This window comes from Microcebus murinus, chromosome 8 (genome assembly GCF_040939455.1).
Source record: "Microcebus murinus isolate Inina chromosome 8, M.murinus_Inina_mat1.0, whole genome shotgun sequence".
Classification (NCBI taxonomy): Eukaryota; Metazoa; Chordata; class Mammalia; order Primates; family Cheirogaleidae; genus Microcebus; species Microcebus murinus.
This window is the reverse complement of record NC_134111.1, coordinates 25,030,130-25,174,308: the sequence shown is the minus strand read 5'-3', so window position 1 is coordinate 25,174,308 and position 144,179 is coordinate 25,030,130.

The window sequence follows — 144,179 nt, the reverse complement described above, 5'->3', positions numbered from 1 at the left end:
CTCTGAGAATGGCCTCTGAGACACTCCTGCTTTCCTGAAAAGTTGAGATATTTGTGACTATGGCATTATAGTCACCAGGACTCATTTGATATACCTTCCTTTACATTCAACGTGTTCAAAATCTCTTAATGTCTACTTCCCTACTGGTTCTGTAGTTGGTACCCTGGGCTGCACTCTGTCATTTCAGTCTTCTTTTTGAGATTTTGCCTTCATTTTTCTGTTCTAACATTGGATTTCATTCAACTTTTCATACAGAACAATAACTTAACTCCTTCTGGTTTTCTTTTTATCTTATCTTTACCAACAGATAGAGCCAGGCACAGCTTCTTTGATAGTCCTTATTCCAGTATTGTCCTTCAATATTGTAACCTTTCTTTTAAGAAAATCTCTCTCTTCACCTTCTCTCCCAAGATATTTTTATCATACTCCCATTGTTCCTGTCCTGGGAGTTATACTCAAATATACTTTTAAAACTGATCCAGTTATTATTTGAATTCTTGAGCAAGCCTATTTGACAAAGACTGAGATTTCCAAACACAGGCCTATGTAATTGTTTTATTCATCTTTCAGTGTATTTTTATTTTCATTAAGCTATTTTCTTCTCCAGTTCAAGAAGATAGAGTATTCTCCATGTCAACAGTCTTTAAAATGGGGTCTGTGAACTCCTGCAGCTACACAGAAATCTTCCAAGGGGCATGGTGTCTGGCTTCTCAACTTTGATGTATTCTCTTTTCTTACTTTCCTAGTAAGTTCCCCTTTCCTACCTCTCTTTTCACAGTGGTCCTCCCACTTTACAAAAGAGAGAGGATTTTCCATCTTAAATCTTGCTGTAATTTTTTGGTCTGGAAATAAAAATGAGAAATCCTAACCAAGGGGCAATTCAAGCAATATATTTTGAAGAAAACGTTCTTTAGTGAAAATTCAAGGTTTCATAAATCTACATTAGTGCTTTTTGAATTCAGTGTCTTTTAAAAAATTCATCACTTAGAAATAGGGTAGTTCAATCTTTGTTGAGATATTCTAAAATTGGATATTTAAATAGTGTGAATGGTAAGATTAATGGCAATTTTCATTTAAGGACTTCATAACTTTTATTGTCCATATATAGTTTACTTTTGAGAAAGTGTTGGGTGAGAACAGAGCAAGACAGCATTAATTAAAAATTATAAATGTAAAAATGATTTTTATTATCTTTAAATATAAAAATTCTTTTCAGTAATTTTAACTTAGCCATAGGATCTATTATTTACTATTAATACAATCTTCTAATAGAGGAAACAATATGGGTTATTATTGATTATTGATAAATAATTTAAAAAATTTAGAATATTTTTCAAGGATCATCAAATATACCAGGTTATGCTCCAGAAAACCCACCGATAGATATTTTGGATGACTTCATCTAGATTCAGTAAATGTGTTTTAATCAGGTCTTAAAATCTATTTCATCAAATCATATAATGAAAAAATACATATTCTACTTATAATCCAATTATCATTTTATTTTATCTTAGGAAAAGCTTAACATTTTTCTCACTTTATATTAACAAAAACTAAAAATACATCTTATCTTAAATTTAGTGTATATCTTATTTTTAATAAAATATTTTTGTTTTTATTAAATAATACATAGAGACAGTTTAGTTGTGATGCTTTAATGGAGTTATTTTTGTGTTTTTCTTAAACATAGTTTTTTATTTAATTACTTGCAAGAATTAAACACCAGAGGCCAACACAGTTGTGTACTGACATTTACTCAGTGAAACCGATATCTATTACCATATTTGTCACTTTAGAAAAATATATATAATTTTATCAATATATTAAATTTAATACTACAAATTAAATTATAAGAAACAGAATGTTGGCTTATTTCTTTTTTAACTTATTTTTGCGAAAGTAGAAATTATGTATGTCAGACACCTTTGATTTTAGTCTTGACTCAGCTAATTTTAGTAATCTATTCCCAAAATGTATTTCATAATTTCTATATCAGTAGTTTTTATGTTCCTCTAAATACTAGTATACATTAAAAAACTGATGTAAGACTTTTTTTATAACCTAAAATAATTCTGATTGGCTGGTTAAGTTTGACAATGAAAATTAGCCTTGCTCATTCAGTTAGGTAGAGTTCATAAATGAGAGGAGCCAAATCTGTGGCTTTAATGTTTTGATACAAATATTGTTTGAGAAATAATAAAACTATTTTGTCCTGTATATTTTGTTGACAAAATGTATTGAAATGATATTTAGGCAACTTTAACCACTTTGGGGTATAATCAACTAACAAGGAGTGGGAGATGGGAAGAAAGCTGATGTGGTTACAGTGCTAGTCCAAAGGCAAGCGAAGTCATCTTCTTCTAAGGACCTCAGTTTAAGACCTTCAACTGATTGGCTGAGGTTCATGCACAATATGGAGGGTAATCTGCTTTACTCAGTCTATGGACTTAAATGTTAATTACATCTTTAAAATACCTTCATAGCAACATCTAGACTGATGTTTGACCATGATCTTGCTAAGTTGTCACATAAAATTAACCATCCCATTAGTTTAGGTTTTTTCTATTATCTTTCCTGGGTCCAGCCTGTTGGCTTCCCCTGCAGATTTTGGACTTGCCACCCCACATAGTCACACGAGCCAATTCCCTAAAATAAATCTCTCTCTCTCTTTATGTATATACATGCACACACGCATACACACACACACACACACACACACAGGCAGTGTTATGTATGGCCTGACTTATGGAATTCTATACTTATGAATGGGCTCCTAAGGGTCCCTGGAAGGATAATTGATAATTAGATAATTAAGTAATAAATAATTATAAATAATTAATAAATAAATAATTTGGGAATTATTAATAGTTTCTTCCATGCATGCATTCATAAACAAACCTGCATGGCATAATCAGTTCCTTGGTGCAGTGTCTTTGTACTAGGGGCTAGCCTCTGCTTATATGGTCACTTACACACAGCATCACTTTTGTCTTAATTTTCTTGATTTTGTGAGGCTGTGTTTACCCTTATGACCGTGCCTCCAAAGCGAAAGTCCATTGCAAGTCCAGGTGAGTCTGCAGCCAAGAGAAAGGTCATTACCATGAAAATGAAAGTAGAGATAATTAAGCCATCAGAGATGGGCCAGAAGCCATCATTCACTGGTAAGCCATTAGGCTTCAGTCGCTGGACTATTGGAACAATTATAAATGATAAAGTGAGAATAATGGAACATATGAAAGTCAGTGGTCCAGTGAAAGCATTGCTTATCACTAAGCAGCATGGTGGATTAATTATGGAAATGGAAAAGTTATTATTGATTTGGTTAGAAGATCAAAATGAGCGCGACATTCCTGTTAGCCTGTTGTTGATGTGACATTTCATGAGTATTAACTTTTAATATTATGTTTTGAAATTTCTCCTCTTATCTGAACTTTTTGTATGCGTTTGTTTTTATGTTATTTGTTTGAATTAAAAGAAAGAGCACAATAGTTTCTGTAACTTATTGTTACAGTACAGGGGTATTATCATTATTACAGTATTACTTTGTATTCTTATTGTCACATAGGAGTCATTGTAGTATTGTTGTTGTTATTATTATTGCTATATATGAGCAAGGATCCAATTACATACAATCCAACCTAAAGACATGCTAAGGAATGTTTCTTGTCAGTAACCTGTGAACCACCTGCCATATATGTGTGTGTACATATACATGTATGTGTGTATATGTGTGTGTGTATGTATGTGCCCCCTTTTGATTCTCTTTCTTTGGAGAATTCTCTAATACACCAAGTACAAACATTTTGTGAATATGTGACTGGACTTAAGAGGACGTTCTATTAATTTGGACTTGAAATTGGACTTGAAATTTCTGATTCCTTGTAGTGGTTGTTACAACATTCAAGGTGATAGCTCCATATTGTAAAATGTCATATTAATGACCACACTTGGGAATATATCGGAGAAAAACCAATCTGGGTCCTCAGAAATAACTGTATTTTTTTCTACTCTAGTATCTATGAAATAGAGTTACTCTTATCCATATAATTATCTTTTTCACCTTGATTATGATCTCTTTAAGGTCCTGACTTATTCCTTCTCTCTATTTCCCTGAAGTGAGACACATAATCTCAATCGTTTGTTGTATAAATGAATAAAAAGGCAACAGTCTAGAATGTTTAAATTAACCAAACAATGTAGTTTGTTTCTATTACTGGGGAAAAAGCATAAAGTTCAAAACTCTTGCATGCCCATAATAGTGTGTGCAGCATTATTTTTATGAATAATGATAGTTCTTCATCTGTGGTGAAGGCTTTTGAAGTAAATGAAGTTTGGGAACACTTGAGATGAAAAAGAAAGGGCCCCTGGAAAGACTTCTTAAAAGTGGAATCTAAATGGGGATGTTATAAAATTTTAGCTTATACCAAAGAAAACATGTTTTCAATTACATATATTTCTTTGATTGGCATTTTGAGAAAGTATATATGGATTAAGGGTTTCAAATCCCTTCCTTCCTTCCCCTGTTCCTATTGTTCTCTCATGTTTTCTGAAGTATATCTTTCACTTGTAATTTAAAATTGCTTATGTTAAAGACATCCCTGGTTGCAACACATTCCTATTTAGGCAGAGTTGCCATTGATTGATCTTGCTGTGTCATCCAATGGCTTCACTTATATTACTAAAAACATAGTTCCTAAATTAAAATCTCATTAGGCATCATAGTCATATCAATTACAGTATCATTTTAAGCAGATTGGGCCATTTGATGAAGGTTACTATGAATACATAAATATATTCTCCAGGTTTTATACTACTACATTATTCCGTTGAAAACATTTTTTTTCCTACCACTTTGAAACATTTCCTGAACTTCTGTCATCATTATAAACTGGTTGTGGTTGTCCCTACAATGATCTTTTAGATATCATTGCTTTGGGGACTTGCAGTTTCACTGGAACTGCATCTTTGAATACTAGACCTTAAAAGTCAATACTGTTCTTCCTGTGACCTACTTTTCAGGTAGCAATGTGACACATGGGAAACATACATTGATAAATGAGGATCTCGGTTGAACATTAGAACAAAAAAGGGCTAAATTGGGTCTCCAGATATTAATTATTCTCAGAGAAATAGTCCATCTTAGTGATCTTCAAATTGAGAGACAATTTTACACTTTAACATGATTGAGTGTGGAAATGTATTAGACCTGGAGTGAAGTCAGCAATATTAAAATGGGTTGGGAAGAAGCAGAAAAAACAACTTTTGAACAAATTTATAAATTAAATTGAGAATAGTAATATTCCCAGCCCTGAGACATTTTGACTATCAAAGCTATCTAATTTAAAATCTGAAGACAAAAGATAATTCTACCCTCTTCTCTTCAGTCTATTAATACCCTTGGGGCAATTTGCTTTGTAAAGCAGATCAAAGCACTTTTACAGACAGATGTAGCTTGATCAAAGTCAACATAAATGATTTGGATTAATGCTTACTATAGGTAAAATAACAAGCAAATGCATCCTTAGCCTTTTTATTTTTGCATAATGTTAGCTTACTTTCATCCTATGTGTAATATGTAAGTATAATCAATCTATCTTTCTAAATGGATACTATTATGTTGATTATTGTAGATTCAGGTTGTTATGAGATCAGATTAAATAATATATATGAAAAGGGTTTTGGAAAATATAAAGCATTATACAAATGAAAGTGATTATTATGATTATAATCATCTTAAATAGTGAGAGTAACTGCTGTGAACATCTTAAAATATGCTTCCAACTAGGATAATCAGTCTGTATGTCAGTCAATGGCATTTATTTTATGGCTACACATGCAGAATTCCATATTATACCCACTTGTGTGATAGAAAGGAAGGAGAATATATGATATGTATGTTTGGGAAAGACTTCAATCTAAAGAGAGCACATGATAATTCTATATGAATATGTCGCAGATAACATGTGCATATTATATACCAAATGCCAAGCATATAAAGTATGACAAGATGAAGACAGAGTACCTACTCTTGTAAGAAAAACAGATGCAACCAAATAATTGCAATAAAAAGGGCTAAGGGGTATAATGCAAGTTTGTATAAAGCACATGTAACACGGGTTGCACAGCTTGGCACAGTGGTGGCAATTTGGCAACCCATAATCCCGTATCTGTTTGAAATGTATTTGATTTGGCCACTACAGGTCACATCTCCCTTCCTTCCTTCTTTCTTTCTCTCTCTTACTTCAGTCCATAGCAGAGAGATTGTTCTGGATTATTTAGATGTAAGTACAAGGGTCTTTATAAGATAGAGGCAACTGGGGCAAAGTCAGAAAACCCAGATGTGATGACTGGCTTTCAAGATGAAGGAAGAGTCCATATGATCCAAGGAGCATAGGCAGCTCTTGGAAACTGGAAAAGGCAAGAAATTGAGTTCTTCTCAGAAGCTCCCAGAAGAAATGAGCCTTACTAACATAACACCTATGGGAAAGGGAGATTTGAATATATACCAACTTAGTAATAGAATCTCAATTGAACCACCAAATTTATTTATTTATTTATAATTTTTTTTTTTAATTTCAGGCAATTATGGGGGTTGTACTCAACATTTTGGTTACATGTTATAACTTTGCCACATCCCAACTATGATTTGAGATGTGTCTTTTCCTCTCCTACAATGCTCACCACGTCCATTAGTTGTGAGTTTACCCACCTCCAACCCTCCTACCCCCAAAGAATATTACTACTGTGTGAGCACCTTAGTGTTGATCAGTCAGTGCCAATTTGATGGCGAGTACATGTGGTGCCTATTCTTCCATTCTTGTGTTACCTCATTTCGGAGGACAGTGAGCCAACAAATTTAAATGAAACTTGTCCAGAGACTCCTGCATCCTTTAGCAGATGGGAATAAGTCTTGTTTTTTGAAATCAGTAGGTCAAATTAAATAACCCAGAATTTGGCATTATACAATAAAGTGATAAAAATAAAAAATGGTTGAAAGAAGCATAAATATGAGATAGTTGTATAGCTATTTTAATAGAATTCATCCTATAATTAGTCTAATGAGATTTCCAGGGAGAAAAATCACCGTATACAAGAGAACCCAACATTCAAAGGGATAATGCTGCAATTGAAGACAGCAGATATAAGACACTCCTGGAATCCCAAGAAAGAGAACAGAAACTGTTTCTGTTCTAGACACAGCATAGTAAAAGCACTGAACACCAGACACTAAGGGAAAAATTAAAGGAAAGAATAATCTCAGAGTATTTACTTATTTATTCAGTAACAAAGGCAAAACAATTCTTAACAAAATAATAACTTCAACAGTATGAGAGAAAATGACTGACAAATACCTACACTTCCATCACCACTTGAAGTGTCATTCAAAAGTAAGAGCATTTCAGACAAAGAAATGATAAGAAACTAACACTCATAAACCAGCCCTGAGAGAATGAATCAAAGGTAATCTTTATCAAAGGAAATGAGCCTAGGAAGTAGGCATGTGTTCAAGAAGCAAATAGGAAGAAAAAAGTTGAAAACAAGAGTAAATCTCATTATATAATCTCTAAACATTAATGAATCATTGATTATTAAAAACAAAATGGAACTAAGTATTTATGTAAGATGGTAAGCAGCTTAAAGCAGTTCAATGCCTTTGTATTGTTTGGGATGAGATCGTGACTTTTTTTGCAGATAATACCTTTAATCTCTAGTAAATATTATTTTGTGAAAACCACTTATGTATGTTAGTGCTAATTCTCAACTAATTAGAGAAAAAGATTGTTCTCCCTATTTCATTAATGAACAAACAGACTCAGAGAGCCTGTGTAACTTATCTAAAGTAATTCAGCTATTTGTGGGCAGAGGTAGGACATGAATCCATGTCTGATTGAGTCCAAAGCCTACATCTATTTATACTTTACTGCTTCAGAACTCCCTGTCAGTACAAAGATGAGTTTACTGGACAAATTAAAGAAAAAACGTTGAGAAGATTATGGGACAGTCTAAGGCAAACATAATATTTTTCAAACTTTTATGTCCATCAGAATTACTTGGAGAGCCTGTTAAATATTCAGTTGCTTTGATCTCACCCCTAGAAATTCTGCTTCAGTATGCTTAGATTTCCTAGATTTCCTAGGTAACTCTGATGCACCTTAAAATCTTTTTTTTTTTTTGAAGTTTTGTGAGGATGTTTCTTTTTAAAAATTTTTGATAGATTTATGGGTATTAGTGGTTTATAGTTTAGCAGTGATATCTGGGTTTTTAATGTGCCCATCATGGAATGGTGTACATTGCACATGATAGGTAGTTTTTTTCTACCCTCATCCCCTTCTACACTTCCTCCTTCTGAGTTTTCTATGTCCATTTTACCACTCTGCATGCTGCTGATTACTCAGGACTGTATATAATACATTTTTATTGTTAGTTTTGTTTTCCATTAAGGTATTTTGCTTTCTATGTTACAGACCTACATGATTTCATTAGCAGTACTGTTTTAATTTATATACCCTGGTAAGTTAAAAATAAAAAAAGCTGCATATTATTTGTGCAATCTGTTGAGACTTACATTGTAGTTCTTATTTAAGCAAATCCTTTATGTATTTCAATGGAATTTTGCTTGATTAAGAACTCTAGTACCATTCCTATTAATATCACTGCACAATTAGGTCAGAGAGCTCTAGGATGTCTTTACATGAATATGAGAGCTTAGATTCTCAATGTCTTTTTTATACCAGGAAATCTATTTGGCATATATTTCTTTTCATTTTATATCATTATTGATATATAATTAAATGATGGAAGATTCTTAATGCATTTGTTGATAAAAATAGCAGACCAGTTTTGCTCTCTATAGGATTACTGTGTTATATCTTTTCTTCATTAAATTGTCAAGGCTGGTATCCTCAATCACAACTACATCCTGTACATTAATGTACAACAATGATTGGTGATGGAAGAGTGCACTAGAGAACATTTCAATTTTTTAACTTCCTGGTTTTAGGTTTTAGTTAATTATTCTACAACTGATGTGCATGTAGTGATGACATTGATCTCCAATCTCCCAAATGCCTCATTTACTGTCTGATGTTAGACAAGGAATTCAGGGTGGTACATTAACTCTCTCAGACCAAAAGAATACTGTTGGATGAACTATAATAGAGATTTTATTATATTTGGGTTTTCTTTATTTAGGTCAATTATGGCAAGCTTTGGAGCTGATGCCACAACCTTCTATTCATGGACCAATTATTCTGTCAATGTGTGTGACTAGTCTGTATCATGATATCATAGAATTACAGAGTAGAATGAAAGCTGCTACTCAAACAGCCCAATTTTATGATGGCATAAATTATAGTTTAGAGAAATTAAAAAGATGTTGTGACATCATAAAGGTTATAACATTTCTGGATATAAGAAGAAATACGACCTGACCCTCAACACATAGATTTAGGAGTACCTATGATTTTTCCACTCACTGGCTGTGTGATATTAGGAAAGTTACATAATCTATCTGGGTCTCAACTTCTTCCCTCATTCTCTATTGATAATAATGACGATGTATAAGTTTTTGTGAAGAAAAATGGTACATATACAGTAATTGTTGAATTTCCTTCTTTTATTTTTATTGCTTCAGAGAAACTCACCATAAGATCTTGAAAATTGTTCCTTATTTATGGGCTCTGGTGATTTAGTAAATTTTATTTAAAATCATTATTATTAGTCAAAGAATTAACATATTTTTAAACACTCCATTGTCTTCAGCAAATGAGCAGAGGAAGGAGCAGAAAGGCATTGAGAAACTTTGATTTTTAATCTTACTACATTAGGAAAAAACTAGAGCTGGAAAAATCTCAGCTTTTGTATTTTCTTTAAGTAAAAGATTCTTTGTAAATTTTTCCTTCTCTCTATTGTATTTCCATGAACAAGAGTGAAAATGAGTTCTAGTTCACTTGTCATCTATGCAGCTCCCTTTGTTTCTTCTCGTTTAGTCTAGCAAGCACAGGCACCTGGCATCCTATTATTGTTGCTACTTTATTTTGTACTGAGAAAAACTAAGTTGTGTATATGATATTTATGAGATATTTCAAAGATGCCAATATTCAATTGTTTTATTGTTGATTTGGATTGCTATTAAAGTTCAGGAAATATGATTTAGCTGTTGAAATCATTTATTTGAAATAGAACTTTTAAGTATATGGCTAAAATTAGAAGATTATATGTTTTAAACCATCTTCATTTCTTTGTTGTTTAATCTTAGAAGAGAAATTTAAGAAATGAATTCTGACACTTTATAAACATCAGATAAAAATTGTTCAGCCTCGCTCTAGACTTGTGGGTTGTTATGAGAAATATATTCCATTTGAGGCATGGTAGCACTAAGCAGAGTATTATATAAGGTAAAGATACTAGTATTACTTTTCTAAATAAGGAACAAAGGGGGTGATACCATGTTTTAAAAAATAGGATAAACCTTTCAAAAATTTAATATTTGACATCAAAGAAGTTGTTACAATTATTGACTAGGCAAGAATACATATCTTTTTTTTAAGAAAATAATTATTGGCAAACTGTCTTTGGGGAATGTAAGTGTACTCATGTGATAAGACTGTGGACCCTCTTGGATGTTCCACATAATTTCTGCAGAGGCATACAGAAAGGCAATGAAACAGTTGCCAACAGTTTTTGGAGTGAGGTTTAACTGCCAATGCAACCTCACATTCATTCACTCCTTTGATCTCTTCTGAACATGATAGAATTTTACCCTCAACATCTCTAATCATCAGGGAAATGCAAATCAAAACCACAATGAGATATCACTTAACCCCAGTGAGAAAGGCCTTTATCAAAAAATCTCCAAACAATAAATGCTGACGTGGTTGCAGAGAGAGGAACACTACTACACTGCTGGTGGGACTGCAAACTAGTTCAACCTCTGTGGAAAGCAATATGGAGATACCTTAAAGCGATACAAGTGAATCTACCATTTGATCCAGCAATCCCATTGCTGGGCATCTACCCAAATGATCCAGTGACACTGTACAAAAAAGACACCTGCACTCGAATGTTTATAGCAGCACAATTCATAATTGCAAGGCTGTGGAAACAGCCCAAGTGCCCATCAATCCAAGAATGGATTAATAAAATGTGGTATATGTATACCATGGAGTACTATTCAGCTCTAAGAAACAATGGTGATATAGCACATCTTATATTTTCCTGGTTAGAGCTGGAACCCATACTACTAAGTGAAGTATCCCAAGAATGGAAAAACAAGCACCAGATATATTCTCCAGCAAACTGGTATTAACTGAGTAGCACCTAAGTGGACACATAGGTGCTACAGTAATAGGGTATTGGGCAGGTGGGAGGGGGGGGCGGGTATATACATACATAATGAGTGAGATGTGCACCATCTGGGGGATGGTCATGTTGGAGACTCAGACTTTTGGGGGGAGGGGGGAAATGGGTATTTATTGAAACCTTAAAATCTGTACCCCCATAATATGCCAAAATAAAAAAAAGAAGGGAACCCCCCCAAAAAATGATTGATTATGAGTTTTATACAAAAAAAAGTGAAAATTTTAAATTAAATCATGAGCAATTAGCAAATGCCTTTCTGATTTTTTTTAAGGTGATTTCATCACTATCCTATAGATGAACATTTTAAGATACGGTAAATATCAAATTCTAGAAAATAAAGCCTCTCTAATTTTTGAATGAGAGTTTCACGGGCTTTTTCTGGCTAAATGCAAACTATTTCATCTCGTTAGCCTCTGTAAATGTGAAAGCTGTGTGCTGAAAGAAATTAAAAAGAAAAAGATTTCATAGGAAAGAAAAAACAATGGACTTTGTTGTGAAGCTCAATTAAAAGGAAATTGACTCCAGGTTTGCAATCTTCTCTTTATTCAAATCTAACCAAAGAATGTTCTGAATATTAGCTAAAATAAAAATACTTATAATGAAAGAAAACCTAAGTGAATTCACTCATTTTGATAATCAACTTTCTGAATGAGCAGGAAAAGGAGAGTTGCCTATATGAAAGACTCATCCAATTAGACAACAGTGCAGAACATGCATCAGCAATAATTCAAAGTGAGGAGTGAAATGACTGAATCCTGTAATCCTAACAGGAGAGCAATATGGAGTCGCCAATAGAGGGGCTTCCAGTTCTGAGAGCCCCCTTTTCTACCCAAAAAGATAAAAAGATATTTTCTGCCTTCATATCTTTAGAAAATGTGTTCTAAAGTTTCTCCTTTCCCATTCATATTTTCTCACTGAATTCTCTGTATCAACAAAATAAAATCCCAACATATCCATTAAGTGCCATCTCAGATGCTATATATGCCATGATTAATGCATTTTTACCCAGTAGATTCAAAAAAAATTTCCTCTAAGTTTCCACAGCTAGCTCTGTATTACATAAAATTAAGACATTATGTGGTTAACACTAAAATTACACTTTGTGGTATACATAGCTATCTATTCCCCTTTCTATGTCCTTGAAAATAATAAATAACTTTCCTGGCTGACCTTTGAGGTTCTCACATGATCCAACATATTTCTTAGCAAGAATATATCTTCAATAAATGTTTGTTATGTTGCATTCACACTAAAATGTATAGACCTAGTCAAATGTTTTAATAGGCTATTACACTTAGGAAATGATCAACTTAGAAGAAGTAGAACAAGATCACTTAGGAAATGAGGCAAAAAGAAATGTACAGAAATAGATGTCATGAGGACCGAAATTAATTTCCTAATTGTTAACTTATAAAAGATAAGCTAGCCAGAGTGCTGCTACAAATAATCTCTATTGCATATATGTAAATAGTTGATATTTTCTGCTATGAATAATTTTTAATATTATCATGTTTCCCAACCCTGAAAATGACAAGAAGTAATTGAACTATGACAGCTCCATTTTTTGAAACACTTGAAACCTATTGAAGTTACATCTTCTTCTGCTCTGCAAGATTCTGTATCTTTATTGACCAGAATTTTGAAGCAATTTTTATTTTCATAACATAATCATGTAATTGATTACCAGCAACTGATACATGTATACAAACTCCCAAATGACTAAGTACATGCAATTTTTTTTTCTTTTCGATCCTGTCATTCAAATCAGATAATTTTAAATATCTTTAACTACTTACTTCGTATTCCATGTGCTGTAAAACATTAGTTATGCTACGTATAGTAAGGGTACTTCTTCTCTGACTTTGCTATTTTGAAATCTTCTCATTAGAAGAATTTCAATTTTACATTTTGAAGGAAAGATTTTGTTAAAAAGCATTTTAAAAAGCATTACATTTCCAGTGAAGAATCCATTATTTTTATGTAATGTCTTTTTTTTAAAGCTTAACAGAGGGAACACTATGACTCCTTAAAAAGAAAATGAAGGGTAATAAAACACATTCTGCCAAACTTAGTGATGTGTCAAAATGGGTATTTTTTGGGTAACTAAATTATTTCACCAAATCATGGACATATACTGACCAAACAGGAATGAATTCTTTCTTTATAAATACATAGGAAAAGAAAATCAGAACAGAAGTTTTCTATTAAAACAAATAGCTTTGTTTATCTTCATTAGATTATTGCTCTGTGAATGTACTAATATTAAATAATTTATTAGCAACAATGAAGTTTTCTTTTTATATTTTATCACCAGAGATGTTTTCTTGCTATATATTTTCTTCTCTTAGTAAGAAAAAAATTCTTTTGGATTTGCTTTTTAATTTTTCTTTTTCTTTTTTTGAGACAGGGTTTCCCTCTGTGATCTAAGTGGTAGCGCAATGGTGTGATCATAGCTCACTACAGCCTAAAACTCCTGGGCTCAAGTGATCCTCCTGCCTCAGCCTCTTGAGCAGCTAGGACTACAGGCACATGCAACCAGGCCTGGTTGATTTTTGGTTTTTTAAAAATTTTTTATAGAGCTGGGGATCTCACTATGTTGCTCAGGCTGATCTCAAACTCTTTGCCTCAAGCAACCCTCTCCCCTTGGCCTCTTGTGCTGGGATTAGAGGCATGAGTCACCACACCCAGTCAATATTTTTTATTAATGTTTTTAATTTATCTTCTTGATGTTTTGTTCTCCCTTCTTTCTTTACATATTGAGAGTATTTTATTTCTTCTGTAATTGGAACTTGGTCTTAAAATATTATTACTCAATATGTATTAGAATTATGAATTTCACTCGTATTGTTTCCTGTTCTTGTCGCTCAAGTTTATTGACTTTATTCTCACTTGTTTTGGCTGAATTTGAACAATTATTTCTTGTTTATTAAATCTCTTGACTTACAATTTGCAATTCAAATGCTTAATTCAACAGTGTCTTAGAGTCAAATGGTACTACAAATTGTACATTTCTGAAAGGCTTTTAGAAACATGAATATAAGTACAAAGTTGGGAAATAAAATTAAGAATTAAAATGTTTTACCTGATCCACATTTTCACATAAAGTTTAAACTAATTAAAAAGTTCTCATCTCATGAAGTGTTCCCAAGTTACACTGTATGAATATTTCCCTTTAAATTTCCATTATATTTCTATATGTAGTCATCCCTCTCTTGATATATACAGGGGATTGATTGGTTCCAGGATCCTTATGTATACAAAAATCTGCACATACTTAAGCTCTGCAGCTAGCTCTGCAGAACCAGCATATAACAAAGGTTCACCCTTCCTATGTGCTAGTTTCACATCCCTTGAGTACTGTAGTTTTGGTCTGCATTTGGTTGAAAAAAATCAAGATATAAATGAACTCACAAAGTTCAAAACTGTTTTGTTAGAGGGTCAACTGCATGTATTTTCTTATATTGTCTTCTAATTGTTTTACAAGTATTAATATAAACTTGGATAAAATTGTACAATCTTTGAAGGTAAGATTAAGGTACTTTTTTGGTATTTTCAATATTTAAAAATAACTGTCATCTTGTGATTATACATTGTGGGTACTCAGCACATTGAGTAAACGATGGGGCAGGTTCTGTAAAGTAAGTCTCACTAATTTGACTTTTTTGTGCCATGTTAGCAGTATCATGAGCAGAAGTAATTTACAACCTCTAAATATCAGCTATTTCGATTCAATCTGTATGTCAACAATAACATTTCCAATTGACATCGAAGTTGCATGCATTATTTAGTTTTAGCATCCTCTTAACTAGATCTAAATAGCCAAAAAGCAATTTTTCAGTCATCTAATAATTAAAACATTAGATAGGCTATTTGTATCAGTGCAAAAGGGACCTTTCTCCCCATGGCTCTCTAATCAAAGCCACTTTCCTTCTGTTCAAGTACTCACTCCAAAGGCCACGATTCACAGGATGTACACAGATTTTCCTGACATCTGCTTCTTCCTCCGTGTAACATTTCTGCTGGAACAAAATCATGAATCACAAAATTTTATGGAAGCAAATAAGGAATTTTGAACTCAAGGAATCCTGCTCACATAAAAAGAGAGATGTATGTTTAATTACACCAGACAAGAACCTCAGTTGCTCTTTACAACCAGAGGGTCAACTGTAGTATCTTTACATTCTTATCACTGCGATTACCTTAAGTCATATTATAGAAAATAATAACCACTATTTGTAAGGACTTCACTAGGTTTCAGACATTGTGTTATTATCCAATTTAATCATCCTTTATGATGGAACTTCCCAGGTGGATTTTATTATTTCATTTTAGAAAAGACAAGTTAAAATAACTTGGCTTAGGTCACTCCACTAACAAGTTCTGTGATGAAAATTCAAACATATAAATTTGTCCTTCTTTAAACCCACACTCTTGACTATGTTGCCTCCACAAATCCTCTCAAACATAAAGTATAAGCTAATAAAATACTTTTTTAAATTTGTAGTATTTTCTCTTTTTATTTGTCCCGATGTGACAGACAGTTAAAGAAATCAGGTAACTTCCATGTTGGAATATTAATTTTGGAATATAGAGGCAGTTAGCCAGAGGATTTAGAATACATTTTTGTGGAATGTGTTTTAATTTAGGTTTCCAGATCAATGGTTGACATCACTTTTATCTATTATCTATTTATCTATCTATCATCTATCTATATCTAAATCTTTAGAGATAAGTAAATATTTTAAATCAAAAATTTTTTTGATTATTTTTACATGTTTTCACTTTGACTTGAATTTATGGCATATCATTTATAATCTGACACTTTGATTATGTCATTAAATAGCTACCATGTATATCATATTCAGTCAACACAGACAACATAATTGGATAAATGAAGCAATTGTCTGGCCATCAAATTTTATTAATGCTGATAACTAACTCAAAAGCATTCTACAAAATAATCCTCCCTTAACTAAATAGAAATGCTGTTTTGCTTTTTTCATTACATGCCTTTGAACAGCATCTAAATATTTTTATTTCATTCATTCATTCATTCATTGACTTATTGTTTATGTTACTTGTAGGACAATGATTCTCAAACATTGTTGACTGCATAACTCTTCTGGACAGCTTATAACTGCCACTGTCTCAGAAATCCTGATTTAGTAATTGACTAACAAAATCTGGTAATTCTAAAGCAGATTAACACAAGGACCAAACTGTTATAGGGAATATAGCTAATTAACATCAGTCATTTTGAAAATAATATTTATTTTATGCAATTTTAAAAACACTATGTTAGTTTGAATAGCATTAGTTGAATAGCATATATTCCTGTCTTTGAGTATTTTTCAATCTAGTTAGAAAGATAAAATATACACACATAATTAAAGATTTTTGTGGACCAATCATAAAATGGTAATTATTTAATAGTTTCTAACAATCATCATTTTCAAATGCCTATGTTCTTCATACCTTTATTTCAACATATTTTCCCTTATCAGTCAGGGTGACTTCAAAATATGTAGATAATTTTGTGTCTTTTCTTATATGTAGCCACAAAATATTGTCAGCTGGCTGAAAAGTAGTTTATAAATATAAATAAATTATTATATTTATATATTTATATAATATATATAGATATATAACAATATACTTATAATATATAAATATTATATATTATAAGACGCAATAAAATGTCTTGTAATCCAGTTTAATTCATAGGCTTGTGGGTTTTTGTTTTTTAAATGATTCTGTCTATTGCTATATTTAATTAGCATAAAACCCCCAAAGCAGGTGGTTTACTCATTTTCAGTTTATCGCTTGTTCTAATTCTGGGAGCAAGTCATCAAAAATGTGGCAAAATATTAACTAGGATTTTATAATTATATGTATTTAGTTCTTATATATACATACTGTTTGAATTTATGTGGCCTCAATATGAAAAGTAAAATAATCTTTACCAGACCAAAAGGTATTGAAGTATTTGTGAAGGTTGTTACATATCACTAACAAAATCGATGCTAATATCAAGCAAAATATCTGACAGACTCACTATGGGAAAAATAAACATAAGAATAGTTAATTGTGTGATAAATAAACAGGATTAACAGTTATAAACATGTAGAAAATATTCTTATATTAAATATAGCCAAGTTTCGGTGTGTCTCATTGCATTTCAGTCACGAATTTTATTCAGAGAAGTTAATTTAAATAGGCTTTGCATTGAGCATTGTTATAATGTTTAAAATCTGAGTGAATGTCTTGAATCAAAGAGTGACGGTAAATAATGTCGTGTTCACTGACATAGCGATGAATGTCAGCCTAGTCTGTCTTGAAACCTCATTAATGATCTGAGAGATGAAGTAAATAGCCCACTAATGACATTCTGACATGAGCGCAGGTTGGCAAGTAGTAAAAACACCACTAAAAAAAAGGTCAGTGCTCGAAACTACCTTAAAAGGGGAGAATCTTGGCAAGAAAGTTAAAACACATGTCATTTTTTAAAATGTGTTACAGCTGAAGAAATTAATGGAAACTATAGCGTGTGGGCTCAATCTTTAAAAGGCAGTTTGGAAACAGGAGTAAATATTAAATCAGGACTCTGTATTCTAATTTCACAGCAACACATTGCCATAGATATTACATTATATTCCAAAGTTTAAAAATTTAGTAGTTCAAATTATATATACAGAAATCCACATTCTATTTAAAAATCTACATACCACTTTTCTATATTTAGTGCTCTAGATATACCTGCATCACAGCCTCTCAGAGAGTGAACTTTAAATTTTGTTATTGGCGTTGGCTAACTCATTCCAAGAAAGCTGTAGATGAAGAGAGAAAGCAAAAGAGCCATAAAAAGCAATTAAGAAGTGGAAAAGGAATAAGAATTAGAAAGGAATAGCATTAGTATGACACCTTTGGGAAAAGAGAGAAGAATGCCTTACTGGAATCATTTATATGAAAGGGAAGAGGGGAAAATAAACAGTAAAACATGAAATTTAGAATAAATGTCATGGAAAAAGTGGTAAAATAATGGAAATAGTAGCATTTACAAATGAAAGTAATTTGAAAATAACCTTCACTGCGAAGATTGCCTTTGTAGAACACACAAATCTGTCTCTATGTTATGTTGTAAGTTCAATTGCCCTGTTTATTGGTGTCCAAGAATCCTTTCTGCTCTACTGATTTAAACATTTTGGTGACACAAAACTGGAATAATTCCCAAACTCTACATTCATTAATTGAAATAAAGTCGATTTAGAACCTGTCAGTGTATTTGTCAGTCATGACCACTTTTTGCCTTAGGCATTTTCTAAATTGTATTTGGTGTTCTAGTTTGGTTGAGTTGTAAGAAGACCATATACTAAAAGTGCATTTGTTTAGGACATGAGAAAGAATTCTATTTGGAGTGTTACAGTAAACGTATTTGAAAGAACACCGGATTAAAAGTCTGGAAAGCTGGATTCCATTAGTTTAACCATTAACCAGATGACTTTGTGAAAATTTCTTAAACTCTTAGGTTTAATTGCAAAACTGGAGTAGCAAAATTAGATTATCCTATAACTATAGGGTTCTATGAATAGGAGAGATGTCCTTTGTCCCTCTTATCCTCCAAGAGATACAAATATGGGCAATATTCTAAAAGAATACTGAAAAGAAGGTTATAGTATAACTAACCAAAACAGGTTCTTTGCACAAATATATGGATATAAAATAATTACTTATCAGACACCTAAATGCTATATATAAAGGCAGTATAATTAAGGTATTAATAAACTATCTAGAATTCTGAGAATTAACGAAGTTTAAGTGTGGATATTTAATAATATATAGGGATTTCCAATAATCAAATCATAAATATGAAGAGTAGAGCATAAATAAGAAGAAAGAAGAGAGTGAGACCTTTCATTTAGAGTTTATTATTAAAGTTTAACTTTTAGATCTTGTATTTAAATTTTTCATATGGAATTTTGACAAATGCCACTTGGAGGCACTCTTATACTATTCTACTGAACAATTTATATATCAAGATGTCATAAAATGAAAGTTCTAATTTTTATTTTCCTTTTTTTTCATTCTAATAATCACTTGAGGATGGGTAATTAACACTGGTTGTGGTATTTAAACTTTGACATTATTCAAATTTATCACCTTGTAATTTTTCCTGGTGTAAATAATCCCCTGTTCATCTAATAAAATGGATTTTATTCATGCCTGTAATGAATAAAAGGAGAGTTTTAGGACATCATCTAAAAATTAAATTGAGAATAAATTTAGGTTTACAAGCTAATGTCTATTTTTCAAATGAAGAATTGTACAATTTTTTAAAAAATCATTTTTGCTTAAATTTGCTATTATGAAAAACAGAACAGTCAGTAGGAACTCAGAAACACTCTTGATGAGAACCAATCTCACCAATTAATTTTTAAATTTTCAAAGAATATATAGAGAATTAACAGGATTATTAAAATATCTCATGGAATACAACAAAGTGTACACTGATGTATATTAAAATTGATTTGGGTGGGAAAATTAGTCTATAGCTAACTTCTGGTAAGAAATTTTTAATGGAATGAAGTCATATTTAAGATTTTTAAGTTTTTGTTCATTTTCAGAAGTTAATTTAAAAATATATATAGGTATGATTGCAATGCATGTAAAGTTGAATTTTTAGCATACACTTTTCTTTGTTTGAAATATATTTGGAAGATACTGCTATTACATGAATAAATATGTATATTTTACATCATTCTACTTTAATCTGAAACTGTAATCTATAAAAGAATACATTAGAAGTAATCATTTTTTGCTACGACTTTTGCATGGGATATTTTGATGTTTTTATCATGAGTGCTGTCATTGCCACTGTAACATTCAACTACAACATTAAAATATTGATTTTTATAGATATTTTTTCTCAACTGTAAAAAAATAATACTGATTAAAATAATATATTTGACTATGCATGAAATGAATAAATAGCAATAAATAGGTAGAGTTCATGTATATGTTAACAGTTCATATATATGTTAGAAAAGATTGATGAGATTTCAGTTCTTTAAACTCTTATTAGTCTTAAGACATATTGAAATGTACATGTCGTTTGGAGAGCTTTAGGTGGGAATGTGGTTCTTCACTAACCTGGCTTGTTCCTTATGATCCCACCTGCAGCTCTGGGCACTGGTTCACTACTCATTTCTTCTGCATTTATTCCTCCTTGAGATGGTGATTTACCTCTAGGCTCTTAACACCTAAGACATTTATCTTTTTCAGCACTACAGAGCTTGCCTTGTCCTATTCTTACACAAAATTAAACACTTTCTTTAACTAATCTAGAGATCTGATAAATATTAACACAGTATGTACGTGTGTATATATATATATATATTCTTTTTATTAGTTGGAGTTAATGCATCACAGATTATAAAGTTCTGACAGCAAAGGGCAAGGTCTATCTATTTAAATTTATATATGAACTATAGTTCTACATAGTCACCAAAAATGTACTTTCTCATTAAGTTAATGGAAAATTATGCTCAGGGCTGAGAAAGTAAAAAAATATGAATCATTTAAATGTTCCTGTTTTCAAGTCAACCGATAAACATTGTATAAAGGAAGCACAATAGTGGGATGTCTGTGTGTTCCAGGTGTTTATTTTTGTGTAACAAACCTCCCCAAAAACAGTGGCTTAAATCAATAGAAATCATTTATTTGGGTTACAAATCTGGGAGTTGACAAGATTCAACTCAGCTAGTTCTTGCTCAGGGTACCTTATAAGGTAGCAGTAAGACTGTGGCTAGGGCTGGGATATCTAGAAGGCTTTCTCACTCCCACATGTGGTGCTGGGCTCCTCAAGCATCCTCCTTCTCCCTATATGAAATCTGCCTATGGCAGCTCAGGGTGGCCAGACTTCACACAGAATGGCTTAATGTTTCCAGGCAAGTGTCTCAAAACAGCAGAATGTGCAGGCCTTTTAACAATTACCCTCTGAAGTCACACAGCACCACTTTGATCACATTCTATTTGGCAAGCTTGTCACAAAGGCCCACCCAGTTTCACCGGGAAGATATAAAGTTTACCTTTTGATTGAAGAATGTCAAAGAACCACTACATTTAGCAATGCAGTTCTTTCATCGAGTTTTCAAATCAAAGGTAGACTTCAACTTCACCCAAATTGCAAACGTCAACACAAAGTATGAGGAGATATTCTAATTACTGAACAGATTTAATTTAGTGTTTTGTATGCTTTGAGAGTCCCAATTCAATCAAATATCTGCATTCTTTCAAATGGGCAGTGCTTTCTGTTTTCCAAATTTAAAATAAAATCTTTTTTTACTAGTGAGGAAGGATTTCCCTAAATCCATAGGACTCTTTGATTTTCTAGCTCTATAAATCTTAGGGTGACTTCATTAAAAGTTATCTAGTCTACTCCTCTATATAAAGCTTGAATCCTTTCCACAAGATCCCTGCTAGGAAAACATCCATTTCACGCCCAGAAACAAATAGGAATAATTGACTAGTGGGAAGTCCATTTGATTTTTACCTGAGTCAGTAATCAGAATATATCTTCTTTAATTTATACCACTTTCCACCTGCCTTTCTACCCGCCTTTCTACCCAACCACTTCCCATTCAACCCACAAATCCACTTAACACATTTTGTCTCTGCCCCATCCCTAAACGCCCAAAATCAGTGACAAGTTTTACTGGCTGAAAAAACACACTGCTTAGATGGAACCACAAACGTAAGAGATTAACATATAAACTTGATACCATCCACAAGGTGGTGAACAGAAAGAGAGTTTGGCTCATGCCCCCAGATCAGAGGATGATCCAAGAGTGAGAGAGCTGAATGACAGCCAAGACTTTGCTCCAATAAAAGACTTGGGATGTGCTCTTTGTCCCCATATCCTCAAATTGCAAATTCTATTAGAACACTGAAATCTGTTCGTCTTGTTATATTTTAAGAGATGGTGAGGAAATAACTGCTCTTTCCTCTGCCCTCATGCTATCTCCATCTGCCCCTTTTTCTCAACTGCAAATTGAAAAAGAACAGTAAATATGCTCTCAATTGTACACAATGACTGAAGTATCTGGCATTCACAAATGCAATAAGTATTTATTCAATAAATATATATTTAGTGAACGAATAAATTAATATTAATTTCAAGTCTCTTTGCTGTCAGAAATACCTCTGACATCTAGTGAGGAAACAAATAAGAAACTGCCACAGGAGATTTTTCTGGAATGCAAAGGGTGCTAAAAAATCCCAGAAGAAAGCAAGACGTCCCTTCCCTTTTTAATACCAGAACAGATTCCATTTTAGAGTATTTTGGTCTACACATAAGAGAGATAACTATCTCACAAACTTTATGATTTCCCCAAAAATGTGTTTACCTAGCTTGAGAGGAGCTATGACCTCTTTTTCAAGCCAAAGGACAAAATTGCAGAGGCTAGTTCTGGGGAAAATATTTAATCAGTAACCCTCATGCACTACAATCTTACTTTAAAAAGCAGATGAATTGATGGACTTACTGCTGGAGTGGGTGGACGCAATCCTTGCCCAACGTAAAGTTAAATAACATGTCAAGGTCAGAGGAATGGAATGGTGGTAGATGTAATTTTTTATGACATTTTTATTTTCTAGCATACTAAATATTCTCATTGTGGGGAGTCATTGAGGGATTAAGGAAATACACAACATTTGGAATCATGTAGGCATGGGATTAAATCTCAACAATGATTTTGGAAATTGCTGAACTTCTTTGAGCCAGTTAATTCATGTATAGATATTGTTGCTGTGAATATTAAATATTATATAGGCATCATGCCTAGGCCTGTGTCTTTCCCATTCCCTTGTTCCCCTTTTTTTGTCACCAGTGATTTACCCTGAAAATTGTCATATTTAGAGAATTACAATGATGATGTGGATTTTAATCAGTAATAAATATCAGGTAACTCCCCAAAATATTTAGCCTGAACCTGATGGCACCAGCATGTACACAAGCGTGAACCCATCCTTGGTGCTTCCTTAGAACTTTGGAGCATATAAGACAGTGAATTCCTGGTCAGATCACCTGTGTCAAAAAAGTAATGCCTACGATTCAGACCCAGCCTATACTAACAAGCCATGTGACTTGATCTTATGTAGTTCTCTGTCTGCTGGGTGAGATAGAACACAATGTTGGGATATTTTCAAAATATAGGACAAAGAAAGCAAGATATGACCATAGGGATTGGACTTAGAAGACTTGGAGCTCTTTGTGTGCTTAAGTTCAAGCAAGAGTAATTATGGTCATTTGAACTCTGTGGACCTCCTCAATTTTCTCACCTGTAGAGAACAGGGTTGAGACATATAATCATGGGTTATATTAAGGGTCTAAAAGTCATGATTTATTAAACTTGTATACAAAATATAGTTTTTCTAAAAAATAGAGACAACTTTTATTCTTTAAGGTTTTGTTCTATTAATGCAATGTAAATGAAAAGAGGAAGAAAGGGAGGTCTGTAAAGACAAATGGAGAATTAACTTATATTTAACATCTGGATTGTTAGCATTTGTTGACTTTCTGAATATAAAAATTTATTTCCAGGTGTGGAAAATGATAGAATCAATAAATCATATTACTTTTCAATTTACCAAGTGATAACTGACTATATTTGAGTTAATTATATCTGAGTTCATATCTCCTGTTGTCCATTCACAACTCCTTTCTGGGATGTTAGCTAAAATGTTTTGCTGTTGTTGTTTCTATAAGTTATGGATATTTTCAGATTCCCACTATGGCAAAGACAGTTTGCACTTGCCAAATGTTCCATCTGTGCCACCACATTTCCCTGTGCCTTTGTATTTATACAGGACCCTGTGATGAGTTCTGGCCAATAGACTGTGGGCCGAAGTGATGTGTGTCACTCCCAGCCAAAGCTTGGAAAAGCCAGTTCATGACTCTCCAGCTGTCTCCTCTGCTGAGGCCACAGCAGGCAAGGCCCCCTGCTGAGATGGTAGAGCTATAAAAGCAGGCAATCTGGGTTACCAGGGCTCTGGTTGTTTTCAACATTTATCCAAATCTATAACAGATTATGTACAAGGGGGGAAAATAAGTAAAAACCTTTGCTTTGTTAAACCACAGAGACTTAGGGGGTGTTTGTTACTACAGCACGATCTACTGACTAGTTTTTATCCCTGATAGCAGCACGATGGCCTCATTATTATACACTTGATACCTCATTTGCCCATGTAGCCATCCAGCAAATATATCAAAGAACACTTGAGGAACTAAAATCAGTTACAAAATTAGGAAGATATACGTGTATGTGAGTAAGTTGCTGAAAAGAGACTAGAGCTCTTAGTGGATCACTAGTCTTTAATAATTACATTACCATTAAATAATGATGCTAGAGGAACTTAATAAGGCTGTAAACAGAAAATATGAGAAGAGGTACACTTTCCTTTATGCTTTGAATCCAGCAGATCTGTTGGCAGACTGAGGTAAACCAGCAGCATTCTCAGAGAGTCCAAACCTACTCATTGTCCTTACTTTTTTATTATTTATATAAAAAAGAACTAGTACCATGTTTCCCCCCAAATAAGACCTACCTATAAAATAGGCCCTAGCAAGATTTGTAAGCATTTGCACAATCTAAGCCCTACCCCAAAAATAAGACCTGGTGATGGGCGTGGCTACACAGCGTATCTGCATAACCCATGCATTTCTCCCGGAGCAGTAAAGAAGACGAACAGCCCCATGAGAGCTCTATTGGTCCACATGAGAGATTGGGGCCAATGGTTCTAAAGGAAATAGAGTCACAAGAAATTCAGGATGGAATTCAGGGTTTGGAGAGTTATGATGCTGTTTCAGAAGAAGACAACTTAACTATATTTGAATAAATGTAGATTGTTGTACCGTACTTAAAAAAATAACACATGCCCTGAAAATAAGCCCTAGGATACCTTCTTGAGGAAAAATAAATACAAGACCCTGTCTTATTTTCGGGGAAACATGGTAACTTACTTGGTAGCCCATACAACAGAGCTGAAAGTTTGAGAGTTTCTTATTTTATTTTTGTAAAATTATGTCATATGCTAAAATTATGAAAGCAGTAGTTGTTGAAAGTTTAACATAAAAGGCTTCCTTTTTATAAAATGGCCTTGGAAAGGAGCTGGGAGACATTATCAAGATGGTTGACTAGTAGAACCCAGCACTTACTTTTTCCACAAGGACAAAAAATGAATAGAAAACTGAATATTGAATACAGAGTCTAAGGGAAAAAAACTAGAATTTAGTAGAGAAGTGACAGGGATTCAAGTATTTACATGTACTTATAGCCAGCTGATTTTCTACAAAGACACTAAAAACACAGCATTGGAGAAAGGACACCAATGGTGCTGGGAAAATTGGATATCCACACGAAAGGAATGAAATTAGATGCCTATCTCTAACCATATACAAAAAATCAACTGAAAATGGATTAAAGACTTAAATACAAGACTTGAAACTATAAAACTAATAGAAGAAAACAGGGGAAGTGCTTCAGGGATTTTTTAAGTAAGATTTCAAAGGCACTAGCAACAGAAACAAAAATAGACAAGTGGGACTCTATCAAACTACAAAGCTTCTGCCTAGCAAAAGAAACTATCAAAAGAGTGAAGAGACAAACTGTATAATGGGAAAAAATATCTGCAAACTATTCATCTGACAAGGGACTAATATCTAGAATGTACAAGGAATTCAACTCAACTGCAAAAATCGAATAATCTAATTTAAAAACGGGCACATTTTCTGAATAGACATTTCTCAAAACAAGACATACAAATGCTGAACAAGTATATGAAAAAATGCTCAATATCACTAAACATCAGGGAAATGCAAATTGAAACCACAATGAGATATCATCTCACCCCAGTTAGAATAGTTGTTATACAAAATACAAAAAATAACAAATGCTGGCAAGGATGCAGAGAAAAGGGAACTCTTATACATTTCTGGCGGACATGTAAGTTAGTACAGCTATTATGGAAAACACTATCGAAGTTTCTCAAAAAACTAAAAACAAAACTAGCATACAATCCAGCAATCCCACTACTGAGTATTTGTCTAAGAAAAGGAAATCAGTATACCAAAGAGATGTTCATTGTGGCACTATTCATACTAAGATATGGGATCAACCTAAATGCCCATCAATGGATGAATGGATAGAGAAAATGTGGTATAGATGCACAATGGAATACTATTCAGCCATAAAAATGAAGAAAATCCTGTAATTCACAGCAACTTAAATGAGTCTAGAGAACATTGTGTTAAGTGGAATAACTTAGGCACAGAAAGATAAATACAGCTTGTTCTCATTCATATGTGGGAGCTAAGAAAAAATATTGAGCTCACAGAAGTAGAGAGTATAACTGTGGTTATTAGAGGTAGAAAGAGTAGAGAGGAGAGGAGGATAAGAAAAAGTTTGTTAATGGATACAAAATTACAGCTAGATGTGAGAAATAATTCTAATGCCCTATAGCAGTGGTCCTCAACATTTTTGGCACCAGGGACCAGTTTCATGGAAGATAATTTTTCCACAGATTGGGGGTTAACGAGGGTGGGGTGGGGTGGGGGATGAGGTGTGGTTTTGAGATGATTCAAGCGTATTGCATTTTGTGCATTCAAACCTCTCTGCTAATGATAATCTGTATTTGCAGCTGCTCCGCAGTGCTAGCATCACTGCCTCAGTTCCACCTCAGATCATCAGGCATTCGATTCCCATAAGGAGCACACAACCTACATCCCTCACATGCACAGTTTACAGTAGGGTTTGCGCTCCTATGAGAATCTAATGCAGCCACTGATCTGACAGGAGGTGGAGCTCAGGCCGTGATGCAAGTGTTGGGGAGTGGATGTAAATACAGATGAAGCCTTGCTCTCCTGCCTGCTGCTCACCTCCTGCTGTGTGGCCTGGTTCCTAACAGGCCAGAAAATGGTACCAGTCCACGGCCTGGGGGTTGAGAACCACAGTTCTATAGTACTATAGGAGGAATATGGTTAAAAAATACTTTATTGTATATTTTCAAAAAGCTAGAAGAAAGGATTTTTGAATATTCCTAACACAAAGGAATGATAAATGTTTGAGGTGATGGATATTTTGATTTGAGCATTACACATTGTATACATTTATTGAAATATCACTCTGTATCTCATAAATATATATAATTATTATAGTCAACTAAAAATAAAAGGGAAAAAAAAAGAAATGAGCTATACTGGAATTGAATGGATAAATTATAGAAGCTTTCAAATTTTTCTGGGAGGATAAGTGGATGCATAACTGCCTTATAAATTTGAAGTTCTTTACTAGAATTATTTGAATGCAAAAGTTTTTGGCTGCTAATGGGAGGGGTGTATGGGTATGTTGGCACACTATTAAACCTAATGAACTATGAACATTTGAGTTAAAAATGTCACCTCTCCAATCATTTGAATTGGTATAAATCTAGTATGGAGATAGTACATTTTACCTCAGAACATTTTTAACATTGAAATCCAAGGGTTCAATTGCTTTGGTAGCTTTGTAATTTGTTTGATATTTTTGGATGACTAGTTTGAAGATAGACCTGTATCATACAATTGTCACTGGCCAGAAAGTGAAACCAATGGGAAAACTTCATTTTCATACAGCTTTCTAAGATCTTAATTCATGACCTTTTCTTCTAGAAAGATTCTTTTGCAGAAATAGTTTTACGTGCTCATGGGCCACTGGATGGATTTATGCTTATGGTTTACATCTTAACTGGTGCCTGATGTTAATTTGACCAGCCAACTGGTGAAATGCTTAAAACACTTTCTTGTTAAAATGATTCAACAGAGGTGGAATTATGCACTACAGCGTCAATCATGAAACCATCTGTTCTAACAAGAAATTTTGTAGTTTCTGAGTTGCTCTGTGAAAGTTCAATGAGGCTGCTAGATTACAAATCTCACCATTTGCATAATATTGACACAGATTATAGATTAGTTTATAGTGTTTATAAGATGAAAAAATGTATATATAAAGATAATTTCAGGACTTCTAAAATGTGATGCAAATTTAGTCTAATTAATTCAACAATATTCACACTACAACATTTTAAAATCACTGTGTAGTTACCAAAGTTTGATGGGAATTCCTGATTTCAAATTTTCCTTTCAGAATGTGCCCTTTAGCAGCCTCCCCAAGACTTATCTGGGGGGAAGTTTGGTCTCTCAGAGAGCAGCAATTCATCATTTCCTTTCAAAATTCTAAGACTTTGGAGCTAAAGTGAAAGCAGGTAACAAATACACATGGCTCCTTAAGGCAGGATGTAGCAATTAGAATCTTTATGGCTGTAGATAGCATCATACCCAACTCAAAGTTGCTTAACAGGACATAAGCCCTCATGTAACAAGAGTCCCAGTCAGGAGGTTCCAGAATTCATTGTATCAGTTACATCATCCTCAAATTCCCAATTCTTTTAATCTTTCTGTATTGGCATCCTCACCCTGTCAACTAGTGTCCTCAGATCTGATCTCTTCTGATGTCAAGATAAACTTTTGTCTGTTTTGTGTTGCTATTAATATATCATACTACAACAAACTAAGTAATTTATAAAGGAAAGAAATTTATTTCTCATAGTTTTGGAGGCCAGGAAGTCCAAGATCAAGGTGCTGGTATCTAGCAAGGACCTCTGTGCCGTATCATCCCATAACAGAAAAAGGAAGGACAAGAGAATGTGACAGTAAATAAAAAGGAAATGGAATTCATCCTTTTATCAGGAACTCACTCCTGTTATAACTAACTTTGTCTCTGGATAATGGCATTAATCCATTCTTGAGGGCAGAGCCTTTATGACCAAATCACCTCTTAGAAGTTCCACCTCTCAACACTGTTGCATTGGGGATTAAGTTTCCAACACACGAACTTTGGGGGACACATTCAAACCATAGTAATAACTGGATAGCTCTCAGCATCCCACCCTAACACAACTATCTAAATGCCAAAAGGGACAAAGCAGGTGTAGATCTCTCTAAGATGGACAAAACCCTTTCCAGAAGCTCTGGATGATTTTCCTTACACTATATTTGTCTAGAATTGCATAACAAAATCTTTCCTACACCAATCAAGGTTGAGAGGGGCGGAATTGCCAAGATAGTAATCAAGATTCTCCCTTTAGTTAGGTCTAAAGAGGAGCCTGTCTTCCTAATGCAGTTGGTCTGCTGATGCCTAAGTAAATCTATCTTTAGATTAAGAAAGAAAAATTGGGAAAGGACAGGCATTGTTTAGACAATCAACAGTGCTCGCCATAGAGCATAACTGCATTATTTCAAATAAATACGAAATGGACTGTGATAAGAGAAAAAATGCAATGAGGAAAGAGGATTTCTTTTGAAGGCTTAGGGAAGAATTTTGGTACTATTTTCCATTTGCAGAAATAATATCATCATTTTTCTTACTGGCTTGTCCTTCCAATGATTAGCATTCTTGCAAAATTAATAGTAAGTTATGGATAGGGAGACTGAGCATTTGAAAGGAAACATCACTTTAATCACAAAAAAAGCTGTAGAAAATACACAGAAAAGCAAAATATTGCTGTTTAGCGTTTTTCAATAGGGGAGAGATGTACTTAACTCAGATAAAGAGATAATAAAATGACGTTAAAATATTGGGAAAATAAAGAAACTTCATGTTTGAGTCACACTCAATTGCTGTGCTTAAAATTTGATCAATGTGTGTTAAATTTCCCAGTTCAAAATCAACGCTACCACTAAGAAGTTGTTCAAAATGATTGTATTCCACTAAGTTGTTATTAGAAAACTTATTCATTTTGATTTAAAAGATGACTTTTAGGTCCAGAAGCTTTAGCCCGCAAAATCATGAACAGCCTTAAAAATAAGAAGGTAATACTGTAGTTAATATTTTTTGCTTAATAATTATAACACTAATCTTTGGGATTTAAAAATGAGCAGGTAATTCAGTATCAGGAAAATGCTCTCTCCATGAAGTCAGTTAGATACTGACACATCCAATATTAATGTGGCAGAAATTTAGCTTAACTCATGAGCAGACCTACCTCATTGTTACCTCCTGAAATCACCCAGAGGGCACCCTTCAGGCCAGTAGACTATAGCTCTGGGGACATAATTGAGGCGTCTTTGTTTGAAAAACAGATAACTGATGTTGAAACCCCTTAGATTCTACAGCTGTGGTAAATTTCCCATCGCCTTTTATTTTCTATCTCCTCAACCTTAATACCTTTTTTTTCCTTCATACAGGAAGACAGAAGACAAAACTTTCCATCTATTGAAAGTTTGTTGCACACTTTGCATGTTTGGTTTGGATGAGTCCTTGAGTCATTTGGTTATTGTTACAAGACAGATAATGCGTAGGTAGTAATGAAGTTGTCTGGATGTCTGGAGAATCTTCTTTTTATCTCCTGAATTTTTTCCTCTAATCCTTAAATAGGTGCCCAAATTCTACCTCTTTCTAGAAGATTTAATAACAATAGGAAAACCAAAAATGTAGTTGTGACCTTACTTAAATATTAAACCCTGACTAGCTGTCACTGGTCACTGTCTCAAAAAATTAAATGGAACTTATTTTTTTAGGTTACATATTCCTTCTATTCTTATATTTTCTTCTCAATCTCACCTCTTTATGGAATGATAATTAATATGGTTATATATGCTAGATTTTTTTGACAGTTCAAATATTAAATATTTGGCTCCATTGGCCCCATAAATATGTGCTTACTGGTCAGATCAAATATAGTGTTTTTATACCAAAGCACTGCCTCGATCAAGGGTAGAATATGTCCCCAGCCCTCAAACTGGAGGCTCTTTATACACAAACAAAACTTGGGTAAAATTACAGTCCCCCCATGTTCATATGTGAGGTTAGTGGGGGTTTTAGTATTGTGTCCTGGCATCTGGTCAAATAGAAAAATGTAGAAAAGTGCAGGAGAGTTGATTTTCTCACAGAATATGAATGCCAAGGGAATTAGAATAAGAAATATTTCTCCAGCATGTTGCAGAAACATTACCTTTGTCGGGATTCAGGCATGGCTAGGCACCTGTGGAGCCCTGGTACTACGTTCCTAGGAGAATTCCTTTGCATGACATTTGAAGAGACCCTTGGGAAAGAATGCAACTTGAAAATTGTCTGGAAATGTCTTGAATAAATCGTCTAACAGGCCAACCTGACATTAACAGAGGAAGATAATTCATCCCAAGGGAAGAAGTAGCTGTGCATGATAGTCGGCTATTTAAACCGTAGTCATTATTATAGAAGGGGAGTCATGATTCTGATTATACCACAATGAGTACTTCCAGCCCACTCCCTAGATCCCAGACAGAAAAAAGACTGTGAAAAAATGTGCAGGAAAAACTCTGTAAAACACTAGGGCGCTTTAGGAGCTCTCCAACAGAAGGCTGCATGAGAGGAAGTGGCCTTTTGTCCACTTCGGCACAAATACCATGTAGCCTGGACACCATCACATGCTAGATCACTAGATCAGTGATAATCGGGCCTAGTGTATTAGTCAGGGTTCTCCAGAGAAACAGAACCGATAGGAGATATCTGCATATCTATATTTTTATCATCCATATCTATATCTATCTATATAATATATATATGGGGGGGGTAGAGAAATAGAGAAAGATAGAGACTGGGAAGTCCACAGTCTGCAGCGTTGAAATGTGCCAGTAGGCTGGAGACCCAGAAAAGCCAATGGTTCAAATGACATCCAAAAGCAATCTGCTGGTGAATTTTCTCTTATTCAGGAAGGCTGGCCTTTTTATGCTATTTAAGCCTTCAACTGATTACATGAGGTCCACTTACACTACAGAGGGCAATTGGTTTTACCTAAAGTTTAGTAACTTAAATGTTAATCTCCTACAAAAGCACCCTCTAGGTTGGTCCCAGTGGTGTTTACGACAAATATATCACAACCAGTTACAGGTTCCTTTGTTCCTTCTCCATTCCCACTGCTTCACTTGACCAGCCTTTAAAAACAAACAAAAAAAGGACCCTGCAAGCTGACACATAAAAGTTGCCATCATACCTGGCAGCAACTGATGGGAAAAGACATGCTTATGAGCATTTCTGATATCCCCCGGGGCTCTCAGAAGCTAGTGGTGAATAAAGAGATGCCTCTACAGGTTGTTAGACTATTAGAAGAGCAGTGAAGACACATGCCAGGGGAACTTGAATCAGGACAGTTATTTAATTCCATACCATCGTGGTAAACAAGCTGTTAAAGCCAATACAAGCTCCAATCACATGTTGTTTTCTCATTTGTATAGAAGGTATCTTGGGTTATAAACTGTTAAAAAAAATTAGGTAGGCACTGTCTTATTTAGAATGTCTAGCAAAGTATCATGTTTTTAATGATATTTCATGATGATTTATGTGGTGACATTATGTTATAGTGTTTAAGAGCATGATGGAATCAGTTCACTTGAGTTCAAATCCTGGCTCAGATTCCTAACTGTGTAACTTTCTAGAAATTACACAATTTTTCTATGCTTTCATTTTCTTATGTAAAATATTTATGTAATCTCCTTCACATGGTTGTTGATAAAATAAATGAGACAATTAATATTGAGCATTTGTCATAATATTTAGCACATAGTCAATAAATGTTAACTATTTTTCCCATTATAATTTTAACAGTATGGCCAAGCTATCAAAGTGGTCAATTAACTGTGAATTCATTCTTGTATTTGTATGCATCATGCAGCCAAAGGTTAACCAAAGGTAAATGTTTAACATGAGTAAAAGGACTGGTTAACGTTAGTTTAAATGTGAAGCAATAGCAAGTGAATAAAATAGTTAATAATATTTATGCTTTGTACTTAACTGGTGCATCATAAGTACAAATAAAATTTCTGTGCAAATATATGTTTGTAATATATAAAATATAGATTATATTTAGTGACACTAGTGTGTAAAAAAGTTTCTTCTTTATGTATGAATAAGAATTTTTATACCCAAGTCATTCATTTATTCACTCATTTATTCATTGGCAACCAATTTTTGACTGACATACATTCAAGGCACTGTGCTCAACACTGAGGTTTCAAAATGAAAAATAAGACATATTCCTTGCCTGCAAGGAGATTCATTATCATAAGGGATACAGAGAAGTAAATCAATAATTAAAATAAAATCACATATATATTCCTGTGTGGCAAATGATTTTTCTTATATATTGGTAAATGTAAATTACAGTGCATACATATATTACAATCTGACATTGTATACAGCTTAAGTATAGAAAAACTTAGCAGGAATAATCAACAAGATGATGACAAATATTGTTTTATCTTAGAAATGTCTTTGTTACTCATTTAATAAATATTTATTAGACTACCACTATAAAGAGGTTACTGGGTTAGGCACTTGGGTTGGCGGGGGGGCAGGGGGGATTTGGAATAAAGAAAAATCAAATATAAATCCTGACTTCAGGTAGCTTGGCAATGGGCTAGGACAGCCATATAAATGGTCATAACTTAAGTGTGAGTAAGGTATATGTTCTAAAATTACATCAAAAATGCTAAGGAAATTCAGAAAAGAGAAATGACAGTTCAAAGGCAATGGTGAGTAAAATTGCTAGTGCCTTAGTAGGAATCGAGGCATACATCAATAGTCATTTGTATATTTCAGTCTCATTTTTGCAGTAATATAATTATTATTTCACTTAGGAATGTCCTCAATGAAGTATTCTTAATTTTATTAAGTCCCAAACTTTGAGTACACATTTTAATATTCTATATGACAAAATGAAAAACATACATAAAGTAATTCTACATACTAAAGTGTGATGGCAGCCTGAAGGAAAACACTCCTTATGTGATTAAGTTATGAGTCGAATTAAGAGCTTTGTTTTCATGAAACATCATATTTACCTGAAAGAATGGCAAACTGATAAACTATGGATGATTGGGTATTTGTAAGATGTTTTCTTAAGAATAAACAACTGATGAAAACAACTGAAAATATATGCTGCCAAGGATAAAATTTGAACTTTCAAGGGAAAATTCAAATTTAGGAAAATTTTTCTCTGCCACAATGAGCCTGTCAGCTTCACAATATTTAAAGACTTTTCTGATGATATCAGTTGTGATATTACTGAATGTGATTTTTTTGTATTGTATAATGAAATGTGTCAATGTTTAAGAAACCTGCACAAATCAATGAACCAAAAGTTTCCAAATGACCAATAGATTGCTGCAAAACTATTTGTGGGTAAAACATTCATTCAGAATGTAAGGTTGATCAGTGAATATTAGTATAATAGAATGTGAAAAGTTCCTTGATACGGTTTCAGATTTCACAGTGTAATCAATTTTTAAGAAATGACCACTTGTCAAGTTTTGGTAGTGTATCAAAGAAGACTATCCACAGTCATATGAAAAGGTTATTACAATATTTCCCCATTTTGCAACTGTGAGGGTGAATTTAATTTTATTTTCATTATAATGTAACCAAAACAATCTATTGCAACAGATTAAATGCAGAAGCAGATATGAAAATCTAATAGTCTTCTCTTAAATGAGATACCAAAGAAATTTTCAAAATGTGAAATACCACTCTGCACTATTTTAAAAAATAAGTATTGTTTGTAAAATATGTACATATGTTAACATGTAGTAAATTTATTATTGGCAGTATAACATTTATAAATTTTAATTATAAATTAAATTATATATAATTTTATACACAAATTATAAATGCTCTAAATTTCTAAAATCTTAATTTATAATAGATTTAATCCACATAAACTAAAGCTCCTTTGGGTCCTTGTGCCATTTATCAATCTGTTGCTTCTCAGTTCTAAATTCAGTCTATTTGCCTGCTCTGTGATAATGGAGCTGTGCCTTGTAAATGTTTCACCTTGGCTAATCAGCAAGAAGTTAAGATTTGCATGTAAAGGCATTAGGGTGACAGTGGAGGGGTAAGAGGTTTTCATTCCAGTTTCTGGTGTGGCTTCATTGCCAGCTTCCTGGAGAATGTGCTTTCTGCTGCAGCCAACTCACGCAGTGGCAGTATAGCCAGCACCCTTTGACACTGTGGGATCTGTAGCCCAGCTTGTCACTGCTCCCCACATCTGTCTTCCGGCTCATGCACACGTGTCCATGCCAGAGGCCCTATCAGGCTGCCATCCAGTGGGCAGGCTACCACACCTTTGTCCCACGCAGCCCAGGCAACACACAGGGTGTGCTAGGTTCCTACAGAGGGAGGCCTTTCCAGTTCCTGGCGGCAGCAGTGCCTGCAGGGGTGCTCTGATTCCCTCTGAGAGCTTAGCCACTAGCTTAAACTCACCTGCACCCCAGGGAGTTCTTTCCACTTGCCCACTGACTATGCACCAGGTTTATCCCAGGCAACTCAACAAAGTTCTCTATTATCCAGTGGGCTGCTCCCAAATCTTTTTCAACAAAGTCTGAACCCCAGTTTTGAGGACACAGTTCCCCTTCTAAGTTTGTTCTCCTTTGGGAACTCTCCCTCAGCCCTGGAGTATTCTTTTTCTTATTTCAAAATATTAAGGAGGTAGAAATGTTTTTGTTACTTGGATACCTTGTAAAATTCTTAAGTCAGGGTTTTTAATGTGGCCATTACCAAAATAGTGTTCATTGTACCCAATAAGAAAGTTTTTATCTCTCACCTCTTCCCACATCCCCTCTTCTTGGTTTCCAATGACCTTCACATCTCATTGTGCCTCTTTGTGCCCATTGTTTAGCTCCCAACTATTGGAGAATGCATGCGGTGTTTGTTTTTCCATTACTGAGATGCTTCACTTAGGAAAATGGTCTCCAGTTCCATCCACGTTGCTGCCAATGACATTATTTCATTCTTTTTTATCGCTAGGTAGTATTCCATGACACATGTGTACCACATTTTCTTAATCCACTCATAAATTGATGGGCACTTAGGTCGATTGCACATCTTTGCAACTGTGAATTGTACTGCAATAAACATTCTAGTACAAGAGTCTTTTTGATAAAATGACTTTTTTGCTTTTGGGTAGATACCCAGTAGTAGGATTGCTGGATCAAATGATAAGTCTAAATTTATTTCTTTGAGGACTTTCCATATTGTTTTCCATAGAAGCTGTAATAATTTTCAGTTCTACCATTGATGTATAACCATTCCTATCTCTCTGCATCCATGCCAGCACCCTTTGTTTTTTGATTTTTTAATAATGGCGATTCCGACAGAGGTGGGATGCACTGAGATCCAGCAGTGCAGCTGTTCTGTGTTGTCTTATGACTATCACAGTCCAAACCTGTGCTGGATGATCTTGGTGCAGAGTGGTGGGTTGTTCCCCAGGTTGCTGTTGGAAGCTCAAGTTGGGGACTAAGTGAGATCCTCTCCACAGAGCCTGGATTTTTGACAGATTACTCTGCCTGGGTCTCCCTCCCTACATGGGTGACCGTGGCAGCTGGGTAAGGCTATCTAGGAAATGGTTGTAGGCAACTGGGCTGTGGGCATTTGCTTCATCTGGGTCCAAGTGTGATAGTGGCTTGAGGCTAGTGGGTCTCAGGCTGAGTGTTAAACCTTGGGGGAGGTTCTCTCCAGGCAGCCAGTGGCCCTGTGGGGACGGGGCTGTGGGTTCTAGCAGTAGTACTGGGTCCTCCTTGTGGACGAAGCCACAGGGTTGTGGGCAGTCCTGAGCCTGGGGGAAAAATTGCAGTGCTGGGCGGCAGCAGGGGACCATGGAGACTGAGATATGGGGCTGGGTGGCAGAGTGGGGGCCTTAGGGGCAGGGGTGCAGGGTCAGGCTGCTGGAAAGCCTGGGGTCTCCCTCTGCCCAGGTCCTGCAGAGGCAGTGGCTCTACTGCAATAGGATGTAGTGGAAGTACATGCAGGTGATGGCCACTGCATAGAGGGACAGGGGAAGAGTATCATGAGAAGTACTTGTCTCTCTAGCAATAAATCAATCTTATTTTCATTAAGCCCAGAAAACTGAAATGTCTTCTAAAATGGGAGGGAGAAATTCTCTTGTGGTTATGAGAGTTTTAGAGCACTCTCTTTTTTACCTTTAGGGTTTTAGTTAATAAAACTGGCATTGATTCTCAGACATTTCAAAAATAGATACTCATCTTTTCCCAAAACTTGTTTCTTTTTCAGTCTTTCACATTTTCACTAATAGTCCTGAATCTGACCACTTCTCACCACCTTTATCACTATTATTACTCCTGGACCAAGCTACTATTATTTCTTGCTTACTTAATGACAATGTCATCCAAATTGGACCCCGATTTCTATCTTTTCAGGCCAAAATATACAAAGTGGTGGTACTGCAAAAATATAAGTAAAATAATGTCACTCTCCTACCCAGACTTTCCAGTGGTCATCTGTGTGGCTCAGAGCAAAAGCCAAAATATTTCCAATGATTGTGTACTTTCTACACAATCTTTCATTCATTACCTCTCTGCCCACATTTTCTGGTACTTTTCTGTCACTCCATCTGTTCCAGCCATACTGGCCTCCCTGAAAATAAGAGGTACACTACCCCTCAGTGTCCTTACACATATAAGCTAATTGATGGTTCGGTGTTTTGTTTTTTTTTTTATTTTATTTATTTATATAACCCAGCAGCCAGAACAACACCTGCAAAACATTAGTTATTCAATAAATCTTTTCTGAATGATGCTGAGCTGAAATGGCCAGAGAAACCTAGATTAAATCTAAAAGTATTGTTTTCTCTGAAGTGAATCCTAATTCCCCAATCCATTTCTGGTCATAAATATTTTCTTACATTTTATACACTAGGGGAGATATTGTGGTTTTATTCCACTTTAAAAGTATTCCTAGGACTATGTCAGAATTAAACCATAAATGAGAACCAAAGCATTAAGTCATTCAACAAATATTAATGGTGCTGGTACTACATTTAAGATATTCTTTGAGCTATGATGTAAGTCAAGATGATGAAAATATGATCCCTGCCAGTTGTGTGGAAGGCAAAATAAACTATATATTGGACAACTTCACTATCAAAATGGCATACTGAGCCTATATTTAAATCACTTCTCATCACACCAATTCTACAAAAGTATAGGAAAAGAAACATAAAAACTGATTAATAAACATGTAGTCATGGTCAAAGTAAAGGAAAATTCTCAGAGGTGCTGAATTTGTGCAATATATTTGGGGAAAAAAAGATACTAAAATTTACCACAATAGCAATAAATGAAGGACCCAAATAGAATGTCAGAGCCCACAAGGGAGATCAGCACAGCCCAGAATGTGAGTGAGAGCATTCTGTTACAAAACAAGAGCACACAATTAATGATGAACAAACATCTGAGGAAGATCAACGCCATGAATGAGAAAAAGAAAAAGAATCAAACTAACAAAATGTCCAAGGAAACAGAATTAATTTACCAATCCAGAAATACATTTGCAGTAACACGAGAGAAATAGGAACATGAGTCTCATTCCCATGTATTTAACAGAATATACAGTGAAAAAAAAAAAAAAAAACCACACATGGCCAAGAAGGCTTAGGAATTCAAAGAGAAAGAAAACTGTGAGATGGTTGCTAGGGACAATATGTTGAGAAGAGTTAGGTATGTAATCATTTGTTATGGTAGACATAGGATTTGGATTGATGTAGAAGAAAGACAAATTGCATTCCACCAGAAATGGAAAAGTCATGAGGACATATGGGGAAGACTGAGCATTCTGGAATAGAGAATTGATGTTAAGAAGAAGAGGGAGATAAGAATTGAAATTCAAGGCAGAGACAAGTAAGGAAGGTTTGAGAAATTTGAAATTGAGCTAACACATAATGGGAAATGCTTGTAGGCTCATTAGCAGAGAAGAGACATATGTCACTAGACAGTTTAGAGGCTGTTTTAAAGACAGTTGTTCTTGTACACTGAAAAGAGTAGTAGTAAGTCATAGGAGGAGGAATCCTATGTATAGGAAGGGTTAGTGAATACTTTTATAGGTTTAGATTTCTGAAAGAATTCCCCAGGTTGTTAGGATCTTAGCTTCGCACATTTTCTCTCATTAAACTTACACATTTTCAAAATGGTAATCGATGGATAAAATGATCTGTGGATATTTTAACACATGGCTGCAAATTTGTCAGCACTTTTCCTCTTGTACTGTTGGGTCTATGCACTCTCCTTCTTGAGATGGGATTAGTTTGGGGATGACTTTAAACACACGCGTGGAACAGAAGCGAATGCGTGAACAATGGCTTGTGTCTGCTCTCCATGTGAGATGGTTTCTTAGCAGCAATAGTAATTAGAATGGAATTTGGTACCTTGAGGTGGGGTGAAGTCATTAAACAAAAAAGAAATACAAAAATAAATCGCAAAAAATTCTAAAACACAGTGCAAAGATCTAAAAGTGTTGTTAGCTTTGGGACATGGGTAGATTCTTGAATGGGACTTGAGGAGGCTTTGGGAAGACTTGAAAGAGATTAAGAAAGCTCTTATTGGAAGCTGGAGGAAAATAGATTTTTGTTAAGTAGTGATGGAGGGTTAAGCACAACTGGCACCTTCAGTAATGTGGAAAATAGACAATGCCTAATGAATTGAGAGATCTGAATGAGGAGCTTTCCAGGCAGCATGTTCAAAGTGTCAATTGCTTTCTTGTAGCTGTGCATGATAAATTGAGAGTAGAAATAGATAAACTAAAGAAGGAATTATTTAGATTTCTGCCAGAACTTAGAGAAAATATCAGAAAGTCAGGATTCCCTGGCTTTAAAAGACATCAACTCATTTCCAGTGAATTATTTCAAGTCCTCTCCGAAGGAGCTATCAAGACTAATAAGACTATAATATATTTAAGGGGGAAATACTTGTGTGATAAAAAGAGAAGGGAGCTTTAGGAGGGGTGGAGAGCTAGTAGACTGTAATGCAGGTGTGACACCTGTGGAGGTGAAATTGAAGTAAGGAGGGTTGAATAACTAAAAGCTTAGACAATAGCACAGTTAAAAAAATTTATGCTAGGTTAAATTTTGTTCTATGAGAATCAAGACTGTAGTACAAAAATGGTGGTAGCTTCCAGGTGCAGAGCTGGGGTCATCTGTTGATTAAACACACTGCAGCAGAAAATCTGGGTCATGCATTTTCTTAGCCACCACAGTCTACTGCATCTGCTGCACAGATACACTTCTCTTCGCATGTTCAGAGATCAACTCCTCCATAGTACCCCTGGGGCTCTTTTCCTGAGGGCAAATTTAGAAGGGGGAGGTTAGCGGGATGGACTGCAGACCCCATCACTGTAGCTTATACAAGAACCATAATCAATACCCATTCTCTTTCTCCTACACTGTTCATTCTCAATTCCCCTTGTTTTCAGCTTTTCCTTGGTTGGTCTTGGTGGCTGACTAGTGGCCAAATCTTCACTCATGAGGGGCTGAACCCTTGGCAATAATACCCATCTCAAATCTGCATTGCTGCATGTGCTCATATAGTTACAATGGAACAAGGGAATTCCAAGAGATGCCCAAGTTGGTTGCCTTAATTCCAAACACATCTCTATGTCCCCACTGAGTACCCTACCTTTTTCTTCTAATCAGGATAAATTTTCCTTAGAAAGATAGTGACTCTTCTTTTTGCTTTCTGGTACCTGAACACAAGAATTCCTACATGTTCCCAAATGCCCTATGGTACCCACCATCTTTTCAGGGTGTTTCCTCTGAGTCAGCACTCCAGCTATGGTTTTAAAAGGTTGTTCTTGCATTCTACCTTTTACCAGTGCATCTGCTTCTGGAGAGTGTAGGATGTGATAAAACCAATAGATCCCATAGTCATAAGCCCCTTCCCGCACTTCCATTGCTGTGAGTCCCCAGGCAATAAGTTATCCTGTATGGGATTTCTTGCCTTGAATCTTTCCATAAGCATTTGAATAATGATCTTGGCTCAGGATGTTATGCAAGGAAAGGCAAACCCCTGTTCATTGTAGGTCTATTACATATGAGGATGAACCACTGCCTCTTTCAGGGTGGAAGTGGCCCAACACAGTTGACTTGTCTCCAAGAATCTGATTTGTTTTCTTGAGGAATAGTGTCATAATGGCAACTATACATTGGTCTCTACTGCTGAAAAGTTGGACGTTGAAAGTGCCTTGTTAAGTGTAAGTCTTTGCTTTTGACTCCACATATTGCTTTCATCTTTGCTGCCATGACCACTCCATTCATGAGTCCAACGTGCTAGTCCTAAGGTGCCAGTAACAAAGATTAGCTATCATCAACTGGCCAAATCATTTGTATCTCTGGTTTTTCATTATCTTTTCTATAGTAGATGCTTTCTAGTATGCATTAAAGTGGGGCACAAAAAATCTCCAAACCCTGTTCCTATTCCTGTGTGCCCATCTATATGTTTTTATCCTAGACCTCCTGGTCTAGGATAGAATCTTCCAATCATTTACTTCTGGGCTTCTGACCAGACCATTGACCATTGCCCAGGAATCTGTACATGTTTTTGTCCCAGATCACCACTTATCCTCAAAAGTAGATGGCCAGATGTAGCACTCAAACCTCTGCCCATTAAAAAGATTTTATTTCACTCCTGTCTTTCGTGGGTACCCATGAATATGGCTTTAATGTAGTTACTATCCATTTTTTTGTTTGCATCCATGCACCAAGCTGATGTATTTGTAAATCAGGCTGGGATTTTTATTTCTTCCTTCCGCTGGTCTTACAAGATCCCCCTTATGGCCATAGTTCAAGCTGGAACAGGGGTGCTATTACAAATGTGGTAGGTGGCACAAAGGTATGGGCCTCCTGATCATGGAGCTTACCCATGTTCTTGAATCTTATTCTGTCTGAGCCTAGATGTTCTATTTCCAAATTAAAATCAACCACTGCTGAGCCCATCCAACTCTATCACTTGGTGGAGTGACAAAAACCCAACTCATGATAGAAATTTCCAGCTGCATGGTCACTTTGTGCTCCAAGGTCAAGCATTCCCTCTTTAGGAACTGGGTAACACTGTAGTATCTGTTTCCCAAATGGTGTATAATTATCTTCTGGGAATGTCATGGCCTTTCCCCCCCCCAAAAAAAATTCTAGTGGTCTACATGCTGATTCTTCCACACTGGGGCTTGTCATGGGCTCTAGCCTGCATATATTTCCAATATTGACGACTCCATCTTCAGTGGGTTTGCCAGATTTTATTACCCATCTATAGTGACCAACCACTCTGGTTTGTCTAGGACTTTACTGATTTTAGCATTAAAAAAGGTAAGTCCCAGGAAACCCCTTAGCCCCTCTGTTAGCTTCTAAACATCAGCATTTATATCTCAGTTTCTGAATCTTTGTGTCTTTACCAAGGCATCCAGCATTCTAGCCACCCCTTGCTCATTTTGTTCGCCTGCATGATGTAATCAATGCAACGATCTGTGTAATGTTTTTTGGGATGCTAGATGGTACAGATTTCTTAAGACAGTATTATAGCAGAGAGTGAGAACATTATAAATATGAGGCAAAACTATAAACGAATATTGTTGTCTACCTCACATGAACAAAAATAGTTTGATACATTTTTTTCTAATCTGAGTGGAAAATAATGCATTTACCAAAGCAGAGGCCATATGCAGTGTACCTGAAGCCTTAATAATTTGTTCTTGCAATAATACTACATCTGGCACAGCAGCTGTGATCTGGGCTGCTTCTTGGTTAAGGCTTCAGTAGTCTACAGTCATATTCAGTTTTTACCAAAGCTAACTTGGTGAATTAAATGGACATATTATAGGACTATCATCCCTACATCCTTTAGGTCATTAATGGTGGCTCTAAACTCCTCTATCCGCCTGGGATATAATATTGTTTTTGATTTATTATCATGGCAAGGAGAGGAAGGACAGCTTCAGAGGCTTCTTCTTAACCTTCTCCCTATGATAGTTCTTTCTCCTGATACCATTTGTAAGTAAATTCAGCAAGAAGGGATTATATGTGCAAGAGACTTATTGTAGTAAATTCTGTGAGGGAAAAGGATGAAGGATGCAGAAGAGGAGGGAAAAATCATCAGATCATGATGCAAGTCTGTCCATTGTAAAGGAGACAGGGAAGGAAAGAGTACCGGATAGGCAGATCTCATACTGCATCACAGTTCTAAGAAATTTCTAAGCTATTATGGCTGCTGAGTACCTAACTGTGTCTTACCATAATCTTGACTTTGGAATTTGCAAGAGACATCTAAAATGATGCTACTGGAAATGTAATTCAAAAATAAAATGTTTGGAATGCATAATAATATCTGGCATTTATTCTTGAATCATTGTTAAATAAAAAACCAAAGTGCCCGTCAATGCATGAGTAGATTAATAAAATGTGGTATATGTATACCATGGAGGACTATTCAGCTATAAGAAACAATGGTGATATACCGTGTTTATCCAAGAATAAGACCTACCCATTAAATAAGCCCTAGCAGGATTTCTAAGCATTTGCGCAATATAAGCCCGACCCCAAAAATAAAACCTAGTTAGTGATGGGTGTGCCTATGCAGGGTATCTGCACAACCCATGTATTTCATCGCAGAGTGGTAAAGAAGACTTCTCATCTGCCCCATCGTGACAGCTACTATCCCAGAGGTGACCGGAAAGGTGCGGGCAGCCCCACCAACAAGGTCGGTTCCCCCTATCAGGTCCCGACCATCTTGTGCATGCTGTAAGCTGAGGCTTTGAGGGGAAAATAACACATCCCCTGAAAATAAGCCCTAAGGTGTCTTCTTGAGGAAAAACAAATATAAGACCTTGTCTTATTTTCAGGGAAACACGGCAGCACCTCTTATATTTTCCTGGATAGAGCTGGAACCCATTCTGCTAAGTGAAGTATCCCAAGAATGGAAAAATAAGCACCATATGTACTCACCAGCAAATTGATTTCACTGATCAAGACCTAAGTAGACATACAGGAATAACATTTATCAGGTGTCAGGCAGGTGGGAGGAGGAAGGAGGGATAGATATATACATACATAATAAGTGCGATGCTCACCAACTGGGGGATGGTCACACTTGAAGCTCTGACTCGAGGGGGGAGGGAGGGCAAGGGCAATATATGTAACCTTAACATTTGTATCCCCATAATATGCTGAAATAAAAAAAAACAAGAAAGGAAAAAAATATATTAACCTGCCAATATTTTGTTTTTAAGAACAGGGAAAAATTACTGGTGTTGCTAGAATACATGTAGAAACATAGGTATCCACTGAATATTTTAAATATGAGATTAGTCAAAAAGGGAAGTTCGGCTTGTGAAACCCATGCATGTACTCACAGAAGTGGAGGTGTACATGCATGTCAGAGACAATGGGGGAGAAGAGGGAGAGGAGAAAGGAAGCATATGAAGTATGGAAACACTTAAGAGTACTTGTGCATATTTCTACAAATCATATATTCCTAAAATTACAGAATATGAGGCTACAGAGCCATGTGATTTCTCATGCATCAATTAAAATTTAGTCAATTTCATTTGACTACATTTTTTTGGGGTAGTAATATTTCTAGAGCTTAAGGGCTATTTAGGTTCTCAGAAGGGCCTTTGAGCAGCCTGTGGTGACAGAACAGACCTTCATTCAGTGAAATCTTGCTGACAGCTGAGAGCAGAACATTGCATTTTGTACCCTTAAGATAATATAATTCCTGGGATGCAATTGCTCTTGTGTCTTATGGTGGTAATCAATCAGTGATTGACAAGTCTAATTAGAAGCTATGGTATGTGCAACATAATAGTACTTTCTAACCACATTGTAGACCAAAATATCTTTTTAGCAATCCTATAAGACAACCATAATATTTTATGGATAATTTAATTTACATTGCTGCCATTATTGTTTGCATATATGGAATATTTTATTGGGGTAGAAGAATACCACCTTTGGAAATATAAATATACCACTCTAGTGATTTTATGGTGTGTACCAAGACCTCAGTATTTCTGCTCTAAAGGTTTGCTGATTTTTCAAATTGGCAAAGATAGATTATTGTATGCATATGATTTTTTTATTGTATTCAGAACATAGCACATTTCAGGTGCATAGATTTATGTTTTGATGAAAGGCTTCCCCCACCCTATTCCCAATAGAGGTAATTCATAATAGGATAGAGTAATCAGAAGAGAAATCGCATCTGTTAAAAAATATGGTGCTTGGTTACAAAGTCAAGATAAAATATCATATTTTGTTAGGCACTGAAAATATCTAGAAAACTCAGTGCTTATTTCTTGCCATAATATGACATGTGTTAAGAAGTCTCTGAACAGATTTTTTTCACATAGCAATATCTTCAAAAATGTTAAACTTCAAACTGGATAATTACACTGTATATTTGTCTTTTAGCATTTCAATTAGGATCTGTTAATCTTGAACTTGTGCAACTTACTTTGTATGCAGAAGGGGAAAGTGGAATTACAGGAAGTATTAAACCATTCTTTTTGTTCTTGATAAAATGATGAAATAATGCACAAAGTGCTTTCCTTCACTTTTCTGATATTTCTTTTAGAAAATGAGGCTTTCCATCATACAGAAAGTGATAAATTACTGAGAAGGCAGACTATCCTTTCTTGAAGAATGTGGACTGTACTGGAGACATGGATTTTCCTAAGATGCCAAAGGAAAAGGCAGTGTAAAAATACAATGATATTTTTACTCTGAATATCTCAATGCAATAGTTTGAATTACGTTTCTTCTTAGACATTCTGTAAATTAGTGAACATATATTTTCAAAACTAAATTTAAAGCTGAAAGCTCAGCATATTATCTGGAATAGCAACAAGAAGTAGTGTGTTTCGATAGGGTGATTGGAGGATCCATTCAAAGCTGATATAAAGCACAACAGAGCAGATAACAACTCAGCAATTCTTCATCTAAAGATGATTTTTGAGCATTATATGAAGTATTCATCATTTTCTATATTTTATAACACAAATGATCTCTTTAATACCAGTGCTCCACACACCATCATAGTGAGTGCATCTAGAACCCTATAGAAATATCCTGCTTCTGATGACTTCATCTAGACCTTCCCCTCACCAAATGCATGGTACTTATAAATTTAAATTAAAACTACCACCCAAATATGATATTTGATCATGCAACAAAAAAATCATGTTAAAAGAAAGCAAGAGGTAGGTATCTATTTTATTTAAGAAAAATATTTAGAGAATATGTGTGAAAACTGTTCTCTTTCTGCAATGGTAAGGGAATCACAATTAAGATGCATGATCTTAAAAAATCACACCAACATATTTCTGAAGAAAAATAGAATCTGGAGTCTGGAATCCTCCAATTTCCTCCATCAGATATTCTGTGGGTTGTGTGGATAATGGAAAGGAAAGGAAAAAACCTTTTTAGTGTCTTTTTGCTTTTACATCTATGTCAAAATCCTATTTCCAGATGTGCAAATTACTGCCACAAAATCTTTTATTTTTATTCACGATAGCTCAGAGATCCTATGCACTCTTCATTTGTACTCAAATAAAGCTTCACATCATCACTCTATTTGCAATCTTTATCTAATGTGCATGAAATAATAAGGCCTTTGAAAAATATTTTTGCCAATTGTTTAGTTTGGGTACTGGGTACTGTAGCCCAGAGCAGTTGCTAGTGGGAGGTGGCCATGGGAAAACACTTGCGAATAATGGAGGACAATGTCGCCGACAGTGTACATTCCGAAAGGTATTTGTCTACCTGCCTAAGCCAGTGAAATTTATAACACGCCTCCCCCTAGTGAAATTTACACAAGGAAATTTATCCAGAATGCTTATATTTGAAAACTTCATTCACTTGCATCTCTTGGAATCCTTATTTTGCAGATATTAGTATAATAACAATTAAGAATAGAAAGAAGCCATTGAGTAATAGCAGAAATGAATCAACTTATGCTGAGGTGATGCACAAAGACTTTCCACTTAAAATACTGACTTTCGATTAATGGCAGTCAGAACCAAAAAATATTATTGGAATAGCAACTGATATCAAACAGTAATCAGAAGTAATTAATTCATGCTTGGGGTAGAAAGGACAGATGACAAAAAGAGGAAAAATTCCAGACTGTGAAGGAGACACAGAAGACCCTAGTTACTTTTTGCTTTAGAAACATTTTTAAAGATTAAGAGAAATTAAATTGAGATCCACAGTATAATGATAGCTATATGGTGCTTGGAATTTGCCACCAAACATATTTTTTTATAAGCTATTTACTTTATTTGCTAATGTAACTTTGTATATTTTCAGGAATACTTTATTTGTTTTTAAAAAGATTCTGAGTTTAGGCCAGGCGTGATGGCTTCACGCCTGTAATCCTAGCACTCTGGGAGGCCGAGGCAGGCGGATTGCTCGAGGTCAGGAGTTCAAAACCAGCCTGAGCAAGAGCGAGACCCTGTCTCTACTAAAAATAGAAAGAAATTAGCTGGGCAACTAAAAATATATAGAAAAAATTAGCCAGGCATGGTGGCGCATGCCTGTAGTCCCAGCTACTCGGGAGGCTGAAGCAGGAGGATTGCTTGAGCCCAGGAGTTTGAGGTTGCTGTGAGCTAGGCTGACGCCACGGCACTCACTCTAGCCTGGGCAACAAAGCGAGACTCTGTCTCAAAAAAAAAAAAAAAAAAAAAAAAAGATTCTGAGTTTAAAGGACATATAAAGCTTAAGACATTTTAGGGAGTGCTTCCAGAAAAGAGCTTCTGCATATTCCCAGTCACCTTTTTGCCAGCATCCTGGTGGGTATTCCAGTCCTTCCTTACAGAACTTCAAATACATCCTGCCTCATCATTGCTGTCATCATCATCATCATCATCATCATCATCATCATCATTTGCATTCTATAATCACTCCTCACTGGCTGACCTCTAAAAGAGACTAAGCATGGGAAAGATCTATTTAGAAATATCACTTTGCACGTTTTTTTGAGACAGAGTCTCATTCTGTTGCCCCAGCTAGAGTGTCAGGGCATCAGCCTAGCTCACAGCAACCTCAAACTCCTGGGCTCAAGCAATCCTGCTGTCTCAGCCTCCTGAGTAGCTGGGACTACAGGCATGTGCCACCATGCCTGGCTAATTTTTTCTATATATATATTAGTTGGCCAATTAATTTCTTTCTATTTATAGTAGAGATGTGTCTCACTCTTGCTCAGGCTGGTCTCTAACTCCTGAGCTCAAATGATCTGCCCACCTTGGCCTACCAGAGTTCTAGGATTACAGGCATGAGCCACCACTTTGCACTCTTTTAATTGAGCAAGAAAATCATTATCCAGTGGAGATATATTCTTAAATATTTTATCCATCTTCTGTTTCTCAGCTCCTTTATTCTGTAATTTAACTGGCTGCCTCGACCTGAATTCATACAGTACATAGGCTTAGTTTTAAATGTTTTTAGATCTAATATTTCAGTTGAACCTCAAAAAACCCTGAAGCAAATACATTTTTTATATTCATTTGACCATCAAGGAAATGATGTGACTTAGCTCATGCACCTAGTTATGCCAGGGAGAAGACAAGGAGACAGTTTCTTGAGTCATGCCTTTTCAATCAACTACAGTGCCATCTATGTTCTTCTGAATTTAATTCTTGCAAGTGAGAACTGCTTACCTTAGTACTTGGACAAAAAGTAAAGCAAGAAAAAGAGGAAATTGCCCAGATACTATGAGGTCTACTGCCATTTTCTTAGTTATCTTGACCTTCAGTACCTTGTAATTTTAGTTCCAAGTCCTAAAACCTTACAAAAGATTGCTATGAATTCTCTATCTGACAAAGTCAAAAGCAAACTGAAAAAAAAAAAAAAAAAAACACTACACAACAAAATTAGACATGGGTTTATTGCCTAGAATGTCTTTTCAAAAAGTGGAGAAAACAAAGTATAAGGCCCAAATTTTGTTTGAACAGATATATATAGAAAACATATATAATAAAATAAAGAACATCATACAAGAGAAGTACTATGGTGTTTTCAACACATAATCAAAGTTCTTCTAGCAATCTTTCTTTGGTTTAAGAGCACAGAAATTATATTTCAAGAAGAGTTTTTCCATATGTTCTGGTAGTAGAGGGTGCACTTATTAGTTTGACATCTTTTTTAATTAGCTGACAAGTTATAATTCCTTGTTTGTATGCAGTGAGATTTCATTGCTTTAATGAAAAAATCAAAGATTATCCATACCATGTATAAAATACTTTGAAGCAGATTGTAAAGAAAGATGCCAAATATCCATTCTATTTTCCTGGGTTTGTTGGTGAAACTGCCCTATATCTGAGCATTAACTTTAAGCATTTTAATGCCCAGTGCAGAGCTTGCTCATGTCAGTTCTTTGCATATGCTGTAAGCCTCCTCAGCAATATTCTTTTCCCATATATTTACTTGGAGAACTACAAAGAACATTCAATGCATTAAACTCATCAACAAAAATGTTCCAAAGAGCCCACAGTGTCTGAGTAAAAGGATATCTAAATTTTTTTAATTACTTGAACATTAAGAGATATTAGGTGTATTAAGTGAAAACTGAGATGAACCATCAAGTTATTCTACTCTTAAACTGTCTAAAATTAGATAAAGACTAATTTTTCACTTAAACTACATTTATTTATGGCATTCATTCAGGATAGACAATCTCTTTAGACTCAAGTCTTCTTGGAGACCATGAAATATTGTCTGTTGCCTTCAGCTTTTCAGACAAAAGTTGAAACTAGGGACTTATGGGCAAATATGCTGAAATGTCGAGGGTAAACATTTTTGGGAAGTGTCAGAGAAATAAAGAATCAAGATTAAATAAAACTAAATTTGGGGCTCCAAGTGGTTCATTTCAATCTATTTAATTTAAAATGGAACAAACACTTATTCAAACTCTCATTAAATTTCTACTTAGTAAATAAATATTATAGGGAAATAAGGATGAATGAGACGTAATTCTTTATCTTTAGAACATACGATCTAGGAAAATATTGGAAACATAAATGATTACATAAGTAGCTTTAATATAAGGAAGAATTATAGTGTGATGACAAAGAAAATGTAGTCCTCTGAGAGTTCAAAGGAGGTATATATGATATCTATTCGCTGGAGATCTGGAAGATTGCACCAAGGATCTGATGTTTAAAATGGCCTTGTGGAGTAATAAAATTTTAGTAGGTAAGCTATGGGAAGAAAAATTATTCCAGGAGAAGGAATTGTGGGTAAGCTAGCAGTATGTAAAGTTAATTTAGAAAACCATGATAACATATGAAGGAAATTAGTGAGGTATGGTTTGAATATGCTATTTTAGGTTCTTAAAAAATATTTGTTCATTCATTTAGTAGGTAATGGGAGCAGGTGAGTAGAAATGATATTATTTGAGCTGTATTTAAAACTATTAATCATTTGACAATGAAGAAAATTTATTGAATATTCCAGTTCAGAGATAGTAAAACATTCTATACAGGATATATGACACTTCTTACTAGAGTGATAACATTAAAAATGGAAAGCAAGGGGCATTACAGTGGATACAGAAAAGGAGAACATAAGTCTTTACTTGATGGGGAAAAAGATACAAGGAAGAAAGGAGACAAAAAATTACTTTAAGGAAGTAATCTAATTGGGATGATACTATAGGGATATTTTAAGAAATAAGCTAATATGGTTGAGAAGCAGAGCGGGGTCAGAAGAGATTATAAATAGTAAATTTCTATAACAGGGAGCTGAGCACCTAGAATGAACCTCAGAAAGTGATTGAACAGTGGGGTCGGTGTTATTAAAATATGAATGTAACCTATATGTTCCTCATTCAAGGCTGAGTCTTGTCTTCATCCTAATACTGTTTAGCACAGACATTATTATATCTCAGGAAATTAAATTTTTCATTGGAAATGAATCACATTGGCACTTGCTTTATTGTAGATAATTTTATGTATTTAATTAGTATGAATTTTTATGCCAGATAGTCCAGTCTGATCATTTTCTTAGTAAACTAAAACACTGATCTCTTGATCTTGTAGGTAAGGACTAGACTCATTTTAAATAGCAAGGAAGGAGGAATGTATAAGTCATATTCATATATGATTAGCAACTTTGCTTACATTTCAAATCTTATATAAATCATTTTGATCAAGAAAAGTTTGAGCAAAATCCATCCATTTTAAGATGCCTGAGGGTTCTCATGAAATAAATATATGGGAAAAACTATTAATCTCAATATACTTCAATTTTCTAATCTGTGCAAAAGGAAGTAATAATAATACCTACCTTGCTTGTAGGTATCAATAGTAAATTAGATAAGATATGAAAGCACTGAGAACAGTGCCAGGCATATCATAATTAGCACAATTAGTGTTTGCTATGATAATAAATGAGATGAAGATGAAAGAAAGTGACAACAGAAGGAAAGATTAGAAGAATAATGGAAAAGACCTAGTTTTCAGAAAAGCATAGGCCTTGCAGATAGAAAATAAAAAATAAGCTATTTGACTGAAAAGCCAACATTTTTTTGAAAATGATTCATCTTACAGAATTTTATTTCACTTTATATTAAATGTTTCTTAAGTTTTGCTTACTTGTTTTTTCCCACAAAATATTAATGTCCATTGGAATGTGAAAGAATTCATGCTTCAGAAGTAACAAAATATATTCAAAACAAAATTTTAATAACATAAAAACAAAATATAATAGGCCTTTATTGTGATGTTCATATTTAACAAGATAGAAAACAAACAAAATGTTGGCTGACCATATTTTACTTATTTATAATCTAATAATATTAGATTAGGAATGGTGCATTTGATAAATAACTCTGAATTGCATTTAAGGATTTTTATTACCTTGGCTAATTATACATGTAAAACATTTTACACTAAGTTTTATAGCAGCTTTAGAAGAAAAAACAGACCTAAAAATAAGTTACCAAGCTTCAAGAGGAGATGAAAGAGATGGCAATCCATGAGTGAAATCTTTTGCTTTTTCCCTTAATCTAAATGGACTGCTCAATAACTTGGTATTAAAAGTCAGCTCTAAGTTAGGTCTAAGTACCAACTTTTTCAATTTTATGGTTATCTATAAACCTGGATTTAGTATGTGACTCTTTCCCAAAAGCTATAATTTTGGACTTACTGTAATTAAATTTAAGTTCTTATCTACTAGAAAGGATGGTAAAATATCTATGAAATACTTGTAAGGTCAGGTCTTCAGAAGGTTGTGGGCAAGGGTGGTGAGGGTATCTATGATAAGAGCTCACATTTTCTTTCGCCTCGGGAAACGCTTGCAGGATAATAAGGATTCACATTTAGCTCTCTGAAAGAACCATTAACTATTGGTGTGTTCAAGTTAACTATTTATTTCAAATTAAATTTTGGGTGTTTGTGACATATTGACATTTGGGGCCATCCCTGCAAAACTTTAAGGGTTAATTGTTCTATGATTTCAATCTATAGTGCTATGTTATCAATTAGTAGGGAATTAAGAGTGTTAATTGACTTGAATAGGTAAAAGAAGTGACAGAAACAGAACAAAAGTATGAAATATAAAATGTGGGGACAGGTAGATTAGAGAAAGACATAGATAGATGATTGATAGAGAAATTTAATATAGATAATTTAAGCTTCTTTCTTTTTATTCTGAGAAAAAGGTAATCTCTAGACACTCAAATAGCAATAGACAAGAGTTTTCTAGATTCTAGTTGGTGAGTGATGTAAGGAGGAAAAATATAAAGGCAAACCAATTAAAAATGAAGTAAAAAGCAAATATAAATTCAAAATAATGACATAAACATAATAATAATGCATTCAAGGCCGGGCGCGGTGGCTCACGCCTGTAATCCTAGCACTCTGGGAGGCCGAGGCGGGCGGATTGCTCAAGGTCAGGAGTTCAAAACCAGTCTGAGCGAGACCCCGTCTCTACCATAAAAATAGAAAGAAATTAATTGGCCAACTAATATATATAATATAAAAATCAGCCGGGCATGGTGGCTCGTGCCTGTAGTCCCAGCTACTCGGGAGGCTGAGGCAGGAGGATCGCTTGAGCCCAGGAGTTTGAGGTTGCTGTGAGCTAGGATGACGCCACGGCACTCACTCTAGCCTGGGCAAGAAAGCGAGACTCTGTCTCAAAAAAAAAAAAAAAAAAAAAAAAAAAAAAAAATAATGCATTCAAAGTGAAATAAAGTCAAGTGTGAGTGCATGTGACACAAAATAAGTTTTTTAACAAAACATAGGCAAGTTACCAAGAAGATATAAAAAGAGGGCATTTTTCCGTTAAAGACTGCAAAAATAAGGAGTGCCACATTATTGGTGCTGACGTATGTGGGTCACTTCACTAAATACTCTGAACACCTTTTGCAGTCTATGATTGGGAAGAGAAAATGCTGTTTGTGGAGGAGAGAGATAAGACGGAAACTCTCAAGGTCTTCCCCAGTCTCATGAATTTATGATTATGTGAAATATAAAGAAAAAGTACTTTGATAGTAATTGACACAATAAACCTAGGATACAAGTAAAGAACAAAAAGATACAGACAAACAGCAAAGAGGCAAAGACATTTTCATTTCCAGGCAGTCTCTAATTTCTCTCTCAGGCGAAGATGGAATGTGTCTATGTTTGGTTCCTTCTTCTTTGGAGATAAGATTTTTATAGATTCTGAATGTCCTAGTAATGTAACCCTGTATGTTTGATTTTCAACCTTAAATGAATGTCCTTGGTATAAACATTGAAAATATGATCCTTGATCTATCTTCCTTGATCAACCTTAGTAACTTGTACACAAATTCAGTAGGAGTTCAAGAGAGTTTAGAGCTAACAAAGACAGATTGAGCTGAATGTCCAATGCAAATTCTCTTAATTGGGTATAGGCAGGAACCAAAAGGGGAAAAAAAGTATGGCCAGAAATCATGAAAGTCAAATGATATATGTAGCTTTGACTATTAGGACTTCAAAGGAATGAGAATTTAAGCTGAAAAGTTTTTCTCTCCCATTCCTTATATCAGTTTTCCTTTGGTATTAATATGTTTTCTGTTTTTCTGAGACTAAAAAAATCTCTAGATTTGACCCCTTGTTTATGTAATTTAAATTAATTACCTGAATAATCACAGATTTTCATTTTATTTTTTGGAGGGACAACAGCTGGGCCTTCTCTTATGAGGTTTTAAGATCTGTGGGGTCAAAGACTATCCTCTCCTCATCTGTCAAACACAGTAATAATATAGTTAAGATAATTAAGATATATTTTCTCTACTATATTGAAAATGTAAGAGGTTGCAGTCTGATAATTCCTCCTGATTGCTTGAATATTAAAAGACTGAGGCATTCAATGGAATAACAATAATAAGATTTACTTATATAATTATCAACTAATCAAACTTTTTCATTTTGGGGTAATAATTTGAAAAATGCATTTATATATCTTCAGTTAGAAGTCTATTTTTAACTGGAAGGGTAAAGGATTTACATGTCTGCACTCTCTAAAAATACCTCATTTAGGATTATATTTGACACCATATGCTTTTTAGGTTAGATTACGTGGGCTTCATTAAAAAGAATATGAGAAAAAACATGTTAAGGAAAGTATAAGAAATCTACAGCTTCAAAATCAATGAAGAGAATGGAAACACATTTTTCCTATTAAAAATATATGAATTAAGTAAAATATTTATTCTTGACTTTTCAACTTTGGGTTAAATGTGCTACTGCCTATTTGCAAAAAACATATGACTGCATTAAGATTATAGCTGAAATATTTGATACTCAAAAAATATAGTAGGATAAAATTCTAGAAATGAGGTCCAATTATCAGCATTTTAATTTGTTTTACCTCTTAAAAGATATTCAAGTAAATGTAGTATGCAGTCAAAGTTGAGAATCCCCGGATAAAATTATTTTACCAAATTCTTAATGTGTCAAAACAGTAAGCTAGAATACAGTTTCCATTTTTGCCGAGAATAATAATTAGTCCTGGTCACTACACCAGAATTGCCTATCTTGTTTTTAGATCACAGTATGATGGCTTTGATAAATGCAATTTACCATGTAATCAGGAGTGGAAAATTAATGGTAAATTGATGTTCTGATATAAATAGAACAACTTGTTTTCTATATTTGCACTATGCTTGCCAATCAATGACTATTTCTGGTGGGACCAAGAAATACTGGAAATGGCTTTTTGGGGTCAGTAATATCAGCCAAAATAATGAAATAGTAGCTGTGTCAGGAAACAACCTCACCTGACTTCTCTATTAGTTGTGAGAGAATATAAAGTGACCTGCCCTCTCTAACATGATCTTAGACCAATTATCATAGTGCATCTCTCTCAAAAGGCCAAGATATCTTAAACCAATGCCCATCGATAAAAGCTTTTCCCATAAACTCACCCTATTAATTAAATCAAATGTAGCTTTTAAATTGATGAGGCTGCAAAGATAAGTTGTTCCTTAAGCTTAGTATATTTATCAATAAAATAATGTGAAACAAAACAATGAGTAAGAGTACTAAAACACTTAGGAATCGTGCTATCCACATTCAATTGTCTTTTTGTGTCCCTTTAAATGAAAGACTAGAGTTACTGAAGAAAATTAAAACAAACCAATCAACAAACAAACAAAAAAATCCCTGACACTTGGCTCATATCCAAAGCATAAAATGTGGTAGCAGGTCATGTCTAAAAAATGAACTCATGGAACAAAGGGTTATTAAGCTAATATCTAAAGTGGTAGATAAAAAGGTCTAATATTGTTTCAAGAAAAGAGAGATTATATATTGGTATATTTAAAATATGTAGTTTATTTTCAGAATCAACTTGTACACAGAAAAAATTGTGGTACATATAGAGAAGCTAAATATGGATTTCTGTTGCTCCAAAAAGCTAATACATATCCACTTTTATATGCTAATTTTAGAAAACTAATGGATGTAAAAAAATAACTTATTTTACCTATTTTAGCTTTGAGATGTCCTTCAATACAATGTGTATGTAAGACTGAATTCCTCATATTTATCTATACCAATTCTAAAGATTCCTTAGAAAATTCTGATGCCTACCAAAAAATTGAACAGTATTTCTGAAGCTTTCTGCCACTCAGAAGTTACCTTCAATTTCCAGAAGGACATAATATAAATGAAGTTCATTTTACAAAGCTCTTAAGTAGAGTGTTTCATTAGAACTGAGATTCAGATAGTTTTACTTATTTTGAAGACTAATATAAAGTGACTCTGAATTTAATACAGGCAAATATGTATCCCCCACCTTCCAAAAATATTTTACATTGATGGCATAAAAGTAAGAGGTTAGGGGAATGTACAGCATAGATTAAGGAAAATTTCCTCTAGTTGGAGGTTTCGGATTTTAAAATATATTTTGATACTTGTAACATTAGCATTTCTATAACACAATTTAAAGTCCTTAGAAACATTAACTTTCCATAAAAAATTTTGATGTCACTTCTAATAACCAAAGATCATGTTCTAGTTAGTGAATAAAACCTGAATATATGCCTGATCAATCAATCACACTCTCTCCTCTGTGCACCATTGAAAGCACTAGCATCTCATCAAACATAGTTGCGGACACAGATGTGGAAGAAAAAGTAGATTTGGATTAGACAAATGTAGACTTACTTTGGCTCCACTTCTGACAAGATAGGCAGCTTTGAATAAGCTCATGATAAATAGTAGTCATATTTTTATTAATTCAAAAATGTTTTATTCACTCAAAGTCAGCTTGTTGCGTTCAAGTACCCTTTCTGGTTAGCTAACTGTGAAATAGAACAGACATTGTCTCTGCCCTCATGGAGCCTGTAGTCTAGTTAATCTTTCTTGTGATGTTTTGCTGATCAAATCTTCTGAAATTCCCTTAGCTTATAGGATCATACATCCACTATTCATTTTGTATACCACTGTCAGCTTTTAGTCTCCACAAAAACCACCCAGATTTAGGATAATGCACTAAAGACAGAAAACAGTTTGGCTTACAGAATTTTAGGAGGTATTATTTTTGGATTTTTGATTCCTGAGGCATCATACGAAGAGACGAGGCAACATTTTCAGCTCAACTCGAAAAGATTTATGACAGGTTCCTTCTTATTTCTTGTCCTAACTCGTTGGCTTGATTTGCAAGTTACTTAATAATTATTTCAAAATGAAAATATTTAGAACATTATGTTTCCCTCAAACTAGCTTTCATTTAGAAGCCACTTTAGCTGATGTGATTTTGAGTCCCTCAGGCTGGAATCAGCAGAATATTAGTAACTTTATTGTAATTATTATTAATAGGATACAAAGTTAATAGTAAGATATGTTAGTAGTTATTGAGTGTTCCCTACCTGCCAGACACTGTGTTAAGGAGTTTACATGTGTCATCTCATTTAGTCTTGTTAACCAATAGATGAAGTCAGTCTCATTTTTATTCCCATTCACACTGAAGCAATTGAGGCTAAGGGAGATTAAGAAACTTACTAAAAATCCGCCAGTTAGTAATTGAGAATTGAACCCAGGGCATCTATCTGTCTCTGTAACTCTCACTTTTTATTACTCTACTTTTTTCACTTCTTGATTCTGGATTGTGTTTAGTTCTTGATTCTTCATTTTCTCTTTACATCCAAGTATTGGTAAGGATAGTCGATTTTTAAAAATTTTATCTATTTTTTAAATCAGTCACCTCTTTTTTTATCATCACAGTCATCATCTTTATACAGATTTCCATTAGCTCACTACTTATTTCATTTTACTACTCTAGATTATGAATCTCTGTCTAACTTATCTTTACTTCAAATTACCATTAATCATCCTAAAGCCCCACTTTCCATAGGTCCCTTCTATCTGATTTTACACATTTCTAACTCCTTATCTGGCTTTTAGTGACCCTCCTGGTTTTACTCTGGCCTAAATCTGTTGGGCCAGAGTAATGGGGAGGCTTTACTAAAATTGTTATGTTCATTTTATCTTGAATGTGTAGTTCTATCTGTGAATCTTTCCTTACTCATTTCTTTTTTTGAGAAATGCCTTCTTCTATCCTATTCCCACATTCAAATCAAAAATTTCTTCAAAATCCAGTTCAAGTATTCCTTTTCAACATTTTTCTTTAAAAAATCAGCCCTAATTTGTCATCACTTTTTTTCTCAAAATTTATGTAATATTATCCTCCCTTTTGGCAGTTTATATACATGCTATTAAATTAGGAGCACAATTATTTCTTATTCATTTATATGCTAAATATTTGTTAAATACTAACATCAACAGACCCTGTATTCAACGTTGTAAGATTTCTAGGATGATTCAGGTAATCCTCAAAATTTTTTGTTCAGTAGAAAACTAGGTTATACTTAATCATAAAAAATATTTTAGAAAAATATTATATTTCCCTATAGCTAACAAAGCAATTGTTGTAAGATACATCATTAATTTATATCAGATTTGGGTTGTGCCAAGCAATAAACTAATTTTCTTATGGCCAGAAACATCCTCATTTCAGAATAGGCAGTGGAATATAATGCTTAGGACCTAGTTTCCAGAGCCAAATCTTTTGGCTTCAAATACTGGGCACACTGTTGCCTAGGAGTAAGAACTTTGGAAAGACATTTAACTTTTCCATACTTTGTCCATCTTTAAAATGTGTGTAATAAGCGCTTACCACATGAGACTGTTTGGGGGAATTAAATGAGTGAATATATGCAAATCTCTTAGAAATTATCTACATATGCTAAGGGCTATGTAGAAGTCACCATTATTTTAATTATGACTGCTCTTAAATTGTAAAATGTGAAAATAAATACACATCTTAGAATTAATGGCATTCACTTCAAGAATAATCCTATGGAAGGCACAATAAGTGCATGAGTCTATATCTAGCTAGGTGCAGGTATAGCGATTTAAAATAGACCTTGATGGTTAGGTAGACTATTAACTTGTATTGTGCTAAAAAGCCCAGAGACATGACAGCATGAGTGTGTAGAAGTAATTTGACAATCGTCTTTTTCCCCTGGGAACATGTGTAATCTCTTTTAGAACAAAGTCCTTGCTCTAGACTTCTTTTTCAGATTCTAAGTATTCCTTGAAAGTATTAAGCGCAAACATCAATGAAGTTTTAATGAAATGAATTAGACATCATGCTGAAAATTACTGGAAATGTGCACATTAGTAATTATCTCTATACAAATCATCAGATTTTCATCTGCAAGGCAATTAGCATTGTTACTAATGATTTTCACTGTACCAATTTTATAAAATGGAAAAAAAATGTTTACAATTTTATACATCCAAAGGACTTTTTCAAAAAAGTAGTCTTTTAACATGGGACTCTAAATAAACTAATTAATGGTTAAAGTTCAGGCCCTAAGGCAAAGATATTTTATTGGCCAAAATATATTACAGAAGAGGTTGAATTAGAAATTTTATTGTTCTTGCACCAGTGGTATTTCAATGCAATTTACCAGAAATGTAAGTAATGAAAGTAAATGTGGATATCCATATACTGTTATGCAGAATATTTTAACTTTATTTCCTATTTTTTTAAACTTTATTTCCCACTTTCATTAGAAAGTACCCATCATTATTAGGGATCAATGAATAATTTAAATTACTCAGAACCATATCTTTTGCTAAAATTTTTTAACTTGGCATTTTTTCTTAGAGAGCCAAAATTCGAATTAAGTAAAAACATATAATTCCTTTTATTTAAATTTCTTAATATTAGCTGTAGCTAAGAACAAATGTATTAAATAGAAATGATTTGTCTTTTCCTAGATCTTATCAGCAAAGGTCTACACATGTGAACAAAGCATTACCTGCACATTAGAAAACTGAAATAGCCCCCTTACTGTCAGTTTCCTTATAGAAACATCACTTCAGTTATTACCTAGGTAGTGAACATTTTAGGCATGCTGAGTTCTCAGAAAACTGAGTGGTAACCCAAATAAAAATGAATGAAAGCTCATTAATCACTTCTTATAATTATTCCCAGTATGTAAAATGAGGTATACTGAACAATGTCATTTCCTTACATATTGGTGCGAATCAAATAATTTTTAGAACACAGGATTATCTTTGTAAAATTATAATAATAAACATCGTTTTTTGCACAAGTGGACAACTAAAACAGGCTTTGTTCTAAATGTTGTTGATGATTCATTTCAGCCTAAGATACTTGAAATTCTTCTCCCAGATTTGACAAAATTTTAGAGATCTCAAACCCTTTGTTCTCTATTTCCCTATAGTATGTGATATGCAAGGTGTATCCTAAGAAGATGGAATACAAGGTTTTCAGCAGTGTAGGTAGTAGAATAGGTCCCTCAGGGTGACCACTTGGCTCTGTCTAACCAAAGTTTATGTATACTATAGATTTTCAACATAATGATCTATATTGCCATTTTAGCTTTGAAAACCAAATGTTTTATTTGATTTATTTACAATGCGCAGAAAATGACCCATAATAATTCTTATTCCTGATGATTGAAAATGAAGAATACTGAATATTATCCTTCTCTGAAGTCTAAAGGAGAATATCAGTAGTTCCCCAAAATAGGTGCCGGAGTTGCTGTGTTAGATCTATACTTTGTTGCTTTTGTCAATGGATTTTGATTCTTTAGTCATAAATCAAGCACAAGTGCCCTTTGGCTTCTTCAAACATTTCTTTGCCAGATTAAAACGGCCTCCCAAATGCTACTTATAGAAAAGCAGAGAAAATAATCTCAATTAGACAAATTCTATCTATATTTTAATTTTCAGCAACTACCTTCAGATTTACGGTGCATATTCTGGTAACTTTAAATTTGCAAAATTTCCTTCTACTGCAATAAATTTTAATCAGATACTTTGTGCCCAGTTGTACTCTTGTCTGAAACCTTCCAAAGTGCTGTTGTTGCCAAGGGAACCATTTCCTTGTTATCTGTGTATTCAGCGCTGTCTCACTGTCTGGCTCATTTTCCCACTTCTCTCTTTCACTCTTTTCAGGATTCAGCTGAAAGCTTTATGTCATTGCATTAGTTAAAACACATTGCTCTCCTCTTCATTTAAAAGATGCAGAATGCAAGTTTCAACAACGGCTTCCTCCCTGTATTATATATTTATTTCATGGGGAAAAAAAAAAAAGAAAGAAAGAAACCAAAAAACCCCCACAACTTTTGTTTCATGCTTTACATTAGATAAGCTGAAATGTGTATGAAGTCTTCTTTCTGATCTCTTATCTAGATGAGTACTGTGAAAGTCTGTAACAAGTGCTCTCTGAGTACTTTTTAGCTCTGTTTCTTTACATATATTGTGTAAAGAGAAAAAGGTGAACAAGAAGGTATAAACAAGACAGAGAACTTTAAAATGGTAAGCTGGGTTACCAGGGTTAAACATTTTCTGAAAACTTCCTTCCTGCTTACCCTCTTCCATTCTTTTCTACTCCCTAATGTGTTCCATTGACAGAATACTTCATTTTCAGCCCCTTTGCAAAATGCACTTGTGTACATTTTAATTAAGGAAAAAAATTTGTCAGCAATCTTTTGATGGCAGGATTGATTTTCTTCTAACAAGCTATATAGGCTTCACACATTGAGTAACACCACAAATAGAATTTTGCAAACGTGGATAAACTTACCGGGATGTGAATGTTGCCTATTGAAAATAAAGACAAAATAGGCATTTGATTAGTGATAAAAAGAAAATGAAAGAAAACACAGGAAAATCTAATAGTTATAGACTCCTGATATATGCATACATTGAACACATGCTAATTGTCTACTCATATTATCTGCATATTATATAAGCACAGGATTGTTTTAAGTAATAAATTAGACATTTTCTTAAAAAAATAGTTTATAAATTACAAAAGTCACACCAGTGGTTTGTTTTTCTTCATATGCACATACAAAGAAGTAAAAAATGTGGTGAACTGAAACACAGAGGTATGATTCATTCTGGGTAGCCAAGTTTACCAGATGGCTTGTGACTGCTCTTTCTTCTAGGAATTTTAGTTTTGGTCCTATAGAATTTAGTTGTTTTGAAATGTTACAGTTTTAACAATGATGGATTAACTCGATACCAATTATCCTATTGAAAACAAATAGAAATACTGGACAAAATACTACTTTTGTGTATTTGATGCTTTTGAGCATCTATTGGGGCTGGGTAGGGGTCTGTGGTAGAAGGAGGATTAGAGTTCTGGGCCTTCCAAGGAGGGGATGACCCTGGTGAATACCTGAGACTTACATTTCAGACTTGTGATTTTCTAGATTCCCACACCTCAGAGTAAGGTTCCAAAAATTTCCTAGCCATCACAAAGTTAAAAACTCAGATTTGAATTCAGAAGCAAAAATAAATAAGTGCATAAATCTCTGAAGGAAAAGTTACAGCATGACTCAAATTATCCATGAATTTCAGGAAAACTTCCAAACAATGCCTGACATTCAATTAAAAAAAAAAAATAACCTTACAAAAAGCAAAAACTGAATAAAAATTAAAAATAAAGAAAAATATACAGATACTGGCATTTTTTTCTGAGAAATTTGTTTAAAAAATTAAATGAAACTATGAAGAATTTCAGCAGGCAAGTAGAAGTTAAATATAAAAATAGTCCAGGCATGGTGTCTCACAGCTGTAATCCTAGTACTCTGGGAGGCTGAGGTGGAGGATCGCTTGAGCTTAGGAGGTCAAGACCAGCCTAAGAAGAATAAGAACCTGTGTCTACTAAATATAGAAAAATTAGCTGGGCGTCTTGGTGGGCACCTGTAATCCCAGCTACATGGGAAACTGAGGCAGGAGGATTGCTTCGGCCCAGGACTTTGAGGTTGCAGTGAACTATGATGATGCCACTGCACTCTAGCCTGGACAACAGAGCGAGAATCTGTCTCAGCAAGAAAAAAAACAAAAAGAATCAAATGAAAATTTAGAACTAAAATCTATGATATGATGTAATTCAATATGCAGAAAAAGTGAGTTTAAAGCAGATTAAATCCAATTGAAGAGAGAATTACCAACCTGAAAAATAGATCTGAAGAGATTGTCCTGACTGAAACAAAGTTAAAAAAAGAAAAAAGAATGGAAATGTAAGAAAGAATGTAAGAGACATCTGAGACATAAAAGTTCTATCATTTACACAATTGGAAACTGAAGAAGAAGATATAGAAAGAATTATACTGAAGCAATATATGGAAAGATAATGGCTTGGAATTTTTCAAAATAATAAAAAAATCAAGTCAACAATTCAAAAAGCACTACAAATCTAAGCAAAATAAAAGAAAAATCATACCACAGCAGAAAATAAAACTGCTGAAAAGCAAAGAAATGAGAAAACCTTAAAAGCAGTAGGGATTGAAAGTAAACTACACACACATGTGCATACACACACTTATCTACTACCATGAAAGCTATAATAAAACTGATAGCCAATCTTTCAACAAAAAAATCGAAAGCCAGAGGAAAATACATCTTTTAAGTACTGAAAGGAAACAACTGCCTAGCTAGAATTCTAAACTCAGCAAAATTCCTACTCAAAATTATAGGAAAATAAACAAAACCACATAACAGAACAGATAATTAAAACACATAACAAGAACACAGTAGGGTAAAGATATTTTATTTTTATTTTATTTTATTTTTTCTTTCAGCATACTAGGTACAAATGTTTCAGAGGTACAAATGTTTAGGTTACATATATTGCCTTTGCCCCACCCGAGTCAGAGCATCAAGTGTGTCCATCCCCAGATGGTGTGTACTGCACCCGTTAGTTATGAATTACCCATCCCCTCCTACTCCCTCCCACCTGCCCAATACCGGACAAATGTTATTATTGTATGTGTACTTAATTATTAATCAGTTAATACCAATTTGCTGGTGAATACATGTGGTGCTTGTTTTTCCATTCTTGTGATACTTCACTTAGTAGAAAGGGCTCCAGCTCTATTCAAGACAATGCAAGAGGTGCTAGATCACCATTGTTTTTTGCAGCTAAGTAGAACTCCATGGTATACACATACCACATTATATTAATCCACTCAGGTATTAATGGACACTTGGGTTGTTTCCACAGCTTTGCAACTGTGAATTGTGCTGCTATAAACATTCTAGTGCAGAAGTCTTTTTTATAGAATGTCTTTTGTTTCTTTGGTTAGATACCTAGTAATGGGATTGCTGGATCAATCGGTAGTTCTACTTGTAGCTCTTTGAGGTTTCTCCATATTAATTTCCACAAAGGTTGTACTAAAAGTTTTCAGTCCTACCAGCAGTGTAGGAGTGTTCCTATCTCTCTGCATCCATACCAACATTTATTGTTTTGGGACTTTTTGATAAAGGCCATTCTTACTGGAGATATGGTGATAACTTGTGATTTTGATTTGCATTTTCCTGATGATTAGAGATGTTGAGCATTTTTTCATGTTTCTTGGTCATTAGTCTATCTTCTTTTGAAAAGTTTCTGTTCATGTCCTTTGCCCACTTTTTGATAGGGTTGTTTGATTTTTTTCTTCTGATTTTCCTGAGTTCTATATAGATCCTAGTTATCAGCCCTTTTATCAGACACGTGGCATGCAAATATTGTCTCCCATTCTATAGATTGTCTGTTTGCTCTCATGATAGTTTCTTTAAGCTAGAGTCATTGCTGGAGATAATGCAAGGTTATTGTAAGATTATTGGCAATGGTAAATATGCTAATTTGTATTAGTTATTAATAAATCAAAAATATATGTTTTAATCTCTAGGGTAACTACTAAAAACAATGAAAGGATGTGTAGTAACTATCTGATACAAAAGAATATAAAGTAATAAAGATGTATAATTAATCAAAAAGAACGCAAAAGATGATAAAAGGGACAGAAAAAGTATGACAAATAGCATATAATGAGACAATTTATTTAAGCCCATATAGTTCAGTGATTTAATGGATTAAAGATTTCAAATAAATGACAAAGATTGCCAGGACAGATACAACAAAACAAAGAAAAACTTCTTACAAGAGGCACACTTGAAATAAAATTGTTGAAAGTAAAAATTTTCAAAGGATATACATGCAACTCCAAATAAAAGAAAGCTAGTATACCCACATAAATATCAAACAAATGAAGACTTCAATGCAAGTAGTAGCATGACAAGTTAAAAAAAATATTTCATGATGATAAAAGTGTAGTTCTAGAAAGAAGATATACCAGTTCTTAATTTGTATGCATAAATAAAATACCTTTAATATTTAAACAGGGAAAGAACTAAAAGGCAAGTGCACAATAAAAATAGGGAATTTTAACACAGTAACTAAGAGGAAAGGAAAATAAAAAATAACCAATGAGGATATAGGTATTGTGTGCATCAAATTTGGGTTTTTTAAATTCAAAGTTCAATAAGCATTTATCAAGCACCTTCTATGCTCTGGGCAATATTTTAAGATTTGTATCTAGTAATGCAATGATCAATAGCATAGGTAACCACCTTGATTACATTAGGCTTATATTCTAGTGGGGAGAGATGAGTAAACAATTGAATAAATGAAATAATTTCGGATGAGTTCTATGAAGAAATGAAAACAAAGTGATGTAATAGCAAGCGGGTGAATATGTGGTGGTAGCCTACCCTAACATAGTAAATTCAAGGAAGAATTCTCTGAGAAGATAACACTTGAACAGAGCTTTCTCCTTGAAGAAAGAGCCAGATACCTCTATACAGGATGTACTAACAACTATAGTAAATATTCAATAAACACATCTTATAAATATGACTAAAACATATTGGAGATGTTCCTTTAAGCTTGCTGCCTTCTTATCTCTGACCTTTGACCCTGCTAATCTCACAAACCTAGGTCCAACAACTATTGGGTTGTCATTGTTGATGTTTCAGTTTTGTTTGCCAGGACAAAGGAGTATGCCCAGACACTCTGTAGGGCTATTGAAGTACCGTTTGCCCTCTCATCTTCTTTACATGAGCTACTGGAAAGTTTTATGTCCTTAGAGCTATAAAGTCTTATGCTTTTCAGGTACAATAGACAATTAATTTCTATCTCTGTGTGAGATGAGCACAGTTGGAGGTACCATGGAGAGTGGGTTGGGTAGCCATATTCTTTCTGCTTTGGTATATCTTCATTGCTTTTAGTTCTTTTATTATTCACTGCTGAATAAGCCAGAAAACCTTCACTGGCTCTAATTGTAGCTTTTCGTTAGTTGCTTTCTGTATAATGTGGAGGTTGGGGGAGGATAAGCTATAGGAATTCCCGCCCTGTGGTTCTCTCTCCTTTTTCTGAAATTTATGTAAGAGGAAGTGCTACTTGAGATAAAGTCAACTAATACTTATAGAGCTCAATACTTTTGTTTTGGGCATGAGGGTAGAAACACCCAGAACATAACAAAGGAGCAAGTCAAAAACCCTAATCAATAGTTTTAACAGCTATTGTCTTCAAATGGTAAGACATTGTATGATTTTTATGTTTAATCTTTTAGCTTCTTGTCACTATTTTCTACATTTTTAAAATAAGGAATACAGTGCTTTCATAATAGAAAAAAATGTTAAAAATTGGAAATGAGGAAGTTATATAGGGAAGAATTCTTAAGTTGCTAAAAGAGAGAAGATAACAAGTGAAAACATAAATGAAAACAAACATCAAAAGGTTGCTGTTGTTGGCTGTCATGAACTCAATTCTTGTTACTGGTGGTTAGTTTGGCTACTTTCCTAGAGACCTCAAGGTGAACAGGGTTCTGATTTAAACAAAATGAAGCAGTGTTACTACTCAGACCCTCTTGTTTTTTCTCTGTTTTGTTTGCCCTCAACAGGCAGCTCTTAGTTGAGAAGCCTGGCCTTTCATAAGCTTTACCAGTGAATCTATAGACTTGAATCTTTTGTATCTAAAATCACTTGTAATTTTCAAGTAGGATTCATATTATAATATTTGTGAATATATTAGAAAGATATAGTACAATAGGAAGAAAAGCATACTAAAGCTTTCTGCTTCTGTTTAGCTTTCAAATGTTTTATTTTAGTCTCATCTGTTAAGACAAATATAAGCAATATATTCCCTTTGCCATTATTGGTGTCATTGCCAACCAATACAGAGTAATGAGTTTTTTCCTAGAGAATAATAGAATAATTTCAGATGTGTATAAATTTTGACTCTTTTTCCCCAGGTATTACATTCTCCCTATAGGCATTTTTATATGAAAATATAGAGCTAACAAAACAGAACAAACAAAATATACAAATCATAAAGTGAAAGAAAGCAAATATTAGTAAACCCTCTATTTTGACTTTGCAAACTTGGAATACATTGCTTTTACCACCTAGAAGCCTACTTGTTACTTTTGTCCTATTGACTTTCCCAGGATGAATAAATTATTGTCGGTGGTGTCACTACAACCTGCTTTAGAAAAGATTAAAAAGGTATTTTGGTCTTTAAGACACACTATGCCTTTTAAATCAGAAGTTGAAAACCTAAGGAAAAAGCAATTGGTGGAGACAGGTATAATTATAAGTAAATACATTGTGGGGTTTTATCATGAATGTTGTTTACCTGTACTCAGTGGAATAAACCTATTCTCATGGTCTAAGTTTATTTTGGAGCTGGAGCAGACTTCTGAGAGTAGCCGGATAGATCTCTGTGCTGCTGGTGCCATTTTTAAAATTTTATTTTATTGTGGTAAGAACACTTAACATGAGATTTACCCTCTTATTGAATTTTTAAGCATACAATACATTATGGTTGACTCTTGGTACAATGTTTTATAGCAGATCTCCAGAGCTTATTCATCGTGCATGACTGATAACTCATTGATTAGTAGCTTCCCATTTCCTCCTCTCCTCAGCCCTTGGCAACTACTATTCTAATCTTTAACTCTGCAAATTTGACTATTTAAGATATCTCATGTAAGTGCAACATTTGTCTTTCTGTAACAGGCTTATTTCACTTATCCTAATATCCTCAAGATTTATCCATGTTGTCACATATTGCAGAATTCCTTTCCTCTTGGGAAAAAATAGTATTCCACTGTATGTACACACCACATCCATTGGTAAGGAGTTATTGTTTTCTTTTAGGGTGGCCTTTTACTCCTATTTTTCATGTTTGCAGAGTTCTTTCATTGATTCCTTCTCATCTGGCCTCTTGGTTTGGACCTGGAGGTGCTAGGCCTGGCATACAGGCTCATCTTAGGGTCCCCAAAGATTGATTCCTGAGCATGCTAGGGAGAGGAGTGCTGGTCCTGAGTTGCCTATGGGGTGTTTTAGCAGATATGGTATACCTCTCGGGTTATCTCTGATCTGCTGCTGGCTGAATGGGTAAAAAAATACAAGCCAAGTATCTGATGTCTCCAAGAAACACATCTAACTCACAAGGACTCATTCAGAATCAAGGTGAAGGGATGGGAAATAGTATTCCATGCAAATGGAAACCAAAACAAAGCTGAGTAGCCGTTCTCATATCAGATAACATAGATTTCAAAACAGCAAAAGTAAAGAAAGGCAAAGATGGTCATTATATAACGATGAAGGGAACAATTCAACAAGGAGACATAACAATTCTAAATATTTATGCACTCAGCACAGGTAAGAGCAGACTCATAATGCAAATCCTACTTGATCTAAACAATATGATAAACAGTAGCACCATAATAGCTGGAGACTTCCACATCCCTCTAACAGAACTGGACAGAACCTTCAAACAGAAAACAAACAAAGAGACAATTAACTTAAATAAAACTCTAGAACAAATGGGGCTAACAGATATTTACAGAACATTCTACCCCACAAACCACTGAATATATGTTTTTCTAATCAGCTCATGGAACATTCTCTAAGATTGACCACATCCTAGGCCACAAAACATGTCTCAACAAATTTTAAAAAATAGAAATTATATCATACATCTTCTCAGACCACATTGGAATAAAATTTGAAATCAATTCCCACAGAAACATGCATTTCTGTACAAAGTAATGGAAACTAAATAATCTACTGCTGAATGGTAGTCAGATCAAGCAAGAAATTAAGATGTAAATCAAAAGATTATTTGAACTCAGTGGTAAAAGGGACACAAGTTATGGATCAAAATATGTGGAATACAACTAAAGCAGTCTTGAAGGGAAAATTCACAGCCATAAATGCCTACATCCAAAAGACAGAAAGATCACAAATCAATAATCTAATGAATTATCTCAAAGAAGTGGAAAACCATGAGCAAACCAATCCCAAACCCAGTAGAAAACAAAACAAAGCAACAACAACAACAACAAAAAAACAATGTCAAAGCAGAACTAAATGAAATCAATAGCAAAAGAATTATACAGAAGATTAATGAAACAAAAAGGTGGTTCTTTGAAAAGATAAACAAAATTGACAGGCCTCTCACTAGATTAAACATAAACAGAAAAGAAAGGACCTTAATAAGCTCAATCAGAAATGAAAAGCTCAATCAGATATTATAACTTATACCATGGAAAAATAAAATATCATCTATGAATAATATAAAAATGTCTATGCACATAAACTTGAAAATTTTGAGGAAATGAACACATTTTTGGAAACTATCTAGGCTCAATCAGGAAGAAATAGAATTCTTGAACAGACCAGTTGTGAGCAAGCAAATTGAAGCAGCAATAAAAAATCTCCCAAGAAAAAAAGGTCCTGGACCAGACAGTTTCATAGCTAAATTTTACCAGATCTACTAAGAAGAACCAATACCTATACTGCAGAAATTATTCCATAATATAGAGAAGGAAGGAATCCTCCCCAAGTCATTCTATGAAGCCAATATCACCTTGATACCAAAGCCAGAAAAGAACACAACAACAACAACAAAAAACTACAGATCAATATCCCTTATGAATATAAATGCAAAATCCTCAATAAAATCCTAGCAAACCGAATTCAGCTCCACATCAAAAAAATAATAAACTATGATTAAGTGGGCTTCATTTCAGAAATGCAAAGACAGTTCAACATACACAAATCTATAAATGTAAATTCGCCACATAACTGGAAGCAAAAACAAAGAACATCCTCTCAATAGATGAATAAAAAGCCTTTAACAAAATTCAACACCCTTTTATGATAAGAACTCTTAACAAAATAAGCATAGATGGAACAAACCTCAATATTATAAAAGCCAAATATGACAACTCACAGCCAAAATTATGGAGAAAAACTGAGAGCATTACTGCAGCACAATTCACAGTTGCAAAGATGTGGAATCTACCAAAGTGCCCATCAATTCATAAGTGGATTAACAAAATGTGGTTTATATGTACCATAAAGTGCTACTCAACCACGAAAAAGTATGAATTAATGCCTTTGCAAAAATTTGGATGAATACCATTATCCTAAGTGAAGTATCTAAACAATGGCAAGACAAATTCCAAATGTAGTGGCTATTAAATTAGAACTAACTGATGAACACATATGTGGACAGAGGTCTGTCAGTAAATATCAAGCAGGGGAGATGGTGGAGGAGGGAATGGGCAAAAACCTATCTAATGGGTACAACGAACAATGGTTAAGGTGATTAGCACACTTATAATCCTGGCTCAAGTATAACAAAAGCGATCCAAGCAACCAAAAATATTTGTAGCCCTGTAATATTTTAAAATAATAATAAAAATGAATTTAGAGACGTTTACTCCTCTTCAATTTTTTGGAAGAAAGTAAAAAGTTTTGGCATTAACTTTATTAATGTTTGGTAGAATTCAGCAGTGAATCTATTAGGTCCTGGACTTTTCCTTTGGGGAGGTTTTTATTGCTGATGCAATCTTTATACTAGTTATAGGTTTGTCAAAAAATTTTATTTTTCATGATTTAGTCTTGGCAGGTTGTATGTTTCTAGGATTTTTTATTCCTTCTAGGTTATCCAGTTTCTTGACATATAATTGTGCATAGTCATTTCTTGTGATTTTTTTTTTTATTTCTGCAGCATTAGAACAACGGCCTTTCATTGCTGATTTTATTTGAGTCTTTTCTCTTTCTTTCTTCTTTAGTCTAGCTAAGAGTTGGTGAATTTTGTTTATCTTTCCAAAAAGCCAACTCTTATTTTCATTGATTTTTTCTGTTGTTTTTCTATTTTCTATTTCATTTATTTCTGTTCTAATCTGTTATTAATTTTTTTTCTACTTACTTTGAGCTTAGTTTGTTCTTCTTTTTCTAGTTCCTTAAGATGTAATGTTAAGTTGTGTATGTGATTTGTTTATTTTTTCAACATAGGTGTGCATCATTATGAATTTTCCTCTTAGTATTGCTTTTAATACATTCCATTAGTTTTGGCATGTTGTGCTTTTGTTTTTGTTTTTCTTGAGGTATTTTCTAATTTCTTCTTCTTCTTTTTTTTTTTTTTTAATACAGAGTTTCACTCTGTTGCCCAGGCTAGAGTGCATGGCATCAGCCTAGCTCACAGCAACCTCAGACTCCTGAACTCAAGCAATCCTTCTGCCTCAGCCTCCCAAGTAGCTGAGACTACAGGCATGCACCTGGCTAATTTTTTCTATATATTTTTAGTTGGCCAATTAATTTCTTTCTATTTTTTAGTAGAGACGGGGTCTTGCTCTTGCTCAGGCTGGTTTCAAACTCCTGATCTTGAGCAATCCACCCACCTTGGCCTCCCAGAGTGCTAGGATTACAGAATTGAGCTACCATGCTCGACCTCTAATTTCCTTTTTCATTTCTTCTTTGACTCAATTGTAGTTCAAGTATGTATTGTTTGCTTTTTATATATTTGTGAATTTTCCAGTTTTCCCTTTGCTAGTGATTTCTAGTGTTATTCCATTGTGGTCAAAAAGATAATTGATATAATATTAATCTGCTAAAATTTGTTAATATTGTTGTGTGTTCTTTCCTGAAGAAAGATTTGTGTCAACTTGAGAATAATGTATCTTATGCTGTTGTTGGGTGGAATGCTCTCTCTATATATGTATCTGATAGGTCTATTTGGTCTATAATGTTATTAAAGTTCCCTGCTTCCTTATTGATTTTCTATATGGTTGTTTTGTCCATTATTGACAGTGAGATATTAAAGTCTCCTACTATTATTATATTGCTGTTTATTTATCTCCTCAGTTCTGTCAGTGTTTGCTTTATATGTTTAGATGTTCTGATGTCAGGTGCATATATATTTATAATTGTTATATCTTTCTGTTTTTTTTTTATATAAAATACCATTCTTTGTCTTTTATGACAGCTGTTAACTTAAAGTCTATTTTGTCTAAGAAAGCCAGCCTTGCTCTCTTTAGTTACCATTTGCACAGAATATCTTTGTCTTTTTTTTTATTTCCAGCCTGCATGTGTTCTTATATCTAAAGATAGTTTCCTGTAGACAATATCTGGTTTGGTCTTGTTTTTTTAATCCATTCTGTCTTTGTATGTTTTATACTTTCTTGACTGAGGAGTTTAATCCACCTGCATTTAAAATACCTATTATCAAGGTAGGATTTACTTTTGCTACTGTTAGATTTTTCTGTTAGCAATGTATTTCTTTTCTCTGTCTTTTCTTCTCTTGTCTTTCTTTGTGTTTTGTTGATATTTTTTGGTATTAATATGCTTTGATTCTTTTATCCCTCTTCTATGTATGATTTGTATATGTTTTTTTGTATGTGTTGTTACCTTGGGGTTTACACAAAACACCTTATGGTTATGAGTCTGTTTTAAGATAATAACAACTTAAGTTCAATCACAAACAAAAACTCTACACTTTAATATCTCTCCTCTCACACACACTTTATTTTATTATTATCAGATTCTATGTCAATTTATTTTGTATATCTTTAACATATTTTCAGTTATAATTATTTTTGATAATGTTGTCTTTAAACTTTTATCCTAGAATTAAAATCATTTATGCACCATTGTCGCAGTAACACAATATTCTGTTTTTGTCTGTATACTTACTCTTATCAAACAGTTTTATATTTTTTATGCTATTGTGTTACTGTTTTGTCCTTTTCGTTTACCTTAAAGAACTCCCTTTAGCATTTCTTGTATGACAGGTCTAGTGGTGATAAAATCCCTCAGCTTTTGTTTACCTGGAAAAATCTTCATATCTCTTTCATTTATGAAGGAAAGTTTTGCCAAGTATAATATTTTTGGATGGTAGTTTTCTCTTTCAGCATTTTCAATATATTAACCTAAATCCTTCTGGAATGCAAAGTTTTTGCTCAAAAATCTATTAATAATCTTATGAGGTTCCCTTACAGGTGACAAATCACATTTTTCTTGCCGTTTTCAAAATTCTCTCTGTTTTTAACTTTTGATAATTTGATTATGATGTGTCTTGACATAAATATCTTCAGGTTTATCTTATATGGTATCTTTTGAACTTCCTAGATACAGATGTCAATTTTCTTCCCTAGATTTGGAAAGTTTTCAGCTATTTTTTCTCTGAATAAGCTTTCTGGTCTTTTCTCTCTTTTTTCCCCATCTAGAAGTTCCATTGTGTATTTATGGGCTGCTTGATGGGTCCCATAAGTCCATCAGCTTTTTTCACTCTGTTTTCTTCTTTTATTTTTTTACTCATTTGACTGAATTTTTTCCAGTGACCTATCTTCAAGTTCACTGATCCTTTCTTTGCTTTATCAAGTCTCCTGTCAAACTCTTCTAGTGAATTTTTCAGTTCAGTTACTGTGTTCTTTAGTTCCCTGATTTTTGTGTGTGTGTGTGTGTGTGTGCTTTTTATGTATTCTACCTCTTTGTTGAAATTCTTACTTGTTCATGCATTGTTCTCTTAACCTTGGTGGAATGTCTTTATGAGAATTATTTTCAATTCTATATCAGGTAAATCATATATCTTTATTTCATTAGATTTGGTTTCTGAAGATTTATCATTTTACTTTATTTGGAATATTTTTGCCCTATTCTTCAGTTTTCTTGACTTTTTGTGTTGTCTATTAATTATACAAAGCAGGAAACTCTCCTAGTCTTCACGGACTGGCCATGTACTGAAAATGATCCCCCACTGGGGGGGATCTTACCAACTCTTTCTCTCCCCCAGGGAGGGGCAGGCTGCTGTGGTTTTTGCCTGCTCACTCTGTGCTGAGCTGGCCTATGCAGGCGAGGGGGGGGCCATGGTGTCTACCAGCCGCAGTTGCCATCTCTATTCTCCCCCAAGTGGCTAGACCATGCTGGACCTATCAAAGCTTCCAGACATGTGAGATCTTCAAGATTGATGAGACAGATTTGTGTCTTTTGAGAAGACCCAGAGAAGTTGAGGCAATGAACACATGGATCCATTCTTTTCCTCTACAAGGGGAAGCTGAGAGCCAGAATTTTTTATTTGCTCACTCTCTGCTGAGCAGGAGGGAGAATCAATTGTATCTACTGGTTCAATCCACCTCTTCCATTCTGTCCTGGGCAGCTAGACTGTGTCAGACATGTTGAAGACTGGCAAGACAGCAGTGAGTTCTCTGTGGAGTACCCTGGGAAATGTTGAGGCACTGGACACATGAATCAACCTTTTTTCTCCCCTGAGTGAATCTGGAAACTAGGGGATCTCTTCCTTATCATATGATTGGGTGGGAAGAGCAGGGTCTCTAGCAAGGGGGTATCCTAAATTTCCCTATGGGCTTTGGTGAGTCTGGTTTCATATATCATCAGGGCATAAGAGCCTTTCAATTAGTTTCTGATTTCTCACAAAGGGAATTTGTCCATAAATTGTTGGTGAATTGATGTGTTTGTGGGGGGAAAGATTGTCAAGGGCTTCTTACTACACCATCCGCTGATGTCACTTTTTGCTGGAACCATTTTTAATACAAGCGGACCAGAATGAAATTTATTTTCTAGCATTTATTATTTAAATCAAAGACACAAGTTGAGTTTTGGAAAGGTTATTGGTGTAGCTCTCCAGCAGAAAAAGTTTGAAGGCTTTAAGCATATGAATCAGCACCATCAGCCTGTTTACATTTAGGGGTAAAAGTGAGGAAAGTGGAAAATGAAAGATGAAAGGAGAAATGGAGTACATTTATTTGTAAACTATTATTTTATACTAAGAACTTAAATTAATTCTCAACTGTGCTGTCTGGAGTTGAAACAAGGACTGTTTTATTAGCATGTAGATTATGTCATTTTAGGGATGACACTCAGTAACAAAGAAACAGTAGAAAAGATTGTGAGAGAATATAGTTAAAATAGAAAGAGCTGTGACTTGGCAGTAACCAAGATATAGATATAAATCTTCACATCCAAATATCAGTTTCTTTCTATTCTCATTTCTATATCGCATTTCTTTCTATTCTCATATTCTTTCTAAGTCATCTCAAACAGTTAGCAAGGTTTTAAAGTTTATTTTTTACAAAGCACTGAATATATCTGACATGCAGTAGATGCTTGTAGACACTTGTTATCCACATGTGTTCTGGGCTCAGTGTTTGGGTGCTGCATTATATATACTTAGCACAATTTAAGAAGATAAATAGAATCATCTTTTCAGAGCCATTCATATATTAGGTTTCTACTTGAAGAAACTCTGTGCTCCACTTGCTTCTTCCTCTGGAAATATAATAGCCTTTCTCCTTTGTTCAATCTTTATTTCTATAAATCTATTTTCCTTTTACCTTTCTTTTCTTTCTTTCTTCTTTCATTTTTATTTTTGTTACCATCTTAGAAAGTGAACCTCTTATACCTTAGCTAAGAGAAGTACGATCTGTATGAAAGAAATTATTTGTAAATGGGCATTTTCAATTTATTGTTGAAAACATCACTCAGATCCTTAGGTAGTTCTTTCATAATGCTTGTCTGGGGTAGCGAGGCAGAAATAATTTAGTTTGAAAGCAAGGTAACTATTCCCTGATCTATAAGTAAATAAATTATTCTGAAATTTCTTCTTTCTTTACTCTGTGGTATTCTGTCTACTGCTTTGAATCTTTCTAGAATTTTGTTGCCTTCAGACGTGTGGGTTGGGGAATCTTCCACCCCTGAATCCTTTGACCCTTCTTTTACTAGGTAAAAACTAAAATATATGTGTCAAAACTTCTTAGTTGTATTCCAATGGCATCTAGACAGAATGCTAGAACTCAAATAGTGACATCAGAGAAGTGCCCAGCAGCCAAGCAAAAACTCATTTCAAGTGAAGGAAAAAATTCTAAAAGAGAAAATTTAGAACATATTTTTAATATTTATCTTGACCTTGAAAGTTCTTTTAACCTATTCTTGACAAAGATTTCATCTTTAAGAGAAAAAAAAAAAAAGCCTGACTTGTACGAACATCATAATTACAACTTTTATCTACAATTTCAAAGACAATTGAGGGGTTCTGCCAAATTTCCCATCAGAAAGCATCATGACTCATTACCTGGGTTTTCACAAGGAGGGTATGTTGTGAAGTAAATAAAGGAAAGTGACATTACAGGAACCTGACCCAAAGAAGTAGGATCAACTTAAAAGCTATATCTGTTAACAATATAATTAAAGAGATATTTTTCTATAACTCTAAGCTGTGGTGATCTGGTTTTCTGACATGGCTGTCTGGTTTGCACAGAGTTTTGGTGAAATCTGTGCTTAAGGTTTCTACAATTCTTTTCTACAAGTATTCACATTACTCTGTATTCATTTGCCCAGGGCCAAGTGTTAGACTCGTGTGAAGTCTTAAAGATTTCCTCTGTTCTATCTCCTCTAGTTTTTGCCTTAATGTAATTTCATTTTCATCAGGTAGGAAAGAGGCAGGGCCTGGGCACGTGGTTGGTGGAACCATGGCTCACATGGCATTCCAGTGTAGAAAGCTTCTAGATGTCCCAGAGAAGTGTGGCAGGTCAGTGCACATTTCCCCAGTGGGGCAACTTTTGGCCAATTCTGCAGCACTTCACTAGCATCACATTAAACCCACAGAAGGTTGACAAGCTGTGTCCTTTGTCCCTTAACTACCCAGTTTCACCTCTGCTTCCACAAGTCCAATTCTCTCTGATTAGCTGTTTCAGTGGCAAATGAAATAAAAATTCATGGTATTAACCTGTCATATTAAGAGACCCTTTTTGCTCTGGCGCATACATTTGGCACAGCTGTGCATTTTGCATTTAAATATCACTCCACCAGTGGGCTGCTCGAAACTATTGCTTTTCTATGGGAAATTAAACAGGGAGCTGCTTAATGCTCCTTGTTAGTTTTTTAATAAAAATGAAAGTGAGAAGCTAGCAGTACCGGGAACAAATGTCTGCAGGACCCCATGACTGTGCTAAAAGCAAAAAGGAGGAACCAAAATGCATATTACTTTAAACTGCCCCTGCACTGTTGGCTTTGCAATATTCGTTCCACTGTGGCCCTATGAAATTGCCTCTCAAATGTTGTTTAGAGGTTATGTTAAATTGGGAGAGTCTTCTCCTGGGATCATTAGGCAGCTCTCAATTTCGTTTCCTAATAAAATATTGAAAGTTACAATTTAGGGGCAGAGCTGTAGCTATTGAATTTGTGTGACTTCTGCAGATTAAGGAGTCAAGAAGAGAAGGACAAGAAATAAAGGGAATGGAGAGAAAGAGAGAGGAAGCAGAGACTGAGAGATCCAGATATAGAATGAGGAAAACACAGAAAGAAGACAAGAGAGACTGGGACAAAATTGGGGGAGGAAGGGAGAGAGAAAGAGAGAAATCCAAAGAGGGCAGAAAGAGACTAAAACACAAAAGAGATGGCCAGCACCATGAACAAGAGTGTCTGGCAGGACATGAAACAACAATGTGTTCAGGCCTAGCCCTCAGTCTCTTCACATCCATTTTTAGGGCCAAACATCAAACTTTCAGGAAAAGTAATTCCAAACAGCTCTAACTATAGCATCCTTATTTCAAATGCAGATCATATCTGGTGGAGTGTCACAGAGGCTTGTAATTATAAACATGAAATTAGTGATTAGCAGCGGTATCCCAAAGCAATAAAGGTTTTATTTCTTTTCCTTCCTCACCTTAGTTGTGTCTATGCTAACATGTACACAATTAAATATACTGAGATGACAAAACCTAATGATCCAATTTTTAAAATAGTCATATGAACTAACAGTTGACTTCACAGCATGAATCAGCCAGCTTCCTGTAAAGGGCTGGAGAATAAATATTTCAGGCTTTGTGAGACACAAGATTTCCATTGTAGCTATTCAACTCTGCTTTGTAAGGGGAAAGCAGCCATAGACAATAGCGAAAAATGGGCATAGCCTGGTTCCAATAAAATTTTATTTACAAGATGGATTTAGCACAAAGATCAAGCCTCTGCTACACAGCAACACTTTTCAAATCCTCTAAGAAACATTCACACTAAGCTTCTAGGCAGAAACAAGTGCCCAGTAAGAAAACTTTTCCTTATATTGATAGTTCTAATTCTTTTGCATCAGAGAGCAAATGCCACTAAAATTTCTGATATTTGAAAAACATTTACTCATTTAGCAGTCACTCAGACCACAGGTAACTTCATTTGACATTTGGAAAAGATGGTAATTTTGACAATCTATGCATCCTTTTAATTACTACCAATTTTAATACTTCCCTAAACTCCTTTGATAATTTTTTTTGTTCTTTTGTATTGTTTCCAAGCATTCACCCTTCAGTTTTTCAATTTGTGTTCTTAATTTATCTTTTCAGTAATGCCTTGATATATAAAGTTCAAATAATGTTATTTTAAAAAATTTCACAAAATAGTAGATATGAGATGTGCATAACTGTAGTGTATATTACTATAGTACCTTATAATTAGGGATTAAATGTAGAGACAATGTCCAAATCACTGGGATCATCTGTGTATGCAGATATAGCTGTAAGAAGTATTTTGTTTTAACATCTAAGTAGGGCAAACTTTTAGAGGACACTTCCCTAAAATTAAAGTTTTTCTCAACATTGTTTCCTCAAAGAACAACATAAGGAGGTATTTTGGCTGATATCAAGAGTGATATTCATTAAGGGCATTCTTATGGTGAAACATGTAAAATTGGAACACAACATTATATAAATTCATTTGACAAGTACACTTTAGAAGTTAAGAGGAGAAAGCAAATATTGATAATCAAAACTTGAATTTTTGAACAAGTACCATCTAAATAATAGGATGGGACTTATGCATCATTCTTTCTAGATCAAAAGAGAAGCTGGGGTCATCTTTTCTACACTCTTGCCTTAGTAAGATAGTGTTTATTTTATGCTTAAAAATATGAATGTACCCTAAGTTTCATAATATTTTCTATCCTTTACTCAAGTAAAATAATGTATGAATTTTAAGACTCTCTAAAATAGATATTTAGTGAGAGAGTAGGAGGGAGAAGAATGCATTTACAAATTCTTTCTATGGAAAAATTTCTGCATATCTTACTTCCTCATCTACTCCTCTGACTCATTTAGTTGTTTGGGTCATAGGAGATAATATAGAAATATTTTTGCAGAGTTCTGAGTTTGACATCTTAAGAAGTAATATGCTTTAGCCTTTAACTTAAAAATTGAATGAGAAATCTCATATTCAAGCAGTTCTATCCATCTTAGCCTAGAGTATGAACAAACTGGGTAAAAAACTAAAAAGATTTCAGTTGAAACAGAGGATGTATCGTGTGGAGTATTATACTCAGACTGTCAAAGGCCCCCATGCTAGTTTCCTGCCTTTCGGGCTTCCCATAGAAAAGACACTACAGAAGGGTAAACATAAAACAAGAAGAATGAGGAGGAGAGGTTATTGGTAAGAGGAGATCAAGAAAAAAAAATCAAAGGAGGAGATTTTGAATAGTTCATATTGAGTTTGTTCTTTTATCCTGAATGGAAATTAAAATCTCTCTGGTTGGGAGACAGAAAATAGGCCAACATGATGTGATTCATACAATCGACTAGCAAAGACCTTAAGAGAATCAAAAGTTTTGGAGTGATAAAATGATTTTTCAGGCACTCTCCAATATGCATTTAATAATATTTCTTCCTCTGTTTTTCCACATTTTCTGGTTATGTGATAAAGAGAATTATTTGAATTCAGTCTTCATTTGCCTAGCCTTTTTGTATCTCCAGTGCATTTTAATGTTTCAACAGAGTTATCCCAATAAGCCAATTTTATTCAAAGAACAAGATTTCTAACCCACTTTATTTCTCTATGTTGTCTTCTTCCCCTTCCTTTCCAACCTATCCACAGACTGACAAACTCATGTATCCTTTATTTGAGCTCCCTATTCTCCTAATTTAGACTATCTTACGGTTTGCCAGGTTGTAATGTGATATTCACATTGTCTCACTTAAAATCAGAGTAAGTTATGCACTGAGAGAATTTTGCAAATGAAATTGCTTAAAGACAAGATGATGACACATCACAATTTTCCTTTCCCAGTTGCAAGCAGTACGATGTCTTAGGTGGAAATTATCAATGTCTTGGGAAGACACAGTAACTCAAAACTCCTACAGCACAGTGAAATGCTGCAATTTGGGAGAAAAGGAATAAAACTGCCAAAAGAGCATCAAGGAATTTGAGAAAGCAATAAAGTCTGGAAATGCACTTATGACTGACAAGTATACCGGTTTTTACAAGCTCACTTGTTGAGAAGTTGAAAACAGTGCAGAAATCATCCTTTTCCCCTATTTTCTTTTATTATTATTGTTATTGAATTATTCCAGCAGCAGATTTTTTTCTTCAAAGGAATTTCCTAGAGTTCATTAATTACCTGATTTCATGTCAGCCAGATATTTTCTTCTCAAGCCAGCACACGATAGCAGTTGATGCCTGGTGACTAACCTCCTGGCAACCGATGCAGCTTCATTTGATGATTAATTATTCATTGAGCACCTACAGTGCCCAGGGAAAGCCTTTGCGCCCTTGTTAGGAACTTGCAGCTTGCTAGGCAAACACCAACCAAATGAGGCAAACAAAAATGTGACGAATTTGCCCTTCTTCTGAATATTCTGGATCCTCAAAGGTGGAGTGAATTTCAGAGGCAGGATTAGTGTCTGCATGATTTTAGAAGTTTAGCCAAATCATTTGAAAATAATTAATGTGTTCGCGTGATAGCTACAAATCAAGGACACAGACTTTCTTTCTTTTTTTTTTTCTTTTCTTTATACACCTATGTGTGAACAAAATAGACTTTCTTTAGTGAATTTGAACTCTGAACTTAATATTCTACATATGGAGAGTATTAAGTTGAGGATTTAAATATATGTTGTGTACCTATTTATCTATCCATTTGTCTATATGAAATCATCTTTCTTTCATCTATCTATATCTATTCATATATATATATATAGTCATGTGTCACTTAATGATGTGTGAACATCATAGAGTGTACTTACACAAACCATGGTATAGCAAATCTGCACAGCATGTTCATATACTGAATACTGCGTGCAATTGTAACACAATGGTAAGTATTTGTGTATCTAAACATGGAAAAGGTAAAGGAAAAAAATACAATATAAAATATAAAAATGGTATACTTGTGCTGAGCATTCATAATGGAGCTTGCAGGACTGGAAGCTACACTGGGTGAGTCAGTGAGTGAGTGGTGAATGAATGTAAAGGTGTAGGGCATTACTGTACAATAACGTAGATTTTATATTGTGCAGTTAGGCTACACTGAATTTATAAAAATATATTTTTCCTTTTTCAATAATAAACTAATTTTAGCTTATTATAGCTTTTTAACTTTACAAACTATACATTTTTAAACTTTTTAACTTTTGCAAAGCCAACTTAAAGCGCAAACACATTGTACTCTATACGAATATTTTGTTGCCTTATATTTTTATTCCATAAGCTTTCTCCTGTTTTTAATTTTTTTGACCTTTTAAAACTTTTTTGTTAAAAATGAAGACACAAACACAAACATTATCCTAAGCCTACACCAGGTCAAGATATCAATATCACCGTCTTTCACCTCCACATCTTGTCCCAGGTCTTAGGGTCAATAACACGCGTGGAGCTGTCATCTCCTATGATAACAATGACTTCTTCTGGAATCCCTCCTTAAGGACCTGTCTGAGGCTATTTTATAGTTAGAGGTTTTTTTGTTTGTTTGTTTGTTTTTTCTGATAAGTAGAAAGAACACTCTCTAAAGTGACAATAAAGAGTATAGCATATTCGTGACCAGCCTGAGCAAGAGCGAGACCCCCGTCTCTACTAAAAATAGAAAGAAATTAATTGGCCAATTAAAAATATATAGAAAAAATTATCCTGGCATGGTGGTGCATGCTTGTAATCCCAGCAACTCGGGAGGCTGAGGCAGGAGTATCAGTTGAGCCCAGGAGTTTGAGGTTGCTGTGAGCTAGGCTGACGCCATGGCACTCTAGCACAGGCAACGGAGTGAGGTTCTGTCTCACACACACAAAAAAGAAAAAGTATAGTGTAGTAAATACATAAGCCAGTAACATAGTTGTTTATTATTATTTATCAAGTATTAGGCATTGCACATAATTGTATATATACAATTGTATATATACAGTTGTATAATTGTGCTATACATTTACACAACTGACAGCTCAGTAGGTTGGTGTATACTAGCATCACCACCAACTCGTGAGGGACGCATTGCACTACAATGTTAAGACAGCTCTAACATCACCAGGAGATGGGAATTATTAAGTTCCATTATAATCCTATGGGACACTGTCATACATGTGATCCATTGTTGACTTAAACGTTGTCATGTTGTCATGCAGCACATGAATGTACGAAGTCCGTGGGGGAGAAAAAAAATCATAAATAAAACATTTTCCACCTTTGGTCGTAATAAGCAAGAGAAAATTGACCTAGTGCTTTTGCGTGGCTTTGAACACAATCCCCACACATTAATACCATTTATAAACATAAGTGCACCCTGAAAACAGGGCAGATGGTGAAGATAATTGTGAAAAATCTCAAACTGAAGGCTAGAGATATTCAGAGGCATCTGCCAGAGAGGACACGTTAACAATAACTGAGCCATTCTGCTGGCAGATAGAATTCAGGGACCCTTATTTCCAGTTTAGCCCTCATACACCAGACCAGTTGCCAAATTGCTTTGTTGGTCTCAGAGGCATGAAATGGGAATTCTCTATAAAGATTATTGCAACAAGCCACCTTAGTGTTCTGCCTCTTGACACATGATTGCAAGTATTTCAGAGAAATTCATAAATCCCATGGTACGTTCTTTGACATTCAGAGCTTTGACATTCTTTCTATATTGTATACTAGTTTATCGGTACAAAAATGGAGGTAGGAATGAAGTGTTACTCTTAAATTCAGAAAATAAGTGTATGTTGGAAACACATGACTGGATAGCCCTTGTTGTTGAATTTTTAGCTGGGTGACTTTTTTTTCAATTGCAGTGACTTTATTTTAGTGGCTTTTCAGGCCCCCCAAAAGAGTCTCTTTTGATGTGGGTGTCACCCAGTCAACCATCTTCGCTGTGGAGTCCTAATCACTTGATTCTGTTTTGTAGATCACAAAGATTCCTTCAAATGATCTCTTTTCCATTATTTCATATTGGGTTATATATTCAGAAAGTGCATCCATCTTTCTCTAATACTTGGAGGTGGCATATTCTGGTCTCCTACATTGTGTTCAAACCAGGTTGTTTCCTCTTCTCCGTTGTCATTAATGCTTTCATTATCCTCTTATTCCTCTTAGCACAGTAAGGGCATAACATATCATCTTCCAAGCCCAGGGCTGGGAGATGGCAGGCTGGTAACAGGAAGAGAGAAATCATCGTCCTGGGAGTGGCAACCATTCAGGGCTGACCTGCACAAAACTGCAGGGGAACCCAACCTTTTGTGTCTGCTGAGAGAGCTTCACCATGGACCACACACCACCTGATGCCAAAGGCGTGGGTCAAAAAGGCCTCAACAGTAGCAGAAATGGAACATGAATTCACAGCCTTAGGCTGAGCAGCTCTTGCAGCAATCCTTAACCCAGGACACCAATGGGGATGGCGGAGGTGACAATATCACTTCAACCATATTAGTCTCTTCTGCTTTCTCATTCATCTTGCAACTTTCCTGCCACCCTGCTCTCATGGTCCCTGCCTTGTGTTGCCTTGAATACGGCCGTAATCTGGCCTCCTTTGACGTTTCAGGAATATCATGTTTCTGTTCAGGATAAGCATGCTGCTGAAGCCTCAGGAAAACTTCTCTTTTCTCGCCATCAGTGCTCAAATTGAGTTGTTGGCACCAGTTCCACAAAGTGTCTCAACACACGTATTAGTGGGAGGCAAAATGGTTGGCAAGGGAAGATCTGGTGCTTTACGTCTAGCTTTAGAATTGTTCATTTGTTGGAGGTAGATGAACTTCATAGTGTTCCCCAGGCTTGTTTTGTTTGACATCAGAAGTTGAAGACACAGTTGATTCTATATTTGACGCGTCTCTAACTGGAACCAATGTCAAAATCACACTTTCCTCATCGTCTGTTTCCTCCTCAGAGAAATTCTTCTTGCTGCTTTCATGATTTGAGCCTGACATTTTCAGCAGCACCTAGGGGAAGTCAAAGCCAGGGATGTTCAGGACATGTGCAGTTTACTTCTTTTTTTTTCTTTTCTTTCCTTTTTTTTTTAGATGACCCTGTGGTGCACCGGCCGGCAGACAGAACACCCAGGGCCAGTTTACCTCTTTTAATCTCTGGGCTGACTTTTTGAGTCCTATTCTTATTAACATCTTAAATGTCTAAAGCGACTAGATTCATTGAGTTTTTTTGGGAACTCGCCCTTTTTGTTCATTTTCTCAACTGTGAACATTACAAAATGTAAATGACACAGCTATAACACAGAAAAGCAGGAATTTCATTTAGTTTCTAAGTCTTAAAAGTCCTACAAAACAAAGCTTATGTATACATAAAAACACTGATCAAAAGGAAGCCTGCAGTTAAAATCAAATAAAGATCAGGTCAACCCCTCTCAATAATAAAAGTTAGAAAATCCCAGAATTGAAACAGCAGTGACATGTGGGCTTTTGTATCTTCAGTGAGAGAGGCGACATCATTTATAAAAACCTGTGCATTTGCCTTTGCAGAACTGCAAAGAGACTAGCCATGTTGCCTTTATAGTCAGGAAACTCTTTACCTTTCATGTCTAATGTGCTTTGGCCCAGAAAAATGTTAACTCGCAAGCTAATATACTAGACCCATACTTTGGTATATCCATTCCTCTTCCCGAACAATTATTGAACCATCATTTTATTCTCCATATTCTCAAAATATCCTCTGGTTGATACATTTTCTAGTAGGATTGACAAATAAAATACAGAATCCTTATTGATTATCATTTCAGATAAATAACAACTTTTTAAAAAATTTAAGTATTTCTTGTGCAATATTGTGGGCATAGTTATACTAAAACAAGTTCACTGTTTCTCTGAAATTCCAATTTAGCTCCATATCTTGTAGTTTTACTGACTAAATCCAGCAACCCTAAACAGTAATTCTTAGGAAAACTATATATATATACTTTTGAGAGATATGCTTATGCTAGCCAAATTATCACTTTCTCCTTAGCTTTCCTGATTGATTATTTAAAATAGGAAAGTCATTTGTACATAATTGTACATAATTGATGAAAACAATATTTTTATGTCTTTCTGGCCCTAGCATCCTCCAAAGAACCACATATTTTCACTTCCTCTGATGCAGATTTCTTTAGCAGAAATCTTTGATATGGAGTCTCTGCCTTCTGTGGCTGCAAAGTGCAGAGCCAGGAGAAGTTCATTTGACCTCTTCACTAACCATAGCCATCAATGTATTTCCACTTCATTTATTTCCATTCCCTGAAGTCACAGCACAAATAGAAAAACTCCAGCAGAGTAATTATATGACAGTGGGTGCAGAGGAAGGGGCCCAAAGTGACATGCGTTGGAGCGTTAAAAATATTGTAATCAATGAGACTTCTTACTCAATGATATGATTCATTTGTTTTTAAATATCTTGTGGCCACATGTGGTCCTAGACTGGAGGCAGAATCACATCACGAGGTTTTGACGAGACTTCATAGAGTGTTGTGATCTTTTACCTCTTGGAAGAATTGTCTTCAAACTGTGATTGCTTATTTCTACCTATTAAAGTTTGTCTCTTGCATTTTTAAAAAAAATGATATCTTCTTTTTTAGACACTTAGAAATCTTCACCTAAGAAAATCCCTTTTCTTGATGTTGTCTGCCTGGATCTCTTTCCTTAATGCTACTTTTATCCATTTTTTTTTTTTTTTTTTTTTACACAGAATGATTTTAAACACCAATTTTCTCATTTGTGAAATTAGGATAGTAATACTTACCTTCCTAAATTGTCATGAGGATTAAATGAGATGAATGTCGAAGTTCTTAGCTTAGTTCTGAACCCCAGCAGCTTAATAGATTATTTGACACTGGTTGATTAAATGCCTTCTGATGTGCTATTCATACCATTTTGCAACTTAATATTCACAAGCTCTGGAAAAATGTTGTTTCTCCACACACGCAACACATCTGACAGCAAATGTGTAGGTTTTTTGCACACCAAGCAATTCTCTAGCTCCCTGGGCACCAGCTGGGTGTCCTACAATTTAATCCAATTCCAACACTTTCTGCCTGGAATTAGTATTGGATCCCATAAGGTAAGGGGCCCAGTCCCACAAAACCACTCTCACTTCAAATGCCACTTGCAAGTCTGCCCCCCCGCCCCCTCCCCCACTCCCCTCCCCCATCCCCCAGTGCTTCTGACAGACTTGCTATAAATTGGGAGTTCCTATGACCCTCTCTTCCAGTGCAATAACTTGCTAGAATGACTCAGAATTTAGGGAAATGCTTTGCTTACACCTACTGATTTACTACAAAGGATACAACTCAGGAGCAGTCACATGAAAGAGATTCATAGAACAAGGACTAGAGGTAAGGGTCGGCAGTGCTGATGTATCACCCTCCTGAACCTTGATGTCTTTACTAACCAGGAAGCTCATCAATCTTGCTTTTCAAGAGTTTTTATGGAGCTTAATTTCTGGCTTCCCCAGCCCCTTCCTGTACCTCAATGGGTGGGAAAGTTTCAACCCTCTAATCACCTGGTCTTTCTGGTGGCCAGCCCCATCCTGAGGCTATTCAGTGGCTCCACCCTAAATCACCACATTAGCATAAACTCAAGTCTGAGCAAAAGGGGCTTGTTCTGAATAAGAACAGATGCCTATCAGTCAGGAAAAATGCAAGTGTTTTAGGAGTTCTATCCTAAGAACTTGGGACAAAGACCAGATATATTTGTGACCCCGCACATGCTTTCCATATAATGTTAAATGTGTCACTAACCTGCATCCTTCCTCCACATGGAAAGTTGGATTTTGCCATTTCCTTGACAGAATTGAAGGGATAGTTGCTATAATCGAAGTATTAGTATGCATTTGTCTTGAAGAACTTGGTGCCTTGTGCTTGTTTGCTTTTATGTTGATAAACTTTTTTACTAGGTTGAATAGCATTTATAAATATCCCATTCCTAAATTTAAACACATTGAGTTTCTTTAACTGATGGGAACTTTAAATGAGAAACAATCTGAATCTCACCTGATTATTACCCTATATTGTTCATAACCATTAAACACTTTTCAAAGAACTTGAAAAAAATGTGCCATATGTCTACAATGAAAGCATAATCTGAGGAAGGCAATTTGTTTAGAGAGACAGTCTAATTTATTATAAAAAGTAAATCAACAATACAAAAGATTATCCAAAAGTATCCCCATCCGACTTAAAATATTGACAGCCTGAAGAATGGAGTTCGTTCACAATAGGATGATAGCGGACTCATCATAAGAGGTAGCATTTTCACTAATAGGAGTTTTAGAAGTACTAGAACAGGAAAAATGAATAAACATCTCAAAATTAGATGTAATGTTGAGTTTTGTGTTATATAGTTTGTAATGTAACACTGAGTTATTGTAACACAGAAGGAAAGAAAAAAAAACAGAGGGTCAAAAGAAAGCTTAAAAAAGAAAAGCAATACTTTGTGATCATTTACATTTTAAATAATTAACAGATTTTATTTTTGAAATTTCCTTTTCTCCTATAGTAGCTATGTTTTATGACTTCATGCAGTTACCCAAAACAGATGTCACAACTACTGAAGAACATTAAAACTTAAAATTAAAATGCTTTTAGCAAGAAGATAAATATAGATTCTACAAATATTAGTGAGATACATACATCCTAGGATCTCAGGTGTCACAAAAAATGAATTCGAAAACTCAGTGAAATAGAACAGAATATTATCAAAATGCAACCTCAGTTAAGACATTTACTCTTGGCCTATCTGCACTAGGTGTCAAGGTTTGTGATCATAATGTGTTTAAAATATTCAGGTGCACAGACAATTTACTAAACCTTGTCAAACAAAAGAAATCAGTAATTACTTCCTACTTTGCCTTTAATTAAAACAGAATTCTTTCTTGAAGGAAAACTCATTTAAAAAAAGTTTGTCCTTCTCAAAGGAGGGTGCATATTTTCTCTTTCCACAGAATCAATATTAAAACCTAAGGAAAAGTCCTCAGTGCATCACAAATACAGTGAATGAATGGAACAGACACTGCTTTTATGACTGTGACTTATAAGAATACAGAACTGATATGGTCCAACATTGTAAGAGATATAGTCCTACTTATGATCCTAGACATGTGGAATCCAAAGGCAGTAGTACATCATCATGAATATGTTTGAGATTTAAAGGGAAAAAAACCAATAGTGGCTGGTGGGGATAAGTTATCAAATAAGTAAGGACTCAAGGAGACTATTTTGGATATTTTAACTCAAGAGAAAAGGAATGAAAGAGTCAGAGAGGAAGTGAATAAGAGAAAGCAGGTGGCATTAAATGGGTGAATGAAAGGCAGTCTTATATAAATTGTCCCTTGGAATCTGCAGGGGATTGGTTCTAGGATCCCCCCAAGAATACCAAAATCCACAGATGTTTAAGACCTTTATATAAAATAGTGTTAGTATTTGCATATAACCTACCCACATTCTTCCGTATATCACTTACAATGCCTAATACAATGTAGATACTATGTAAATTGTTGTTAGACTGTATTTTCAATTTGCATTATTGTTTATTGTTATTTTTTATTTTTTTGAATATTTTCAATCTGTGGTTGGCTGATTCCTCTGATTGGAACTCGCAGATATGGAGGGCCTATTGGATTACATTTTTAGGAGCCAATGTTACTATACGAAAAATAATGATTAAAAACTTGAACTTTGAATTTAAATACCTCTTGGTTTAAAACTTGACTTTTCTCTTTACTAACTGTGGGACTTGTCACAAGGTCTAGAAGTCTCAGGAACTTCATTTATGTAATGGAGTTGATGATAATGATACATATGTCTCTCCTAAGCTTTTATGTCACGAAGTGAGAACATCCAAGCAGAGATCATAGTACTCATTACATATGACAATGACAGCTCTTTCTATTTCATGGGTGGGCCAGAAGCTTCTAAAGAGACCTGGAATGAGCAGAATGCTTGCCACTATGTATTACACAAGGAGAAAATTAAACTGGTCAGTGAAAGATGGGCAATGATGGCCGTTTAAAATATTAATAAGAAGTCAACAAGGAAAAATTATAATGATGAAACATAATGAAGCTAATAGGTATTCAGTATGAAAGATATTCATACAAAAATATTTAGAACTATTTAATATATAATATAGAAAAATAAAAATCACCACCATACTCTCCAATACCTATATATAGTCACTTTTACCATGTAATTTTCTTGCAATTCAGACTTTCAAAAATTTATTCACACATATTCATTTACACATTATTTTTCTAAAAAGTACAACTGTATCACAAATAATTATCTTGTCTTTTTGGATATAGATATCTTTCCATGTCAATAAATATATTAACTTATCATTTTATATGCTGTATATTTCTCCACTGGATAAAATTTCATACTTTATTTAACTAAACACTTATGATAAACATTTAAAGTATTTTCAAAATTTTGTCAGTATAAATGACATCCAAATAAAATTTCCATGAGTTCATACTGATGTAAACAAATTATCAAATAAAAAAATAAATGAAGGAGAATAGACAAATCTGTGCAGAATAATTTCATGGCTTAAGTAGATGCTCTAACCTCAAAGTGGTAGGCTGTACAGAGTGACTTCCTTTCAAAGAGCACAGTATGGAAAGAGGAAAAAAGAGTAACTTTATAATATATAAACCTGGTCTAACACTTCCTCATTTAGGTGATCAAGCATATCAGTGATAATGAAAAGTTGTCAGTATGTATTTCTGTTAGTCTCTCAGGCTGTTATAACAACAACAACAACAAAAATACTGGGTGGCTTAAATAACAGACATTTATTTTTCATAGTTCTGGAGGCTGAAAAGTCCAAGATCAAAGTGCTAGCTGATTTGGTTCCTTGTGACCTTCCTGGCTTGGTGCATTTGCTTTTGGGGTGTTGGTAATATTAACAAGTTCCTTGCCTAGGCCAAAGTCTAGAAGTTTTTCATAGGTTTTCCTCTAGAATTTTATAGTTTCCAATCTTATATTTAAGTCTTTAATCCATCTTGAGTTAATTTTTATAAATAGAGAGAGGTAGGGATCCAATTTCATTCTTCTCCATATGACTATCCAATTTTCCCAGCATCATTTACTGAATAGGGTGCCTTTTCCCCAGTGTATGTTTTTGTCTGCTTTGTCAAAGATCGGTTGCTTATAGGAAGACGACTTTATTTCTTGGTTCTCTCTTTTGTTCTGTTGTTCCATGTGTCTACTTTAATACCAGTCCATGCTGCTTTGGTTACTATGTCTTTGTAGTATAATTTGAAGGCAGGTAATGTTATGCCTCCAGCTTTGTTCTTTTTGCTTAGGATTGCTTTGACTATTCAGGATCTATTTGGTTCCATATGAATTTTAGGATCTTTTTTTTTCCCTAATTCTATGAAAAATGTTGGTATTTTGATGGGAATTGCAACACAGTACGGTCATTTTAATAATGTTGATTTATCCAATCCATGAGCTTGGGATGTTTTTCCATTTGCTTGTGTCATCTGTGATTTCTTTCATCAGTGTTTTATAGTTTTTCTTATAGACATCTTTCACCTTTTGATTAAATATATTTCTTCTTTTCAGCCATTATAAATAAAAAATTGAGTTCTTAATTTGGTTCTCAGCTAGGCTGTTACTGGACTACAGAAATGCTACTGATTCTGTCTATTGATTTTGAGCCTCAGACTTTACTGAATTCATTTATCAAATTTAGGAGTCTAATGGAGCAGGAATATTTAGGATTTTGTAGGTATAAGATCACATGATCAAGAAAAGAGATCATTTGACTTTTTCTTTTCCTATGTGGATGCCCTTTATTTCTTTTCTTGCCTGATTTCTCTGGCTAGAACTTCCAGCACTATGTTGAATAGAAGTAATGAAAGTGGGCATCCTTGCTTTGTTCCAGTTCTTAGAAGGAATTCTTTCAACTTTTACCTGTTCAGTATGATGTTGGCTTGGGTTTATCATATATGGCTTTTGTTATTAATATGTTGAGATATATCTTTCAGTGGATAGTTTGTTGAGGGTTTTTATCATGAAGGGATGCTGAATTTTATTAAGCTCTTTTTGTTTTGTATCTAGTGAGATTATCATAAGTTTTTAATTTTTTTGTTTTTAATTCTTTTTATTTGTTGAATCATGTGTATTGATTTGCATATGTTGAGCCATCCTTGCATCCTTGATATAAAACCCACTTGATCAAGGTGCATTATCTTTTTGATGTGCTGTTGGATTTGGTTTGTAGTATTTTGCTGAGGAATTTGTGTTTGTGTTCATCAAGAATATCTACCTGTAGTTTTCTTTTTTTATTGTGTCATTGTCCGGGTTTAGTATCAGGGTCATAGTGGCTTCATAGAATGAATTAGGGAGGATTCCCTCCTCAATCTTTTGGAACAGTTTTGGTAGGATTGGTACTACTTCTTTTTTGTATGTTTTATAGAGTGGCTGTGAATTTGTCCAGTCCTGGGCTTTTTCTTTTGTTGGAAGTTTTTTTAATTATTATTACTGATTCAATCTCATTACTTGTTATTGGTTTGTTTAGAATTTTTGTTTTTCCCTGATTCAAGCTTAGAAGATTGTATTTTTTTAGAAATTTATCTATTTCTTCTAGGTTTTCTAGCTTGTGGGCATAGAGGTGTTCATGGTTATCTTGAATAATCTTTTTTATTTCTGTGGTATCATTTATAATTTCTCATTGTCATTTCTGGTTGAGCTGTTTATTTGAATCTTTTCTTTTCTTGGTTAATCTAGCTATGTTCTTTCAATCCAGTTTACCTTTTCAAAGAACCAACTTTTAATTTTGTTAATCCTTTATAGTGATTTGCTTTTATTGGTCTCAATTTCATTTGGTTTTTCTATGATATTTCTTATTTCTTTTCTTCTGCTAGCTTTGGGTTTGTTTTTTTGTTTTTGTTTTTCTAGTTCCTTAAGATATGATGTTTTGTTGTTAATTTGTAATCTTTCTATCTTTTTGATGTAGGCATTTAATGATATGAACTTCTTTTTTAACACTGCTTTTGCTGTACCCCAGAGGTTTTGTTATGTTGTGTCACCCTTAATCATTCATTTTAAAGAACTTTTTAAATTTCCATCTTGATTTTGTCATTGACTCATAGATCATTCTGGAGCAGGTTGTTTGATTTGCATGTATTTGTATAGTTTTGAGAGTTTCTCTTTGAATTGAATTCTAGTTTTATTTCACTGTGGTCTGAGAATATACTTGATATATTTTTTAGATTTTTAAAAGATTTTTAAAGATTTACTGGGACTTGTTTTGTGCCCTAACATGTATGGTTTATCTTAGAAAATGTTCCATGTTCATTGTTCATTCAAATGTTCATTCCAATGCTGATGAGAAGAATGCAAATTCTGTAGTTGTTGGGTAAAATGTTCTGTAAATGTGTATTAGGTTTATTTTTTCTAGAGTTCTGTTTAAGTCCAGTGTTGTTCTGTTGATTTTTTGCCTTATTGCTCTATCTAGTGCTATCAATGGAGTGTTGAATTCCCTCACTATTGTCTTGTTATCTACCTCTTTTCTTAAGTCTGGTAATATTTGTGAAATCTGGGTGCTCCAGCGTTGCATGCACACATATTCACATATTTAAGATTGTTATTTCTTTTTGTTGACTTGACTCCTTTATCATTATATAATGGCATTCTTTGACCTTTTTTTTTTTTTTTTTTTTTTACCTTTGTTGATTTAAAGTCTGTTTTATCTAAGTACAGGTACTTCTACTCACTTTTGGTTTCCATTTGCATGGAATATCTTTTCCAACCCTTTTCCTTGAGTCTATAAAAGTTTTTATCGGTTATTTGAGCTTCTTTTTGGCAGCATACATTTGAATTCTGTTTTTTAAAAATCCATTCTACCAATCTCTTATCTTTTAAGTGAGGCATTTGATTCATTTACCTTCAAAGTTAATATTGCTATGTGAAGTTCTGTTTCCATTGTAATGTTAACTGTTAACCAGTTGCTTCGTATTCTCAATTGTGTAATTATTTTATAAGAATGTGGGTTTTATGGTTTCATGTGTTTTTATCATAGTGAGTATCAACCTTTCATTTCCATGTTTAAAATTCCCTTGAGCATTTCTTATAGAGCACATCTAGTGATTATGAATTCCTTTAGCATGTGCTTGTCAGGGAAAGACTTTATTTCTCCTTCACTTATCAAACTTAGTTTAGCAGATATATAATTAATGGATGACAGTTCTTTCCTTTAAGAATTTTGAAAATAGGACCCCAATCTCTCCTGGCTCATAAGGTTTATCCTCAGAAGTCTGCTATTATTATTATACTTCCCTTTATAGGTAATTAAGCATTTTTCTCTTGCTGTTTTATTTTTGTTTCCTTCATGTTGACTTTACATTGTCTGATGACTATATGCTTTGATGAAGTTCATCTTGCAATGTAGCTCCCTGATATTTGCTGAGTTTCTTGTATCTGAATGTCTAAATTTCTTATAAGACCAGGGAAATTTTCCTCAATTATTCCTTCAAATAGGTTTTCCACACCTTTTACTTGGTTATAGAGAGCCATAGTGTGGTTTTCTCAAATGCTAGTTATTTGTAGGTTGTAGTAGCAGTGTACTCGGCATGTGAGCAGCCTCACTGTATCCTGCCAAGACAAGGTGATGGACATCTCTGAACACTTATTTCATTCCCCAGTATAATACACTTCTATCAGCATGAATTGTATTGGCTTGTGCAGTTCACTCTCCAGATCACTAGGTGGAGCTTGTGGGTCAGAGGGCTGTACAATTGTGTCCGCAAATGTTGTAATGGGCTGTGTAGATTGACTTCCAGCTAGAGGTAGCCCTTGCAGGAGAAAGCCAGCTGTGACGGTGGCAGTGGGATTTATGCTTGGCCTTTGTTAATCAGGAGAAGTACTCAGTTGTCCCAGGTGATGGACAGGACCTTGGAACTTCTTAGGGTTCCTCTTCTGTGTTCTGCCACCAAGGTGGGTTGGAGGGGCAAACCTGGATAAGGCTTACTTGGGTGAGCCTGCTTCCTGACTCCCCAAAGGCAGGCACAAGCACTGACCCCAACAGGGGTAGAAAGGAAGATCCCAGGCACCTGGGGCAAGCTTCCAGGGACAAGAGGAGGTGCCTCACTGTGCCTAAGAGGCTCCATGGGGGATGGCCCAGAATCCACAGCCCATCAAGCAATAGTGGGACACACTCAAAACCTATGCCTCTGACAGGCTGGGTTTTCCTCTGGCTTCTGGCTGCTGGCAGCAGGCCACAACAGGTAGGCCAGTCCCAAGTAGTCGGCATTCAGATAGTAAAGCTGTTCCAGGCCATGAGACTCCCCGCCCAGGACAGAAACCATGGCTCTCAGGTCACACCTTTCTTGGGCTGACCCTGCAAAGGAAGGGTCACCCAGCTTGCAGGAAGCAATAGGAGCCCGTGCCACACTGTCCTCTTAGTTCTGACTGTGGGGGCTCCTTCCCCACTCCAGGTCAGATTGCACATCTCATCCTCCTGGCCCTGAAGGATGAGATTGGGTCCTGTGGGGACAGGAACAAGCCAGTAGACCTGTCCTCAAACCCCTGAATTCAAGTGCTGGCTGTCATAGGGAGGCATAGGCTAGTCCCGGGTTGCCAGGGGAACATTCAGTTTGGTCAACAGCAGTTCTACTGAGGGCCTGCCAAGGGGAAGGACTTGCCCCTCTCTGTAGGAGCAGCCAGATGGGCAGTTCTGGAGAGGCCAGCAGGCATGAGGTGTATGGTCTGGATGCATTTTGGCCCTGCAGTAGCCTACAGTTACCACAGGGGTGGAAATTGTCTTTGGATCATGTGAGAGCTCAAACCGCACCCCCCCCCCCACTCCCTCCCTGGCCTGGCAGCCTGCAGCTACAGTGGTGGCCTCAGGGCAGGGCTCAGAACCTTGAAAGCTGGACTCTCAGAATGGCACCATGCTGTAGCTGCCTGATGTGTGGAAGCCTGTGGAACTCCACGTGAGTTCAAGTAGTGCGTCTGTGTGATCTCCAGGCAGCTTCCTATGCTAGTCTGGAGGTCTGCAGGGGTCAAGCAGCTGTCCTGTAGCTAGGATTGTAAAGGTCTTTGGTGGAAGCATGGAGCCTTGGAGGTCTATCACTTACCTCTTCCCTGGGTCCGGATCCAGGGGCCACTCATAGCTCGTGGTGACTCTGAGCACAAAACCCCACTCCTGTCCTTCCTTCGCCATGGGTGTCTCCTGCTGCCTCTCTGCTAAATTCCAGCATTCTTTCCCAGGATGGTGGATAACTTATTGATATTTTAGTTCCTTTCTGAGAAAGAGGCACTCCCGTGCTGCATCTAATAAGCCACCTTGAAACTCTCTCCCAAATGTTTTAACACTCAAACTATTTCCAAACTTGAGACAGGTTTTATTCTTTCCTCTACGCTTGTTTAAAATGATATCTTCCTGGTGCTTTGCAGTATACTCAGGATGAGACAAAAGTCTCCAGAATGGAGTCAGTGAGAATGTTCAGATGCTGTTTTATTTTTCATACTGTCTCTACCTCTGGGAAAAACACTTGAAACTTCCTTCCAGCTATAATTCTGCTATGAAAGATAAAAGAAGACTGTATCACCAACTGATGACTCTAGTAGATTTACGTGCCATTTAAATTTGGAACAAGGGAAGTATTAAGTATTTTCCTATATATAAAAATTTTGTTTTGCAATGGATAATTCTGTGCATGAGCAAACTAAATATGATAACCAAATAAATATGATAAATATGGTAATCAAATTCAAAATACATCCCAAAATCAAGATAATTGTGTAGAGCAAATAATTTTCAGAGCTACTAGATAAAAAGATGTCAAATATTTATCATCTTTTATTGCAATTCAACTGTTTAATTCCTATTATCTCTAGACTTCGTAATAGTTTTTCCAGAAACATAGTGACATGAACTAGAATATTCTGCAACTGTAATAACCTTCATCAAAATAAATATCCTCTTTAACAATCAAATTTAATATAATTATGCTCTTTATAGAAACCAATTAAGCACTTTTTAGTGTAAGATGACACCCAAAGCAAGGCTAAAACTATAAATGTCTTTAAGCATTTATACCAAAGATGGGTTACTGACCAGTATTTTGTTATTTTTCCCTGAAGTGTCTGAAGATCTGTGATAGTTTGTGAAGATCCGGGATAAGATAGGTGTCTTTTTTTCCCTGTATTTCCTTCAGAGTTTATGAAAACTGCATTATTACTGAGAAAAAAAATATCTAGATTTGTATATCAGTTTTTTGAACAGATTCCACATTTCTGCTACAGAACTGTTCATAATGGACAATCTCAAAAATGAAGCATCTGTATCTGTTATTGCTCTTCATAGCCCTAAAAATGTCCAATATGGGAACATTCAGGTTGAGAACACTTGCTATAATAATAATTACTGAGCATGTAGTATATGCTGTTCTGAAGCTTTAAATAGATGGTTGTATGTAATCCTCACATTACCTCATGATGTCAATATCGTTATTAATCCCCATTTTTACAGATGGGGAACTAAGACACAGAGCAATTAAGTGGCTTGCCAAGAATCTAAAAGCTACAAAGGTGGAGAGGCCACTTGAACCACGCTGCCTCCTTTAGAGATCATGTTCTTGACCTTGTATTGGCTCCATCATGATCATAAGAAATGTTGAGGCAACATTAAAAGAAAGATGCTATTAAAGTTAATATTGTGGAAAAATGAGAAAACACAAGGAATATGGAGCAACTATAGAGAGGCAATTCAGCTTGATGATGTATATAGTAAACCAGGTCTTCTCTTTAGATGTTTTAAAACATTTCTTGAGTGCCAAGTATGTGCTTCAGGTCTTGGGTTATCATTTGGATGAATACAAACAGACATACATGTTATACTATGGAGCTCATCATCTAATTATGACACACATACATAATTATAAATTATAACTATTGTGATAAAAAGGAAATAACTGTGTTATGAAAGGATATAATGCAAGTTACTTCTAGTTTGTGTAAAGGGCAAGACTCACCTTAGGGAGAGATGAAGGAGCTGAAATGATCAATGAGAATGAAGTAACTTGATTAAGGAAGGTAGTATTATTCTAGAGTAGAGCTGGTGCAATGGCAGGAGTAGGAAGGTCAAAGTGGAATTTTCAAACTTAAATAGCAAAGAGAGGTGAAGAATACTGTAAAATTACCTCAAGATATAGTCAGGGGTTGAATCTTGAATGCATATTTATCTCAAGAACTATGGCTGTCTTTAAAAATACATGAATATGTCTATCTTTAAAACATATTACTCTTCCCCAGTGTGAAAATTGAATCATGGTGGTGAAAATTGGAAAGGGAAAGATGAGATAGAATGCATTGCAGTAGTCCTGGTGACACAGAACCTTTACCCAGAATGGTGGTTAGGGGTGGAGCACATATTTAGAAATACAAATGACAGAACATGCAAATTGATTTGATATGGGAGGAAAAGATGAAGGAAAAATTGAAAACCCTGGATTTCTAATTTGCTTACCTAAATGGATGAGTGATCCATTCATTAAAAAATGGAATGCAATGATGTCATAGGAGATCATTGTATTTAATAAAATATACTGAGTTCAACTTTGTATATGATAAGATAGATTTGTCTTTTGAAATGTCTAAATGCAGCTGTCATGTAAAAAGAAGATGTTAAGAGTCTGGAATACAGAGGGGAGCTCTAGGACAGAGAAATAATCAATCAATTAAAATCACAGATGTGGATGTGATTGTGAAGGGAGAAAGGATACTGTGAAAAAGTGAGAAATAGGACCAAATCTTGGGGACATCTAACACCTAAATTTTAAGAGGAGGAGTAAATAGCAAAGATTAACATAAATGGGCCAGAAAGATGCGGTGCAGGGTGGGTTAAAAGAGTATATTGTTCATGGAAGCCAAGGGAAAAGAGAATTTCAAGAGAAAGAGAATGATTAATAACTTCCATTGCTACTTTGAATTTAAATAAGATAAGGACTTAAAAATGTCCATTGAAAATAGCACCACAGATAACTGGTAATCCTTTTTTGGATAAACTTATGGAAAACCTTCATTATTCTTTTGCTTCCTCACTGTCTCTTCCTCTTGTTCCATAACTTGTGTGCATTTTTTTGTTTAAGAGAGGTGAAATGGAGGTAAATTGGAAAAGGATATAAATGGGGGCGTAGACTACTTCTAGCTTGCACAAGGCAGTATCTATCATGTTCTAAGTAATCTGTATAATCTTAACATTTATTTAAGTCTTCAGCCTTAGAGAAATGTGCTTATTCTCAAAGTAGCTATAAATGGCCTACAGACAAGGCATTTAAAATGTGATTTCTCAGTTTGCAAAAATTAACCACACTTACTCTGAGTCAATGCTTGCAAAGAAAGTCATGTGGTTCATTTTGTTGGTGACTGAGTGGCCATTATCCATTTTTGCATCCTAGCATTCTGTTCATAGTGAAAAGTTTGACGGCAATTTAAATATGAAAATTTGAGGAATGCTGAGCCCAGGAGGGTAGCTGATTCAAGCAAGAGAACACATTGAAATAAACTTCAAAGTCTGAAAATAGTATTGTTATGGAAGACTGTGTGGTTTTTGTGTTGGTTGTAGCGATAGTGGTGGTTTGCCTGTGAGCTCTATTCTGATTCTTAGCTAAAGGAGTTTGTTTCCTTTCACTTCTCTATCCTCTCTAATCCAGATTGTATATGTGCCTCTTATCAGACATGATCATTACTTCATGTGGAACTGTTATTACAATTGACTGGGCATTGGCAGAAAATTTAATAATTATATACATGAGTTAAGTCCTGCAGACCTCCACAAAATAGGTTAATGTCAAGAAATCACGGCACCCTCATAAATAAAATAAATAGGGGGGATTGGGATTAGAATTCAGAACACTGACTCCTTTTTTCATCACTTAGCTACAAAACTAATATTATAGCTTTTCATGGCATTTAAAATAGCAAAGAACATATTGCTGGGGGAGGTTGTGGGTGTGTGTCAAGCACTGCTTTCTGGCCAAATTTCAAATTGGATAATTCTTTACCAACTTCTTGAAGCTTCCTGTTATTTTATTGCCTGGGGCAGTATCTATTCCTTTTCCTCCTAGTTAATCAGTGTTGTTTGCTGTTAAATATTTGCCATGGCATATTTTAAAGCTTGTTCACTGATATTCTAAAACAGAAAGTTCTAGTTAGTTTCCTGAAAGGTGATAAAGCAATACAATATATGTTAATTAAGTGTCTTCTTTGGGCAAGACACTTTGAATCAATTAGAACAACTAGAAATTTGTTCTTTCAAACAAAATTTTATATGTAGCCAATGGGGCTTTTCCACACTGGTTTAACTTTAGACCAAATGTTGACATCTATTACAATCAAACACAGAACTCTACTGGTTGTGCTATCTGTTTTGAAAGATACTAACAATATTTAAAATCATATTTTCAATGTAAACCTTTCTGTTTCTTTGCCTTACTGCCCTCCTCATCACCTTCCATCTCTACACTTTTAACAGAAGCACTCAAAGCAACACAGATGAAAAAGCTATCTTGACTTCATATAATGACCAACATCGTAAGTGGTTTCCAAGTTGTGTTGATGGATATTGCTTGTCAAGTCATTTCTGTCTCTCTGTTTAAAATACACAAAACCAAATGTACTCTGAGAGACAGTAAAATAAATCAAATAATATACATTCAGACCTTTTTGAAATGCCTAACAGAAACAAGTGCAGCACTTTCAAATAAAAAATAAAAGACAAGTGCCTTGCTGGCTTTATTTTTTTCTTTTTTTTTTTAAATCAGGTTTCAAATCATTTCTGAAAGAGAAAAAAAGAGTCTACTGTGGACATTTCTATTTCAACAAGATAGCTAGCTATTCTGTACTAAGTAGCATCAGCAAGGTAAATACAGAAAATAACTTTAAATGGACACATTTACCCGTAAGAACTTGAATGCAATTGATATACTTCAAAGAAGTAGATTCTGAGATAGCAAAAAAAAATGATAATTACTCCATTTTCCCAGGAGAAAAAGGAATATAAGTGAAAAGAAAGTATTATCCTCTCTATATTAAAAAGATGAAAAGCATTTCATTGACTAATTGACAAGGCAGTCATTTTAAGAATTATTTAGTAATTTTTAATCTAACCCTGTTTGGCAATTATAATATATATATATGAATATTATGTATTTTGTTATTAGAAAGAAAACAACAAATGCTCTGAAGAAATCAAGATGCTACCTAAACATCTCCATATATCTGGGTTGTCAATACTATTGAAGCGCTGTGTTAGCTCTGCTTGCCCTTTGAAATATCCAGTCAATAGAAGTTAATGCAATGAAAATTTATAAATAGCCTAAATTTGCCAGTTTGTAAGCCTCTAGCCAGATATTCATGTCTAGCCTCATTATTACTCTATGTCTTCAGCCAACTTTCCCTTGTTCACCTCCAACATTTGTTCAGTTCACTCCCTCTGCTTCAAATGCTCCTTCTCCTCCTCCTTTCTTTCCTCCTCTTCTTCTCTTCTTCCTCCTTGTCTTTCTTCTTCTTCACGTTCTAACCCACAAACACCAACAATACTCTGATCTTCAAGCCATCAAAATTTTTTCATTCCTCTTCAAAAATTTTGAAATCATTCTCTGCTTCTAAAAACTAAAGCAGGGACTTACCGTGAATCCCCTCTGCTTACAACTATAACTAATTAGAATTCCGTTGTAATTGTATAATTGTTTGGTTGTCTACTACCTATTTGGACCTATCAGCATTTGTGTGCTATTTATATCTGTCATAGATTAGACCATCTCTGGATATTTCTTGACATAGCCATTTGAAAATATCTTTTTTCCCTGCTCTTTTCTGGACCATATTAAATTATAAATACTTGCTCTATGGGTAAGTGGTGTAAGATAAATATGAGCCTGTATGTTGTTCAGGCCAAAATAAAAAAAAAATCTAGGGCTCAGAGTTCTCCTTATTAATATCTGTTTCTAGTGCACAGTACTGGGGCAATTCAGTGCTTCAATATCCTGTAGGCTTCATATCACAGTTGTTATCATAGAGCTCATTCTTGATGTCTGGATCTAAATTAGTTCCCCAGTTTTAACTTTTCATATCAACATGCACTTCTTTTATGGCTGTAGGTAATTACATATTTATGTTTACAATTTTGAATATATTTGCTGCCTTTCTTTCCAGGCTATAAGTTTCATAAGGGCTGAAACCACATTTTTTGCCAACTGAGGAGTTCCTCAGAATGTAACCCAGGACTTTGTATGTTGTAAGAATGAAAAAAAAAATTGAACAAATGAATAATTGTTTCAGTGCCCTTTTATTAAAGGAATTTTTAAGAAATCATCCTCGAGATAAGCTGAAGTGTGTATGAGCAGGAGAAAGTCATGTTGGGAGCGTGTATGAAAGCATGCTGTTCTACACTGGCCCTTCCTCTTCAACTTCTATGAAAATGATTTAACCTGTTATCACTAGTGAAGAGAAGCCAAAGTTGTTCCTCTTAGTATCACCCATGAAGAATACAGAAGGAAAAGGTGTTGGGATACTATGAAACTTCCCTCTAGCTAAGTCCAGTCTTAGGGATGTGAGCAAATGAGAGATCATTCTTTTCTCATTCCCAAAGGACAGGAAGGCCTCAGAAGTCTAATGAAATTCCATCAGCTTGCTGTGTGGGAACTGATGAGATCTGCTTCAGAGATGGGGAAGATGTCTTCTTAAGGCTGGTAAAAGTTTAATTTTATTTGCAGTTTTAGGGCAGACTTCAAAAGTTAAAGCTTTCATCAATTGAGAGGATTTTTAGATCTGCTGTCTTCACGTGATGACAAATAAATTAAGGAGGACAAATCAGGGCATGGACAGCCCATTGTGGTAATTAAGAAATACTGAGGTGTGTCTGCCTCGCCCAGAGTTTGAAAAGGATCCTGGTTATGTGGAAAAGAGACTGCAGATTTGAGCAAGAAGCCCATTTTTTTCCCTCCTGGCCATACATTTAATGGTGACTAACAGAAAAAAAAAATGTTTAAATGGTAATTTAAAAAAGTACTGATGCAGTTGGGTATTCACAATCCCCAATCTCTATTTTGAATAGAGTTGTTTGAACAATTCCCATTGGTTGGGAGTAGCTACTCTTGAGAAGACTGTAGAAGCAAAGCAACTGGCTGACAATGGTGCCCCAAATGGCCCGTGAAAGATAACATACCTTATGTCAATCTGCTTGACTAGGACTCCAGGTTCTGGGGTGTCCCAGTCTAACTATTACTGAGTGGTCTACTTGATTTGACATTACCAATACACAAAAATATGAAACTTTATTTCTCTGATGTGAATTTGTTTGTAGGGTACATACTCAGAGACATATATGTATTTATATCTATAGCTAGGGTGATATAGACAGATATTAGGGCTATTTAAGTTTTGTACAATCATAATCTTACTTTACACATTACCATTTCTTTAGTTTTATACATTGGCTGAATACTGGTAGTTTCAGTCTTCTTGGTCTTGGACATTATAATCTTTCTCTGTTCTCCTCTTTGGCAAACAGAGAGGAGAAATCTTGTGATAGGGTTACATCCTAATAAACTCATTAATAAGTTGAAAATATCATAAGTCAAAAATGCATTTAATGATGTTCTCCATCATCTTTTTTCCCAGTTAATGCTCCATACAGGCCTCTGTTGGAAAAGCTACAATAGGCTGCCCTCAATTTTGACTCATTATTCCAAATTCTTGTACCATATACTAATTTTATCCAACTGCTAGTAAGGGAAATAAAAAATAATAGTGAGTTAAACAAGAGTGAAGTTTATATTGCCCTTTCATAAGAGAAGTCCAGAAGTAAGCCCTCTATCACTGATATGTAGGCCACAGATTGTAGCAAAGATGCAAAACACCTTCAATATTCAGGTCTAGCATTCTTAGTGCTCAACTTCCACCTTTAAGGTCTAGATCTGATTTCTAGGCAGAAAGAAGAGGTAAATGGAAGAGGATGGTAGAAAGAAAGTGCACACGGGTCCTCTGTCCCACTTTTAGGAGTTTTATAAAAAATAACACCCATCAACTTCTGCTTACATCTGATTGGTCATGTTAGGTGCAAGGGAGCCTGAGAAATGCAGTCATTTAGTTGGGCAAGTGGCCACATTTAATAGAACAGTGATCTATTTCTAAAAAAAAAAAAAAACATAATACACTTTAGGTGTGAAGCTGGTATTCTCCGTGTAAGGTGTTTTTCTTCCTTAGCAGAAACCAAGCGTATTACAAATGCTGTTTGACTTATGATGATGTTACATGGGGTTACCAATAAACTCATTATTAAGTTGAAAATAGTGTAAGTTGCAAATGCATTTATTAGTAATACACCAACCTACCTAACATCAAAGCTTAGCCTAGCCTACCTTACATGTGCTCAGAATACTTACATTATCCTACTGTTGGGCCAAATCACCTGGCAACTCAGTGCACTGTAGGTGCTGCTTATGTAGCCCTGTGATCACCTGGCTGCCTGGGAGCTGCAGCTCTCTGCCCAGTAATGCCAGAGAGTATCATCCTGCATATCACTATCATGGGCAAACATCAAAATTCAACGTTCGAAGTGTGATTTCTGCTGAATGCTTTTGCACCATCTTAAAGTCAAAAAATTGCAGGTTGAACCATCGCAAGCCAGGGGCCATCTGTATTGCAGTGATTACTTGGGCTTTCTCTCAAATTTTACACTATGATTTGTAGTGACCCAAAACATTGCAGTATCAAAATGTTTCTGCTCTATTTTCTATAACTTTTATAACACAAGAGATAAGATTTGAAGACTTCAGTGGTTTTAGAAAGAAAAATAGTTTGCTTTCTACTAGAAAACATGTTAACAAGTTTGGTTGATTGTATTATTATTCCTAATCATTTCCTTCTGTCTCCCCTTTTCTATTAGAGGTTTGCGTATTGTGGCAAATTGCTACGTGACTTGCATTGCCATCTTGTAGGTGAAATATACTTCCTCTCTTCACTGTAAACCTTGGGCATGTGACTGACTTCAGCCAATAATAAGGAACCAGAAGTAGTGCAAACCTATTCCTAAAGGAAATTTTATGTGCTGTTGTTTGTTTCCACCAGCTGTCTTGCTCTTTTCCCTTTGCTGTAAGAATAGCACTGTTCCCAGTGGGACCCGTCCTTCAGCCTGTGTTCAGGCAGGAGACAACATGTAGAGCAGAGGCGAAGCTCACCACAACCACAGACATATAACACAGGCAAGAGCTAAACTAGTGTTATTGTGTGCAACTAAGATGCTAGGGTTACTTACCATCACTGCATAAACTAGTGAGATGACTAATATATGAATGTACAAGAGATTTACCCTAATATACAATTAGCAAATAAAATTCTACTTTTGGGGGGCCCTGATGCTATTAAGATTTATTGATAAACATGATCTAAAAGGTCACCTGCACCTGGAGGATATTTTTCTTCCTTCCCCTACAGGTGGGTTTTAACCATTACAAGACGCTGTCCCTGATGAGTTTGTCTCACAAAGTGTGTGTTCCCCCACACAGCTGTTAAGATGAGGGCAAATAAATGTCTAGAATTGCTCTTTCCATCTTCTCTCTTTTTCACAAGTGAATCCTCATCCTTTCTCCAAAGCCTCCTATTAATAAAGAGTCAAGAAATGATACATAGTGGAAAGCAAGCAGAGGGCATCCCAGCAGGACTTTCATTCTTTCAGAAATAGTTAACTACATCAAAGTTGCCTGAGGAAGTATAAAAATGTGATGTTCTCTCATTGTACCCCACCACACTGTCTGATCATGGCTCTAAACATCTAATAAGCAATTTTGTTGCTACTAATTAAAAAATAAGAAAAAAGTTAGTGAAGTTTTTGCTTTTAGGGAGTAACAAATGAAATTGCTTTACAACAATCTCTGCATGAGTTGGCAGGCTACATTTTATTGGAATTCAAAACAACTGCCTTTAACATAAAGAAAAGAGGTGATTTGAAGAAAAATAACTTAGCTGTACTAGACTTAACTCTTTGACTTGGTATAAATACCTGTACATCTTTTTTTCCCCCATGCTGGTTCAAGTTCAATAATTCACTCTTTATGTAATTCAAATTGCTATCTTCCTTTTAGAAATAGATTAGTCATGACAAAGGTGGAAAAGGAGATCTAGGAGTGGGGGATTTCACAGACATTCTTTTAAAAAATAACAGTCATATACTCTTGAAAAGCAAAACTTTTTTAGGGAGGCTGTATAAAGGGAAGATGGCGCCAGACTTTTGTAATCTCCTTATTGGAGTCCATGATTACCCTGAGGTGACACTGTTGTAATCAGGATTAATTTTTTTTAGAAAGTAGACCACTTTGGGTAGAATTCATTAAAGCAAGATTTTATAGGAAAGCTCATGAAATAGCAGGATGTAGTGGAAACAATGCTAACACTTACTGTGGTAGGCAGCATAATGCTAGGAGTATGTTACTTTTCTTCCTTTTTTTTTTTTTTTAGTATGTTACTTTTCATGGCAAAAGGGACTTTGTGAATGTGATTAATATGAGAATATTATCTTGGATTATCCAGGTGGGACACATATTAATATAATCACCTGGGTACTTAAAATCTTTCCCAGATGTGGTTGGAAAGAGACATGACTAGGGAAGAATGATCAGAAATGGAAAGTTGCTGCTTTGGAAGAAGAAGGAAGGGAGTACGAGTCATGAAATGTGGCCCCTAGAAGCTGGAAGTGACAAGCAAATGGACAGTCCCCTAGAACTTTCTGAAAGGAACACAATCCTGTTGGTGGTGTGATTTTAGTCCAGTGAGACCCATTTCAGACTTGTGTAGTCTAGAACTGTAAAATAACAAATCTGTGTTATTTAAATCACTAAGTATCTGGTAATTTGTTACAGCAGCCTTTGGTAATACACTTACCAAACACCATTGCCTGTTCTTGCTGCATACATACCTAGACCACATTTCTGAGCTTCTCTGGGATTTAGGTGAAACAGTGCTAGATTCACAGTGAGATCTATACATACTGAGACGGGCCTCACACTTGGTTTAATGCTCTATTACCACAGTCTTGAAATTCATAATAGTGTCCAAATAAGAAATTCTACTTTCATTTTGCACTGGGTCCCCAAATTATGTAGATGGTCCTACTGGGACTACAGAACTGAAATCTCCCTAGTCACATTGAAAAGGTGATATATGCCAATTTGAGGGATGAGCTCTAAAATCAAATAATAAAATAAAATGAGATAAAAAGAATACTTTTCAGTTCTGCACCTTATCTCCCCTTCATTCATGAATAGGAATTAGAGGCTGCAGAAGTCCCAGGAAATGCTGGGCCCACTACATTTGGAAAAACAAAAATGGATTCCTGAAAGACAGTGTGGAGCACAGTCCCTTCTTTGAACTGTGACATAAGCCAGGAATAAATTTTCATTATGTTAAGCCCATGATATTGTAGGATTGTTTGTTTATTATACCAGTTGGCCTCTCTGAGTAAAACATAGTTTATATTAAAATAAGGAGCTCTACCTAAATTATTACCTAAGCATGAAATAGTATTTCTAGATATAATAATGGAAGTAACACCAAGAAAGTTTTTCTTATTCAGTTGTAGTTGATGAATAAAAATAATTCTGAAAAATGTTGGAACAACCTTGACCTTTTCTCTACCTTACCCCACCTCCTTCTCCAACCTGTAAAGTGTACAGGCAAGATAAATAGAATTAATGAAGAATTTTATTTTTCTACAGTTCTATACCATGGGACATAAGCCTTTCGTTGGTTTAAACCCTACAGGGAGAGTTAGACTTTTACAGTAATAGAGAAAGCCACCAAGTTGATGGTTAGTCATGCAAAGTAGGGCTGCCTTAAGACAAAGTTTTCTGTTCCATTATCCCTTCACTGCTAATAACATTTTAATAGTAGCTTCCAAATGATAGAAAAAATAGTATAACTACTATGATTTGAATATGTTCCCCAAAGATCATGTGTTGGAAACTTAATCCCCATTGCAAGTGTTGAGAGGTAGGATCTTTAAGAGGTGATTAAGTCATAAGAACTCTGCCCTCCTGAATAAATTAACGTCATTGTCACAGGAGTGGCTTTGTTATAAATGCAAGTTGAGTCCCATCTTGCTCTTTCACACTCTCTTGCCTTTCAGCCTTCCACCATGAGATGACATGACAAGAAGACCCTTGCTTGATGCTCCTCGACCTTGAACTTCCCATCCTCCAGAACAGTAAGAAATAAATTTCTGCTGTTTACCAATTACCTAGTCTCAGATATTCTGTTATAGCAGCAGAAAACAAACTAAGACAGTACTTTAACGTAAACCTTCACAGAAAGTGGTTATATCAGCATTGTCCATGATTGCTTTTGCTCTTGGTTTTCCTTGGTTATTATTTTCATTATTGCCTCTGTTCCAGTCTTCTAATCAGGAACATAGAGTTACACCAAATGGCCTCACTGAGAAATAGGATGTCAGGCAGAATAAAATAGGTGTATATTTTAAGTTTTTTAGATCTTAAGAGATTGAAGGGCTCAGAAGATATTTTGTTATTATTGGCATGGTTAAGACTACTTGGATGTTTTGGTTCTTGAACAAAATGTAATACATATACAATGTCTCAGCAGTTCCAAACAATGATTCTGCTTTAACTTTTCTGCTCCACTGAGAAGAGTGACTTTACTGTCAGTAAAACTTATGACAAGGTTGGAAGGGAGATTGATTTTTGAATGAGAGGAATGATGTTAGAAAACCAATTGAGATTCACAAAACACAAAACTCATATTGCTGCAAGTTAAAATTACACTTATGGTCATCCACAAATAAACAAGTATTAATTGATTGAGTACTGTGTGCCTAGTATTGACTTAATAACAAATAATATAAGAAAATACTTTTCTATAGATAAATGAAACTATGCATACTAATGATTTAAATATACTTTGTTAGAAATTGAACTTACTTATTTTTAATCACTAAAGGCTAGTAACCAAAATAAGATAAAACATGAGGTTTGAGTAAGGTGAAAGAAACCCGTGGTTCAATTACTTGTCAGGAAAGTATAATTATAGCTTTAGTTTTCAATTATATTTCTAGGAGAAATAGTAATATTTATTGATTTTTAAATTACCACTGATAGAATTGACAGCAGTTATATTTTTATGTTGAGAATATTTTAATGGTGACTTATGTTTGAAAATTGCAGACTTAACACAAATACATATTTCCTCTTTCTCTTGACATACCATTAAAATATTAGTAAAGCAATAAATACTATAAACCACAACAATAAAGAAAACCAATGGCAGCTATGAAAAGATGATAAATGTTAGCAAATTTCTGGAAGACAGAAAGCAGTAAACGGTGTTGACTGATGACAGGAGAAAGCCACAGGCTTGTTTATAAGCAAAGGGGGTTGGAAATGATAAGATAGCTAAACCATCTGCCAGGCCGTACAAAAGGCAGGGTCATAGCAGTGATGGCCTATGCTTATGCAGGATTACATCCTACAAATGGAGCAATCTAAAATCAGGTTCCCCTACTTTAACTAAAATACCATGCTAGAGATGACTTCAGCAAAAATAGTGGGTATTAATGTCCCTATTCCCATTCTTGCAATTAAGTTCCCCAGCAACATGACCATGTGCCCAGCCCTCATCCAGAATATATGTTCTCCAGGTGAAAAAACACACAGGTGTATGCACTGCAAGGCAACCTTCCTTTGCCTCATTAGTAAATGCAAATCATTAATCATTCACTACTACAAGAAACTCTAACATGAAAGAGAAAACCAAGATAAACAAATAAATAACAACAACAAAAAACCTAACTTCTAAGGAGACAGAAGTTAGGAAACAAAAAAATAAATAAAGCTAAACCAAAATTCTAACTATTATCTTCTCAGAAAGAGAAAAATGTTCATATATTTAAAAAAGATGCAAAGAAAAAGAAATAATAACAAAATGGCAAGGTTTCCTGGAAACTAAAAACAAAATTCAAAAGAACAAAAGATAAATTTGAGGAGATCTCCCTAAATATAAAACAAAAGTACATAGAGGTAAGAGCACGAAAGAAAAGATAGAAAAAGAGAATCCGCTAACAACTAGAAAGGTCAGAGAAAATTATCAATAATAATAAAATTCATACAAGAAAAATCTCTGAGTTAGAGGCCTTCACATTAGAGAGGCCTGAAGCATAAGCACAGTGAATGAAAAATTATCAACATTTAGAAACATTGAGGTTAAATTACAAATCACTAAGGATAAGGAGAAAATCTTAAAATTCTCCAGAAAAAATAAAACTCACCTACAATAGAGTAAGAAACACTTCTTCAATATCATTGTTCTTATAAGTTAATGAAGCAACGTCTTCATAGCATTAAGTGAACAATGATTTTCAACCCAGAATACATTTCACTATAAGCTTTTCAGACTAATAGAATTTTGTTTTCCAGTTTTAATCAAGTTTTTATTGAGATAATTATAGATCTGCATGCAGTTACAAGAAAGAATACAGAGAGATTCACTGAAAACTTTGCCTGGTTTCTTTTAGTGGTAAGATTTTATAAAATATGGTAGAATATCACAACCAGGATATGATACTGGTACAACCCAATAATTTTATTTAGTGTTCAGATTTCCTCAGGTCCTAATGTTGAGCATTTAGAGATACAAATTTCCCTTCAAGCACTATTGTAGCTCCACTCTACAAATTTGACACATTTTAAGATTCTTAAAATTCAGTTCTATGTATTTTTTAAAATTTTTTTGAGCTTTCTCATTTGAGTCAGATTATTTAGAAGTGTGTTCTTTAGTTTTCATGTGTTCAGAGATTTTCCTGTTGTGATTCTGTTATTGACTTCTAGTTTGATTCCATATAGTGAGTAAATATACTCTGTATGATTTTAATTTTTAAATTTTTTGAAGTATATTTTATGGTGTGAGATAGGATCTATCTTGATGAAATGTTCTATGGATTTTTTAAAAAATGTGCATTCTGCTGTTAGGTGAAGCATTCTGTATATGTCAATTAAATTCTTTTGGTCGATTGCCTTATTCATATCTTCTGTATCTTTGATATTTTTCTCTCTAGTAGATATATTCATTGCTGTGAAGAAGGAGGTGTTAATTCTGCAACTATAATTGTGGATTTGTCTATTTCTACTCTATCAGGTTTGTTTCTATGTTTATGAGTTCCTGGTTCTTTTTGGTATGTGTCCATATTTAGGATCATTGTGTCTTCCTGGTGGGTTGACCGTTTTATCATTATATAATGTCCTTCTTTGTTTCTAGAAATTTTTTTTGCTCTGGGATCTATTTTATCAGATGTTAATATAGTCACTCTTGCTATTTTTCATGACATATGATTTTATACTCACATAAAATATGTATTTATATATTTTTGCTTTTAAATTACCTGTGTTGAATTTGAAGTGAATTTCTCACAGGCAGCATGTGTCATGGGTCCCCAACACCAGCCCCGTGTTTGATGGTTCACTGACAGGATTTGCAAGATTCAGCACATAGTCAGACTCATGGCTATGATTTATTACAGCAGAGGATTCAGTTAGCAAAGGAAAAGGTACATGGTGTGAAATTCAGGGGAAATTCCTCCTGCAAGTTCTTGGAGGAGTCTTCTCCTAGTTGAATCACACAAGTGCAGAATTCCTGAATCAAAATGTTATGATGTGTGAAATGTGGTGGTTGTTTGTTTGTTTGTTTTTACTAAGAAGTTTCATTAGAGACTCAGTGTCCAGAGTTTTTTTTATTGAGAACTGGTTGCATAGGCATCTTCTGCCTAGCATGTACCAAAATTCCAGACTCCCAGAAGCAAAGTGGGTATTCAGCATAAACCGTATCATTTGTAAAATTTAGGTACAATTAGGAACTCATCAGAGAATGGTGGGAACCCTCTTAAAATCCAACTTCCCCAACAGCTAGCAAGAACCAATCTTACAGCAGGTCTTTCTAGTGATAGCAAACACAGGCTTACTGTGTTAATTCTTTACTGCATACAGTATGTTGTTCAGATCATTTTTTCCCCACTCTATTAATCTTTCTTTGGATTGTTGTATTTAGAGAACCTATTTTTAAATTAATTATTAATATTTTAGAGTTTGAGTCTGTCATTTTAAAATTTGTTTTCTATTTCTTCTGGCTCTCTTACCTGATTTCTCCTTTCTTGCTTTACTATGGGTTAGTAAGAACTTTTTTTAGGGCTTCCATTTTGATTTATTTAAAGTGTTTTTGAGTGTATCTCTTGTTATAATTTTTGTAATGGCTACTGTGAGTATTGTAACATACATGTATGACTTATAACAGGATACAAGCATTAATATTTTACCAGTTTGAGTGCCGTGTGGAAATCTCACTTCCACTTTTATATATTATTGTCTTGGATATAAGGTGGTGTTATAATTTTTGTTTCAATTATCAAATATGATTTATAAAACTCATGAGAAAAAGGATGGTCTATTGTATGTACCCCTATTTCTTCTCTAGTCATCGTTCCTTCTTCCTTACATTCCATGATTACTTCTTTTATCATTTCCTCTCTGAAGAACTCCCCTTTGCCCATTTTTAAGGGAAATCTGCTAGTGAGAAATTATTTCAGTTTTACTTTGTTAGAAAATGTTTTTATTTCTTTTTTATTTCTGAAGGATAATTTCAACAGGTATTATAGAATTAGAGATTACATTTTTTTTTCTTTCGGCACTTGAAAAATATTCTGCCACTTTCCTGTTGCCTCCACAGTTGCAAATGAGAAATCCACTATAATTCAAACTGGTGTTTTCCTGTAGATAATGTGCCAATTATCTTAGCTACTCTCAATATGTTTTTTTCTTATCTTTTAAAAGCTCAATTATGCTGTGTCTTGACATGGATTTCTTTGGGCTTACCTATATGGGGTTTACTCAGCTTCCTATCTGTAGGTTTGTGTCTTTTGTCAAATTTAGGATGCTTTCAGCCATTATTTCTTCAAATACTTTTTTAGTCCCAGTGTCTTTCTCAACAATGCAAATGTTGGATCTTTTGTTATATCCTACAGGTCCTAAAGCTCTGTTAAATTTTTCACTTCTGCCTATTTTCTCTTTGTTGTGAAGATTGCATCAATTCTGTTTTTCTGCCTCAAGTTCACTGATTCTATCCTCAGTCATTTCCACTCTACAGTTAAACCCATTCAAGTGGTTCTTTTCTCTGTTATTGTATTTTGAATTCCATAATTTCAATTGGGTTCATTTTCGTAACTTCTATTTCTTTGCTGACATTTCCTATTTTTTAATTGGTTTTTAATTGACTGTTCAAGCATATTTATGATATCTGCTTTAAAATTCTTGTCAGATAATTCCAACATGTGATTCATTTTGGTGTTGGCATCAGCTAATTGTCTTCTCTTATTCAAGTTGTATTATTTTTTCTTTTGATTCTTGATATGATGGATAATTTTTTTTTTTTTTTTTTTTTTTTTTTTTTTTTTTTTTGAGACAGAGTCTCACTTTGTTGTCCAGGCTAGAGTGAGTGCCGTGGCGTCAGCCTAGCTCACAGCAACCTCAAACTCCTGGGCTTGAGTGATCCTTCTGCCTCAGCCTCCCGAGTAGCTGGGACTACAGGCATGTGCCACCATGCCCGGCTAATTTTTTATATATATATCAGTTGGCCAATTAATTTCTTTCTATTTATAGTAGAGACGGAGTCTCGCTCTTGCTCAGGCTGGTTTTGAACTCCTGACCTTGAGCAATCCGCCCGCCTCGGCCTCCCAAGAGCTAGGATTACAGGCGTGAGCCACAGCGCCCGGCCGATAATTTTTTTTTATTATATCCTGGACATTTCATCTATTATGTTAGGAAAATCTAAGTCCTATTTAATTTCTTTTTAAAATTTTAATACAGAGTCACAATGTTTAGTTATAGCATGTGGGGCTTTTTCTACATCTGTGGACTGTGGTTCCAGTGTTACTTTAATTATCAGACTGTTTGTTTGTCATTTTGATCTACCTGCTATATCTGGTGCTCCAGTTGCTCCCACTATTCCCTGTGGTGCTGCCTCAGGGTATGAAGGATTTTCCTATGGTTGTAGGGTTTCTCCCAGTGGGAGAGGAGTACAGTGTGATTTCCTTTCTGGTGCCCCTACTCCCATAGTGTTTTTAGGTTGGGTAGGAGATTCTTGGGCCTACAGGGACACATATGCTTGCCAGACAGAGTCTCTTGCTATAAGTGGGTCCCTTGCCCACTTGCCCAACTGAATGTATTTTGGAAGAAAACAAGAATCTGAGTCCTTCTGAGACAAAAATACTTCCTAGACCAGGCTACTTGCTATGACTGCATCCCTTTTATAGGTTCTGCTTACACATTCCAGTGTCTCTAGGCAGGGTAAAAGAGTCTTGGTCCCATGAGAACTAAGAGGCTTCCTGGACAAGGTTACCTGCTATATCTGGTCTCTTCTGCCAGCTCTATTCACCTGCTTTTGTATCTTTTGGTGGATAAGGAGAGTTTCAGGCCTGGTAGGGAAGAAGAGTGTCTTCCCTGACTGCTTATTTCTGGCAAGACTCCCAGATGATTTCCCTGTATGGTGGTGTCAGTCTCCCCTCATGTTATCAGAGGCGTTTCTGTTTGGGAAGGAATGTCTAGATAGTCGGCCTTGTGTTGATAGGTTAGGGTTCAGAAGATGCTGGGTCTGGGTGGCCGTTCTCTGTTAGGTGGGGGTATACAAGATACCCTGTCACCACTGTGCTGTTCTTCCAGTCTTGGCTTCCTAAACTAGCTATTTGTTTTCTTATCATTTTTCAGAGTTCTCCCTTGGTTGTGTCTTGCACGATTTCTAGGGTGCGTAGTTGTCCTTATTAAAAAACAAGTCTGTAACCATCTTGTGAAGACCAGAAGTCTCTTAAGCTACTTTTTAGAATGTATTGACATTATTTAATAATTCGTGAAAATAATTTTCTAAAAGAGTAGTTGGATTATTTATTTTGAAGTAAATAAATAATGTTTAAATTTATTCTAGTTTAAACCTGTTTTAAAACCTAAATACTTATTTTTTAAGTCCACATCATTCTGTAGCTTCTTCTAGAGCTTTCTAAGATTAAAGAGTGGTCTTATTACTAGTTATGGAAATAACAATATCAGAGATTCACAAAGTTATGAAGAGTGTGTGACTAGATAGTACTGTGGTCATGGCACTGAGACTCAAGTTTATATCTAACTAGCTATCTTTGTCCATTTTCTTTTGCTATAACTATGTAGCTCATTATTCTGGAGGTTGGAAGGTCCAATGGCATGGGGCCAGCATCTGGTAAGAGCCTTCTTGTTGCATCATGACATGGTGGGAGGTATCACATGGTGAGACAGAGCAAATGAGCCACAGAGAGTTTGCTTTTATAATAAATCAACTCCCATGACAGTGACATTAATCCATTCATGAAGGCAGAATCTTTATTAATCCATTAGTCTGTTTACAAGGGTGGAAGAATTCAGTTTCCAACACATAAACTTTTCAGAGACATATTCAAGCCACAGCATTAGCTTAATAAATGTTTCTTTCCTTATATTTTAATTTTATAATTTTATACATAGCCTTTAAAAAATCTTCATAGATATATTAGAAAATATTCACCTGGAAATCTTCAGTATGCATGTGATGTGTTTTAAGCTGGATCTATCTGGTGGAAGTGTGAGCCTATAAAACATGGTTTGAAGTCAGACTTTCCTTGCCTCAAATCTAAGTTTCTCCTCTTATCATTAATAAACCTTGAAGAAACTTCTTAATCTTTTTGATTCTCACTTTTCTTATCTATAAATTGAAGTTAATGTTTACTCCATCATGTCATTGTAGTGGTTAGCCAGAAAAACACTGCAAAAACAACTAGAATTATTCCTGACACATAAAAGACACTCAGTAATAACAGTCAGTAATGATATATAATTCTCATTATTGTTATTGATATAATGGTGATGATGATAATAATGATAAAAAAGAATAGAAGGAAGATAGAAAAGCTTCTTCAAAAATATTGAGGTATAGAAATAAAATATTCTAGCCTGGCAAATCATAATAGCTAGAGCTAATTATGTTAGTGTGGATGAGAGATATGAGAAAACTGGAATATATAATGAGAAAAGGTATAGGTTATAATAAATAAAGCAAAGGGAAATAAAAAGAATTTTATAGATTAAAATCAAAATATTCTCATTAGCATTCACTTTCTGTATAAGGGAAGAAGAGGGGAAATCATACCAAAAATTCAAGAGGAAGAAAAAATATAAATTGAACACATTTAAAATATCTACCAATTCTTAGCAACAACTAGTTAGAAGCTAAGAATGAATCACTGGCTCAGCTTTATAAATTGTGGAAACCTCACACATATCTTGTTAACCAAAGGTCTCAAAAAGAGAAAGACACCGCCATCTTGGAAGAGCTGAAACATTTAAACAATATTTCCAGTAAATAAGGAGCTGAAATTTAAACTCTGATAGCAAATGTAAATGGAGGAAATAACAATTCACATCTGTGGCTGCTGCCAGAGATCACATCCAAATATTCTGTAAATAATACACACTAAAAATTAAATGGAACATTAGAAATCATTTGATCTAATAGAGTTATTTTACTGATAAGGAAACTGAAGCTAAAAATATGTGATGAAAAATGTTACATTTCCCATTGATGCAAATTACTGAGGGAAAAGAAAAATAAAACCAAGCATAGCACCTTATTTCTGGAATCAGATCCATTGATAATATGAATTACAGGATACCATTTATATTAATAGAAGTAGTAATATGGATGTATCAATCATGCTGATACATGTGCCCAGAAAGTAGACTGTAAATAAATTCTATTCTGAAAGATAGACTTTCCCCAGGGTAAAATCAAACAAAAAGTACTTTGCAGCTAACTTCTTTGTAAAGCAAATAATTATTTCATACTGTGATAAATATATTCTAAATGATCTCTTTTAGAATGTTATTTTTTGGTAATTATCCATTAAACAAATATGTTGGTGTATGCAATACATGTTGGACACGGAACATATATAAATGTGTGTAGTCTTTCCTGACAAGTAGCTTAAGGATTACTCAAAAGAAATGATAACACCATTAATTGTAATGTTTAATCCTTATGCCATTTCCTTAACAAAGACTAAAACAAATGCTAAAATGATGCTGTAGACATAGTGATTAGAAAGTTTTTCCAGAGGAGATGGTACCCAAGTATGGAATAAAGTACAAGTACTTTGGTGGTAGAAATGGAATGAGAAAGTTGTTCCAGACATGAGCAAAAGTACAGTGATATGGAAGTAAATTGTATAAATAATCCAAAAATTGGGCTCAAGTTGTGGGGATTCAAGGTTTATGGGATTAGAAGGCTGTTTTCATTAGAGATAATGCTGAAATTATAGGTTAAAGCCAGGATTTAAAGATGTTTGATGCCATATTTAAGAGTTAAGATTTACCCTAAGTACAAAGAGAAGACATAGCTGGTTTGTGAGCAAGAAATGGCAGTCTGATTTTTGGGTTTGGAGGACTGCTGACAGTTACATAATGGATTGATTGAGAGGGTAGAAATTGAAGAGTCTATTCGGAAGTCTATGGAACAATTCAGAAAGTATTCAGAAATGATAGAGATCTGAATTCAAATAGCTTCTGTGGGAATAAGTGGGAATGTGTGGCAAATCATGTCATAAAGAAAGTAAAAATATAATGTATAGAATGGGAAAGAATATTTGCACATCTGTTAAGGGACTTGTATCAAAAATATGTAAAGAACACTTCAAATGCAATAACAAAAATGATAAATAACCCAATTAAAAGAAGAACAATTTATCTGAATAAAAATTTCTCCAAAAAAGACATACAAATAACCAATGATCACATGAAAAGATACTTCACATATTTAGTCATTATATAAACAGAAATTAAAACCAAAATCAATGAGATAATATTTCATTCCCACTAGAATGGCTATTAATGGATACTGTTTTGGGGGGAGGTGATGAAATATTCTAACTAAAATTGATTGTGAGGGTTGTTACACAACTCTATAAACATACTAACTATACTCTATTGAATGAATTGCATGATATTAATTAAATCTCCAACAAAACTACTTTTAAAAGGAGTGGGTATATTTGAGTGATATTTTAGAGTTAAAATTGGCAGAATTAATAATTCATAAACTTATTGTGTTAATGAATAAAGCTTTCAATAAAATTTAATCCTCTGTTTAATCCTTTGTATGAGTGTGAGCATAGCACTGCCATTATCTGTAATCAGATGGAAGAACATGTTGGGAGAAAGTATATATTTCATTTCAGACATGTTGAGCTGAAGTTTTGGTTTCTTTGATCTCTTGTGGTCACTTATGACATCAACAACTTTGAAGAGGTTCTGGAAAAACTGAATATTCACATGTAGAAGAATAAAACAAGATCACCATCTTTCACCATATATAAAAACCAATTCAAAATAGATTAAAGAGTTAAATGTAAGACCTGAAACTATAAAATTACCAGAAGAAAATATAAGGGAGATGCTGTATAATGTTGGTCTGGACAAGGCTTTTTTAGATAAGAACTAGAAAGCATAGCAACAAAAGCAAAAGTAGATAAATGTGATTACATCAAACTAAAAAGCTTCTCTACAACAAAATAAAGAACAGAGTGAGGAGACAACCTACAGAATAGGAAAAAATATTTGCAAGTTATGCATCTGACAAGGAGTTAATATCCGGAATATAGGAGAAACTCAAACAACTCAATAGCAAACTAATAATTCAATTAAAAATGACTAAAAGACTTCAATAGGCATTTCTCAAAAGAAGACATACAAATGGTCAACAGGTATCAAGTATATGAAAAATCACTCAACATCACTAATCATCAGGGGAATGAAAATCAAAACCACAATAAGATATCACCTCATTCCAATTAGAATGGCTATTACAAAAAAAAAAAAGAAAAAATAACAAATACTGGCATAAATGTGGAGAAGTGGGAACCATTATATACTGTTGGTGACAATATATTATACTAATGTAAGCCATTATGAAAAATAGCATGAAGGTTCTCAAAAAATTAAAAATAGAACTACTGTTATTTATTTATTTTTATTTTAATCTCATTGATTTATTGATTCATATATTTTAAAATTTGTTAATATTTTTAATGTCCTAGAATTCTTCTTACTATGGTAAATCTTTCATAGTTACTTGAAAATAATGTATATTCTCCTCTTTGAGGTTGAAGTGTTCTATAAATATCAATTAGGTCACATTGGTTGATAGTATTATTCAGGTTGTCTATATTTTTACTAAGTTTCCATCTAATTTTATTTATCAATTAATGAGAGTGATATATTGATTTGGCCAACTATAATTGTTGATTTGTTTATTTTTACATTTTTAAATCAGTTTTTAATCATTTTTAAATTTGCTTCACATTCTTTACAACTATTTTTTAGTTGGCTAAAAATTAGGGATAGTTTTATATTCTTTATGAATTAAACTCTATATCATCATACAATGCCCCTCTTTATACCTAATAATATTCCATGTTTTAAATCTACTTAGTTATTAATTTAGCCATGTCACTTTTTTATTATTAATCTTTACATGGAACATTTTTTCCTATCTTTTTATTTTTATCCATTTTATGTCTTGACATTTAAATTGTGTTTCACATAGCATATATTTGGTCTTGCTTTCTTATCCAATGTGGAAATCTCTTCCTTTGAATTGAAAGTATTTAGAATATTAGCATTTAATGTAATTATTGATATTGTTAATCTTAATTCTACTTTGCAAGGTGTTTTCTATTTATATGTCTGTTCTTTGTTCCCTTTGTTATCTTTTCCTGACTTCTTTTGGATTAATTTTCTGCATATTCCATTTTATTTCTACTATTACCTTATTAGATGTGTCATTTTTAAATTTTCTGTGGTAACAGAGTTTGTCAACCTTACCACCATCAGCATTTTTTAGTTAGACAATTTTGATTTTGTTGTAAGAAACCTGTCTTCTGCATTGTAAGATATATAACAGCATTCCTGGACACTAAAACTACTTGGATTTCTCTCAACATTTTAGATCTCTTGTTATTTTATTTTTTTAATTTTGAGAAATTCTTGGCCCTTACTTTTTATATTTTTTCTTCTTCATTCTTTTTCTTTTCTCTTTCTTGAATTCCAGTTACTTATATGTTATTTTGTATGCTATGTTTCAATGGCTATTGGATGCTCTATTATATTTTTCTCAATTTTTTGTTCTTTGTGGAAAATCAACAGTGTGGATAATTTCTATGGACCTATCTCTAAGTTTTCTGAGTTTTCTTAAGCTGTTTTCTGTCAGCTGATAATTCTATTGACAGAATACTTTATCTCTGATATGATAAGGGGATTTTCCCTAGCATTTTCATTTGGCAGTTTCTTATAATTTCCATCCTTTACTACATTTTTCATTTGTTCATTAATATTTTCTAGATTTTTAAAACTATATCCTTAAAAACATTAATTGCAGTTATACAAAAATCTTTGACATATTTGATATATCAACTATGAATGAGATTGTTTTTATTATTTGATTTATCTTTACAGTAAGTTATATTTTTTGCTTTTTAGTCTTTTTCAAAATGTTTGATTAGGTATTAATTATTATAAGAGAAAAACAGAGGCTAAACGAACTAGTATTTACACTAGAAATGGGTATGATTCTTCATCTCGCAGCCATTAATATAGTGGGTTGAGTAAATTAGCAGATTTCTGAGATTGATCTTTTTGTTATTTCTATAGTCACCTTCAGTGCAGCACAGACTTCAGTTTCTTTCAGCACTGAGGAGTTATTCCCAATATTCATGTTCTACCATAAGCTTTTAGCAATGTATGAATGCTTGTACCATAAGGCTCTGTTTCTCCACATTTTTGGTCCTCCACCATTAGTAGACTGTGATGGCTTAATATTCTTATTACTTGATGGAAGGGGCTTATATCAATGTTGCAGGGTCTGGGGTTGAAGAGGGGTTCTCTATTCTCTTGTCTCAGCCTCAGTCTTAGTGTCTGTTTACTTGGCCCTTGAGGTTGGAGGTTTTTCTATTTGCATGCCCTGACCCTTGCCAGATTCTACCTTGTGTCTGTTTTGAGCTTTGAGCAGGAGACAGCTTCTTACCCCACCCCCAATAATAAAAAACCTCTAATATTTCCTAGAATTGAGAAAGAGATGACTTATTTAGACAGAAGGTGAGCTATGCAATTTATCACAATCCCTTCCATTTACCTAATGTATGACTAGGCTCTCAACATTGGCCTTATTCTCTCACTTATTTTACCTGTTCCATCCTTTCTGGGAATATGAGTATAGAACCCCAGGTATAGGTAAATTCATACCACTCTGAAATTTCATCAAGAGCCACCATGTCTAACACCGTCCCATTATTAAAAAAAATACATATACATATTAAAAGATAAATTCTGGCATAATTTATGTTTATTCTACTAGTTATGTAGAATTTTGAAAAATGTTCTAAATTCTAGTTACACCAAGTGTCTATGAATCATTGGATAACTTAATTTCTTGGAACAAAGTTTCCTCATTTTCAATGTAATTCTGTTAAAAAATCAGGTATAGTTTTGTCCAAGTCACCGTGTTGATCCAAAGATGAATCAAATGCAATATTTTCCCCCAAAGGAGTTTGTACTCCAACCTCAAGAATATTTGATCAATATCTAAGGTCCCTCTATGTTCAAAAATTATATGATTCAACATCCTTGTGTTCAAGAAAAAAAATTCCTTAAGTGAAAACATAAATAAAATTATTTAACCACACTAGATAATATTTGAAGTTAATAATAAATAAAATACTGTTTAATTCAGCCTGACAGAATTCTATTGATTTTAGTGTATATGAGGAATTTGATTTGTGCTCCCTTTGTCTCTTTTGATTAATAGAATATCTCAGTTTATCCAAAGATTCAGTCATCCAAGATCTTCTTGTGTATTCCATTTCAAATAAATTGAAAGTTTGTGCCAGTGAAGCTTGGTTTAATAAATAAAAGAATCTCTAAAAGTTAATTTGGAATACAATATAATACCTTTGGACTACAGATAATAAGTACTTTTTAGTATTATTAGACATATTTCACAAAATGATCACGTCTCAAGTCTCATTTCAGTTTGAAAGAAAATAGAAAGTGTTATGAACAATCACAAGTTTATTATTTTTTCTACAACTTTTGTAAGATTTCTTTTTAGTAGTTTGTCCTAAAATTTTACAATAGCATTTGTTACAATAGCAGATATGAAAATGACTACTAGTCTGGTTAAATGCTTATAATTATCATGATGCATTGAAATATAATTCATATTATTAATAGTTAAATAAATTATATATCTCAATAAAAAAATAATATCCTATTTTATTTAAAAAGTTTTTCTCAAATGACTATGCATTGACAAAATAATCTATACAGTATAATGTAAGTTTATTATAAAACCTTGTATGGGTGTGTGTGTGTTTGGTGAGAAAGTGCATGAATGTGTTTCTGCATATCTATGTATCTTAACTCTGCTTATCTTGGGAGTACATGAAGTTGTGAGTTGTTTTTGGACTCTGAGAGTTTTTTTCTCCTAACCCAACATATTCTGTCACCAACTGAGTTTCCTGCATTTGCTTTTCTGACACTAAATACCACAGGTTTAAGGGCTCAGTCCCACATGACTGCCCTCACATCACACATTAGTCACAAGTCCCAGGCCATCCACACTTCTGAACAACTGGCTATAAATCAGGAGTCAGCAAGACCCCTCCTCAGTTTTGATAATTTGCTAGAACAGCTCACAGAACTCAGGTAGACACTTGACTTATGTTTACCAGTTTATTATAAAGAATAAAAATAAATAGCCAGATGAAGAGGCCCAGAATGTGAGGGCCAGAAGGGTTCCAAGTGCAGGAGCCTCTTACACTGTGAAGCTGATGTATGCTACCCTCCTGACATATGGTTGTGTTTGCCAACTCAGAAACTCTCCAAACCCTATTGTTCATGGGTTTCTGTGGAGGCTTCTTTGTGTAGACATGCTTGATTTAATCATAGGCCATTGGTAATTGATTCAATCTACAGTCTCTCTCTGTTCCCTGGCGGTTGGAGTTGGGGCTGAAGGTTCCAAGCTTTTAGTCAAGTTTTGGCCTTTATGGCAATCATCCCTAATCCTAAAGCTATCCAGGGGCCCAGCCCACCAAGAATGCCTCATTAGAACAAAAGATACTCCTATCACCCTTATCATTTGAGAAATCTCAAGGGGTTTAGGAGTTCTGTGCCAGGAACTGAGGACAAAGACCAAATATCTTTCTATGATATCACATTCTCTAAATTGTCTTCTTAAAATTATAGCATATGTAATTGTGTGTATGTGTGTGTAGCTTTTGTAAAATCAAAAATAATTTAACTTATAAAATCTATCTAGCAAAATATAGCCTTCATATAAAATATTTGTTTATTTCAATGAATGATTCTGAACCAAACTATTCCTTAAGAAATGTTTAAAATATATCAGAAGGCCTTTCATGCAGATTTTACCAGGTTAACATGATCTCTAATGTGGAATAATTTCATGGCCATATAACCACCACCTACGCACTCCTACTTCAATCTCACCACCACCACTGTCTTTGCCACAGAGGTTGAATTATCAAATAATACTCATAATTCACATAACATAGATTTATCTTTAAGTTAGTTTTCTGCTTGGGACAGGATGCAAAAGAAACATGAACATTTAAAATAAACCTTGAAAAGCTACATGGTCTGAATGTTTGTGTCCTCACAGAATACATATGTTACAATCCTAAGCCCCAAGGTGATGGTATTGGGAGATATGGCCTTTGGGAGGTGATGTGATCATGAAGTTACAGCCCTCATGAATGAGATTAACTAATTATTGGAATTAATTAGGAGGCCCAGGGGAGTGTGTTCTTCCCTTGCAAAATGTGAGGACACAACTAGAAAGTGCCATCAATGAAACAGAAAGCAGGCCATCACCAGACATCAAATCTACCAGCACCTTGATCTTAAACTTTCCAGCCTCTAGAATTGTAAGCTATAAATTTCTCATGCTTATAAAATTCCTAGTATATGATATTTTGTGATAGCAGCTCTAACAGACTAAGACAAAAAAGCAAAATAATTCTACATAAATCTCACAAATGTCAAAAAAGATTTTATTATGATTTGTTTTATTTTTAATCTCCTATACTTGATGAAAAATCTCTTTAAAAATAAGGATTTTCTGACTTTTGTCTAGTAAGACTCTATTCCAGCTGTGTGGTTGCTCTTCTATCTTTTCAGTGACAACCAATCTAGCCCATTTCAGGTCTTTTCAGTTATGGCTTCACCTGGTCAACCCAATCAACAAAATAAAATTCTGGATCCCACTGAAAAGATATTTTTTTTTTTTTATTTTAGAAGGCAGGGAAGGGACTAAAGTGTGATATTCATAATTATTTTCTATTTCTTCTTAATTGTTATTTTAATAACCAAATTTGGGTTAAGATAGCACAAGTTTCAGTTAAATTCAAATGTTTAGTTCAGATTAGAATTTACATTTATGAAGTAGCTAATTTGCTTAATTTTGGTGACAAAAAAATTTAAAAAGACATAATTTTGCCCTCAAGAAACTTATAATCTACTAGATGACCAAATAACATCAACATAATATTAATACAGAAGAAATAAAGATCATAGACTAATATGTATCAATTTCATAATTTATAAGGTAAATTTATAAGATTACTTGGTCTTATACTAAGTAGACCATCTATGGGATGAAATAAAAGATAATTACCTTTCTGGAAGAGCTTGGACAATGATTCAGAGTGTATGACGTTCTTTGAGAGGACAAGAACTGAGAAACTGGAAACAGAAGGAGAGCATCGGCCTCTTCTGTGTGAGTAGAAAGTCAGTCTAGGCAACAGATGGAAGAAGCATCAATGAGGTTGGTCCTGGGTAAGTCAAAAGAGAACAGATCTTAGATTCCAGGGTGATGTGACAAGGATAGAGAGGCCAGTTTATTTATACATGCCCTTGGCTACTGTCAAGATTAGTTGGGGATAGTTATATTGAAACACTCAAATGTTTAGCTTCATGAGGTCACTGCAAATGTTAGGTCATTTACCTTCACATCTCCTTAGCTTTCTTTTAAAACGTTGGTTGATAAGCTGGTTTAAATAATTTCAACAGTACTAAGAAAAGCACCCCTCAAAACACACACACACATACACACACACAAAGAAACACAAAAGCTCTTTGCATGTGGTCTTTGCACAAAGTGATGTGTTTCCACTGTGGATTATGAGAATGTTTACTTGAATTCTGGGCCCAAATTACCAAGACTACTGAGAAGAAATTTCAACTCCAAAATCTGGAGCAGGCAGCACAGCTGTGACGCCAAGTTTGTGGGGCTTATTAGGGCAGCAGCTGGGCATGGGCTGAACAAAAAGATAATTCCAGTGCTTTGGAGGAAAGAGTGTGATGAAAAGCACAGCTTCATCTTTTCTCAGTGAAACAAGAAAATAAGTTTTAAAAAATCGCTAAGCGATCAGCACTTTAAATAACAATGTCATATTAAGGCACTCGGAAAAGTTCATGTTCTTCATCTCCCCCACATTCATTACTGTCATTCATGGAACATTGTTAAGTTGAAGTTTTGGTTCCCACTGATCTTTAGACTGGGTGGTACAGTAACTTAAATTATATTTCAATTTATTGAGAAAATTTAATTAAAAATAGGAAAAACAAATAAAGTCAAACTGTACAGTATAACCTTTAGGAAAAAGGAACTAGGGAATTTGGCATTTCCTATGTGTTCCTAACATTGGACCTTAGGGAAAAATGCTGAAAACAGACTCTGGGAGGGGGAAGCAGAAATCCTATGATAAAAACATATTAAAGTTTACCTCGGTTCAATGATCTCTCTTCATGTTCCATTGCAGGATGTCCTGCCTTCGAGTGAATATCAGAGAGGTCTTGAGAAAAAAAATTTAAAACACTTCCATGTGATGTTAAAAATGCCATGGAGTATGAGGCATAAGAACTGGGGTGGTCTTATTAAATCCTGTATATCAGATAGAGCTTTATTTATTGTCTTATACCTCCCTTTTCTAAATCCTGTCTATATTTTTCCTACTCTTCAACTATTAGGACCCTTACACTTACTTGAAAAAAAATCAGCACAAAAATATGAATTTAATTCTTTCAAAGAAGTAATAAAAATCAGAATATTTTTATTTGTATAAATAGATTTATTCATTTTATTGAGGTGTATGAGCAACCTCGTTTTATGAGAACTGATTGTTTGTATATATATATATATGGAATGATGACTGTATGTTGCATCTGAGCATGACAAAGTTTCTAAATATTAACTGATAGCCAATGGCAGAAACCTACATCCTGGCCAGGGTAGAGGAAGAGGAGATTTATTCAGGACCCAGATGGTCTCCTGTCCTGATAGCACATACGTAGATGTATTAGGCGAACTACTTTCACAAGTACTACTGAATTCAGGAAAAGTATACTTGATAATTATATATTATGAGATATATTTAGTCATAGGTTACATGCATTAGATGAAAGATATGTACAGAGGTTGTTAAATGCCAATAAAAATATGTATAATACTTGGAAATTGGCAAATGAGATCACTGGGCATCCTTTCATTGGAGTGATGAGTCTTGCCTAGCAGATCCTTGGAGAAATATCTGATTCTATAGAGGTATGCATTTTCTATTGACTTACTATAGCTAGACTATTTTATACCTTTGTAGGAATAGAAGTAAATTTGTGGAAAAAATAACAGAAATACCAATATTCATTGCATATAGTAATGTGAATAAATTTTGTCAAGTAGAGATATAATTTATTTCTACCCTGTAGAAAAGATAAGCCCAAATATTACATTTATGCCATGTGGAACCTTCACTAGTTTTGCCTCTATTACTTAATTTATTTTCTTGTTTCTGACTGTCCACCTCTGGCCTCATCATCTTTAAACTAATTTTATTAATGTCTTACTGGTTCCCATATATATAAGTTTACTAGGGCTGCTATAACAAAGTATGACAGACTGGGTGGCTTAAACCATAGAAATGTATTATCTAACAGTTCTAGAGGCTAGAATTCCTAAAAGAGCTGTCAGTGAAGCTGCTTTTACTGAGGCCTTGTGACCAAATTTTCACACTTGTCCCTGAGGCTGCAGAAGAAGAATGAAGACAAGTGGTTTGAGGAAAAGGAAAGAGAAGTTTATTAATTTGCCAGCAAATGAAAAGGTTTGCAGACTCCCATCTTAAAATACCAACATCCTCTTTCTGAGCAGAAATACAGAGTTTATAAAGGTTCTGATTAATCCCATCTTCAGCTGAGATAATCCTGTGACTCCCACCCAGACAATTCCATTTCCTATGGAACAAAGAACAAAGGACACTGTCCTGCCCTTCCTGATCACTGGCCTGAGGCAAGGATGTAGGTTTTAGTTCTCCAAAAGGGTGAAGACGTTTTGAAGAAACAGAAAATATTGTTATTCTTTTTCAGGTCATTTTCTGTGTGACAGCCTTTCTCTTGGCTTGCACGTGGCCTTCTTTTCCTCCCTGTATTTTCATGTGGTCTCCCACCTGTGTCTCTGTGTGCCCTAATTGCTTTTGCTTATAAAAATACCAGGCATATTGGATTAAGGTATACCCCAATGACCTCATTTTAACTTAAACTACCTATTTTAAACCCCTATTTACAAAAAGAGTCACATTCTAAGATACACAGTGATAGGCCTTCAATATAAGTAGTTTTGAAACAAAATTCAGCCCATAACACCACTATTACTTATAATGCATTGAAGAAAATTTCTGAGAAAGTCTCATTTATTTTTTGCAGGGGAGTCATTATATGTTTGTTTTTTGTTTTTTTTAATATTGTAATTTAGCAGGAGAGGTAGAAAGCATATGCTGGAGATTGTTAAGTCAGGTCCTGTCTCTTGACTACAGAAAAGTAAGCTCCCACTCTAATGGAAAAAGTATGCAATTTAACATTTTTTTCCCTCATTGCCTTTGTCTGTGGTTAACATATATTGTTAACATCAATTTTCTTGATATGCAGTGATCAGGTTTGGATGAAATCCCAGAACAACCAAAAATCTCCAAAAAGATTATGAAATTGTTTCCTCAAGGACTACATGGAAAATAAATCCTTAGGCTGGAAAGAAAACCCTGACCCTTAAGTTACAAATAACCTTCAATTCTTTCTTTTCTTAACTATGAGAGGACAAGCAAGGCAGTCAAGGGAAGGAAATCTGATGTGTGTTCTGATAACAGACTAGCTCTCTGTGGAATTCTTATAGTTGTCACTTTACGTTATCTTCCTTTATTAAAGCTAGCTTTATTAAGGCCTGCTGGGACCAATATTGGTTGGACTGGCTGCTCACCTTCTCCAGGAAATGAAGCTGATTCTGGAGGGCTGATGTATAGTGGGGAGAGGAATGAGAGAAATGAGGACAGATACTGAGCTTACTAGGCTCAACTCCTAAATTGGAAGAGAGAGCAAGATTCAGCCTAATGGCACACACACTTGTCAGAATTTGACACTGCTCATATAGATTGTCTTTATGTTGAAAACTTGGCATATAGTTCTGCTCATATTAAAGATTAGTCATTTGAAATTATTATGCTTAATTATTTATTGAATATAAACACAGCAGAAAGGTAAAATTTAAGAAATTTCCTACAAGTATCTAAAAAAATTTTAATGCCAATAAAAGGAACAACAACAACAAAAAACACTGTGATACACCACCACAAAGAATGGTTTTACCAGTCTTACTCCTAAACTGTTGAAACTTTCTAAAGTGGCCTTAAATTTCCCAATAACAGCATACCAAATTGTTGAAAAGATGATACATGCAAAAGAAACTAGGACAATTTAAAGGCTTTTAAATAAAATATATTTTCCCTACAAATTTAAGTTGGGGAGCTCCTCTACATATACTCTCCAGGTTATTTGCAATCTATCAAGCAATTACTAAATGTAGATTTACTCTGCAATGAACCAAATGACTCACTTTCACTCTCATTTACTCTCTGTAAGCCTCAGTTTCTTTACATATTGAGTAAGAATAATGGCAAAATCTTCCATACAGGGCTATTAGAAAGATTTGATTTATTAACCTGGCCCACAGAAGTGCTCAATAAATGGCATATTTCCTACATAAATAAATATGTACATTTTTATTATGGACAGCCAGTGCATCGATATAGGCAATGGAGTGCTATGCTTAAATTTTTATTTTATTAAGATAACTTAGGCATCAGTTTGCATGATTGGGGTTGATACGAATAATAGAAGCCATAGAAATGTGGTGGAAAGACATATTGAATTGCAATATTCCGGACGAAAGATTATGAAGCCCTAATTTAAGGCCGTAAAGGTAGAAAAGAAGAAGAAATCATACCAAGAAAGATGTTAAGAATCTAAAATTGTCAAAAACTGATCAGAGAATGTTAGGGTAAATGGAGAGATCAAAGAAGTCAAAGATATGTCTGTATTTCTAGAATGTAAAATGGAGAATGGAAATAGGTATGGAATGGAATTACCTTACAGGTTTTTATTGAGCTGCCTTTCCCCTAAATCTTTGGCTATTTTTATAGCATAAAACATACAGCAAAGAGATGTTTTTTTACAATATTAATCAAAATACATCATTAATCAACTTAAATCTCTAAAATGAGTCCCATTGCTTTTAAGATAAAATCCCCAATCCCCCCATAGTCTAGGATTAACATGACTGAGTTCCTGTGCTCTTATCTCTGAGGTAATTTTATGCCACACAACTCCTCCATTTCCATGCGCAAGACACATAGCTTTCTTTCCATTTCTAAATCACAGTGAGCACTTTTCTAACGCAGGCTTTCCTATCCACTGTCCTTCTGCCCAGAAGTTATTCTTAACATGACTGGCTGACTCTTTTCCAACTGAGTTCACTTTAAATATTGTCTCCTCAGAAAAGACTTCCCTGGCTACACAATCTAATGTAGACCTCAACTATTTTTTTAATCATAGTAATATATTCATTTTTCTGGCAATCATCTCTTACAATATGTTAAAATACATGTATTTACCTGTTTAATTGTTTTTTATATCCCACTTCCAAATATTTTCAATACCATGAAGACAGGGGCTATGTCACTTTGCTCTACCCACTGTGTACCCAGCACTTATCAAGGCATCTGGCATGTAGAAGGCAGGTAATACATGTATCTTCATGAAAGAGTGAATCTCTAGTAGCACACAGAGAAATTTGGACTGACAGATGTCATAACCCTCCTTTGTAGTTGATGGGAAGATACTATAAGAAAATTATCCTGTTGTCATGGATTTTGCAAATATTATTCTCAGTAATACTTTCTCTTTTGACATTGTGGCAGGAGCACTAACATTTTAGGGCAGGATAAGAAGAGGAATTAGACAAAGTCTGTTAATTCTTCATCAGCTATGTAGATTATGAAACAGGGGAGACTGCTACGGAAATATAGCTCATAAGGATGAAGCACCAAGAGTGTAGACTAGCTTGAGAAGTCAAAGCAAGGCAAGGCCAGAAGATAGAAGCTACTAGATATTTATATTAATTCCAGAGGTATTTCACCAGACTAACTACTTGATAAAATTTCTATGCAAATCTTTTCTTCTAGGTTGATTGGATCTTCAGAGTAGGTGTGTTTGGGAGGGTGGGATGTATGTGCACATGTATGTAAACTAAAAAATCTAGCAAGAAAGAATGGCTTTTTACCAGTATGGCTTTTTACATTTCAAGCTGTTTAATACAAAGGCCTTCCACTGTTCCCAAAAAAATCCTATTAAAGACATTGTCATTAATGCTGTCCCAAGAGTCCTGGGTAGTGGCAATTGGCAATGCTTAATCACTGTAACTCTGCCTGAGCTTTGATATTTTAGATCCCTTGAGGAAAAGAATATACTGATATGTCCATGTTTTTAAAGATAGGCATGGTATATGTTTTAAAGATTTAACATACGAAAGTATTGTCTTTAAAGTTATTGTGTTGTCATAGACTCAACATGCATATTCTTAAAAATAAAACAAAACCTAGATTGTAGTGCTCTTTGACAAGAAATTTAAATAAATTTACATATCAATTTTAATATAAAATTTTAGTCTCTTAGATACTCTATCCGTCTCAACTCAGAGCCCTCTTAAACTACATAATTGTGAAGACTCTTCTATTGCCATCTGCCATGAAGACAGTATTCACTGGAAAAGAACCAGATGTGGTAAACACATTAACATGTGTGCCATTGTCAAATGCTGCTGTTCTAAGGCGTGTAAGTGACATGGCAATTAATGCCTGTGAACAGCTGGTTTTTAAGAGTATGGAAAGTGATTACTTTGCCCCATAAATGGACGAATCCCCAGATGTTTCAGGTTGTGCTCAGTTGTTGGCATTTGTAAGATATATTTTGGAAAACACAGTGGATGAAAGCATGCTGTTTTATAAAACTTTGCTGGATGACACAACAGGAGAAGGAAACTTTCTGAAATATTTCATATGACAACACAGATTTTAGAGTGAGCAAGATGTGGTGTGCAGTTCTTAATGTGAACTCAAGCAAATCAAGGACTGGGGAAAAAAAGAGCCTTCCCTGGCCTAATGCTGTCTGGATATATTGTGCTATCTACAACAATCATGTTAATGATCATTTCTTTGGAGATATGTGAAAAAAATGAAATCGCTTGTCAAATCTCCATGCATATCTTCAATGGCAGTGATAGATGCATTTAAAATGGGCTAATAAAATGTGCTCAAATGTTACCTTTCTTTCTTGATCAAAGATCAAACCTGGCAAACTAATTAATAATCCATTAAGGTTTATAAGGTCAGCTTTCTAGAATATCTTTTATTTTGTTCTCACCTTTTGGATGATATAAACATTCTTGAGATAAAGAGACATGCATCCTTACAATTGCTGAGAAAATTGAAGCTGCCAGAGAATCAGAAAATTAGTCAATTAAATTAAGAGGCAATATTGAGCTTATTCATTTGCCAAGATAAAATGTAAATAGCAGCCTGATTTATTACTTAATAACCATTTATAAACAAAACTGGAAAATATTGTGTGATAAGAAAATAGAGCTGCCTTTCTCAAATGAATATGATTTTTTTCTTCTAGAATTATTTTATCACTATGGAAGTTATTTTTCCATATTTATCTTTACCTTTGAATTATTTATCAAAATGGAATTAAACATTACCCAATATTACATAGGTCCATTTGATTATTGACTCTCTTCCAAAGATATCAGAAAATATATTCAGATTACAAATAGTGCTATATAAGAAAATAATTTTAATCAATTGCTTCACATGATGAGGAATTATAACTGTGGTAGTTAAGTACAATAAATTTACACTCATGATCTTGAACTAAAGAAAGACAATTCCTAGTTAAAATCAAAGAGAAATATGTGTTATTTTCTAATTAATTTGGTTATGTCATCATAGAGATGACAAACAAGGATTTTGAGTAATACACTGGAGCCAGTGAAGCATATAGAAGCAGATTTGAAACCATCTAATATAAATCTGGGTTCTAGTTTTCTGCTTTTCTCCCCCATTGCAACAATATTCCTAACCACTCTGCAACTTCAGTTGTTTTGTCTTAGAATTCTAGTTGTAGAAAAACAAAACAAAACATAATTGATTGCTTTTGTCTTTTACTTATCTGAAGCAAGAAATACACATCAGTTGATTGAAAAGAAATTCAAAAAAGAATGCATTAGTGGTTAAACATATCTAAATTCTTTATTAGCATTAGTATGAGTGGAAAAAATAAAATTTCTATTTGTATATTTATTACTTTCCCTTATGGTCATGATGGACTAACAGAGACCAGATTATCTCTCTACTTTAAACTATGAAAATGCAAAATATATGAAGTGATGAACATTGAACAATAGGTATAACAGGGTAATAAGCCTTGAGAGAAGAAAAATGAAAGAGATGGGCCTTTGATAGCCCCAGCATACTGCATAGAAAGCATTTCCAAAAATAGTTAAAATTTCAAAGAGGTCAAAGTAGGTTGAATTTGCAAGGTAGTGTGCCATAGAGGATAGAGCAGAAAGAGGGAGAGAGAGAAAGGGAGAGAGAAAAGGATATGTCTGGAGATAGCAAGGTTTCCCTTCTAGTCTTCATCTGAATAATGATCAACACACAGATATGTGGAAATTACTGAGGCTGTGGAAAGAACCCTAGAAAGCTGCACATGGAACCATTCTCAGAGTTCACCCAGGAACAGGAACAGTTTGTTCCCACAAGACAAAGAGGAAAGGCCTTCAAACACATGTGATATTGAGCAGAATCCTCAGAAAGATATGAGGCTATCTTAAAACTGAAATAAATTACTCTGGATGTACCTAGCATAGCAAACCTCAAAAGGATCAAATTATTCAAAAGTAATTTAATTGCCTAAAACAAAAAATTTAAAACTATTTAGAGGAATACAAAAAATATAGCACCAAAGCACAATATTCATAATGACATGGCATAAAATAAATAACTAGGCATGTGCAGAGTCAGGCAAATGCAGCCCATAGTAAGAAGAAAAATCAATTGACAGAAACACAACAACAAAAGACATGAATAGCATAATAATTTATGAGGAAATTAAAACCACAGTAAGAAATATACTCCCTATGTACAATAAGATAGAGGATTCGTAGGCCGGGCGCTGTGGCTCACGCCTGTAATCCTAGCTCTTGGGAGGCCGAGGCGGGCGGATTGCTCAAGGTCAGGAGTTCAAAACCAGCCTGAGCAAGAGCGAGACCCCGTCTCTACTATAAATAGAAAGAAATTAATTGGCCAACTGATATATATATATAAAAAATTAGCCGGGCATAGTGGCGCATGCCTGTAGTCCCAGCTACTCGGGAGGCTGAGGCAGAAGGATCACTCGAGCCCAGGAGTTTGAGGTTGCTGTGAGCTAGGCTGACGCCACGGCACTCACTCTAGCCTGGACAACAAAGCGAGACTCTGTCTCAAAAAAAAAAAAAAAAAAAAAGATAGAGGATTCGTGAATATAGAAAGGAGAAGCCATTATGATATAAATGTGACCCAAAATGAACTTGCAGACATAAAAAATATGGTGTCTGAAATGAAAAGTACATTGGATGGGATTAAGAGCAGATTATAGGTACCAAAGAATAAATTAGTAAAATTGAAGACACAGAAATTGAAACTATGCAAATGAGACAGAAAACATAATTTACAAGTTTACATACTAATGTAAGGTGATAATAATAGGGGAAACAGGGCGTGAGCTATATACTCTCCCTATTGTCTTTACAACTTTTCTGTACATTTAAAACTATTCTAAAATATAAAGTTTATTTTAAAAAATTAAATAGAATATCTTTGTGAACTGAGGGACAATATCAAGCAGACTATATTTATATAATTAGAGTCCCACAGAGGAAAGAAATGGGGTGAAGGCAGGAAATATTATTTGAAGAAATTAATGGTCAAAAATCTTCTGAAATTTGATGAAGCTATAAACCTACATATTCAAAAAGCTCATCAAAGACCAAGTGAATAAACATGAAAAAAAAAATTCCAAGGCATGTTATAATCAAATTGCTTAAATAATCTATGATAAGAAGAATGTCCTTTAATCCTTCTCATTTTCTGTGCATTCTTTCATTAACTAACCTCTGAATTTTTCCAGACTCATATTTTATCACAACACTACATGCCACTGTCTAGCTATCCTGCACTGCTAGAATTTTCTAGAAAACTTTCTGGTCTCACATGCCTACTTCTTCTGCATTAAATGGTTTTCCTGTTCTTATGCAGTCTAGAGCAACCTGTTTGTTCTTAAACATCGTGTTCAAATGTCATTTCTTCTTAAAATGTTCCCAGGCTCCTTTTGTGTGTTCTGTAGATGTTCAGAATGAACTTTTGAGTGAATGAATTAATGAAAAGATAGATATTCATAATTAGTCCATTATTAATTAATTAATAATTAATTAATTATTAATTAATTAATGAAAAGATGATAGATAAAGGCAAAGTAATTAAGATATAGTTAGTTGCTAAATCTAAGCTAGTCCATTGGTATAAACTCCCTTCCCCTTAGAATTACCTTGAGGAATGGGGCGACCATCTCTTCTAGTTTATGGTATAACGGGAAAAGATAAATTCTTACTTAGAATATTTTCTCAGGCTTCTGCTTGCTATTCAAGGTTTCATCTCAGCGATGGACAATAGGTTGAGAATGATAGGTTGAGAACAGAGACTTTTTAAAGAGTTCCTTCAATTTCTGCAAAGGAATCTACACAGAAACATACCCATGTGTACATGGGTTTCAGCAGCCATGAAGACCATGATAGCAGAGTATAGGCAAGTCCCATGGATATTATGGTTTTGACAATCTAGATTTCCTGTTAAGAACAATATAATACTCAATAGTAAGTAATAGTAATAATCACTATTTATTTTATAACCAACATTATTCTAGGGGCCAGGACTAGGATGAAGCAAGTGAGGCATAAAATTTAAGGAGACGCCCAAAATCTCAGTAATCAAGATAAACATATTTTAATGCGATGTTTTTTAAAAATAAAAACTAATGCAAAAATATATGATGAACAAAATATTAACATTTTAAATAAAGACAGACTTGGTACTAATGGTTTTTTCTTTGTCCTCACTCTCTAATATGACATGATGCTTTTACTGATTCTGCTTAATGGTTATGGTTTGACAAAAAACAAACTGTGACAACAGACTTCAGTTGAAAATCCATTTGAAAGAATACTTGTTATTTAGTTGAGGGAGTTACACATGAGCATCCTTTGACACATAATTTTGTAGCATAAATGTGGAAACAAATTCCACACTATAGTCAGTATGCACAGTAAGATCTTAGTTGCATAGTCTATACAAAGGTCAGAGAGAATATAGACTCTTGTCTGGTTCCAGAGTTTCCTTAAGGAAACCAATTATCTCTCTGAACCTTAATTTTCTAACCTTTCAAATGGTTAAAAAAAGTACACTATAAAAAAGTTTAAAAAACCCCAAACAAACAAAAACAGAACTCCTCCTGTATTTACCTCAGAGGGTTATTGCACTTTGTAAAACAAATGAAAATAATTTTATGGCCGGGCAAAGGTCTGGTGCCATCTTCCCTTTATAGAGTTTCCCTAAAAAGTTTTGCTTTTCAAGATTATGGGACTGGCCAGGCAGGGTGGCTCACACCTGTAATCCTAGCACTCTGGGAGGCTGAGATGGGGGGATCATTTGAGCTCAGGAGTTTGAGACCAGCCTGAGCAAGAGGGAGACCCTATCTCTACTAAAAAATATATAGAAAAAAATTAACTGGACAACTAAAAATAAATACATATAAAATTAGCCAGGCATGGTGGTGCATGTCTGTAGTCACAACTACTTGGGAGGCTGAGGCAGGAGGATTGCTTGAGCCCAGGAGTTTGAGGTTGCTGTGAGCTAGGCTTACACCAAGGCACTCTAGCTCCGGCAACAGAGTGAGACTCTGTCTCAAAAAAAAAAAAAGAAAATAATTTTATGTTGCCTGACTGTTATTAATGTCAACTACAAGTGCTCCTAATTTCAAGGTTAAGACTCATTTGCCAGGGGAAATTCTGAAATTAGCTAGCTCACTGATCTTAAAACAATACTTGCAGAAATATAGCTCTGCTTGGCTGAGTATGTACCAAAAATGTCTGACAGAAAGATAATTAGGCAACTTTAGAGCAGTGTGCTGAACAGAGCCAGAGGTAATACCGTAGATTCAAGCTTTCATACCCCTTTGAGCCATATGGCACAGCTGTGGAGTGTGATATATGTCATACCAACAGAAGGGGCTCCTGAATCAGAATTGAATTGATAGATCTTGAGCAAACACACCAGGAATTTTGCAACAGGGACAAACAATACAGGTTGAGCTCAGCTTGATCATGTTACTAATTAATCATTGACTTTCTTATGCCACCTTATAGTCTACAAAATGCTTCCACAAACAACTCCATTGAGCCTCATAGCAAGCTTGCAAAGAATGTAAGCATTGAATGTCACAGCTACATGAAGAAAACTGAGAGCTGAAGTAGACTTGTTCAGTTTCATATAGTGAGTACTGGAGGTAGTTCCTGTAGCCATCTGGCTGAAAATTAAATAATTTTCTATTGTATGGCCTCTTTCCATTACACTGTCATATGCAGAGGAGAAAGAACAACGAACTACCTTTTCCTTTTCTCAGTGACATTAGTATATGCTGATAATATCTTGTCTTTATACTTTTACTATTATTATTATTTTGATACAATTTTAAAGTTACAGAAGTTACAAATATAGCACAAATAAATTATTTTTCCTTTACAATTTGAAAGAGTTGTTATGTGTTCCATCACCCCCAGGTTTTCCAGTGTGCAGTTTTTAGAATAAGATGATTTCTTTCTACAGACCGTAATACAACCATCAAAACAGCCTTGACACATTTGTATTAATACTATTTACTCTACAAAGTTGAGTCCAAGCTGCAATCCCATTTTACCAACAGTTCAAAAGTATTCTTTACGTCAAAGGGATCCAGTTTAGGATTGTAGGACACATTTAATCTCTTTAGTTTTCTTTATTCTGAAACTATTTCAGTCTTTCTTTGGCTTTCATACATTGGCACCTTAATAGGTAGAAGCCTGATGTTTTATAGACTGTTCCTCAAGTTGAATTTGTCTGGTTTTGACTTACAATTAGATTCAGTTTGTCCATCTTAGGCAAGAATATCACAGAAGTAATATTGTATTATCATTTATTTAATTAGATTGCCTAAGATTTCAAATTGTTGAATTACTGGTAATTTTAACTTTGATCACATGTTTAGACTGGTACCTTGCTAATCCACTATGCAAACATTTAACTTCCTTAACTACATTTGTATATCATTGTAAATAATGGCTTCTATTTTGTTTAATAGGGTGCAACCCATAACCATCACTATTTCTTCTGGGGCTTAAACTATCCTGTATTTAGTCAGAGGAAGCCATTCAAGCTACCTTCTTGTTCTTTTGGCATACACTCTCATCATTTGAGCCTTTTCTTGTTTCATGGTACAATATGATAGTCTAGGCTCCTTTTGCCCTTTCCTGCCTGACCTCTGGAATCATACTTTTCTCCAGGGAGTCCTGGTTCTTCTTAGGAGAAAATGAAATTTAGAAACCAAAATCTGTATTCAATGTGTGGTGATTACTAATGGGATATCCTGCTTCCAGGATTTCTCAATGAATAAAGCTGCAAAACACATACACAGAAAAACATGTTCATCTTTAGGTATTTCTGTATTTCTATATTGAAAATCTTGAGTTCATGCTAACACTTTTAATTTCAATATAATACCATAGGGTTTACACTAGTTAGTGCCCTCTCTATATTTGTAACTTCCTTCTCTGATACTGAGAAACCTAGTTCCCATTCTTTTTCTTTTTATTTCAAAATTTTAAAGGTGTACAAATGTTTTTGGTTACATGATTGTTTTTGTAATATTTGAGTAATGGCTATAAGTGTGCCCAACACCCAAATAATGTTCATTGTACCCTTTAGGTAGGTTTTTGCCCCACCCCTGTTCCCCCTCCCCCTGCTTGATTTCCACTAAGTTTTGCATTCCTTCTGTACACATGGCTGCTTATAGGTTAATTCCAGTTTAATAGCAAGTACATGTGGTGTTTGCTTTTCTATTCTTAAGATGCTTTACTTAGGATAATGGTCTCCAGTTCCATCCAAATTGTTACAAAAGATGTTATGGCTGAGTAGTACTCTATGGTATACATATACCACATTTTGTTAATCCACTTATGAACTGTTGGGCAACTAGATTGATTACAGATCTTTGCAATTGTGAATTGTTTTACAATAAACATTCAAGTAAAGATGTCTTTTTGATAAAACGAATTCTTTTCCTTTGGGTAGTTAACCAGTAGTGGGATTGCGAGATTGGTAGGTCTACATTTAGTTCTTCGAAGAATCTCCATACTGTTTTCCCTAGAGGTACTAATTTCAAGTCCCACCAATAGTTTATAATCATTCCTTTTTCTCTGCATCCACACCAATATCTGTCATTTTTGGATTTTTTAATAAAAGTAATTCTAACATGGACAAGGTGATATCTCATTGTGTTTTTAATTTGCATTTTCCTGATGATTAGTGATATTGAGCATTTTTTTTATATGTTATTGCCTATTTGTCTATATTCTTTTGAAAAGCTTCTGTTCACATCTTTTGGTTACTTTTTAATGGGGTCATTTGGTTTTTCTATGGTGATTTTCTTGAGTTATTTGTAGATTCTGGATATTAGCCCTGTACCTGATGTGTAGATTGTGAATATTTCCGCCCATTCTGTAGGTTTATATTTGCTCTGTTGATTATTTCCTTAGCTGTGTAGAAGTTTTTTAGTTTAATAAAACCCTATTTATTTATTTTTGCTGTGATTACCATTGGGCTCCTCAGCCAATATCTAGAAAAGTTTTTCCTATATTTTCTTCTAGAATTCCTATGGTTTCATGCCTTGCATTGAAGTCTTTTATCCACCTTGAATTAATTTTTGTGAATGGTGAGAGATAGGGGTCCAGTCTCATTCTTCTGCATGAGTATATCCAGTTTTCCCAGCACCATTTATTGAATAGGGCTTCATTTTCCCAGCACACATTGTTCTCTGCTTTGTCAAAGTTAGCTGTAGGTAGATGGTTTTATATCTGGGTTCTCTATTCTGATCTATCGGTCTATGTTTCTATTTTTGTACTAATACCATGCTGTTTTGGTTACTATAGTCTTATAGTAAGTATAGTTTGAATGCTGTTAATGTGATGCCTCTAGGTATGTTCTTTTTGCTAAAGATTGCTTTGGCTATTTTGCACTCTTTTCTGATTCAAAAGAAGCATAGAATTAATTTTTCTAGATCTGTGAAATACCAATATGACATTGGTATTACGATGGAGAATGCATTGAACCTGTAAATCACTTTGGGTAGTATGAATATTTTAACAATGTTGATTCTATTGATCCATGAGCATTGTATGTTTCTCTGTTTCTGTGTCTCATATATGATTTCTTTCCTCAGTGTTTTGTAGTTCTCCTTGTAGAGATCTTTCACCTCCTTGGGTAAGTATATTCCTAGGTATTTTGTTTATTTTGTAGCTATTGTGAAAGGTATTGAGTCTTTGATTTGACTCTGAGCTTGACTGTTATTGGTGTATAGGAATGCTACTGATTTGTGTACATTGATTTTGTAACCTGAGACTTTGTGGAATTTATTTATCAATTCAAGAAGTCTCTTGGTGGAGTCTTTGTGGTTTTCTAGATACAAAATGATGTCATCAATAAAAAGTGTTATTTTGAATTCCTCTTTCCTGATTTGTATACCCTTTATTTTGTTTTTGTCTGATTGCTCTGGCTAGAACTTCTAGCATTATATTAAATAGAAGTGGTGACAGTGGGCAGCCTTTTCTTGTTCCAGGTCTTAGCAGAAAGGTTTTCAACATTTTCCCATTCAACATGATGCTGGCTGTGGGTTTGTCATATGTGGCTTTTATAATGTTAAGTATGTTCCTTCTATGCTTAGTTTGTTGAAGGTTTTTATCATGAATAAGTGCTGAATTTTGTCAAATGCTTTTTCAGCATATATTGAGATGATCATATGGTCTTTCCTTTTGCTTCTGTTTATGTGTTGAATCACAATTATTGATTTCCATACGTTGAACCATCCTTGTATCCCTGGGATGAAGCCCACTTGGTCTTGGTTTTTTGTTGTTGTTGTTTGTTTGTTTATTGATGTGCTGTTGATTTTGGTTTGGTAGCATTTTATTGAGGATTTTTGTATCCATATTCATGCCATATTGGTCTGTAGCTTTCTTATTTTGTTGTTTTCTTTCTGAGCTTTGGTACTAAGATGGTACTGGGTTCATAGAACAAGTTTGGGAGAATTCCCTCTTCTCTATGTTATGGAATAATTTCTGTAGTATGGGTACCAGGTCTTCTTTGTAAGTCTGGTACAATTCAGCTGTGAATCCATTTCATCTGCAGCTTTTTTTTTTTTTTTTGAAGACTTTTTATTACTACTTTGATTTTGTTGTTAATTATTGGTTTGTTCAGGAATTCTATTTCTCCCAGACTGAGTCTTGGGAGGTTCTGTGTTTCTAGGAATTTTCTCTAAATTTTCTAGTTTATTTGCACATAGATTTTTATAGTGTTCATGGATGATGTTTTGTATTTCTGTGTTATCAATTGTATTGTCTCCTTTTTCACTTCTGATAGAGCTTATTTGGGTCAGTTTTCTTCCATACCTGGTTAATCTGGCAAGTGATGTGTTGATTTTGTTTACCTTTTCAAGGAATCAACTTTTTGTTTAATTGATTTTCTGTATTTTTTTGTTTTGTTTTTCCTTTCATTTAGTTTTGCTCTGATCTTTGTTATTTCTTTTCTTCTGCTGGCTCTCAGTTTGGTTTGCTCTTTCTTTTCTAGTTCCTTGTGATGTGATATTGGGTTGTTAATTTGTGGTCTTTCTGTCTTTTTTTGTAGGCATTTAAGGGTATGAATTTTCCCCTGAGGAATGCTTTTGCTGGGTCTGCTAGATTTTGATAGCTTATGTCCCTTTTGTCATTCAGTTCGAAGAATCTTTTGATTTCCATCTTAAGTTCATCCTTGACCCAATAATCAGTAATCAGCAGGTTAATTATTTTTCATGACTTTGTGTAGATTTGAATGTTTCTCTTATGATTGATTTCTAGTTTTATTTGTCTGTGGTCTGAGAAGATACATGGTATGATTTTAATTTTTTTGAATTTGTTGAGGCCTATTTTGTGGCCTAAGATATGATAAATCTTGGAGAATGTCTCATGTGCTGATGAGAAGAATGTATATTTAGTATTAATATTTTGGAGGTAGAATGTTATGTAAATGTCTGTTAAGTCCATTTGATTTAGAGTCTGGTTTAAGTTCAGTGCTTATTTATATTCTGCTTTGATGATTTGTCCAGCTCTGACAGTGGGGTGTTAAAGTCCCTGGCAATTACGATGCTGCTATTTATTTCTGTTCTTAGCTCTAGTAAAATTTGCTTTATGTATCTGAGAGCTGCTGTGTTAGGTGCATATATATATGTGGATTGATATATCTTCTTATTGCTCCCTTTACTATTATATAATGACCCTCTTTGTATTTTTTTTACATTTGTTGATTTAAAGTCAATTTTATCTGATATAAGAATGGCTACACCTGCTGTCTTTTGGTTTCCATTTGTGTGGAATATGTTTTTCCATCCTTTTATGTTGAGTCTGTTTGTGTCTTTGTGGTTTAGATGTGTTTCCTGGAGAGAGTAGATACTTGGGTTGTGTTTTTTCATCATTTCAGCCAGCCTATGTCTTTTGAGTGGCACATTTAAATCATTGTTGTTAAGAGAGAAAGTTGATATTTGGGATGCTGTTCTGTTCATCATGTTGGGTAGCACTGTGTTGCTTTGTTTTCCCTTTTGTGCTATTGTTTTATAAGAGTTGAGAGCTTTAGTTTTTTGGGGTGATTTTACACTGGTGGTTAACCAACCAGTGGTTGCTTGCCTTAAAAAGACTTATTTTCTCCATCAATTGTGAAACTTGGTTTTTCAGGATGCAAGATTATAGGCTGGCAGTTGTTCTGTTTAAAAATATTGAAGATGGGGTCCCACTCCCTTCTGGCTTATAAGGTTTCCATTGAGAAGTCTGCTATTAGCCTGATGGATTTTCCTTTTGGGTCAGTTGTTGCTTATGGCTAACTGCTTGTAGCATTTTCTCCTTCATTTGGACTTTGGCCAGGTTGATTACTATGTTTCTTGGAGTTGTCCTGTTTGCTGTGAATTTTCCTAGAGTTTGATGACCATCTTGTACCTAGATGTATAGATCTATGGCAATAATGGAAATTTTTTTTCAATAATTCTCTCAGAAAGGTTTTCCATGCTTTTAGCTGCTTCTTCTCCCTCAGGGATACCTATATTTTGTATGTTGGTTTGCTTCCCATATAAGATACTCTCATTTCTAAGTGATTGGTCCACCTTTTTTGTTCTCTTCTCTGCCTTTTTTAAATGACTGGGTTAGCTGAAAAGGCTTGTCTTCTAGCTCTGAGATTCTTTCTTCTCCTTGGTTTAGTCTGTTACTGATCCCTTCTGCTGTGTTTTGAAGTTCCTTACATGATTCTTTCATGTCTTTAAGTTCTATTATATCCCTTGTATGTTTTCTAGCGTTTGGGTATTTTCTTCATTAATTTCCTAAATTTTTTTGACTTTGGGCTGTTGATTTTCAACTTTCTTTTCAATCCCTTTCATCTTATTTGCCATCCATATTCTGAATTCCACTTCTGTCATTTCAGCAATCTCCTTTTGGGTGGATTCCACTCCTGTAGATCCACTGTGATCCCTTGGGGGTGTTGAGCTATTTTGCTTTTTCGTGTTGCCAGGGTTCTATTATTGGTTTCTTCTCATCTGGCTCCTCTGCTCTCAACCCTGGGTTAATGGGATTTCAAGACACTTGTTCTCCTTTGCTGGGAACTCTCCTTTTTAGTTAGTAGAGGGGAGGACCCCAGATTGAGCTTCTGTGACATAGTCTGGAATGTTGATCCATCAGGGGAGGAGTGGGTGCACTGAGAGCCTGTAGAACAGTTATTCTGTTTTGGCTTGTTCTCCTGTAATTGCTTCAGTTCAAAACAGTGCTTGATAATCTTTGTGTAAGGTGGAGAGTTGTTTGAGTTGGGGGTTGAATGTGGCCCTCTCCACCATGGCTGTTGTTGTTGTAGGGTATTGCTCTGGCTAGGCTCACCCAGTGGAGATGACAGTGGCAGCTATGTGAGTCTATTTAGGCAGTGGTTGTGAATGACCAGGTTGTGTGCATTTGCATTAACCAGGTCCAGGAGTAATATCTGCAAATGGGTGGGGGATCCTGGGTCAAGTGTTGTCCCTCAAGGAAGTTCCACTGGCCCAACTGCAGTAGTGGAGACTCAGAGGTAGTGTCTTGGGGCCTAGGCTTAACTCTGAAATCTTGGGAGTAGTATTGCAGGCCTGGTGCAAGCCCTGGAACTACAAGGTAAAGCCTCAGGATTGGGAGCAATGAGAACTTTAGAGCTGGATCTGAGGATTATGCAGCAAGGCTGTACCAAGGGAAGGTTGTTCCACCAGTGTGAAGAATGCTGGTGTCCAGTTGCACAGGCAGGGGTTTGTCTCCATGTCTCAGGGATCATGGAGGAGCACCAGAGGTGCTGGTTCCCCTAGGTTTTCCCTCACCCCACCTAAGTCTCATTGAGGCAGTCATCCAATATTTCCTAGGTGGTGCCTGTGGCATCTGAGACTCCTGCTCTGCTCAGATCCCATGCAGGTGGAGTGGGGTGTTTGGTCCCCAGTCTCAAGGCACAGCATGTGGGAGCATTTGTTCTGTCTTCTCCCTCCTTAGCCTGGTGTGGGTGATGTAAATGCTACTGGTGGAAAGCTGAGTCTAGAGCAGAATTGGCACCATGCAACAGAGTGATCATGATGGTGTCAGGGATG